The sequence below is a fragment of the Diplotaxodon limnothrissa genome, linkage group LG6 (assembly GCF_057381915.1).
Source record: "Diplotaxodon limnothrissa isolate DT_005_m linkage group LG6, D_limnothrissa_male_GT1.1, whole genome shotgun sequence".
NCBI lineage: Eukaryota > Metazoa > Chordata > Actinopteri > Cichliformes > Cichlidae > Diplotaxodon > Diplotaxodon limnothrissa.
In genome coordinates this window covers 18,027,217-18,171,395 of record NC_140601.1, presented here as the reverse complement: position 1 = coordinate 18,171,395, position 144,179 = coordinate 18,027,217, and the positions used below count along the sequence as shown (strand labels likewise).

The window sequence follows — 144,179 nt, the reverse complement described above, 5'->3', positions numbered from 1 at the left end:
CAAATTGCACAGGTTTATTGAACATGAATAAATTGTGTTAATTTAACTCAATTGTTTAAGTTGCTGCCAAAGCAAAACATCTGTGTGCAACAAATGTCCACCATTGAATTAAGTAAATCCAACAACATATTTTTTTCAGTGTAGAATGTAAAAAAAAGGCACAAAGCTGGAGTTATTCTGTTGTTACTCCGCACAGCTGCCTCTTCTTCTCTCATTCTCTCCCCTCTCTCTCCTGTTGCTACTTTAATCATGAAACTGATCAATGATCAGCTGATCGGCTTTTCTCTCTTGTTTCTTTATCGCCCACTTTGCGCCAGAAAGAGGAAACCAGCAGATGTCGCGTTAAACAACAGCAGCACGTTTAAGCTTGATCAGCTGTTGTTAGAATTTATTTAATATTAATTTCTAGTATCAGCTGAGGTTTGCTGGGCTGATTTTTTGTCCCAGTCCAGCCCTGGGCACGACACGCAGTGAATTAATCTGAGAAGGTGCATCAAAAAATAAATGGCCGCGCCAGCGGTGCACATCGCAAATTGGGACTTTCAGGTATATGGACCAATGTTTTATTTTCTGATCAAACCAGAAATCTTTAATGAGCAGCTAGATTTGTCTCGCATTAACTGGCTGAGTTAATGCTGGAATCCACAGCTGTGAGTGTTCATGGAGCTTGCATTTTCACCTGCTGGACATCACTACCTGACAAGTTTAACTGTCTTCAGAACATTGCAGAGGCCTTATTGACAGTATTTGGCTTTACATGTCTGTGTGAGCAGATTTTCTCTCACATGACGAGGTGTCCTCAGGTAGCCGTCTGAATGCTGGACACTCGGAGACCTGTGTCTCTGAGTGGGAGACCAGAGATCACATTAACATGTGTGTCTCTGTATTAACAGACATGCCATATTGGCTTAGTTTATTTTTCTTATCATTGTTGTGAGGAGACCATAAATAGCATTTGTTCTGTTGTACTGTTCATTTGCTGTTATGGAGTTCTTGTTATGGATAAAAAGTGTCTTTTTTTGTTTCAAAATAGCTGATAACTATTCGCTGATAGCTGCCAACATCTGCGAACAAATATAATTCTATAAAGTGGTTCTATATAGTGTGTAACTGTTCATATAGAGTGTTATTAAATTTATTGCTAATGCAATCATATGGCACACTGACTTCTAGGACATTTTAAATGGCACTCGCCATCAGAAAGGTTGCCTACCCCTGTTCTAAAGGTATCTATAAACCATAATGGAGGCTATGTTGTGGTTTGGGTCTGCATGTCAGCCAGTGGTGATCTTATCAACATTATGCAAATATGACCATATAAAAGTACTGTTAGATATTAACTCAACATTCAGCGCCGTCTTAAAACCACCTGGCTGACAATAGTGTCACTTTTCAGCATGAAAGTGATTCCAACCCCACTGTCAGTTAAGCAAAAGCATATCTCGATAGAAAAACACATAATGTCACACTATCAGTCATGGATTGGCCTCCCCGGAGCCTGGACCTGAACATTATTGAAGCATTGTGGGATCATCTTGACAGCAAACAGAACAAAAGGCAGACAACATCCAAAGAAGAGTTTTGAATGTCCTTTAAGCAGCCTGAAGAACTATTCCTGAAGAAAGCTTGTCTAAAAGAGTTCAGGGTACATTGAAAAATAAAGCTGGTCAAACCAAATATTGACACTTTTAAGTCAGGTTAAAAGTTTTTTTCCCCCTTACATACATTGTTATACTGTATTTTCATGTATGTTTGCCATTTTCACAGTAAAATATAAAGAAATAAGCGGTTGCTCGACATTTTTGCACAGTACTGTAGATTTTAACGAGCTAAATCTCCTTATCTAAACAATCACATGCAGCACAGTCGTTTCACTAGGCGGCAGACCCTTTCTCATAATGCCAACAAGTTTATTTAGGTTAATAAGTAAACCATATGCTAAATATCAGCATAACAGACTTGGAGATAAATGACAAAAAAGTACTTCAATGAAAGTTGCTCTTTGCATTTATCTGCCCGCATCCTATTCTTATTCATCCATATTTATAGTCTCCATCTAAGGTGTCTGACCTCAAAGGAGCTCACAGTAGGTAAAATTCTCCTTCTCAGAGTCAGTTAGAACAAAAGAAAACCTGACCACGACAATGCAGCAAACATTTACAAACTCTTATCACCTTTGTGCCTCTTGAACACCAGTGGAGACTGGCAGGTCCATTATACCACAACAAAAGGTTGGTTTGTTATCCGTGAAGTGGCCACTTCATGTCTCCAAACTGCTGTGAACAGAGATCAAAGTGTGTTTGATGTTTTCAGATGCATTTTAAACACAGCTAAACTGAAGCAAGACCATTCACGGGGTTTTCATGAACATATATATCTCCTCCATGTCTGGTGGTGGATTTAGATTCATGGTGTGTTTATTCGTGCAAATTCAGCAGACCTAAGGCTGAATTCACATGCATGACAATCAAGAGAACTGGGAAAGGGCTGACCCCTCTGTTGCTCTTTCCTCGTCTCCATCCGCGGTTGGTGTCCTGCTGTGTGATGGCTCCACAAGAGATATCGTCTAATTTAATCCACGCTGAGTCCTTGCCACTACAGAGCCAGTGTAAGAACAGGAAACCGCTCTGTTCAGAATATGCATGAGCACTGTACGTCTCACATAAAAGGAAAAAGCAAAGTGAGTTGCAGCCATTACAGTATCTACTGTCATCATTACAATGATGAGGAACCCTCTGTATAAACTTTTGGGTAGTTTCCTTGCCACTGATACAATAATAAGCACATAAGCACGGTAAATAAGCAACTGTAATTGATTTGTATTTTTATTGCTCACATAATCTTGTTTCCAGCGACTGCATGAGTGAATTTGTATGACCTGAAATGTAATTTGCTTCATGTTAGCCACCGCTCCAGAAATGCAAGTATTTGCATTTTTGCTGTATAAAGAAGAAGATGGCCGATACTCGTCTGTTAAATAATTAAATTTGCCAGCAAATCTTTTGAGGATCTGTAACATCTTTTTTTTTTCCTTACCGTTGCATCCAGTGGTTCCCAAATATGATTCAGGGGCATGGGGGGGGGGGGGGCATGTGAGTGTTTTTAGATCACAGGCCAGTGACAAAGAAGATTATACTCCTATCAGTGTTGAAAAGGCTTTAAAATATTCTAACTTCTGAAATCTATACATTTATTTCAATTTCCAATTTCAATTTTATTTATATAGCGCCAAATCACAACAAAAGTCGCCTCAAGGCGCTTCATATTCATTTATAGACAATATCATTGCAATGCTAAAAAATATAAAGCAAAATATAGGCAGGTGTTGCTTAACCCTGTCTTAGCTGTCAGTTTTTTTAGCTCTGGAGTACTGGAGTTGTCTGTAATAGAGCATAAAACCTGTAAACTTGAAATGTGTTCTTTACATTGTTCATTTGTTTCTTTTTGTTAAGGTCGCTTGTCGAGGTGGAGATCCATTTGACCACATTAAGCTGTCTGGGAAGCTTGTAACAATGACTAATATTTTATGAGCTGAGCTGTCATGTGTAACAAAGTGGAATTGTTTCCACTTTTTGTTTCCACTCTCAGAGATATTATGAAGCAAGGTACTTTGGTTCAGGGCCCGCTTTTCACCAGAGAGCAGAGCACTAGGAAGCAGCAGTGTAAAAATCTGAAAGCGTGATATGCGAATATAAAAGTTAAATTACCTTAATTGGAATATTAGAGGTTAAATTTTGCTCTTCTAATGAGATAAAATTCGATGAAGCCCCATAGAGTCTGTAAAAACTCAGTAGGCTTTTCTCCCTAATAGGACTATAAATGTATGAGGTCTAATGAATGTGCTGCTGCCCTGTGTGTGCGTGTGTGAGGGGAATCCTCTAGCAAATAAAACAAATTTTGGGGACCCTTCCTCCTATCCCTTCTCATTATCATCATCACGATCATCCTCGCCGTCCCTTCCTCCCTCCCTTACACCCCCCACCTCCACCCACCCTCCCCGCTCGCACTGTTTTCCCAGATTTATTCACGTGCGGCTCGCTCCCGCCTCGCTCAGACATTCTGTCGCCAGCGCCGTGACGTCACCTGCGCCAGAAGCCTCCTCCGCTCTGAACGTTTCCCTCCGCCTGTCTTCAAGATAATCTAGTCCTCCTCCCTCCTCCTTACTACACTTTTTAAAATATAATGAAAAAAACAACAACAAAAATCTAAGCCCGTTTTCTGCCAGTGTTAAGTATATTTAAGCCGTCATTGTATGTTTGAGCAAATTATTACACTAATAAGCCTGTGGTCACCCTTTGGACACTTTGTGGCGTTTTTCAACTTATATTTCATATTTTCGAGGATCTCTAATAACATCTACGAGCTCTGACTGTTTAAAAAAAAGACTGTTTAAAGTTTACTTATCATTCAGATAAGATATCGCGCTTTTGTCGCTTTTGTGACTTATTCAGATCTGATCAGATAATGGGTTACTTCCCCTTGGCCCTCATGGTCAATTCAGAGTCTGCGGCACAAGTATGCACAGATTGGGCTCATTCGTGTGCAAGAAACTTTCATGTCCTCTGCAGCTGCTGTCCTGCAGGAAGGCTGTGTTTTCATGTGTCATCGTGCAGTACTCAGTGGGACCCTAAAAAGCGTGCATCAGTGTCTGAGGAGGTGGAGATGGTGGCGTGTATGAGCATGTTCCTGTGCTTACTGTGCTCTTGGGACACGTTTGTTCTCCTGGCTGAACTGTGCTTATCATGTCACAGTCAAAGCGAGAGGGGAAACCGAGAGGTAGGCTTGAAGTTCAGGAGTTCACAGAGAAACCACAGAGATGTGTCACTTAAAAACAGCCTCTCGGAAATATTACTGCTATAGATAAAAGCGAGCTTTTTCAAAATACTTCCCCATTTAGTCCCGATAGATGTCTGTTGTATTGGGGGAGCCAACAGAGTGGTAAAGATTAAAGACTTATTACTTAGACGTATTACTTAGAGACTCTCTTCCCGTCTCCCAAAAACCCCGACATTTCACCTATCTTAACAGACACGTTTTGCAATAAAGAAACCTCACACCTTTGCACTAAAACCGCACCGTTTCGCTATTACATAATCCACTTCCACGCTCTCGATGAAGATGTTAGATGTGCAAAAAGTAGGTCTGCCTCTTGCCGGTGGGGCCGCATCTCGCGGCGGTGTGATACTGGCGCTCGGGAGAGTGTGAGACGGCTCCGCGACTCACTGACGCCAGGCCAAGCAGACCCACAGTCAGGCGGCGAGAGCACACAGGAGGAGCCAGCGACACAGAAACAGAAAGCTACAGAGGAAGAAAAGGTGCGGTAAAGTTTTTCTTTCTTCACAGATTTGTAAATGAAAGCTGCCTTTAACTGTTTTATTTCGGTAACCATAGTGTGCTCGACTCTTTTTTTTTTTTTTAAAGGAAGTAGATCCCAGCGGTTATCCGCTCATCACTGTCAGTTGGCAGCTTCAAACTTTTTTCCCCTCTTTTTGCGCACACTTTATCAGACAGCAGTGGAAATTTAGCCTCAAAGTTGTAAATGTCTTGTACACATCTTTTACAAAAGGGGGGGGGGGGGGGGGAAAGTGGGTAACTTAAGGAATTTAGCAGCAAAGGTTTCGCAGAAATGTTGTAGAAGCGAAGCTTTTCGTCTAAAAGCTAAACTCCCTTTAATTCCCCTTAAATCACCATAAAGAGTTCACCGGGACGAGGTCTTCCGTATTTAACTATGTAATCCATTTGCAGCTGGGAATGATGATTATTGTGCTATTTTTAAACTACGGCTTTTTCTTCTTTTTCTTTTTTTTTGCTTTGCTTTTTTTGGGTGGGGGGGGCATGCATTATGCGGATAAACGGGTGGTCTTTCTGTGTCATATGTTGTTATTTTTCTTCATCAATTAGCTGTTTAGTCTGTAACATAAAAAACAAATGGAAGAAATGGCCACCAGTCGCCCGAGGGCTTCATCTTGTTCTGTGTAGAAATTAGTTTACGGTGACATTGAACAGAAAAGGAGCCAAGCTTCTCCTCTTGAGAAGCAAGAAATTGGGGGTTTAGCAAGTGTTCTTTTCCCCGTGATAAACGACTGAAAATGCTTGATAAACTTATCAAGACTACTCTTTAAGTTTCTGATGATCACCTAATTAATTAGCTAAATCTCTTGATTTAAAACGTTACACACTTGAAATGTATCATATTTGGATGCCACTAAACGATATATCACTCTATAATCAGTAAACACGTATTACACCTTGCCATTTGAGGCTTTAAAAAAGTATATTGTTGTAGTGTTAATGTATGCAGACTTAACGTGGCTGTTCAGCTGGTGCACTTCAGAGGACAGTGTCCCCATGTGTTTACGAATTTCTGCCTGTGTGAGTGTGCATGTGAGGGAAGATTGCAGAGGGAGGCAGAGACCTACAACAACTAGAGCTAGCTCTCTTGACATTATTGAAGATGACATATCAGATTACTCAAAGGACAGGAATTTGTCCTTGTCTGTGATCGCATTCTCAGTATGTTGTGCTTTAACTTGTATTTACGCTTTTTTTCCAGCTTAAAAATAAGCATGAAGCCTCTTGAATGTGACTGTCATTATCAGAGGCTTTTATGAGCTTGATATCTGCATCAGTGAACGCAAAGCATGATATTTTCTATCATCCATTCACTATAACAGCTGCTGGTAACTAGTAAACTGCAAGGTCTCCATACGTTGCAGGTTTTCCTTTATGAGAGACTTAAACCAATATAAACTCTTTAGTTGACAGTTTTAGATAAGCACTGTTCTTCTTGGATAAATAGAAGAAGAAACATGACAGATTTAAACCTTAAGTCTTGTGTCCCTGTGTCACTGTATGGTTGGGATAACATGTCTGCTATGTGTTGGAGCGAAGTGTCCACCCTAACACAACACAAACCCAACGCTGAGTTCCGAACATGTTTGAAATAGCACCATGAAAACCCATGTGTTTGATAGTTATGTCTGCTGTGGTAGACTGACATGTCTGGGATGCAAAGAATCTGATCCCAGTTCAGTCTCGTCAGAGTCTGAACCATCCTGACACTTTTGGTGCAGGTTTCTAGAGTTTTCTGTATCAGCATTGGAAGGATGCTGAGCAGTGGATGTGTTGGTGACTTTTAGGAGCCCCTCAGGTCAATGCCATGACTGTGATTACTTCGGGGTTTGCTCTTAGACTGTTGTGTTGATTGGTTCTAGGTCTAGCTGTTCGGCGTTAATTCTAGGGCTGCTCATTTATAAAGTCATTTCTCACGATTGCCATAGTGGCTTCATTGAACTTAAAATTATTTTTAGAGAATGACAAAAGTATTGTAAGTGGGACTGAAAGCCAAATTGTTAGTGCAGCACAATAACTCTTGTTTTAAATATAGTTTGAAGCCAAAATTGTAATTAAAATTTGATTAATTGTACATGTCCACCTAATGTTGTTTGCAACCAACTGAAGTAGTTATTAGGGAGCCTGGAAAAACGAACTCATCATATTTTACAGCAGATATGTTACTTTATGTTAGCCACAAGGTGCACAATGCAGTTATGCAAAGATATGCTGCTTTTGCAAGACTGTACAACAAGGAAAGTTTGACAGGTTAATTATATATATTTTTCATGTAAAATGTCCTGTTCTATATTTATTTATTTATTTATTGCATAAAATTGCTAAACTGGGCAGCTTTTTTTGTTTGGCCGAGAGTCCAAAGATATTTAGCTTGCAATAATATGAAACTAGGGCTGAACGATATATCGCATTTGCGATAATATCGCGACATGATCAAGTGCAATTTTCTAACCGCAAAGGCTGCGATTATACTCTGGACATGTCCAAATTCATGGGCTGCATCCTCCTGAGGCCGCATTTGTAGACCGATTACGTCACAGCGACGCGCCGAAGGCTGTCCAAATTACTACCATATCCCAGAATTCATAGCGCGGCCCAGCCAAACTCCAGTTTCCAGCAATGGCGGCCGCTACTAAGTTTTAAAATTACTCATACTAATCTTTCTGGGTCACAAAATAAACTTTTAACATATTTTCAGGCGAGAAAGTAGTTGTGTAAACATCAAATATCTGCTCGGTTTATCAAGATATCGCATATTTGCAAAAGTGCTTCGACGTTTTCAGAGGCGTCTGCTACCCACCAGCTCGACAGCTAGCCGGGAGCTCGAGGGTTACTGATGCGGCCGAGAACGGCACAACTCCCGGCACATCATTTTCAGATCACCGCGGAGTTTCGCTGCTCGGGTTAAACGTAATATATAAGTCACTTAGACAACCTAAAAATGTTATTGTTGGGCTTTTTTCAGTGTTTTGTTTGTTCGTGAGTAAATCGGTTTGGCTGAGATTAAAGTTATTAGATTAGATAAAATAAAACTTTATTAATCCCCCGGGTGGGTTCCTCCTTGGTTTTCACACAGCTGACTAAACGTCAAACAGAAAACTTATTAAACAGAAGTATGAGACAGTCGAGAATTTACACCAGTGTCTGGTTATATTTTAGATAGCAAGAAGCAGACGGCCGAGTTTATTAAACTCCACCGAGACAGCGGTGACGCTAATCAGAACTAGACCGTCCAATTTCACGCCTTTAAACTTTAAAGGCGTGTTTGTGTGTGTGTTTATACAATTGCTATTATGTTTGCACTTTATGTGTAATGTTACTGACTGCAGAGATCAGTAAGATGTGTGTATTTTTTATTTATTAGTTTTATTTATTTAATATTATTTTTTAATTGAATGACAGTCTAGTAGTTCACAGATGTCGAAAAACTGAGTGTGGTAAAGCCACAGATTTTTTTTATGTATATTTCTGCAATCTGCACATTGTACTGACTTTCATTTTAATGTTTACACCAGGGTTCCTTGTCACCACTTTATGCTCAGATGTTTGTAAGCTAAAAATAAACTATTGTGTATGTTCAAATATACTGTTGTGATTGAAGAAGTTAAATAAAAATGTCAGTCATCAATTCATGCATCACCTCATGTCATCATAACAGAGGTCTGTCTTCCAGGAAAGAACAGTTTAAAATTAATGTAATATAGTATTGGCCATACTATATGATGTATTGCTTGTCTTTGTTTAATAATACAGAAGACAAAGACCTTAAAAAATAATCGCATATCGCATCGCAATCGCAATATTGGGGCAAAAAATCGCAATTAGATTATTTTCCATAATCGTTCAGCCCTATATGAAACTGATAATTGTAGGACATCTGACTAAGAAACTGGAACCAGAGATATTTTAGCTCTTTCTTTTCTTTTTCTTTTTTTTTAACGACATGATTTAAATGACAAGTACTTTAAGTATTTTTCTTAGTACTAATGTTGATTTCTCAAAAGGATGTTAAAAATGACAGCTGGTCTCCTGTTTTAAAAGCGATTTGTTGGCTCATTAAAAAAAAATAAATCCTAGCCTCGTTGTTAGAAATGGTATTCGTAAAGTAGCCTGTAGTGTATCCTTGTAGTGTCACGATTCACATAGTAATGCCCCTTGAAGGCTCTTGATGTTGAAGTACTAGCTGAAGAGACCAGATATGTGAGTGTTCTTCATATCTCTTCCTCCCCAAACACTCAGCCTGTCTTAGATCTCAGGCTTCACCATCACTCTCACTTTTTTCCTTCTGTCTCTGCATCATTCCTCCTTTCTTCCTCTCGCTTTATCTATCACTCTCTTCTTTCCTGCACTCCACGGTTTATAGCCAGTGACTCCATTGAGCGGGGGTTAATGGAGGCCCTATCCAGGACCCTGCTGATAAATAATGTAGCTTCTTTATAATGCTCCATCCCCAGGGAGGGTCCAGAGAGCATCATTACTGCCTGCTCATCCTACACAGCCCAGGCCTAAATTGATTAACAGACACTGGAGCAGTGCAAAATGATCCATGGGGCTAGTGTAGTGGCGAACAGCTCGCACCAGGTGGGTTAAAGCCTTCCCCTGTCAGTGTCGCATCATCCCACTCTGTGCTCCCATTAGCCTCAGTTTCTGTCCAGTGGGCTAACTGATGGCCATAACAAGCTACCGCTAACACAATAGTGAGAGAGCATTGCTCAGACTTGGCTATAGGTAATGTTTTTATGGAGCTGTTTAAATGATAGTATCCGTTTCCATTTTCATAGAGGAGAGAGCAACGGCCAAGGCCACTGCAGGCATCTTTCTTTAATGCCTGTGTCACAGATTAGAGATGATGCTCAAAGTTTGATGGTTACATAGAAATTTGAAGTATGGATCATGTGTGGATTGAGTTCATTTAATAATTTATTTGGTTAAAATGTGTTTGAAATATTAACCTGAATGTGAAATCCTATGACATTCTCCCCATCTGCTTGCTAAGTGATGATGTAACAATCCTATTTAATTTAATTTTTTTTTCCTGCATTGCATTAATTTGCGCTTAAAAACATTCCTGCAGCATGTTCCCAAATAAAGCCTGGTGGGTTCTCCATGTATGGCTTATTTACACAATAGTTGTAGTACAGATTATACTGTATGTTCTACTACTGTTTACACTCACCACTGCAATTTTGAATTGCAAAGTCAGGTTTGGTGTGACTTCTCCAACTGAAGTCAAACTTCAGGAGGCACTTCAGCTAAAAATTCATTTAATAATAATAATAATAATAATAATGAGATGAAGAAGAATCTGGAGATGTTCATTCTATCAGCAAAATGCCAGAGTTTTTGGATGAAATCTTTATTATAATATCAGTGACACACCTGTAAAGTTTTATTTGCACGTAGATAGGCACATGTATACTCACCAAATTACTCAACATCACCTATGTTATAGTTCCTGGTACAGTAGAGTTTTCCAGGACCACATAAAACCACACATACATGACAAAAACAATACCAGATATACTGTTGCTGCAGGTCATAAATACTTTTCAGACACTTATTTGGAAAGTTGGTTCACAGAAAGGCCGTTATGTCATACAGGCATCCTAGTCCATACATAGATATAGGAGGAGGGGTGCATTGGCGCCTTTTTGTTTTGACTGCCTCACAGAAAACTCCAAACTAGCATTGTCCAAAGAAGAAACACAGTGCCATATCAGGGCCTTTAAATAAGCATGTGGTCAGGCTAGCAGTCGGATGTTATTGACTGCCAGGGCTGGAAATATCTCAGAGACATAGCCTCCATCTGCAGCTGAATGACAGTACAGGATTGTTAGGTTTGCTCCAGATGTTACTGTACAAAGCTTTGTGGAATCCTCCATCTGAAATGCATTAAAGTTAGTCTTTGTGCAGTTAGTCCTGAGCTTGTACTAATAGCACTGGTTGTTACTGAGAGACCATCAAAGACGCTCTGTGGCTGGATATGAATCAGAATAACTTCTTATATGTCTGGGTGGTGACCCTGACAGAAATAAGATGATGCTGATGTTTACCTTTTGAACAGTGTGGGGTTTTGTTTTTTGTTTTTGACACAGCATCCTCAGCTCTCGCGTAAATGTTTTAATTTTTTTGAAAATGTGCTCAGTCAGATTTGCTTTAGACAAGGCCAGCATAGAGATATAGTGTATGTCAGCTTTTAGAGATTTTTAATTTGTATTGATAGTTATGTGAACGGATGAGGTTATGCTACAACAGCAGCAGGCAGCCAGTAACAGCAAAGGTTTTTTTCCCCATTTTTTTTATTTCAGTTTTTTTAGACCAAGAGAAATGCGTCATACATTTTAGGTTTAAAACAAGCAAGACAAGTGTCAGAAGTTTGGTCATATGTATGTTCTTTTTACTTGGTGTTTGATTAACAAAACGTGTAGGGGTGGGGGTGGGGGGTGTAAATTAAGAGTTGGTTTTGATTACCGTATTTTCACGACCATAAGACGCACTGTACTAAAAGACGCAGTCTCAGTTATGTGTGCCATTACTGTATTTAACACACACATAAGGCGCACTGGATTATAGGGCGCATACAAGTACCGTATGCGTATTTAAAAATAAAGCGGGAGCAAACCTGAGTTCGGTACCTTACTCACATTTCTATTACCGGTAATCGTCATCATCAACAACACACAAGCATACAAGTGTGCGTATTTAAAAATAAAGCAGGAGCAAAACAAAGTTTGGTACTCACATTTTTATCATCAATCAAACCCATCGAAGTCCTCATCCTCTGTGTCTGAATTGAACAGCTGTGCTAAATCTCCATCAAACATGCCAAGTTCACTTTCTTCACTGTCAGAGTCACTTTCCGTGCCGTGCGGCTCCTCGGAAATGATGCCGGCTTTTGCCCAGCGGTTGGAGTTCCTTTGTCAGGCCTCCCGGAATGACAGCAAGCTCACAGTTCATTTGTTTCACTAGTTTTTTCACATCGGCTGTGAGATGGGCACGCATAGAGTCACAGATTAAGAGCGATGGTGATGCGTGGAAAAAACCACCTGGTCTCATACACCTCCCTCAGCCACTCTTTCATCATTTCCTCATCCATCCAGCCCTTTTCATTTGCCTTAATGATGATTCCTGCTGGAAACTTCTCTTTAGGCAAAGTCTTTCGCTTTAAAATCACCATAGGCGGCAGTTTCTGTCCATTAGCATGGCAGCCAAGCACAACAGTAAAAGAAGACTTTTCATACCCCGTTGTGCGTATCGCTACCGTGCTGGTCCCCTTCTTCTCCACAGTGTGACTCACCGGGATGTCAAAAGTGAGCGGGACCTCGTCCATGTTTGTGATGTGGCTGGGCTGGATGTTTTTGTCGCCGATGTGTTTGCTGCAGTAGGAGCGGAAGATGGCCAGCTTTTCCTTATAATCCGCTGGAAGTTGCTGCGCTACCGTAGTCCTGGTCCGGATGGAAAAATGGCACCGTTTCATAAAACGAAAGCACCAAGACGGACCTCCTTGGAAATGTTCAATGTTCATCTCTTCAGCTAGTGAAACTGCTTTTAGCCGAATGGTGACCGTCGAAACGCTTCTCCCACTCGTTCTTTGCTCGATGATCCACCGCTCAAGTCTTTCCTCCAACTTGGGCCACCTCGCCTTATGTCCGCGGAAACTCAGCTGCGTTTTCTTGACCTGCCGGAGCTTGTTTTCTAGCTTCCTCCATTTGCGAACCATCGATTCGTTAATCTTAAATTCTCTCACGGCTGCTCGATTTCCATGTTCCTCCGCATAGCTGATGGCCTTCAGTTTAAACTGTGCTTCATAAGCGTGTCTCTTTGCCATTTTCAGGGTTGTTAAAACAACGATGTTCCACATAATGCACATGTGCGATTGTCCGGTATATACGATCAACGCCCACACTTCACCCTTTAGCGTTCTCATGGTGTTCTCTACTACGTCCTCCTTACAACACACAGGGCGCACTGCGCTACAGGGCGCGCCGTACTTTTTGAAGAAAATCTAAGACTTTTAAGTGCGCCTTATGGTCGTGAAAATACGGTATATTCAAATATAAACTATTTATAGAAACCTTTTTTTCTTCCTTTTCCTTTTTCTCTGATTTATTTTATTTATTATATCATTTATTATATTTACCTTAAGCAAGCCACTAGTTAATGTAGGGTGCAGTCGGTGTGGATTACTTAAAAGACCCCCAGGACAGTTGATGATGTCACCTTAATCTCATTTTGTAAGCAAAACAATTATTTGAATAAGTCAGTTTTTTTTTTGTTTTTTTTAAAAATACTGTTATTAGTAGTAGTAAGAATTTTAGCTGAATTCCCAAGTTTTGGTAAGAATTGTACTTGTCATTAGGGCTGCACGATTTTGCATAAAATGAGAATCACGATTTTTTGGCTTAGAATTGAGATCACGATTCTCTCACGATTTTCTTTTCCAGTATAAATATTTATTGCACTTATTAACTGCACATCAACTTCGTAACAGCTGAGACTGAACATAAAAACAATAAATAAACATAAAAACAACAAATGTCTCACGTTTTGTTGTTGCCGCAAAATGTTGTACTGCTTGAAATTCCGTGTCCACCGTTGCTCGACACTGCGTGTATAGAGCAGGTAGTGCAACAATAGAAAAATAGTTGCGGGACGGCACTGTGTAGCGTTTGTCTAGGGTGTTGATCATTTTCCTAAATCCCTCGTTTTGCACAGTGTTGATGGGAGCCATATCTTTGGTCAGGTGATAAGTAATAGCCTCCGTAATTTCTTTGTGCCTGCGGGAGATCGACGGGTATGGGGAAGCGCTGTATAAGGTTCCCGTTATTGATGTTTGGGTGGTTGACCGGGACGGATTTTCTCCTGTCACTTTCTCGTCATCCCTGACGTGCTCTCCGTTGTTTTTTCCCTGCTAATTTTAGCATCACATGGCACAGCTTCTGTGTCACGTGGTATAAGGCTCCGCCCTTGTCATTTGTTGAGTAGGAAGAGTGAGCGCTTGTTTTTATGCAGATTACGTCCCGGATCAAAATGCGGTACAATCGTCGTCGTCTTTTTTTTTTTTTTTTTTTTTAAATCGTTGTCAATTGGAAATGAGATTGCACATAAGTATGAATCGAGATCGCGATTTTCTAACGATTAATCGTGCAGCCCTACTTGTCATTGTATATATTTTTTTTATTGTCATTTTAATTTCTTTTTAAAATAATTTTTTCATTTTCATGTTTGCATGCAAGGAGGGAGGGCTACTGGGGCTAGTCCTGCCAATGTTAGCCACACAGAAAACTAGTCTGACATTGTGTGTGTGTTTAAAAATGCAGTGGTCCTCATTTCAGTGACATTTAACCTAATTTTAGTAGTATAATTTGTTTTGGGATTTTTTTTTAAAGGTGGTAGTTTTATTCTGTGTGTAATTATTATCAAGGCAACATTAGCAAAGGCACAAGACCCGCAGAAAAACTTTCGATAGATGAGTATATTCAATATATTGCCCACCCCTAGCTACCAGTGTACATTAAATTATAGTCAGTTATTTGTTTGTTTTTCCTTGTTTAAAAAAACAAGTAAAATAGTAACTAGGATTATTACTAGTTATAATTTGGTGGTATTTTTCAGGGGCAGAAGTTCAGAATAGTTATGAAAATACAGGTATCCGTAGAATTTACTAAAACCTTAAATGCCAAAGCCTCCTGATGCTTGTTGTGTTAATAAAGTTGACCCCCTTGACAAAACTAAGATATTGTGAGTACACAATGCCATCCACTTTATTCAAATGTTAATTTTAATTACCTAAAAAAAATTCACACCTAGTTTTTGCTTTTATGTAACTGTAACAGTCTTGGTATTAATACGTGTTCCTCATAAATAGAAGAGTTAGTTTGCAAATGAAATTAGGGGTAACATGACAGAAATCTAATTTGACTTCAGTGAGAAGAGAGGCCACACCCAAGGATTTTCTTTTACCCCTCCTTAACTGTTTCACTACAATGAAAAGATGTTCATTGTGAAAGAGCCTGAGGGGAAAAAACGAGTCAGGGATGGTCAATTCAGGAAACATTTTTTGTTTTCCATCCTGCACCTGTGGAAAAGCCTGCAAGTCTCAGCAGAAGGAAGTGATGTCACTGTTGTTCAGGCGATGACACATAAGAAGATAAAACTCCACAGCTTGTTTCCTGTTTCTGTTAAGGTGGCGAGTCTTTTGTCAATATAAAGGTGTAGTTTTCCCACCATATGCCCCGTCCTTTCAATGATTGTAGCTTTGTATTACTTTTTAGATGAGCCAATTATATTCAAGTTAATTTTAGTTGTAACTTGCAGCTTTCCAGTCAGTGTGGTTGGCAGTAGTAAGTGTCCACGGCCTCCACAACACATGCACACAAACACACACACTGTAAATAGCACCTGTTCGTATCAAACGTCCCAGCCCAGATGCCAGTATGAGGTAGCTTACATAGGCAGTAGTTGTCAAAGATAGAAATCACTATTCATCCCATAATCTGAAGGGCCAGGAATAACTACAGAGCAGTCTTAATGATGTATTTGTTCCTGCTCCTAGGAAATCCAATATACTGCAGGCTTTACTGTCAGAGTGATGCACACTCGCCCACGATCGGTTACAGATAAACGCTGGTGGATTCCTGACACGCTGTTTATTTGATTCAAGGATCACATTTGAACATTCATCCTCAGCCAAACCTCAACCATAACTCTGTTTTATCTGCCTAATTGCATTCAGGCATAACTTGAAAAGAAGGTGGAACGAGGAGTGCTGAATGTGCTCTTGTTTTCCCTTTCAAAAGCCAAAATGTGTGTACCTTCTGACTACTGAATTGCTCCCGTGGGACCCCAGTGAATAGGCACATTTATACTGGGGTTCACATGCACTTCCTTTTTATTGTCCTACGCATGGCCAGATTCCTGCCCAGAACCGGTGTGCAGTGTTAAAGCTTTTTTTGATTGCTCGCCTCATCAGGTTACTCATTAGAGGTTTCCTTCCTCTGAAATCTGAAAGACAGCCTTTTAAAACTCATATTGGATTTTATCAAGCACACACTATTTTACCTAGCAAGTTGTCTTTGCACTGTTGAATCATAAAATCTCATAGTATGTACACAATATGTTTAATCTTCTCTGAAAATTAAGCTGAGAAACAAGATGAGAATAAGAGATAAGAAAGAAAATAATTCTAAAAGCCTTGATCATATCGGTGTGAATCAATATGCTGTCATATTGCACTTCCACAGACACACAAACATTTATTTGTTTGGTTATCTAACAAGCACAGTCTCGATAGTCTCTGGGTAGGTCAGAGTAAAATATACAAATGGCCTTCAGAAAAGCAACATAATACACTAAAAACGCATGATAATAAGTTTACCTGGAAACCTGGAATTAAATAGTTTTTAATCTTTGATTTGCCAACCCCTGACTAGGGATGGGTACCGGTGTCGTTCTGACATAAACGGTAGTAACCAGACCGAAAAGCAGCGCACATTTCGGTGCTTTATTTCGGTGCTTTTTTTCCCTGAGCTGTGATACACTTCTAGCCAATCATTTTACGTTTCCGAGGATAGTAGGCGGGCCCAGGTACGTACGTTCTGTTAGAGCAGAGCTACAGATTAAAAATGTCCAAGGCGAAGCGGTCAAAAGTCTGGCTGTACTTCACAGCAAAATATGCAAACTCAGCAGCCTGCAACAAGTGCTTTAAGCTGATACTGTGATACTGTCAAAGGAGGTAACACCTCAAATCCGATGAAACACCTGGCGACGCATAGCGTTTTTTTTTAAAAGCCCAGAAATGCGCCGTATTTGATAGCTTGCTGCGAGACCTCACGCCGTGCAGATCTACTGCGGGTGGGTTGCCTGTTATGCAGCATCCCCCAAAAACCCGAAGAGTAGAGTCCTGGCCCCTAGCCCTGCCAGTGTAGCAGAAATGATGACGGATGATGATGGCAGCAGCAGCCGTTCTTCTCTGCGTGAGTAGCTTAATGTTGTTCGTGTGTAATTTACGTTGAGTAGGCTAACCACGTTATTACATTAATGCATGTAAGGTGAACTAGCAAACATCATCATAGCTACATGCGGCTGTCTTCTTGTTTGATGGCAGATGCTCCCTTCACCCTGGCCAAAAAGGCTAAAATGACCAAAGAAAAAGTGGAAAACAGTTAAACATGAGAGGTTTTGGACAAAGTTTGTGTTTTTTCCATTGTTTAAGCACTGCTTCCAGCCAAGAGTGATACCATATATGCCCCATAGCTGCAGAAAAGGCTAACATTGTTATCTTTTTACAAAAAACAGCTGAACATGAGAGGTTTTTGGACCAATTTTGTGTTCTCCATTCTTTAAGCACCGTTTAAGCACCGGCACCATTTCAAAAGTACCGATTTGGCACCGGTATCGGATAAAACCTAAACGATACCCATCCCTACCCCTGACTGCATTACATGATGCAGCTGTTTCTGTTGAAGTTGCACACTTTAAATAAAGTTCTTGACTAAATATGACCTTCATGTTTGTTTGGGAAAAAGTGTATTTAGTAGTCGATGAGTCTAATCACGAAAGTAATTGACATTAATTTCAAAATCTGATTTTGTTTGAAAATATTTAATATAATTTTAATATTGACAGAACTTGCTGGCTTTTACCTCTCTGATATATGGATATTCTTTAATTTCTGCTATTATTGACTGAATATAATCATTTGTTCCACAAAGATTTAGGCAGCACTATAATGTAATAAAATACCTTCTCCAGGTGTTTTGCCATATTGCACGGCTGCTTCTCTCTGTGGGATGTGCTAACTTTGCACATATAAGAAGTGTTCTCCTGTAAATGACATCAGTAATTGGTGGTAATGTGACAAGACAGGACAGGAAGCTATTGGGAGAATGTCTGGTTAGGGCTGATGATCAGAGGAGGGTGTCCTCTGTGACTCTCCAGCTCTTTTCCCAGAACCCATGACTGATATGACCAGACCAGCTGTATGGGTGAAATCATTGCTTGCTTCATTGCTTACACGAGCAGGTCTGTTAGTGCCGTTAAAGAGGAGGAGGAGATTTATGTTCATGTTTTGTAGTTGCAGCAGCTTTGTGAAACGGGCAGGCAGTGACGTGTACATCTTTTTGTGAAGGACTTTAACTTACACTTATGTAAGTTATGCTTATACTTCTTAACTCACACTTCTTTTTATTTTTTTCTAGTGACTCTGAAGAGGACCTTGTCTTGCATCTTGGAAGCCAAGGGTTTTAACATAAGAAAACAAACAAATAATATTTAAATCTTTGTGTTCAGAGACTGGACAGTGTCCAACGACTGGTTGCGCTTCCTTTAGGAGTGGGGAGGAGGGCGGCTTGGCCAACATGAATGTCACTTCGCTCTTCTCCTTCACCAGCCCAGCCGTGAAACGGCTGCTGGGTTGGAAGCAGGGAGATGAGGAAGAGAAATGGGCAGAAAAGGCAGTGGATGCTCTGGTTAAGAAACTGAAAAAGAAAAAGGGAGCCATGGAGGAGCTGGAGCGGGCTCTCAGCTGCCCGGGTCAGCCCAGTAACTGTGTGACAATCCCCCGCTCACTGGATGGACGGCTGCAGGTGTCTCACAGGAAAGGCCTGCCCCACGTCATCTATTGTCGGGTGTGGCGCTGGCCTGACTTGCAGTCCCACCATGAGCTGAAAGCGCTGGAATGCTGCGAGTACCCCTTTGGCTCCAAACAGAAGGATGTGTGCATCAATCCCTACCACTACAAACGAGTGGACAGTCCAGGTGAGTGAAATCCCGAGGTAACTTGAACGGCATGCCTCTACACTGACCTTAATACCTGTTTAAGATGTGCAGACTCTTTGACAGTGTTGTTATAAATTTTACATTTCACTCTTAAAGGTACTCAAAACTCGGATACTTTGCAATTTAAGTATAGATGACGGCATGAGTCAAGGTAGAGGAATTGCTTTCATGAGAGAAAAGATTGAAAGTATAATACAAGTATTCTAACTGTAAAATGAACAAAAAATCTACACATTTTTAAATTCAAGGACACTTGGGCCTAGTGGTTTGGATTAATGGTGATTTCCTGGTTTGGTTTTCCTGGCCATCTCATATTTATCATGACAAAATAACTATTTAAAACTTTTAGGATCCTCAAGTTTCTATATTTTCCTTTCATCAGTTCCTTTAATCAGTTCTGTATATTTTTTGTATGTTGTTTTAGTTACCTTCCTGTTTTCTGACAGATTTTGTCCCTAACCAGAATATCCACACAACTTTTTATTTACATGGATGATCATAGAGAGATGACATTTTTTTTAAATTATTATTATTATTATTATTATTATTAAGGAGAAGTTCAGGAGGCTGGCCACATGGAAAGCGGCAGGGCACACACAATTAGATTTAATATATATATATATATATATATATATATATATATATATATAGAGAGAGATATATATATATATATAGAGTAAAAAAAAAAAAAACCAAAACAATAAAAATGACTTTACAAAGAATAAAAATAAAGATCTCAGGTAAAAAAAATAAACTCAGGATAATGTCTTTTTGTACTACCCGAGTTTGAGTTATTTCCTTGCCTAGGTTTGTCCACTGCTTTGGGGTTCTACCTGCAAAAATAAGACAAATCAAACACAAACTGGCCTTTTACTAAACACAAAATGAAAGTCAGCCGACAAGATAAAAACAGCTGTCTGCATGGTGCTGTGTGGGTGTGTATGTATGTAGCAGAAAATTCCATCTGGGCAGAATGAGGGCTTTGTTTTGGGCATGCTCAGTACTGCAGGTTCTACTTTTTTTTTTTTTTTATCTTGAACACATGTAGACATACAGGCAGACACACTCTCAAACTTGGACGCATGTCACAAAAATTAGAACGCACACGCACACACACGTATGACTGCAGGCAGTTTCTCCAACGATGGCTGGAACAGGAAGATACTTAGTCTCTCACAATAGGAGGAAAGAGTTATTGGCTGCCATACAGACACTTTCTTTTCACAGCGGGTGGAAGAAAGGGCTAAGGTGATTTAACCCCACAGCACCTGTCTGGCCACACGACTCCCCCCCACAACAAACACCACAACACACCCTATTTTTCCTCTATTAACCCAGCCCACCTACTCAAACACATCCTGCCAATTTCCCTTCAACCTTATACATAAAAGCACAGCTGTCTGACTGCTCCACAAATAGCCTGTAAAATAAACATTTATTTATATATTGATCCATTGGCCTATTGCAGCACATTCAGGCTACCTGCAGGAATATAGACAGCAACCCGAGTCTCATCTAAAGTTTCACCACTAGCTTTATTTATCTGCAGAGGTATTTATAGACACAAGTGGAGTGTATATCTGTGGTTTCTACTGCACCTGAACAGCCTTCAGCCAGGATATTTACCCCAAGTGATGAATTCCACAAGAACAGCTTGCTTCAAAATGTCTTTTTAGTGCAGAAACCTGAGAGTCTGGGCCAATACTGCTGGCTAAGACTTACTGCCTGGAAGCTGACATTTGAAATGCGTAGCGACATCTGTGCGCAGAATGTTGAGTCATGGAAAGTGCCAGAAACAGATTTCCTTTGTTGTGCTGGCATCAAATAACTTATTGAGTTCAGATGTATCTTTTTCTACGTGGGTAGAGCTTGATATGATGAGCACTTAAAGTAATTATCTTTCTTTGTTTTTGTTTTTTTGTTTTTTAAGATTGGGATTAATGAAGAATTTACCTCAGTGGGTAATTGTGGTGTTAGATAAATCATAACCTCGCTCCTTCTTACCTTTCTGACCTGTTAACCACCACTTGTTCTGCCCGTTCACTTCGTTCTTCTTCTTTTATCCAGCTTACTGTACCTTCCTTCCGCCTCACCACCATGGGAAGCAGAGCTTTCAGCTGCTCTGCTCCCAGGCTGTGGAACTCTCTGCCCCCAGAAATAAGAAATATTGGTTCTCTCCCCCAGTTTAAATCCCAACTCAAAACTCATCTGTTCAAATCTGCATATTCACTGTGAATCCACTGTTTGTTCATTTTATCTTGTGCTTTTATTTTATTGTTCTTATTTTTCCATTGTTTTACTAAGTGTTTTATCTTATTGTAAAGTGTCCTTGGGTGACTTGAAAGGCGCTCATAAATAAAATTTATTATTATTATTATTATTATTATTATTATCAGCAAAAAAAAAAGACAAAGCATACGTGCATTTCAACATAAATATGTTTTGGAACATCAGAAAATAAACTAAAATAATTTGCCACATGCTTGTTTAATTGTCCCAGACCTCCTTTGGGCCCTACACAATGAGGAATTTTGTAAGAAATAAAAACATTTTTTAGACATAAGCTACATCTACAAGTTACCTTATGAATGTTCTTACGCTACGGTTATGTTAGCCAATTGATCTTTGAGCAGTTCTGCACCAAAATGAAGCCTGTACAAAATATTTACCATTGCTTTACCTTGTACATTGTTCTTGGATCACGGTGATGGATTATTTGTAGCCGTTTGTTGCTGGGTTTCAAAAATAGTGGGTTTGATTCTTGTAAAGGAGTCTCTCTCAGGGCTCATCCCATGACTTTACCCTAGCCAATCATTGGCAAGCAGCCTGACGCCACATTTTCTGCTCAACTCGGCTCTCTTGGAACCTTGGTCGAGTAGATATTGAAAAAGCAGTCAAAGGCACTTCTAAATTTGTTTGTACGAGTAAATTGATTTGTGCATGAAAGGTTTGTAAGTACGATTTATGTACTCATTTGTGTTTACATACTGTTAGTAAATGAGGCTGAATGACTGCTGTCGCAGCTGTTTTGGCTGGCAGATTTTACATCTCCCAGTTTATATCAATATGTCATTTTCATCCACCTCTGATCTGAAGCATGGGAAAAAAAAAATCTCCTACCTTCTTTATAGATGATTAACTATGGGGGGGATTGTAATTTGCAAGAGCTTTAGTGTCACATAATACGACTTTCTAACGGGTGGAGGGAGTCCAATTTAACTCGACTCGGTATATTCTCTCTGAACACCATTTGTTTGTTTCTTCCTCTACAGTGCTGCCACCTGTCTTGGTACCAAGGAACAGCGAGTTTAATGCCAAGCATACGATGTTGCCTCGCTTTCGCAACCCCTTACAACAGAACGAGCCACACATGCCCCAAAATGCCACCTTCCCAGAATCCTTTGGTCAGGCAAACACCTTGCCTTTCCCACATTCACCTGGGAACAGTTACCCAAACTCACCTGGAAGTGGCAGCAGCGTCACCTTTCCTCATTCACCATCTAGCTCTGACCCCGGCAGTCCATTCCAGATGCCAGGTAGTAATTATTCTTCTGTTTTCTTTCTTCTCCTACACTTTTCCTCCACTTTAAAGCTCACTTGACTTTGCTCTGTCTCCTTCCTCATGCAGAGACTCCCCCTCCTGCCTACATGCCCCCAGAGGAGCAGATGAGCCAGGATTGCCCTCAGCCAATGGACACCAACCTCATGGCTCCACCATTGCCCCTGGAGAGTAACAACCGGGCAGGTAACCATGGTAGTTACTGTCTTGCTGGCACACACACACACACACACACACACACACACACACACACACGTTTTGTGTGATATCTGCAAAACACTGTCTGTACCTGCTCACCTTTTTTCTTTATACCGCTTTTTTTTGGGGGGGGTCACATGGAAATGCACAAAGTGAGAGGAAAACTTCAGTGAGGCCACTGTTCTTTATCCTGTCAGATAAAACGGCGTGTGGGCAGGGCATGCTAGTTTACAGTAGGCTTTGTCTGTGGGTGCAAGCTCAAGGGAAGCTCAAAGCCTCAGCAAATTAAGACAGGCCTCAAAGCCGTTTTATGGGGACTATAAAAGCTTAGGCTTATGTCATCTTTGCGGCGGGTAATGACTTAAAACTTGTTAACGATAAGGTTCACTAATTGCCTCCTACTTTTAAATCTAAAATGCGGTGCAGTAATTGCTGCTATCTTGACTTTGTGTTGTATACTTTATTGTGCTAGACAGACAGCAACTGAGCACTGCATTCATAAATGCGTAACAGACTAAGCAGTGGACATGTATTGGACTCCAAAGCCCTTTGATTCAGATTTTATATCTTATAGCAGTAATCATTTCAATCAGTAATCCAAAGACCTGGATTACAGCTGTAAAGAAGTTTGATGGTAGATGATGAGAGGTTTTAAATAAACCTTCAGACTACCCAAATATAGAGGGAACAAAGGTAAATTGTAGGGATTATGCGCTACTAGTCAACTAATTGTTGCTATTGTCACTAGTCTGTACCAAATCTACTAGTTTAATCGGTTTTACATTTTAATTGATACCCAATCCTGGTCCTTATGACTCGACTCAAGATAAGTGGAAGAAAATGGATAATTTAGTGTTTTCTCATTTTAAATTTTAACTTTTAATGATGTGGTTGTCATGAATTTTCGAATAGTGTGCATCATTCATAATGCACGGCACAATGCAACACACTGGTCTAGACCACTGGTCTAAGATATCAGCTGATGTGATCAGGTGATACTCTGGGACTGAACTTGATTTTGACCCTTTTTTTAAAAAAATATTTACTGTTTAGAGTTAAACTCGTAAATGGCTGCACTCTGCAGTTATCTGCTGGTGCAAACGCTGATAAAGCTCTGACTGCTGCCGGAACTTTTGTGTCATTAAAGCTTAGAGATTCTGCCCATGCATCCTGACAGCAGAGCTGTTAAAAGTATTCCTGGCAGTTGGAGTTTGGGGATTTTTTTCCAGTTCTCTTCCACAAGCTGCATCCTGTACAGGGGAGCAGGTTTCTATTGTAGGCCAGTTCTGGGAAAAGGACAGACAAAACACACCTGCTAGCCAGTGCCACGCTACAGAGGAAGTTTGGGAGAAGTATGCGCTTAAATAAACATGATTTATTCCCCTTACAGAGAGAGGGTGAGGCCAGCTGGCACCAGCTTACCCTGAGATACCAGGCTCAGCGAGCATGCTCACGTCCCGTCTTTTGACTGTTTGCCTGCTCAATAAACCCTGGCATGCAGACCACAGTTGGCCTTGACACTTTAGAATACACTGATTTGGGTCAGAATAAATGTATGGAAATGTGCTTGTTTATTTATGGTTATAGGCAACATGGAATAATTTGAATGAAAGAAGAGTCTGAAAGAATTTGATTAAATATTTGGTTTCCTGTCATCAGCTTCTCTGCACACGACTCTTAAATGCCCCTCACAATTGTGCCTGGTGTGAGGCATGTACCGTGTACTCTACTCACTCTAGTGACTTGTTAATGTGTTTCCTGTGCAGATGTGCAGCCTGTGGCCTATGAAGAACCCAAGCACTGGTGCTCTATTGTTTACTACGAGCTCAATAATCGTGTTGGAGAGGCCTTCCAGGCTTCCTCCACCAGTGTGCTCGTCGATGGCTTCACAGATCCCTCCAACAACCGCAACCGATTCTGCCTCGGCCTGCTCTCAAACGTCAACCGCAACTCTACTATTGAGAATACCAGGAGGCACATTGGCAAAGGTACAACATGGAAAACCTGTCGGTGACCAAAATGAAGCAATTGTCGCCAGACTAGCCTAAATCAATTCATGTTGTCAGCAGGAACTGAGATGTGGCGTAAAACGCAACGACAGATTGACTAAACATTCCAGTCTGTTGATTTCAGGTTGACCACACGGATGTTTGTCTTCTTTTGATAAAAGAGACTCATCCACCCTGTTAATACTGTACTACTCTCTATTAGGCGTCCATCTGTATTACGTTGGAGGGGAGGTGTATGCAGAATGTCTGAGTGACAGCAGTATCTTCGTCCAGAGTCGTAACTGCAATTATCATCACGGCTTCCATCCCACGACTGTTTGCAAGATTCCCAGCGGCTGCAGCCTAAAGATTTTCAACAACCAGGAGTTCGCTGAGCTGCTGGCTCAGTCCGTCAACCACGGCTTTGAGGCCGTTTATGAGCTCACCAAGATGTGCACTATCCGCATGAGCTTTGTTAAGGTAGTCTGGTTTGAATTTTCCTTCTAAAAAATTAATGTTTTTGGACGATAGATGTTTAGCTGCTTTTAATCAGTTTTTACCTTTTAAAAAAGGTTTATATGGCTCAGCAGTTGTACAAACAGCTGAGCAGCCACACACACAGTATTTGTTTGATGCTGTGTAACATAATTACAGTTAAGCATGTAACTATGTGCCTGTCTCTATTTTGTGGTTACGCTGTATAATTTTACATTGTTATAAATTAAATTCTCATAAAACTACAATAAATGCACATTAATGTTTACAGATAATCTGTAATTTTAATGTCAGCTGATGGTCTTTCACAGCTGACAGGAGATTTATTATACCATGAAATTTCAGTCAAGCCACACTTAAACTGTGCCCTGTTTTTAAAACTCTGCATTGGAGGGGTTTTTTTTTTTTTGTTTTTTTGTTTTTTTAAAGGCACTTTTTTAAGCTGAAAATTAATTTAAAGTGGTAAAATATCTGGAATGAGACAGTCCAAAAATAATTAGCATTTTCCATTTTCTTTTAAATCACCACCAAATTGTAAGAAAATAAAACCCGTGTTTTTGTGCTTTTCAGGGCTGGGGTGCAGAGTACCACCGCCAAGATGTGACCAGCACACCCTGCTGGATTGAGATTCACCTGCACGGCCCCCTGCAGTGGTTGGATAAGGTGCTGACTCAGATGGGCTCCCCTCACAACCCCATATCCTCCGTCTCCTAGGCTTCACTGTGCTCGGCACTGTGGATGTCCATATCCCAGCATTTTGATTTAAGTAGCAGGAACAGGGGTTAGCTGGTGCCAGACTGGTTTGTGTTTTTGTCAGACTGAAGTTTTGACTGAAACACAAACTGATCCGGGACTTTGAGGTTAGGCGGGTTGTTAAATGGGTTTGTTCTCTACTTGAAGGATGTCTGAATTGGGCACATTTACAGACTGGGAGAGGAGTTAGCAAGGTGAGCGTGATGCAACTGGAAGATACTTGATCTCTGTGACCAACTGTAATAATTAGACCATCATACTCATATTGATGCAAGTATCCTCTTTGATCTTGCTCCCACAACATTTTTTTTCCATCTTTCTACTATTCTGACTCATAACTAGTTTGCATCTAATTCTTCCCTCGGAAATCCTGATATACACATGTAGTCACAATAATTATGGGACATTCCAGGTCACCGAAATGCAGTTGGTTTCTGTTTTCTGTCCAACTGCAGTCAGGTTGGCATGAAATGTGCTTCTGAAATGTAAACTGTTAGCAGGAAAATTTTCATCTCCCGATATGTAAAGAAGTGTGCCGGGTTGTCAAAATGTTTCTTAGATTATAATAAGTGAGAGCAGTTAAAGTTATCTGTATAACAGCAACATAAAATCCACTATTACAAGTAGAAGAATAATATGAGGGCAAAATTTAGGGCCATTTGAGCATTTAGTGTAGGATTTAGTGTGGTGCATGGCACTCAAAGGGCATTTCAGACATAAACAGTTTAAAGTGTTGCTCATCTTGTGTTTCAAATGAATTTTAAGAGGAAAAAACGGATAGTGTTTAGATATATTCACTATTAGATTATGTGCTGTGCAGTCTGGTTTTCAAAGCCTAGTTTGGTTAGTGTAGTGTTACACATTTAAGACTGGTAGCTGAACATGAAATGAAGCGGAGGCAAACACAAGTACAGTGTAGTTTGTCCCCTGCTGTATTCTCTGCAGCTGAATCTGATGTGTCATGCAGAGTCGAGTCGCATTGAGGACATTAATATTTCAGTGACTGCGCCTCATCATCTTATTACATTGAGCAAAACGTGTTAAATGACTGTTATGGGAAAAAGTTGAGTATTCAGATTTTAATCATGACTGAGAAAAAGGGTGTCAGCTACTGACTTCCCCAAATCATTTTCTTTTAATAAAATGCAGATTTTTGCCATTCAGTTATTTTTATGCTTTGAGCAATCCTGTTTGCTGTAAAACTATTGTACTCTTTACATTCTTTTTGTATTTTTTGAACATTTTTAGTTTTGTTTGCACTTTCACATGTTGCCTCTTTGTTTTGGTTTTATTTTGTTTTCGCTTCCTCTGTCTGGTTTGCTCAGTAAAAACTCCCAGAAAAGCAGTTTTATTCCATGAATATCAAGTCTCTACTGGAAGAGTCAATAAATTTGTTTCATTACTTGCAATATTTCTGTCTCTTTCATGACCACTGTCTCTGCATGTTTGTCTTTGTGTGACTTGGTTTAATTACAGGCCACCCATGCTAAGAAAATATGCATCATGTATTGTTGGGGACTTTCTGTGTGCGTGTGTGTGTTCAAGGTTCTTTATTTGTCACATGGATAGTTATACAAGTATAACACACAGTGAAATGTAGCCTGACATGCTCCTCGACATGTGCAAAAATGGGGGGGGGGGGGGGGGGGGTAGAGGAAGATAGATAGATAGATATATAGACACACACACTGGGTGAATGTGCAGTAGTAGCAGCAAGCAGGTGAATTCTGTACATTAATATTAATAGACATCTGACTATTTTACAGGATAGACAATATAAACATATTTAAAATTAAAGGAATTTGGAATGTACATTGTGCCTGGGTTTAGAGTGTCTGGAAGAGTCCTGCTCTAGTCTGCTCTAGTCCGGCATCTCCTGGTGTAGGTGTCCTGAAGCGGGGGGAGAGCAATCCTGCAGCAGCGTTCTGCTGTACGGATCACTCTCTGGAGAGCTTTTTGGTCCTTCACACAGCTGTTCCCAAACCACGATGTCATGTTCTGTGTGAGGATGCTCTACACAGTGCCTGTATAGAAAATCCTGAGGATCTTTGGAGAGAGGCGCTGCCTAGCCTTTTTGGTCTGGACCTGAATGTGGGCAGCCCATGTCAGGTCTGAGGAGATGTGGACACCAAGATACTTGAAGGACTGCACCCTCTCCACTGGAGCTCCATTGATGATAATGGGCTTGTAGTCTCTGTGCTGACCCCTTCTGAAGTCCACCACCAGCTCCTTGGTCTTGCCGACGTTCAGCTGGAGGTGGTTGTCCTGGCACCATGATGCCAGATTCTTCACTTCATCCTGTACTTCACACAAGTACACCGTGCGCCTGTACTTGTGTAGGGACATAAATTGTTGCACCCAGTCAGATCAGATTCTGGGGACAAACGGCAATTCCCCTCATTAATTAGGTTTTTAATGAGTAGACTTGGTTTAAGGTAAGAGTCAAGTGGGAAATGAATGCAAGTCACTGTAATGCCCTCTGAAGTGATGGAAGAGCTCCTCCTGTGTTTGTATGTATATTTGGAAGTAGACCTTCAATTAGAAACGCACAATTACAAGAGCATGCCAAAGCCAACTGCACCAGTGTTAAGCATAATTGCATTTTCAAGTAAATTGCATGGAAATGCATAAAATACCCCCCCACCACCACCACACACAAACACACTTTTTTTTTTTTTTTTTTTAAAGACATGTTGTGATGGCACTGTAACAACCTTCAAAGGTCTTCTGGAAGTTGGTGAGTGGATGGTTTGAGTGTAGCAGTTTCATTTGACTTTGTGATGTGGGTGGCATGGTTGCAGTGTGGTTAGTGCTGCCGCCTCCCACAAGGCTGCATGTTTCCCGTAGGCTGCTCAGACGAGCATGTCAGGTGGAATAATCCCAGTGTTTTACTAGCCTGACTGTCTCAGGCCTGCAGTGTACTCAGAATAAAAGTGAGTCTCTTCCTCATGTGATTGACATACAGCATACATACAACACTGTTTACAAAACTGAATTTAAAGCACCACAACATACAGGCCATAAATGGCATTGTATAAATTATTATTGCTATATTTGAGCCAAACAGGAAAACTTGTTTTACTGTAGACCTCAAAAAACAGCAGGGATAAAATAATAGTTGTTTGTTTATTATAAGATATATTGTTATAGATTATTTTCTCTGTAATTGTTTTGTTTCTCACTGGTCTCCAGCTCCTGTTACTGTGCTACATGTTTCCAAGTATTCAACACATCTTAGTTGTTTTAAGGCTTTTTGAACCAGCTTCTCCAGTCCCCCTTTAATTGATTCTTTTTACCAGTAAAATGATAACAAATTGCTGTTTGTGATCAAATCAATTTAAAAAGGGACTTTTTTTTAATGAGTTGTCATTACTTTCACGTATGGTCCACTATTCAAGCTCCAGCAGCACAGTGAAGCATTCTAATGAGGTTCATACTGAATTCAGCTATCTTTCTAAAACCCAGAGTTCTTTCCAGAGTACAATAAGTACAATCTTTGCACAACTTTAATAATGGTGAAAGCCCCATATTCACCATCCTTTGTCAAGTGTTTCCACTATCTCTTCTCTGCACATGTCCAAAACATCTCAGCCTTGCTTCCCAAAATTTCCTCCCAAGATCCATAGCTACCAGTTAGGTGATCCCTGTTTAATAAGGGAGTTGTTTAAAATTAAATGAATAAATGATTGGACAATCTAAATAAAGCCAAGCTGAAAATAAGTTTAGTACTTTTTGCTGTAAGGGAAAAAATGGTGGTGTTGCTCACACCCTGAAGCAGACTGCTCCAAAGCCTGGGCCACAGTAGTTAAAGACTCGATCCATGCCAGAAATACTGACTAATTTAAAGTGGCACAGGACGCGGAACACATGCATGTATTATCAAGTTTGATTTTTTTTTTAGTTTTTTTTTTTTTTTTTTTTTTTTTTTTAGAGGGAATTAACCCTGGAGCTTCTTCCCGCAGGCGATACGGTCTCTCAATCACACCACCACACAGTACTGACCCACACATATGGTTCTTACACACACACTGGACTTTCTGGACTTTGTTTTTGCACAACACTGGTCACTATATTCTTCATTTCCAGTTAATACTTGTACAGCTGCTGTTATTGTGTATATATTTATTTATATTTAGATTTCTTCATACATTCTTATATAGTTCTATATTGTGTATTGTGTATTTTGTTGTACAGTTATTTTATTTTCAACTTTAATTTATATATTTTATCTTATTCTTCCCAGTTAAATTTACCCTTCATTCTAATTTGTGTTGTACAGTTATTTCATTTTTAACCTTAATTTATATTTTATTCCTTCCTAGTTAAATTTACCCTTTTTAATTTTTCATATTTATTTCCTATCTTATTCATAGCCTTTCCTTTTTTGTTTTCTTTAGGTCACGAGCAGTTGTCCAAGCATTTCACTACATATCGTACTGTGTATGACTGTGTACGTGACAAATAAAATTTGAATTTGATTTGATTTGATTTGATAAGATGTGAAGGTTAACATCTGCTGCCACCTGCTGGCTAAAATGGCCAACTGCCATATTTAAATGTTCATTTAACTACTTTCGTCTGTTATTAAAAAACACACACACAAAGAAAAAAAGTAACGAATCGCACATTTAAACTTCTGTGGCAGATTTTAGATGTATTTGGGAAACGTTTTACTTTCCAAATAAACCGACGGAAATACTGCGGTGGGCGGTGTCAGACGTCAACGGAAACGGAAGTGAATGAATGAAACGATGGCGATAGGTAACCTGTAACGTCTCCGTGCAACTGGGACGAGGTCAGAGTGAGTTTAGTTTTCACACTTTGTGGCTATTTTGTCCAAACTACGTCTTTAACAACTGCCTTCAACGAGTACATTACGTGCTGACGTTAGAAAGAATACACATTAGCCTGACGGTGACTATTATAACTGCTGTAACGGTGACGTTTGTAAGCACCTCAGCTGGAAGTACCGCTGGATAAATTAACTGTAAGCCTGTACGCCCTCCCAGACCGCCCTACCTTTGACACACAATGAGACAGTTTAGCCTCGCTCTCCTCCGCCACATCTCCTCATCCACTGCCCCCGCACTCACCGAGACGTGCCGCCTTCACAGTTGGCACTGCTTCACTGCTTCACGCCCTCAGTACCGGAGCATCGTCCCGCCTCACAGCTGCCAGCACACACGGACTGAAAGCACAGCAGCCAGCCAGCACATACAGGACCTGAGTGGGCCTGAGCAGAGACTGCTGAATAAACTTTATGACGGGCTGATCGGAGGACAGCGGGCGTCTTTGGCAGAGTGCATCACTTTGGTGGAGACCCAGCATCCCAGAAAGAAAGAGCTGGCCCAGGTGCTGCTGCAGAGGGTCCTGGCTTACAGGAGGGAGCAGGAGAGCCGCAATGGAGGGAAGCCAGTGGCCTTCAGAGTAGGTGTGTAGGCTTAAGTCTGTGGCGGTTGTCTGAACTCAGTTTTTCTTGTCTCTAAGTGTCTTTGAACCTAAAATGTATTAAAATAAGTACATTTAAACTAAGGCTACTGCCATTGTATCCGCATTATAACCTACAGATCACAGTGGAGCTATAAGACACGAAACCTTCATATGAAGACTATTTTACAACTGCTGTTGTAAAATAGTTTCTCATAAAATAGTTTCTCATTTCACACTTTTTTTTACGATAAAAAACAAAGTCACAGCCAGTAAATATGTCCTAATGCTGAAATCCCCACCACAAGGATAGTGGTGCAATTTCCGGGGGGATGAATTCTCTGAAATTTTCAGGCTTTGCAAAGATTGCAGTGGGCTTATTTGGACCCTTTTGTGTTTTAGTTCGGCCCCCAGGGCCTTATGTTTAACACACCTTGTAGTATAAACACGTCACCTCTGCCATGAATCCTTCATCAGACGGTTTCTGCAGCAGTGGCTCCGATGTTCTATGTGGTGCAAAGAAACAGTCACATAAATTTGCATTCAGATTTCTTCAGACTTGACCCCAAAGTGAAGTGTGTTTAACAAACAAACAAAAAAAAGAGTTTAACATTTTTACATTTAAACTCTGCGTTATTAAAGCTTTAAAAGCAGAAAGTAGAAACAATATTGTGTAGTTACTTTAGCACATAAATTTAAATTAGGTTAGTAGAAATCAGCTCTTGGGGCTGTTTGGTGCCATCCATTACAGTTTAACCTCCCTCCCACAAGAATCATGACTACCATTTTTATGCAGATGATCCACAGTTGTACTTGTAACTTTCCTCTAATGATCTAACCTCTGTTCACAAACTAATAAGCTGCATTAATGACCTTAACTGGTGGATGTCTTAAAACCTTTTAGAACTGAGCAGAGACGAGACAGAAATACTCGTCCAAAAAAAGTCAGAGACAAAAAAACCTGTTCATATTTATCATTCATTTCTCGTCACACAGTGAACAAGTCAGGCATCATTTTGGACAGTGATCTCACTTTTGATAACCAGATCAATAAGGTTACCTGTCACTTAAAAGTATATCTAAGGTTAGAAATTACAATTTCAGACTGACTCCGTGCATTCATATCACAAAGGTTAGATTATTTTAACACTCAAATCATCAATGGGCCGTCTTCAGCTTATCCAAAACACAGCAGCCAGAATCCTTACAGGTACATGGAAATTTGACCACATTATCCCAGTATTGAAGACCACTTCATTGGCTCTCATTACCATATAAAATCACTTCTGTATGTTCACAAAGTTCTCAATGGTTTGGCCTTCCAGTACATATCTGACAACCAAGTCAGACCTCTTAGGTCATCAGGTTCTTTTAACTGGTTCCACAATCAGATCCAAGTAACCTGAAGGGTTCAGTTACTGTGCTCTGCGTCTTTGGAACAAGCTGCCTGCTCACTTGAGCTCAATTACATCTGTGCGTACATTCAATAACCGACTGATGTAATGGAATGTGCTACGTAAATAAGTGTCATCGTCACTGTTTGTTGCAAACTGATGAGATCTCTTTGATTTCTCAGGTCTGTCTGGACCCCCCGGAGCAGGAAAGTCCTCCTTCATCGAGGTGGTGGGGAAGATGCTGACAGGACGTGGACATAAAGTTGCAGTGCTGGCTGTCGACCCATCCTCCTGCACCACTGGGGGTAACCACTGACACGTTCATCATCTGCTTTTACTGTGATACAGATGAACTATTATTATTTTGAGCTTTACAGCGCACAGGGAAATTTTATGTAATGTTTAAAGATGCTGGATTTAGGTTCAGGGAATATTGTGCTGTTTATGTTTGGCTGTATTAAAGTGCTTTTCCTGATTTGTGTAGAAACATACGATGACGGAGATAAATGTTCATATCGGTCAAAGTTTCAAATAACGAGGTATGTTGACTGTTCCTTTCTGCTCTTGGTGTAAAGTCACTGAGCAGGGATCTCTTTAACACGACCATTTCAGGTGCAGAGCCCCGCCCACCTGCTGTTCAAAATTGCTTGCAAAGGGCAGCAGAAAGTTGTCTACCACAGGTGGTGGCCTTAAAGAGAGAGAAGTTAAAACTGCTTGCTTTAAACCATTTATTTTCCATAAATGAATCAGGCTATTTTTATTTGAGAGAATATAAAATATAGAGCAGGAAACAAGCAGAATAGGTCCTCTTTGAATAGGCTGAAATCACTGAGTAATTACAAGCAGCACTGCACAGTAAAACTGCTGCCAAGTGACTCATCCCTCTTGCTGCAGGGTCTCTGATGGGCGATAAGACTCGTATGACTGAGCTCTCAAGAGACATGAACGCCTTCATCAGGCCATCGCCGACCTCGGGAACACTCGGAGGTGTCACCAGAACAACCAACGAGGCCATTGTTCTCTGCGAGGGAGCAGGTTACGACATCGTCCTTGTGGAGACTGTAGGTAAGATGCTGTGACGCGAACCCTCGGAGTAAGCGTGTTAAAGCCATAATCTCAGCAAGTATTTGTTCTTCTGCTTGTACTAAGTTTTTTTTTTTTTAATGCAAACATAATTTGTTCAATGTGATGTCTGATAGCAGCGCCAGTCATCAGGCACCTGCTCTGCATCTCCAGGCTAAAATTTATTCACTGTGAGCGCTCTGAAGTTTGTGAAAGCTCATGATTATTCATCAGCTTTCATGATTTTTGAATGACTGAGCAAGTCCTCACCAGGACCAGCTTTCCTTTAAATTCTTTAGATTTTCAGACAACGCAAACGCAGGCAAATATTTAGTGTGACTGTTGGATGTATCGTTTGAAAAGCGTGAGGCTGTATAGGACTGTAGATTTAGTTTCAGATGAGAGGATACTGTGTCGTATCAAACTTTGTCGTGTTATCAGTCAGCAGTGATCGTTAAACTAGTCCTCTGTTTTGTCATCTTTCTTCTTTTTTTGTTTTTCCTCCAGGAGTCGGCCAGTCAGAGTTCGCAGTGGCAGACATGGTTGACATGTTTGTGTTGCTGATTCCACCAGCAGGGGGCGATGAACTCCAGGTCAGTGAAAACAAGCGTGCTTCAGCTCATCTGTGGAGCTGGAACAAAGTAATCGACCAGTAAAATTTAGTCATTGTTAATTTCGTGCTAATGTGTAGGGGAATAAAACCAGTTTTTGATTGAGCTGCTGTCATTTATCAGCCGCTGATTATCTGATATCAACGATCTTTAAATTCATCAGAATTATAAAACCTAAACTAAATTACCTGATGAATATATTTATGAAGCACTGTTTATAAGCAAAAGCAGATTGTGTGTCCACGTTTTTTTTGTAAAGATAAACATGCTCACAATAAGTATATGCTCGCCACTTAATTAATTAGGAAAATTATTCACTTCATTAGCCTTCCTCATGATGATTAATGCTACAGTGATTATGGTGGGACAGTAGGTAGCTGAAGTGGCATTTGTTTTAATTATAATAACTATTGGTGAACACATGAGGAAAGCAGCACGCTTGAAAATTCATTCCAGTAAATTAGTGCTTAATAATCAACCTGTGTTACTCAGAGTCAAAATGTACAGTTAGCTCATGGTCTACACATACCACCGTATATTTTTATATGGGATTATTTGAGCTAATCATAGAAAACCTAACTATATCAGAGGTGTTGTAATGTGCAAAAGTCTCATTTCTTTAAGTGGTCATGAGCAATATTTCTCCAGGCTTTCTGAAGGACTTTCAAAGTTTTCCTTTGCTTTTTCAGTCCAGTTCTCATACCTGGGGTTAGGGTTAAGGGTCGGCCATTTACTTTAGCACAGTTCTGTACAGAAAGAAAATATTTATACAATTCGATTCCATCTATCTTTGGATATCGACTGCAAAAATCAGCCATGTTGAATGGAAAGAAAGTCTTAAGACTTTTAAAGTCTCAGGCTTGAAAACACTTGACCGCAGCTCCGTGCAGGAGCCTTGAGGAGCTCAGGCATCAGGCAGCGTTTTCATCGTTTAATCATCCTCCTCTCTAATGACAAAATCTCTGTTCAGGGCATCAAGAGGGGCATAATCGAAAGGGCCGAGTTGGTCGTGGTGACAAAGTCAGACGGAGACCTGGTGGTGCCGGCCAGGAGGATCCAGGCTGAATACACCAGCGCACTCAAACTGCTCAGGAGACAGTCCAAATCCTGGAACCCTAAGGTGTGTGTGTGTAGTGATGTAATGATGCAAGGAGTCGGTAACAAGGATTTGGTGGTGTTTGGTGTTTGCTCTGCTGGGCAGCTACAGCACATGGACCCAACAAGATATCCCACAGAGAGGTCAGCTGACCCAGGAGGAGGAGGAGTGTGGGGGTGGGTCATCATAACATGACGGCACTAGTGCTGCAGTGTCCCACCTCACCCGCTCGCCTGGCTAGCCCTGTCCCTTTGTTTTCCCAGCCCAGTGCTGCATCTGCCCACCGGGCAAGCAGCCAGGAAGCACCCCCACCTACCAGTCCTTATTACCCCCCACCCCCCGCTCCCAATGCACTGGATACTCGGCTGCTGCGTCATGCATTTCACTGATTAGAAAAGTGCTCGTTCTCATAAAATCTGATAGGCTTCTCTTACAGCTCCTCTCTCTTTATGCTTCACGCTCGGCTTTGTTGTGCATATTCGTGTCTGTTTCCCGACTGTATGGCAGAGATTTAGTCTCTTGCTCTGCTTTGCGTGGCACTATGATGTGACATAAATACTATTTTGACTTGATGATTAAACTCTTGGTGGCATGTGAGGCGACTTTTATGGTTCTCTTCACAATCACTTAATCCTTTGGTCTATGTTATGTAGGAAATTGCAAAAGGTAAATGGTCCCAGAGTTGAGAAGCACGACGGGTCGTCTTTAAATTTAATCTTTGTTGTCCATCCAACAACCCAAAACCCCCAAAGACTGATTACACTGATGTCAGAAAAAAAATGGCAGATTTTGGACAGTGAAACTAGAAAAAGGTTTTAGACATGTTGCTTAAAAAACGATTACATTCATATACACAGTGCATGCACATCATGAATTAACTGTGATTAATCACATTTTTGGAAACCTGTGCTTAGTTTTACTAGTCACACCCAGCGCTGGTTATTGCCAGACTGGCTGCATCAAGAAATCACTTAAACCGACTCTGTCTGATAAAGTGAAGCTGGCTAAAAGATCTCAAAGAGCAACACAATCTAAAGAAACTAAAAACAGCTGAGAGATAAATTCGTTGATATCTATTAGTCTGGAAAGAGTTACAAAGCTGTTTATAAGGCTTCAGGACTTATAACCACAGTGAGAGCCATTATTCACAAATGGAGAAAACTTGGAACAGTGGTGAACCTTTCCAGGAGTGACCGGCCTACCAAAATTACTCCAAGAGCTCATCGAGGACTCAGCCAGGAGGTCACAGAACAACATTCGGAGAACCGCAGGCCTCACATGTCTCAGTTCATGTCAGAGTTCATGATTCAACATGAGTCTGGGCAAAAAAGGCAACCATGAGAGAGTTCAAGGTGAAAACCACTGCTGACGCAAAAAGAACACAACGTCTCACATCACTGCATTGTCGAAGTCTCAAATCCAAGTGAGATTCCTTGGCGTGACCTTAAAAAGGCTCAAAAACCCTGCAATGTGTCTGAATTAAAACAACACTGCAAATAAGAGTGAGACGAAATTCCTCCACAGCGATGTGAAAGACTCATCGCCAGTTATTACAAACACTTGATTGCAGCTCTTACTTACCAAGCCAGGATCAACCAGTTATCAGGTTTAGGGGGCAAATAGTTTATCACATAGGGCCGCACAGGTTTGGACTTTTTTCCCATCTAATAAACAAAATCATCGCTTAAAAACTGCATATTGTATTTACTCAGGTTATCCTCGTCTAATAATAAAATGTGTTTTATGATCTAAATAATGCAGGTTTGACAAATATACAAAAAAAATTAGAAATCAGGAACACTATGATTTTATGTCTCTGCTCTTTCGTGTTTCTGATTTTATTTTGGTGCTTTTAGATTTAAATGTTGTTTCAGATGAGTTTTTTGTAACTTCACAGCACTTCTAATATTGGGTTTGTAAGATTAGATAAATTAATCTTGATTTCAGTTTGAGCTTCAAGGCTACTTTATTGTAAATCCAGGAGACGGACAGACCGACGTCTTTGAATGGCATTTCCAAGACATGTTGTGTTAACACAAATCTATTTTAGATGTCATGAAAGCCGTAGGGTCATTGAAGCTTTCTTTGTTCCCTGGTGTTTTAGAAATGCAATACAAAATTCCTCAAGTGCCTCTTTAAGAGCTGTTACATCCAGATTACAAGAAGCTTGTTTTCCCTCTCAGCTTTTAGTGGTTTCTTGATGATTTCTTACGGAGGAACAGTGAGAGCGGCTTTAAAGCTTTCAATGTTGCGGCCAGCGGAAACAAAACCAATGTGACGGCGGAGAGACGAATATTAGAAAGATTTGTGTAACACCTGAAAACCTGGAGAACTACAAGCATTTGTGTAACTAGATACCAGCAGAGGTAAGGCGGTCTGTGAATGTATTAAGTAGTTTTAAAAAGATCATTTATATGAGAGAATATGCTGTAAGTACAGTAAGTCACATGATCTTTCTTCTTCTCACCTTAACGTTGTAACTGGAACGTGTGTAAGTGGATTTTGATCACAGCTGCCATTTATATTCTGAGCTGTGTAAGTGACTCAGATTTGATTGTCAGCTGGTGTTTAATAGAAGACGGCAAAGAAAGGATCTGCACATCTGAATGGAGCTTTGTGTCTACCTGTAAACCTGGAGCCCGCTTTCAACAAACTCAATGTTACTCTGAATTTCATCATGCGCTCTCGGATCTGCATTAAGCTTTGAGGAGAGACGTGCAGTCGAAGTACTAAACACATAAGTGACATTTATCCCCGGATTGCCTGCGTGAACAAGGTGTTAAGGACAGACGAATGCTTGATATTTGCGTAGTGACTTGACAGCTTCTTGTAGGCTGGAGGTGCACTGAAAGGAAAAAACCTTAAATGCAGAACTCCCAGACTCTGATGCATTTACCGCATCCAAAATGTTCTCTTAATGATCGCGGGGGGGAAGCTTAAAGCCCGTCTTCGGTTAAACCTTTATTTTTAATAATAACCTCTACATTTATTGTGTATTGTAGGAAGCTCAGGTTGGCTTTTCCCAAGAAGACTTCCTGTTCAGCAGTCTGTACTGGTGAACCGGTAACCTGCTCAGGATTTAATCATCACTGGCATTTGAAAAACATCAATGTAAATGTGCCACGGTTGGCTCAGCAGTGCATGTTGCACTTGTAGTTAAAAAATAAAACATTAAAGCTGAAGTCGACAGGAAAAAATGAGACATTTTAAAACATAAAAACACACATCGGTATATCAAAGTGAACGTATAAAGTTAAAAGCACATATCTGTTGGTCGCATGGGGTCGAGCTCTGGTTTGTTTTCCCACCCCGGCGTGGTTTGTTTGGGGAGACGTGGCGGTGGTCCCCCATCCAAGCTCAGTCAGACCCAACAGGTGTATGCAAAAGACCTTCCTGTAGCCAGTTGTGCAGGTATGCACGCATGCAGAGAAGACAAAGTGCAGCAACTGTCGGTAAAACTAATGGAAATCCTGCAACGGGCTGACTGTTTTCATGTGAACTATCTAATAATTTTCATTTCATTTCATTTTGACTTTATTTTGACTTCAGTTTAGTTGCAGTTAGTTTTCAGAGAAGTATTTCTTACTACACTTTGAAAATGTTTAGTTTTTGTTTAGTTTTTATTAGTTTCAGTCTTTTATTATTTTAAGGAAAGTGTTTGTCAAAAAAAAAAAATACAGAACGAGAGAAACAAAACTTTTCAAAAGCGGTTGTCTCACAGTCTTGTAGACGCCCTGAGTTTCAGTAAACACATTCATCAATGCCTCGGCATTTTCACCAAGCTAACAGATGCTGAAGCTAAAGACAGTTCCTCTGTTTTTATTTTAGTTCACAAAATTGTTTCAGTTCATTTCTTGGGGCGATCGTGGCTCAAGAGTTGGCAGTTCGTCTTGTAATCGGAAGGTTGCCGGTTCGATCCCCGGCTCTGACGGTCTCGGTCGTTGTGTCCTTGGGCAAGACACTTCACCCGTTGCCTACTGGTGGTAGGCCTACAGCCTCGCCTCTGTCAGGGCGGCTGTGGCTACAATGTAGCTTGCCATCACCAGTGTGTGAATGTGTGGCTGACTGAATGTAGTGTAAAGCGCTATAAAAGTACAGGCCATTTACCATTTTAAAGGCTATTTCATTTTTTTCCCAAACAGCCCACATCTTACCAGCATCCAGATCTGTTGATTTGTCTTAAAAATTAAAAAACAAAATCCTCCACTGTTCAGCTGTCATGAAGAGAGGAAACCGCCATAGAAGTCTAAAGTATATGGAGCTGTAAATGTGCTTTTTGATACTGTTTAACATTAGATTCAATGGGGATTGTTTCGGTTTTGGGGTCAGCCTCAAGTGGCCATTAGTGGAACTGCGGCTTTTCTTAAACATACTCTTCCAGAGATCTGAACTTACCTCTGGCAGCTGCCGTCATTTTCGTGCTACTGACATGACCTTGAAATGAAAATGATGATTTGCTTTAAAGACTTCATGACCTACAGGAGGCATAAAAATCCATTAACAATATAAAACTTTCTCTGTTCTGTATATTTTGCTGTGACTGTGAAACGCTCATTTTGAACAGCTGAATCATGAATCTTCCCACCCCTCACCTTCTCCACCCGCAGGTGGTGCGGGCTTCCTCGCAAACCTTCGAGGGCATCCCAGAGGTCTGGGCCAAGATGGAGGCATACCGGGAGGCCGCGCTGGCCAGCGGTGAGCTGCAGGGCAGGCGGACGGCCCAGCAGAAGGTGTGGATGTGGAGTCTGATCCAGGAGAGCGTCCTGTGCCATTTCCAAAATCACCCCGGTGTCAGAGAAGCTCTACCCCACCTCGAGGAGAGGGTCACCAAAGGAGCCATCTCTCCAGGACTGGCTGCTGACCTGCTTCTCAGAGCCTTTTCTTCATCCTCTTCATCACAGTAATCACTGGGACTGCACTGTCAGATAAGGAACGGATCACTCACTGAAAAGGAGAGCGAGAAAATGACCTTGGCTCTGCGGTTTGCACAAAAAGACTCGATCTCTGCTCTTTTAACACACGATTTAAAAATTTAAATACGTGAGAGTCACCCCCCGTCTACAGAGGCTTCGCTTTCTGATTGCTTTCATCCAAGTCACAAGAGCAGGAAGAGCGCTGAAAGTCGTCATTTCTCGTCAGCGGCTCCGAGACGCACTCGCGTTTGGCAAAAATGAGATGCGTTGAGAGTCCGAGATGTGAAACGCGGAAGCGACCGTCTCTTTTGGACACTACGGACAAGTTTTAACGAGATCAGTGAAGGAGGATTCAAAGGTCGTGTGGTTGCAGTTGAAGAATAGTTTGAGCGGTATCTTTCACTATCATGAACGGCGTGTTACAGTAAAGCTGTGACTCGTTTCTCACGATCAGTAATATCAGTAATAACAGCCTATTTGCGAGCCACAAAGCGTCAATGAAAGGATCGGGCTTGGGTAGAATCGATTTAGTTAGAGCCCCGTGTTTCTGCTGCTGAACTACTGAAGATGTTGCTCTAATAACAGGTTTTCCTCAGGAAAGCATCGAGGCTTTGAATCAGTGTTTTTTCTTTTTTTGTTTGTTTTTTAATCCACTGTTTGGTTTCTATTAAAGAACAATTTGAATCTTAAGTGGACAAGTGAATTACATTAAATCTGCCGGCGCAGTTGGCCGAGCTCTTCTACCGCTGCGTGTTTGCTCACGATATGAAAAAGGGCCGAGTGATTAATGTTACCTCTACGAATATTAGCCCTGAGATTTGTCAGAGATTTAATGACATTTCTTTTCGGCTCTCCGGAGCCAGAAATGTCAGCGCTGGGCTTCGTCTGAATGACTCAGCTGTACGGTTGCTTCGAATTCAGGCAAAACACACTTTAATATTTCCAGAATTAAGTTCATACTGCGCTGCGCTCCCGGACACCACCGGAGGACTGAACACAAAGAGAAGTCACGCACTCATAATGCCGGTGCAGCTACTTTATTACTTTATTATTTAAAGAGGCTGCTGCAGCTGCTTTATTCAGGGACCCCGCAGCAGACGCCGGTGTCAGCGGCATATTCTTATACACCCTAATCTATACACAGGGTATTTCCCACCCATTATGTACTCGTAGGCTGCACCTGTTATTTTTAGTGTCTGTTAATCCGTCAGCTATTTTTTTTTAATATATAAACGTATGTAAACGTACACATCATAATTTCCAGACTCCAAACTGACATCTGAAGACTGAGGGAAAGCCTGGCTGTGGCCTCCAGTTTTAGTCCAGGAGTCCTGTAGGGTTGTAAGTGTTCTTTAAACCAGAAGAAAATGCGAGGTCACATAAAGTTCAAATCCAGTTTGTTGATTTGATTTTCTGAATTCGCACACTGGAGTATTGTCTTCAACCCACCGGGCGAGCAGGTGGCGTGGACGTCCAAGTGTGTGAATGCGATGACTCGATTTTCAAATTGATGCCCTAGGTGCATCTACTAAAAATCTCAGATGTGTTCAAATCCCGGTGACCTCGATCTAAAGGTCAAGGTCAGAGGTCAAGTTTTCTGAAAGTCTAAAGAATCCCTTTTGTAACATTCTTGTCCCAGGTTGCCCTGTCTCCTTATCCTCTCTTTCTTCTTCTCTTCCTCTCCATCGCTACCCACCGGTTGTGGCAGATGGCCGCCTGTCCCTGAGCCTGCTTCTGTCAGATGTTTCCTCGCTCACGGGGAGTCGTGTGATTGTTGCGGTTTTTTCTCTAATACTGTAGAATCGTTAACTTACAGTGTAAAACCCCCTGAGCTCACTGAAAATGCCAATAAATGCTAAAACAAAAATATATCGATGAGATAGAAAAGGCTGTTTGGTTTCTGTAACATCATAGTCCAACAGTCGAAGCTGTCAGCACAATGATGTTGAAGAACTCCCTTGTGTTTGTCCCGTTGGTCTAATTATGAGATTGTGTACACGTGGCATTAAATTTGTGTAAACTTGCTGGTACTTCTGACACACAGTAAGTCACTTAAACTGGTATTGAGAGCTTATTACCTTTTGCATTGTGGGCTGGTTCTTATATAGCACTTTTCTACTTGAGCACTAAAAGCAGTTTTTACAACACAAGCATTTTTTAGTACATCCAAGTCCTTTCTATATAACATTCACACTCCGATGAACGCACCGGGATCATCATCTTGGCACGCAGACCTGGAGCAGCCAGGAGTTGAACCCCCGACCTTTCAATTAGTAGATGTCCTGCTCGACCTCCTGAACCACAGCCACTCTAAGCTCACAGCACCTGGTATTCCCAGGCGGTGCATCCGAGTACTAACCGGGCCCGACCCTTGCTCAGTGTCCGAGATCAGGTGTGCTCAAGGAGGTAGGATTGTAATCCTGCTGGAACAAGGTCCTGGGTTCAGATCCAACAGTTTTTCAGTGTGGAGTTTGGATGTTCCTCTCCGTGCCTGAGGGAGGTCTTTCCAGGTAATCAGGCTTCTTTTCCCAAAAAGACAAGCATACGGAAGCTTGTTTCTGCCACTGGGCAGATAAAACAAGTCATCTATTAGTCAAAATTTCAACTCACCCAGAAGTTTGACTCATTAAGTCAACATTTTGCAATAATAACTTGAAATTTTCACTCATCTCTACCTTTTCAAATAATTTTCTTTTTGTGGGAGAAACAAGACCCTGAATTGAATAAGTGATAAAAAAAAAAAAGTGGTTAATTTGTTTAAACTTGTAGTTATTTCTTACTTACAGGATCAATAGAGGAGAAACGCTACAGGTGACTACAGAGAGAAAACTGTTTAGATCACCATGAAAATTTCCGGTCTGTCTAATGCTCTGTATTGCAAGTTTTATGAAAGTGTATTTTTGATGAGGCATTGTCACCCCTGTTATTGGCATAGTTTTGCAGATCATAAATCGAATTGGACAATGACTAAAGCCAAGGTCATTAGAGTCTTTATAAAATCTGTTTTTATCATTTGATAAACCAGAAAAATATGAATAAATGTTCATAAATCAGTGTCTGAATGCTGTATAAATAAAATCCATCTGTTTAAAAAAAAGCAGCTTTAGAAATATAAACAAAGTTTCATGTAAGAGCTGAGTTGGAGATTTCTTGCTTGGAATAAACACAATTACTCCGAATGTGGCCTTTCAAGCTTGTTGTAATGTCACGTCACTGAAAAACTAATATTTATGGTTTTCAAATAAAACGTATCACCATGGATATCATATGCAAATGAGATGTTCTCATTAAATATGCACACATTTGCATAAATGAGAAAAAGTACAATAAGCTCCTGAATTTGTATTTTAGATATTGTCTTTCTGCTAGTGTGGAAGAATCACTGTTATGTAACCAAAATGGCACATCTGACTTATGCCTGAAATATCTCACCTTTAAAAGCCGGCAGATGTAGTTTGAAGCAGTCACAAGATCAAGAAGGCGTGATTCATTTCCTCCAGGTCACTAAGAACTGGATTTGCTTTTATACACTATGTAAATAATCTTTATCGTACCATCAGTGTTCTGTAAATGTAAGTTTGTGCTTTCTTCAGCCACTAGAGGTCTCCCAAATCCCACTCAGCTGTGGGTTCATTATCCTAATGACTGAACCCTCAGTGCCAACCGCCCTCCCTTTCTTAGCGCCCCCGCCTCCTGCCCTCCATCCATTCTTCATCGAGGTTGCCTAGGGTGCCGGGTCACTCAGAGGTGAGGACATCAACAGCTGCCACTCTCCTCGAGGTCGAGCTCGAGGTACTGTAGACCCAGCTCTCTGTACACAACCATCCTCTGCTTTTTCCCCCCCCTCTCTCTCAATCCTCACTGAAAAGCAGAAAGGAGCCAAGCTTGGTACAGTACAGAGCAGGAGGGCTGAGTGTGTGATTGTACAGCTTTCTCAACCTCCTCAAAGGAAAAAAACAGGGTGAATTCAGTGCTAATCTGTGCTTGTACTTTCTAGTCTGCTTTGGAAATACTGCGAAAGCCCCCACCAACCGCTGGACGGGCTCCCAGGTCGCTGCTCGTTTGCTCCCGCCTGCGTGTGAGAGGAAGAATGCCCCTTGAATGCAGATGGATTCATTAGGTCTGAGTAACACCCATCTCCTCCATCATGCTGACACAAACACATACACACTGTAACTGCTCTGGCTTTGCAAAAGGGAACAGTGAGTTCTGCAGCTCTGGACTCCCTCCACGCGCACACACACACACACACACACATCCATGCATATACACACAGTTGTCTCCAGTGTAAACAACACCATGCGGTTTCACTAAGGAAGATTAACTCAAATGCTGCCGGATCATGTTCAGCCATCTTAGCCCAAACACAGGGCCCGTCCACATGTGTTTAGCATTTTGCCGGATCTCTTGAATGTAAGCAGAGGACAGAGACAGGCTCTTTGATGAGGTTTTCTTTTACTGGTTGTTTTTTTCATGTTTAATAGAGGAGGGGGGGGGGCTTACATTCACAGCGTTTCATTGTGTCAGCAGTCTGAAGTCAAAATGCCTTCCTTGGTTAAAGAGCAAACTAAGAACTGTTGTGATTGTTGCCTAAAAACTCAGCTTAACCCCCTCCAAGAAAAAACCTCAGAGCCCGAATGCTGAAAAATGAGGCTACAACACATGTCAGTAAACAGAGCGGGTGTACTGTAGCGCAGAGAGGCACACATGTTTCTCCTCTTGTAGGATGCATCAGCGTAGTAGTTTGTTTTCTGCTCAGATCAGAGCGTGAGGGAAGCCTGACAGAGGGAAATGTCAGCCCTGCTACCAGCCACATTTTTGGAGGTGTGTGTGTGTGTGTCTATGTGTAGTGTGACAGCCGGTCATGGGCTGCTGATCCACAAAGCCTCAGCCATCTCTTCTATGTTTGCTCTCCTCCTCACACACGAGCACATAACATCACACTCGCCCACCTTCCTCCTCCTCCCCCTCTCCATTCTCTCTTGTTTTATTTTTTTGTTTTCTTTTCTTCCCCTTCTTACACACACGAACATCCGTCCGGCTCACCGCTTACACATCTTGTACATACATACGAGCCATCCATCCATCCCCTGTCGCACACACTCGAGCTGACTGCCTCGTTGCCAACCCGGCCGCTCTGACTCGCCTGGCTGCACTGCTGTCCCTCTGTAGTGACAGATGAGTGTGTGTGAGAGAGAGAAAGAGAAGCATTTCCTCCAGGCTCGGGACTCGACTTTTGAGACAGCCACAAAAACGATGCGAGGAGCCCCCTCGCTTCCCCCGCTTTGCTTGCAGATGTAGCACCCCACTCATTATGCTGCTCCGGTGGGTCACTGTGCAGCCTCTTCATAAGAAGACCCTCATGGCGACACGTCTTATTATATCAGCTGCTGAGATGGATGTTAATGCTGGGCTGCGCTGGGCGTGCTCTCCAGCCTGTGGAGTGATGAGACGTGGTGGTTTGGTATTCAAAGTGCATCTCATTGCATGGGCTAATTCTATTTAACCTGGTGAAGTCTGCCGGCTGGCACGGTCAGAATGCCCCAGGGAGAGACCACTGTGTACCTCTGCTTTATTACGCACCTGAGGAGGCTCGCTCTCCCACACGCTCCTCTGTTTGCTATGTGTAATTTACTGGGCAGCCTGTGGGCTAAGGCCTTCATCTGCAGGAAGGCGCGAATAGAGCCTTGGCGCCAGTAATTGGACTTTAGAACTGATTGGGGAACTTGATTGACCCCCGGTAATGGATTTGAGTGAATAATTATTTGTAGTTATGGTTGGAAGATGATATCAGGGAGAGAGAGACCAATCCCACCAGTGTGACTCACCCCTGCCGCCAGAGCAGAACGCTGCCAGCACTCAATTAATGAAATCCAGCTGCTCAGGCTCCCCATGTGTAGTGGCTGATCAAAAAACCCACACAGGGGTCTGGTCAGAAAAAAGGGTTATCTTCATCCAACCTTTCCCTTTTGCACAACTGGCAGCCTGTGGCCCATCACAATAGTGATTATAAAATCTTCCCCACTCCAGGTACAAGACATTAAGGTTGATAATGTCTCCATTATTTTTTAACTGCCTGTGGCAGTGCTCAGCACAGCCTACGGCAGCCATGTTAATGAGACCTCTCAAGATGGCAGGCAGCGCCTCCTCAGGACACAAAATGCAATCACTCTTAATCCGGCACTTTAATTGCTGGCCAAAGCCTGCCTAAGTGAATTCAGCTGTTCCATCTCTGCAGGCGAGTGGCTGCACCTCGAGAATATCATACTCGCGAAGATAAACTGGCTTCCAAAACAAATGAGAAGCGAGGCGAGGCGTGGACCGGCTTCTCATAAGCGAGGCTTATTTTTCTTGTTTGGGTGGGTGGGTGGGTGGGGGGTGGGAGAGGGCGACTGTCACCGCCTTCACACGTGATTTTTTTTAACTCTCCACAGAGGCGGTGTGGAGCGAGAACAGTAGCCGCCCCCCTCGCCTTCCTCTCTTTTGTCCTCTTCTCCGCTACTTGATTGACCCGCTTGCCCCCCCACCCCCCGCCGCATCATTATCCTTACCAATCCTCCTCGCTGGAGTAAATTCTTCTTCACTCCATCCTTCTCTCTCGCTCTCCTGCCTTCATGCTTCTGCAAGTCCTCCTGTCATATGTCCCTGTCCTTCCCCTCCGCCCACCGCCACCACCTCCTCCCCCCGTCTGTGTGACCCCTCATTGCCCTCTTGCCAGTCTCTATTATTTCTGGCTGCCCAGTGGCCTGGTCAGGCTGGTGTTCCGGGGCTCGAGGCAGCCCATGTTATGACAGGTAACACTGGGCCACACACTCTCTCAGGCAACACGTGGAGGTCAGCCCTGTCATACCTGTCCACAGCTTCACCGCGCACAAGCACGCACACACGCGCACACACTGAACGGCATGATTCACTGTGTATGGATAACTGCCAGACAGCCCCGGCTGTAACCTTAGATTCAGCACAAGTGAGCGATGAGGCACAGTGCCGTAGAAATACACCTTTTCCCGCTCTGTTCCTTTGTGCTTTCCAAACAATGTCTTTTTTTTTTCTAAAGGTCTTACATGATGTGCTGCTTTTTCAGCCTTGGCAGCCAGTAGGAAGGCTGCAGTTGCTCATGTTTAGCACGGAGAAAGAGGATTTAACTGGATAGTGGTTGTTAACTACTTCTAGCCTCCCCTCTCTGCTGGCATGGACTGCTCCCTGTGTTAATGACCACTCACAGTTGCTGCCCTGAGGGGGCTGCGGGACAGAGTCAGCCAACATCAGACCCTCGCAGCACCTCCAAGACCATCTGCTTGAACAACGGAGAACATGTTCCGCGTGTTATTCCTCTCCATCCTTTGTCTTTTGCTTGTAAAGGAAAAAAAAAAAGGAGATGCCAAGTCACAAATGGGTTTTATTCATAATGGTTTTTAAAGGAATGGTTTGCCTCCTTTCCTTCCAGCTGCCCTCTTTCAGCCGAGGAAACGCCAGGTTTTACAAGGTTCAGGGCCCATAATGAGAACAGCCATCCTGAGCAAACTCGATCCACACTGGACAAGATGGTAGCGCCCCGGCAGTCGATCAGCAGTTGTTGTTACCTTGGCATGTTTCTGGCTCCCTGCTTGATCCAGGGCAGCGCCCCACCAACACTACCAGGCCTACAAGGGCCAAGGGCACGGCATGGGTTTGTTACGCCAGGTTGACATTTCAGGGAGCTTTGCCAGGACAACGTAGCACATTTTGTCCTCCTGGACAAGTGGTGTGGGAGCGAACGTGTCAACTCAGGCAGATGGGCAGGCGTCAGTGCCAGGAGCACTGGACTGTACCGGACCACTGGCCTGGCAACTGTCAGCCAGCTAGCCACACAAAGCTTTTCCTGGCACACGGTGGTGGGGGAGGTGTCTCTGGAACACGTGTCTGTTTTTGAAATTCGGAGTCAGAAAATAAGATCAAACCATAAATTAAAAAACAAAAACACACAAAAATGAAATCACTCCTGTCACAGCGCTGGCGTGCCAGTACAGCAATGAAATCTAGTTAAAAACACAAAGAAACAGCTTACTGAAAAACATCTCACCTGCATGTGTGACAGGTGCTTCAGAGGCCAGCACGGCTCATACTGCTGACACATTCATTCACAGTGTTTCAGCCCACGGAGTCTCCGGCAGGTCTGCAGATGAGCAGTAGTTTCTTAAAAATGTATGGATACAGCCAACAGCAGCTACAATAGGAGAGCTTACAGTTTTAAAATGCACAGTATGCTGGAGAAAAAGGTATTTGTCCCCTTGATTGTCACACATGTTTATCAAGAACATTTTTAATGTTCAGATAAAGATCAGCTAAGAAAATGTAAAATGCAGTTTAAATAATGATTACAATTATTAAGGGAAAGAAAGCTATCCAAACCTACCGTGGCCTAAGTAGAAAAGTAATTGCCCCCAAAATCCAAGAACTGGTGGTGCCATCCTTGACTGAAGGAGGTGCAATAACTGACTCCAGCTTCAGGGCATGAACCGATGGCCGGACATCATCCTTCAGGATTTTCTGGTAGAGCAGAATTCACGGTTCAATCAGTTACGCCAGTGAATCTGAGGCAGCAGAACAGCCCCAGACCATCACACTAACACCACCGTGTTTGACTGTTGCTATAATGTTCTTTTAATGAAATACTGTGTTAGTTTTAAGGCATACTGTAACAGGACTTAAAGCTTCCTAAAAGTTAAACCTTTGTCTCATCAGTCCACAGAATATTTTCCCAAAAGTCTTTTGGTAAATGTGAGACGAGCCTTTGTGTTCTTTTTGGTCAGCAGTGGTTTTCTCCTTGAACTCTCACGGAGGCCGTTTTTGTCCAGACTCTTTCTTATTGTTAAATCATGAACTCTGACCTTAACTGAGACACGTGAGCCCTGCAGTTCTTAAAGATGTTGTTCTGGATTCCTCTCTGACCTCCTGGATGAATCATCAGTGCGTTCTTGGAGTAATTTTGGTAGGCCGGTCACTCCCGTTCACCACCGCTCCATTTGACGATGATGGCTCTCACTGTGCTTCACTGCAGTCCTGAAGCCTTAGAAATAGCTTTGTAACCCTTTCCAGACTGATAAATGTCACTGATTTTACTTCACATCTCTTTCTTTCAATCTTGGCCCCATGTTTTGCTTTTTTAATTTCTTTAAGCTCACTTTGTCAGACTGCTTCTCTGGTTTTCAAGATTCAGCTTTGCATTGATTGCAAAATATTTTTAAAAAATAAGTATATTTTAATACATTACATATTTATATGTTGCAGTGATATGCTTTTGAATACATAAAAGCATCCAACATTAATTGCTTTGTTATTGTTTTTGCAATATTTTTAAAACTAGAAAGGTAAATATGATTATATATGAGTTAAAATAACAATTCTTTAAATAATTAGATTTATTTTGGCAGTTCTGGACTCTTTAGTGGATGTCTACTGTTATCATTTTCAAATGCGACGTAGGTCAAAAAAACCCAGATTGGATCAGAGTGGTCATGGATTTGTGACTTTTCGTGCATATGTGTATAAATATATACAGATCTCCAGTACACCAGTGCTGGCATACACCTGTGCATCTGCAGCGGTGAAGTCTGTGTTGTGCTGCGCATCTCAGCCAGGCCTGCTTGGTGGGAGGACCATTAATCTTAGCTAAATCAAATAAATCAAGTGCACTTTAGAAAAGAGCTGTCAGTGTAATTGTAGAGATAGCCATTCCCCTGCTACCCCAGGGGGAGCGCTATTGAAAATCGTGCCAGGGAATGTGCGCTGCCATCCAAAAGGACAAAAAAAAAAAGAAAAAAAAAAAGCTAAGACTCTGAGGAAAGACGTACTCGAGGCTTCCCTCTGAATGAAGACATCTGAAGCCTCCCAGTAACATGATGCTGATGGGGACGTTTGGGGCCGTGGTTCTGCCACAGACTTCATCATGGTGGGATTCCCACGCAAGGCCGCTGCAGTCTAGCAGGCCTCCGTTTGTGTTTGATCTTCCCCGATGTTAAACGTGACCAAAACACTCCCCAATGCTCTGCTCTCTGCAGTTGGCACTGCTGTTAAATGATTTTTCTTTTTTCCTGAAGAGCGAGCCGCCATGACGATAAAACATCAAACCTAATCTGCAGCACCATCCCGCGCGTCTGCGCAGAAAGAGCACCGTTTGGTATTTTCATTTTAAAAGAATGCAAAAGCCTTTCAAGGAAACCAAAGGTCGCGGGGATGAGACAGAGGAGATAATGGGGATGGAAAGAGCAGCATGTGAAAAGGCTGCCGCTGCCCTTGGCTTCCCTCTCAACCAATGAGGGTTAAATGACTATCTGGGCACCTTGGCAACCATTTCTATGCTTCTTCTTCTTCTACTTCTACTTCTAATTTAGCTGCAAGCATTCATCAATCAAAGTTTTCTGGCAAAAAGTAGCAGGTATGCAATTAAGATGTCAAAAAACAAAAAAAGGAACAGGAAGAAATTCTCCCCCCACCTCCACACCTGCTTTTTATTGTTATTGTTACAAATAAGCATGATTTCTTCTCCATGTTTCTCAGGGTTCCAGCAGATGGTGCCAAAAAGTGTGGGCGTCTTTGTGCGGTCAGGAACGTTCCTGAGAGGCGAAGAAGGCCGCTGTCACTCCACTCACCTTCACATTAGGCAACACAACAGCCAGCAGAGTGAAGCGGGACAAAGAGGTTCTCGGATGAAAGGCGATGGTGTATTTCTTCAGGGTTTCGCAGCAGAACACGTTTACAAGAGCAGCGTTTGTTTGTTGGCAGGAGCCTCCTGCCAGTGCCTATTAATAGTTAGTTATTTATAGTTTAAGTTAAACCACACTTAAACCGACTGAAAGCGGTGGTTAGAAGTAGGAGAGAGGTGGGGGGAAAGAGACATGGATGGATGCAAACTCTGTTAATTGTCTGACCCGCTCTCTCGCCTCAAATGAGAATGGATGGAGGGATTCCCGGTGTCCTGATTGGAAGATGGATGAGCGCGCAGCTTTGGCTTTAATTGATTGAAGACAGGAATTCAGTTAGGGGTAATTGAATCATGGAAATCATTAAAAAAGCTCAAGTGCAGGAGATAATTAGGAGAGCTAACCAGGTTGTAATCAACCCTGGTCTTCAGAGGGGGGGAGAAAAAGAAGCTTCTTACCCTGCAAGATTTAAGTTTCCCTGACAGTCTGTAAGACATCAAGCCCTTCTTTGAGCTTTGAAGCTGCTTTTGTGTCTGTGTGTGAGTGTGTGAGTCTGGGATTATATTTATTAAAAAATGAATGCCGTGCTTTAATATTTCCGTTTACTTTTGCCTAATTGGTCTCCAGGCCAGTTTGCTGCTACAGATTCCCAGGGTCAGCCAGGGGTCAGCGTTCTACTTCATTACTTCATCCAGGGAAACGAGGAGCCTGATTAGTTTGGGCTCGACCTTGGACTATTCTGTTAAGCTCTCTCCTCACTTTAGATCTCAGCAGACCACCCCCACCCCCAAAATCATTGAAATCATCATGGTAAAGAGAGGGGGGGAAAACAACCGGGGTGCGTGTGGATGTTTTGAATGATGCAGGGGAGGCTTTCTTTCTTTCTTGTGAGCTGCTGAGATTCGGTGGGCGATATCTGTAGGTTCAGTGTCACGGTGGATGTGAAGTGCAGCACGGACTGTTACCCATAGAAACTAAGTAACCTATGGCTGGTGACTGTCATAGAATGCCATGGTAACAGCAGAGACTGGCTTGTTTCCTATCTATTTCAAACACACGATCATACTTAAGTAGAGCTGCTCTCCCTCTCCCCATTACCACCACCCTCCTCCTCCTCCACCACCTCCTCCCTCGTTCTCCCTTCTATAATGTGTTTGTCATCCAGTTGGAGTGGCCAAGCATTAGCTTTATATTTGAGGCAGCAGCCAGCAGGGGGTTATGATCTGTCCCCCTCCTGCTGATTCAGGCTGCCCTAACTCTGGATATGCCAAGCCCAAAGACTTGTGGGTAATCCCCCCACTCGCCCACACCTACCTCCGCTCCCCAGTTTTCCTCCAACCCACCCGCCACCCCCCTCCTCCCCTGCAGTGCTTCCTGAATCAGATTGCTGCTGACCCCCGCCGAGTGATGTCTCACCCTGGAGGACGGGGGAGCGGGCGCAGCAGGGGGAGCAGGCAGGCAGTGATGCTATGCCCCCTGGGCCGGGCACCAAAACCTGCATTATAAATCCACGTCCCCACCATGCGTGTCCAAATCAAGAGCATCCCAGTGAAGTGACCCTCCAGGCGATCCCACAAAGATGATCTGAAGCGTGCATCAGGTGCTGACTGCCCCTCTTTCTTGTTCTTTCTTTCCTTTTTTTTTTTTTTGGAACATGTGACATCATCGGCTGGCTCTTCTGCATAAAATCAGCCGCTCTTCCAGTAGCTGGCAACCAAAACTTGCACAACTTCTGCAGGCGTTAAGTGCTCGAATCAACATGGAGCTTCACATTTTTACCACTTCATTTCTGTGCCTAATTTTTTGTCAGAGATGAATAGATTTACAAATCAACAAGCAGCCTCAGCGGAGCCTCGCCACGCACAGTTTTAGCCTTGGCTTCAACCCATGCCAAATCGATTCCAGAGGTCATTTTCCCTTTCCTTTTTCTCTCTTTCCCCTCCTGCACCACTGGTCCTGCTCTGCAGACCCCACCCCACCACCACCACTGTACTGAAGTCTAAGACTTTGTGTGTTTATTTTCTCCTTTGGAAGGAAAAAAAATCAGATCTGTCTGCACTTAGCAAAGCCTCGCCTTCTTCACAAGCTCGACAGTGGAAGGATGGGGGAGTAGGAGGAGGAGGAGGAGGAGGGGGGAGTCTCAGAAGTATTGATGTGGAGTGAGGAATGCATGAAGTTTGCTGCGAGATGAAATAAACGGTGAGGATATATGAGATGAGCGTGAGGGGTAAAAAGGAGAGATGGTGCTATAAAGTAAGGAGAGGGGGGAAAAAACAGAGAGTGAGGTGGATGTATTGAGGAAAAAACAGAGAGATGGAGAGAGAGGCCAGGCAGCTGGGAGCTCCCACAGACACGCACTTCTGTCTAAGCAGCTTTCCTCTCAGGGCAGGGTCGCGGCGGGTCATGGCGGGATTACACTTTTGGCAAACAAGAGGGAGCTCCTTTCTCACAAAGCCGCGCACGACTCCCCCGTGACTCTCGGCAGCTGTAATAAAGCCAAGGCAGCCCTGAACCTACAAACAAAAAAGCTAACACGCTATCGATCCACAGCGGCCAACTTTCACGAGGTGGTGTCGAGAGGTCGACACCGTGCAGACAGCTCGGGCTGGGGGTGAAGGGCTATTATTGGGATGAGGGAAAACTCTGGCGTTTGGTCTTATCGCAGAAAATTCCTCACTTAAGTTGGGCAATTTTCACCAAACTGTCAGCGCAGGGGACTGAGTTATTGTTATTCAGAAGATCAGTTATATATATTTATATAAAAAAAATTGCAGTCTGATATTCCAATCACCACAATCCAAATGAGTTTTTCCCCCCCTCTCTCTCTATCCTTTCAATCAATAGCCACCCCCTGCAGTGCCTCCATGTCTCTTTACTTCCTAATCAACACTTCCACTCATAGGGAGGTCAGCCGAGCAGGCGCACAGTGCCCCGAGCGCTGCTTTGAACTTAATTAAGCAGCTTTAAACACAGCCGAAAAAGATTCATTAATACACAGGCAAGATGAGCAGCTAAGATGAGAACATGACCCCCTCCCTCCCCTCAGCAGAGGCGATTCGGCTCCGGATGGCTGTTGAACCCACAAAGGGTCAACATTGGGAGGCGAACGGCTATGAAGGTCCCGCAAGGACTCCCAAATCCTTTAGATTTGATAAAGGTTCCATAAAAACTCTCTTTTTTGGCTTATAAAACCTATATAAACCTTGTGTATTTGCACAGAAGTAAAAAAACAACAACACCTTTATAAATATATATATATCTGTGTGAAGCACAAAGAATGAAGGGGAAAAGAGAGGTAAAGATGGAGGTGTGCATGCGCCTGGAAGGCTGCAGTGTGCCACCGGGGTGCTGTGAGGCAGGGCCTGTTAAAGGAGAGCTCCAGACCAAGGTGTTCTATAGCTCGGGGGCTAACGGTGATAAATGAGTCCCTTAATGTCGGCAAACACTTTATCTCTGCTTCATCTGTTTTCATTAGGCAGGGCCAACCTTTGGCTGGGAGAGAACGTGCTGTAACTTTCATTACTACAACACAGAAAGGAGAGGCGCAGAGACTTCCCATCGGTCTAATAAAAACACCAGCTAGACCCCATGACAGATCCTATTCCTTATTATTACGATGGCATGGCGCTGTTATAAATTTCGAGAATGCCACGTCCCTCAAAGATGATCGGTGCTTCTCCTTAACTCGCTGCTCATGATTTCTGCTCCTGTGGGTCTGAGACAAACTTGTAATCTTTCTCACTTCTTATTTCATCTTATTATTATTCACATTTGTCGCAGCATTGCTGAATAGCCACCACAGCGCTTGCGTTCATAATCAAGATGGCGGTGGAGGAATTAGGGCTTGGTTTGTTGTTGCTGAGAAAAACAATCTCACTGCATGCTTCATTTAGTGGCTGTTCTGTTCTTTCCCATCATGCACAGAACACAGCTTTCATTAGCAGATTGTGTTTGCTCGGTTACAAATGTAAATGTTTCAATTTAAGTATTTCATTTTTCAGTCACTCATTTTCATCTTTTTCACCCTGAACTGTTAAGATGACAGCCTCGGCACATTTAGAATCACACTCTTTGTAAGCTGACGCACACACTTCATTAGGTACGTATGCTTATTACTGCACATTTCTAATCGGCCAAACACATGGCAGCAGCTCGTCATGTAGACATGGTCAATATGACCTGCTGAAGTTTGAACTGAGCATCAGAATGGGGAAGAAAGGTGATTTAAATTACTTGGCGTGGTTGCTTGCATTTCAGAAACAGCTGGGATTTTCCCACACAATCATCTCTATGGTTGGAAAGAGAAAATAACCAGTGAGCTGGAGTTCTCTCTGGAGGTCACAGAAGAATAATCAGCCTACTTTGAGTTAATGGGAGGGAAAAGTAACTCAAATAAACATTTATTACAGCAAAGGTTTACAGAAGAGCATCACTGAATGTACAACATGAAGCAGATGGGCGACAGCAGCAGAAGACCACTCCGGGTCGTCACTCCTGTCAGGTAAGAACAGGAAACTGAGGCGACAGTTCACGCAAGCTCCCTAAAACTGGACAACAGAAGCTTGGAATATGTTGCTTAATCCGACGAGTCTCAGTTTCTCCAGCAATTTTCAGATGGTAGGGTCGGAACAGTGCATGGAATGGGCTTCCATGGGCAAACAACTGCATCCAAGCTTTGCATCGCCAAGCTCAATGCAAGTGTCGAATGCAGAGGTGTAAAGCACGCCACCACTGGACTCTAGAGCAGTGGAGACATGCTCTGTGGAGTAATAAATCACGCTTCTCTGTCTGGCAATCCAGTGGCCAGTCTGGGTTTGGTGGTTTCCAGGAGAACGGTACTTGTCTGACTGCATCTGATGGGTGTAAAGTTTGGTGGCGGGGGGATTATTGTGTGGGGATTTTTTTCAGGAGCTGGGCTCGGCCCCTTGGCTCCAGTGAAAGGAGCTCTTCATGCTTCAGCATACCAAGATATTTTGGATAATTTCATGCTCCAACCTTTGTGGGAGCAGTTTGGGGACAAGTGCTTCCTGTTCCTACATGACAGTGCACCAGTGCACCAAGCAAGGTCCATAAAGTCATGGATGAGCAAGACTTGACTGGTCTGCACAGAGTCCTGACCTCAACCCCTCTTATCTTTGGGATGAATAAGAGCAGAGACTGTGAAGCAGGCCTTCAGGTCCAACATTAGTGCAATTGTGAAAGAACGGTCAAACATTCCCATAAACACATTCCTAAACCTTGTGGAACGTCTTCCTAGAAGACTCGAAGTTGTTATAGCTGCAAAGGGTGAGGAGACATCATATTAAACCCTATTGATTAGGAATGGGATGTCACTCAATTTCACGTTTCAATGCAGATGAGTGAATACTTTTGGCAATATAGTCCATTTTCTTGGCTCCTTAGTACCAACTGAGCAACATTTAAACAGCACAGCCTTCCTGAATCTTTTTGCTGGCCATCTCCATCCTTTTATGACCACAGTGTGCTTATTTTCTGATGGCAGCTTCCAGCAGGACAACACACCATGTCACACAGCTCACATCATCTCAAACTAGCTTCTTGAACATGAGAATGTATTGAAATGACCTCTACTGTGGGCACAGTGATTAATTATTCTGCCTTTGTCATGTTGTAATTCAGCAAACTCATCTCAAGTCCACTTCACTTACTACCTTCTGCTGTATAAAATGAAAATAAACGCAGAATGGAAGCCATGTGACACCTCTATTTAAATGAAAATGGTCAAAGATAACAGCAAATGTTGAAATGGAGAAATTTCATCCACTGAAAAATGTGTTGTCACTTTGAATTCGATAACATCTTTCAAAAAAAGTTGGGACAACAAAAGAGCATCCCTGAGAGGCCGAGTAATTCACAAATAAAAACAGGCAGGGGTTCACCACACGAAAAAAAAAAAAAAACTTTTCGGCCTAAAATTTGAAAAGAATTTGTGGATCTCATCATCTGTGGTACATAATGTCATTTAATGATTCAGAAAACTGGAAGAAAAAAGAGACAAGAATAGAAAGCAGTGCTGAATAGCCAAGATCTTCAGGCCCGGGGGGGCGCTGCATTGAAAACAGAAATGTATCCGTTGTGAGCTTCAGAAAGCCATTATCAGTGAACACAGTGTGTCCCTGCATCCCACAAATGCAATCTAAAACACTGACATGCAAAGACTAAATAAAAAAAACTGACTAGATCCAGATCCTCCACTTCTGAGCCTCAAGTCTCTCTGGAAACCGTGGGCCGTGTGTCCCCCGGCCCTAACAGGAGACAGACCAGCTGGTCGGGAACAGAGTTCGCATCAGTGATGGTTCAGAGAATTACTGAATTAGTGCCCACGACATGGGCAACATCTGGTAACATCTGGGAACATACGCTGCCATCCGGATGACGTCTTTTTCGGGGAAGGCGTTGCTTATTTCAGCAAGATGATGCCAAATCACATTAAGTACATATTACAGCAGGATTGCTCCACAGTGTAGGCTGACAGGTGTCCGTTCCACATCTGTCACCTGTATAAAACCCAGCTACCCACTCACATAACACAAAAATACCACAAATGAGACGCCAAACTGTTGGGAGGCTAAAATCCTAAGTTGGACAAGAATGGGAAAACCAAATGTTACACAGAGGACACGAGAAAGCCATTCAGAATAATTTAGTTCGAAACCACAGAGTTTCTTTTGAATGAACACAAAGGATTCGTTTTATTAAATATATCTTTGATGGATTTTTTTTTTCTCCCTGAAGAAAACTTTTTGAAGAACTTTAAGGAGCAGTTTGCTGTTGGTTTGAATTTTATCACTTGGTTTTGTTCTATATTAAAAAATAAATAAATAAAATTAAGCTAAAAGGGGAAAAACATTTCATTTTCAGAACTATAGCAAGGATTCAATTCATTTTACACCCCAATCTTTTTTCCAGACAAAAACTCCGTGATGACAAAGCAGGAAAGGTGTGCTTGAAATTCTTGCAAAGTCATTAAAAATAAAAAACAAAAATACAACATGTACAGAAGTGTTCACAGCCTTTGCCATGACACTCAGATTGATCCTGTTTCCACTGAAGTTCCTACAGCTTAAATTGGAGTCCACCTGTGATAAATTCAGTTGATTCGACATGATTTGGAAAGGTGCACACCTGGCTATAAAAAGGTCCCATAGTCTACAGTGCATGTCAGAGCACAAAACAAGCCATGAAGTCCAAGGAACTGTCTGTAGACCTCAGAGACAGGATTGTATCGAGGCATAGATCTAGGGAAGGGTACAGAAAGAGCTGATTGCCCGATTGGGGTACCTTATTTGGACCTTATTCAGGGAGGATATCAAGAACAACACCTAAAAGGCACATGACAGCCCACCTGGAGTTTGCCAAAAGGCACCTGAAGGACTTGAAACAACGAGAAACTAGATCCTCTGGTGTGATGAAACAAAGATTGAAGTCTTTGCCCAGTGTCATGTCTGTAGAAAACCAGGCATCACTCATCACCTGACCAATCCCATCCCTACAGTGAAGTATGGCGGTAGCAGCATCATGCTGAGATGTTATTCAGCAGCAGAAACTGAGGGGTTGAGGGAACAATGAGTGCAGCAATGTACAGGGATGATAACTGCGAAGGTTCCTCTTCCAAGAGGATAACGATGCTGAGCGCATCGCCAAGATAACAAAGCAGTGGCTTTGGGACCACTATGTGAACGTCCTTGAGTGGCCTGCCAGAGCTCGGACTTGAACATCTCTGGAGAGATCTGAAAATAGCTGTGCACTAGTGGTCCCCATCCAACCTGATGGAGGTTCTGCCAAGCTTGTAGCATCACACTCAAAAAGACCTGAGGTTGTAATTGCTGCCAAAGGCACTTCAACAAAGCGTTGAGCAAAGGCTGTGAATATTTATGTACGTGTTCTATTTTTGTTTTGTATTAATACATTTGAAAGAATTGCAAGCAAAGGCTTTTTATTTTGTCATGATGGGTTATTGTGTGGAAAACGATAAGGTGTCAAATGAATTTGATCCATTCTGGAATAAGGCTGTAACGTGACAAATTGTGGAACAAGTGAAGCGCTCTGAATGCTTTCTGGGTGCTCCGTAGGTATGCATGTGTGAGTGAATGGGCTCTCTCATTTCTTTCGGTTATCACTGTGATAAATTGGCAACCTGTCCAGGGTGTATGCTCGGCCCATGACAGCTTGGACAGGCTCCAGCCCACCTGCAAATTTAAATAGGGTAACTGGAAAAAAATAGATGGATTATATCTGCCTGTATTAATGTCTTTTTAATTTAATTTTTATTCACAGTTTCTAAACAAATTTGAAACCAGTTTATAATTAAACTACTTTGTTGGCATGGCTCTGAACTGTAGTGTTTAACACATCTGCCTCACAAGCAAAAGGTTCCCCTTGTTTGATTTTTTTTTGAAGACACACATTCAAGTCAATTTTATTTATGTAGTGCCAAATCACAACACGTCACCTCAAGGTGTTTTATATTGTAAGCTAAGAGCTTGTAATAACAGAGAAAACAACAATGAGATGACCCTGCTACAAGCACTTGGCGACAGTGGGAAGGAAAAACTCCCTTTTAACAGGAAGAAGAGCCATCGGGGAGAGAAAACGGAAAGAGACACTGTGGAAGAGAGCCAGAGATGAATAATAACTAATGATTGAATGCAAAGTGGCGTATGAAAAACGTTGGATCACAAGCTAATCCAACTCTGGTCTTGGGTATCAAGCCCACACAAATGGGAGGACATCTAGTGTCACCAAATCAAACACGCAACATTGGTCTGCTGCGGTGACAGCCTTGGGGAAATCAGCCAAAAGTCTTGGTCATCGTCTCTGATTGGGAAAAAAGCCCCCAAAACCTACATCTGTGAAGATGTTTTGTGCGGTTAAGTGAGCGTCGAAATCCAACAATATCGCAAAGAAAAAGACAAGACAGCCGACATAATATCTGATGTAAGCTTTACTTTCAAATCCTGTTACATTTAGATCTGGCAAGTTGAACATAAAATAATGCCAAACAAAGAAAAACAAATACAAAACCAAAAAAAAAAAAAAAAAAAAAAAAAAGTACAAATGATCTATTTACCAGTTATCATCACAACCCTGTACAGCCTTGACAATGGAGTAATAAAAAAAAAAGCTTTGTACAGCACATACCAATCTTTACCAAGTGCCAAAAGTTAAGATAGTTGAGCCTTTTCTAATCATAAAATACAGCCAAACTTAAAGCTAACTGATTGCAGACAGTGCAGTGTGATGCTAACTAAATGCAACCGAGGGGGAGTTAGTTTGAAACACAATTCAGTGCTAAAGTCAAGCATTAAAAAAAAGAAAAAAAGGTCACTGTGCTGCTTACAGTTGGGCAAAATAAAGAGAATAAGTGCTTAAGAGTACTGGGTTTCAAAAGGAGAGAGCCCTGTTGCCTTTTTAAACATTACACTCAAACTAAAGGGGGGAGACAGGGAGGGGGGAGGATGTAAAGAAGTGCAGCCATTCATGATTACGCTGTATTAAAAAGGCAGACATTTTAAAAAGGTGTCAAGAGGAGACATTCTTTTTCTTTTATTATTTATCTCTGTTTTTTTTCCTCTATTGGACCCTGACAATTAGTTTGACTCATTCTCAGAAGTCTCAGGTGGTTTCCTTCCACCAAGTGGCACTAGAGTATAAAAGATAACATAGATAGTACAAGGAAAGTGTGTGTATGTGTGTCTGTGTGTGTGCTGGAGAGATGCTCCCTTTACTCCAGAGACAGCATGCCAGACGTCGACAGAACAAAAAGGAACAAACGGGAATTTAAAAAAGAAGAGGAAGAGGGGGGGAGACAATCGAGGCATCACTCCAGAGCAGGACGTGACGGATTCCATCCTAACATCACGTCCTGCCACGAGTTACAATTTGGTCTTGACGATTTACGTTCTCTGTCCAATCGATGCGTTCTTCTTTTTTGTTTTGTTTTTACCTTACATAAGTGAAGTAAAAAAACCCAAAATAAACATGCAACAATATTTCATTTTTAAAAAAAGAAAATGCACAAGTAAAAACAGACACATGGAAATAATAAGGGAAAACAACCCCTTTACAAATAAGGGATTTTGGCTTAAAGACCACTTAGGAAACACAAACGCGATCGATGACGGGTAAAGCTCTTTTTTTGTGCCGCTCCATTTTGCAAAAAAAAACAAACCAACAAAAAAAAGACTTGTTTTCGAGCATTCTCGCGGATAAATACATAGTCTCATAATCAAAAAGTGCAGCACTGTGCAAAATTGGCTATCACAATTTAGCCTGGGACCTTTAGTTCCCAGGGGGAGCTTGACCTCTACTGTCTAATTCATGCAATTTGTATTCATTTGCTTTCTCTGATTTCACAGAGGCAGACCCTTTTGCACCGCCAGAAACGTCTAAATGTGAAACTAAGGGGTGTTGATTGAGTCATTTCCAGCAACTACTGCCTACTTCACATTATGCTAACTTGGTGGATCTAAGTTTGCACTTAAAAAAGAAGGGGGGGGGGGTGTAAAATCAAAGGTTTAAGTGCTTTTGGCTTGAAGTGTAACTAAAGTAAGTGCAATTAAAACTCAAAAGGTTGACACGAGGGAAGGAGGCGGGGGGACTAAAAGCAGTACCGTGTCTGCCGGCCTAACAGAGGCCCGGCTTGGCTTCATCGTGGCACCTACAGGAGCTTTGCCTCGTCACGGGCTCTCTATGAACGCTAGTAGAAAAGATTTATTATGATGTAAAAGGCTCAGTTAAAAATAAAATAAAGGACAAAAAAATGAGAATAAAAATAAACGAGGACACAGAAAGGCCACCAAACACTAACTTTCCCCGCCTTTACCAGCACTGAAGACGTCTCTTGACTGTTCACACTTCTGTATCGCCTTTTTTTTCTCCATGTACATAAACAAAAATACATTCATTCAAGTCATTTTGGAACAGTTTTTTTTCTTCCTTTTTTTTTGTACACAAAAAAATTACAAAAGCTCCAAAAAGCACCATTGAATCGGCCTGCGGTGACGCCTGCTGCGGGCTAGCTCGCTAAACCCGAGAGCGGGTCACCTCCACAAAACAGTTATCTCATATCTCTTCTAAGTATAGGTGCGTGATACATAGTTCTGCATGTGACGCTGCTCTGACATCGATCCCGTCTCAGGAGAGACGAACGGATGTTTGTAACTTTTCTTTTTTTTTTGCAATATTTCATATTTAGATTGATTGATGACAGGTCGGATTTTCCATATTTACATCGTCACAGCTTACATATATTTTTTTCTGAGCTTAGAAATAACTACTAACTCTGAGATGGAATCGATATCAGCCAGCAGCTACGCACAATACCGTTTCACCATTATACAACAAAAAGAAAACAGAAATTTAAAAAATAATAATAATAATAAAAGTAAAAAAAAATAAAAAAAAGATGGGAAGGGGGGGGGGGCTATAAAACTATGTACAAGATTGATAAATAAGTAAGTGCGTGGTTTGAGGCGTTGCTTTTGAAAAGCATTCCGTTTCATTGGTTCTGTCCACAATTGCACCGCTAACACTTCAAGGATATCTCGAATTTCGCTTCCTAATGACGTCAAAGCTAGTTTGAAACACAGAAACAGGCATGCTATTCCGATGCATAATAGCGATAGACAAAAATGCACTAAAATTGTAGCACTTGCGAGTTTTGTTTTTCGTCTTTTTGTCTCCTCGAAACGACTAACGAAAAATTAGCTATAAAAGTGAGAGACGTTAGTTCCGTCAGGTAATGCAGCTGGGTCCAGGTCATTCAGATGCTTAAAAACAGGGGAAAAAAACAACAAACAAAAACAAAATATTAAAAAAAAACAAAAAAAAAAACAAAAAAAAAAAACAGGTAAAGAGAGTAGTAATTGATGCTGAAGTAGTAATAATTCAATTGATAGAACTGATAAGAAAAGCAGCTTTTTTATATATAAATGCATTTTAGCATGTACAGCCTTTTTCTCTTATAAATGTTATTTTTTTCTTTTTTTTCTCTGGTCCAGCTTATTCTGCTGGTCTGATTGGAAAAAAGGGTTGCTCCCGCCGCAGTGGTCAAGTGTCATTCACACCACCGTCCGAGGAGTGAGGGGAAAGAGCAGGAAGGGGAAGGAGGAGGAAGCGGGGGAGGAGGAGTGGCGGGTGAGGTCAGACAGTCTTGGCCCTCTCCATCAGTCCCAGGTAGGCCAGGAAGGAGTGTTTGTGGGAGGAGGGTGAGGGGAAAGAGCGGGAGGGGGACGCCAAGTTGGAGGAGAAGAGGAGAGGAGACGTGGCCGGCCGCCATCTGGAGTGGAGCTGGGAGTGGAATGTGAAGCGGCTGTCGTGGGTGAACAGGGTGGTGAGGGGGATGAGGTGGGCCCGGTCGCAGTTCCTGTACTGCTCCAACATGTGGCGGGAAGAAGGGAGGAAGAGGGAGGGGCTGCCGCCGTCGCCGGCAACGCTCGCTCCGCTGGGGTCTCTTGGGGTGGCGCCGCCAACGCCGTTGGCGTTAACCAAACCGTGCCGGGGGCCGGCGGGGTCCAGCTGCTGGGACTTGCCCAGCGTGAGCGACAGCGCGACGGACTGAAGCGCCTGAGATGCCGTGAGGCTCATGAGAGGGCTGTTGCTCCCGCTGCCTCCGCTGCTGCTACCACCGCCGCCGCCAAACAGGAAGTTCTCCTGGCTCTTCTGCAACGACGAGCCACCCGGTGACGTCTCCATCGGCAGCTCCTCCCCTACCGCCTCCTCGTCTTCCTCCTCTTCTTCTCCTCCCCCTAAGGCTCCGTCCACCCCCCCCGTTCCCCCGCTCTGGTGTTTCTTGAGGTGGCGGCTGAAGACGAAGGGGTGTGTGGTAGTGAAAGGGCACTCTTGGCAGCCGAAAGTCTGGCGCGGCGCGTGCTTCAGCTTCTTGTGCAGGTTGAGGTTGTCCTTGCGCTTGCAGCTATAAGAGCAGCGGTCGCAGTGGAAGGGCCGCTCGCCCGTGTGCACGCGCACGTGCTCGATGAGCTTATTGGCCGTCTTGGACAAGTAGCCACACTGCTCACACTTGTAGTGGTTGCCCAGGCGGTGCCTGCGCATGTGGGCCTCCAGCGAGGCCTGGTCGGGCCACAGTCCCTGGCAGATGCGGCAGCGGTACTCCATCTTACAGTGCGTCTTAAGGTGGCACTCCATGGCCGCTGGACGATTGGTGGAGTAGATGCAAAAAGGGCACCTGGTTAATGGAAGGAAGGACGGAGGGAGGAAGGGAAGGGGGGCAGGGAGGGAGGACACAACACACAAAAGCAAAAGACAGCTGAAAGGAACATGTATGTCCACAGCCATGTAAGACACCTTGAAACTTAATAACACGAGAATGATGAAGAGGAGGAGGACAGATAAAGGAAAATTGAGTACAATGTACAGTTCTGTGTGCACGTGGTGGTATGTGTGGAAGTTTAATGGTGAAAGAATTGAAGTGACCAGGTATGCATGTGTGAGAGGGGAGGGGAGGGAAAGGAGGAAGGTGAGGCAGTGTGGGGTAGGGGAGATGACAGGCAGGAGAAAAAGATTGGAGCAGTAGGACATGAAGGGAAATGAAGGAATGGAGTGGCACTTACATTTAAATAGCACCTTTCATCTGCTCTGGGCCCCAAAGCGCTTCACAAACCCTGCAGAACAGAATTACCTCAGAAAAACCTCGAAATGGTCAAGGCCCTCTCTCCCTCTCTACACACTCCTACATATACAGAAACACTTTACATTGCTCGAGTGCATACATGTGTGTGTGCGCACACAGGATGGGAGGGGGGAGGGAAGGGTGAAGAAAAAAAAAAGTATTGATCTGGGCTCAAAGGGGGGGTAAGAAAATGCAGGCAATCGAAAAGCAATTTTCCCCGAAGGTTCTTTAACATTTTTCTAGTTGGCTTAATTCTGCCTGCTTTTATTAGTAAATATAAAAGTGGCTTAAAGAAAGTAAGAGTCTGGCAGAAGGTCACATATGCAGATGTTAACAGTAAGGTATACGAGTCGAGCTGGAGCGAATTGAATACGCAGACATCAAAAGAGCTCTGTTCTTCCCGTTTAAAATGTCCTCTATCCAGGTCTATATTATTTGTATACTGTACCATAAAAAATTAATCTGGCTTCAGAAACGTACACCAGACAAACAGTTAAATCATTAAACAAGAAGTCCTTTACATTTAATCGCTCGCACTACAGCTAGCAGCAACGTGTCGAGGTAACGACTAAAAGACGCCGTGCAGGTCTTCGAGCTATGAAGGGGCTTCTTGTGTCATTTTTGCATTCGTATTTTCAGATGAGATAAAAGTCAGTGCAACTCTGTTAAGCAGCTTCCTGTTTTCATTCAGTGAAATGCTACCATTTCCACACATTTATAGCAATGTTGAGAACTTCACTGATGGCTGAACAGAAAAAAAAAAAAAAAAACTACAAAAAACAAAAAAATGTACAACACAGGTCTTTCGTGACAAGATGAGGCGGTATTCATAATGATATTCGATGGTTCTGCACATGCACGGGACTGGAGTTGTGTGAGAGACTCGAGAACAAAAACAAAACATGACTCGTGTTGCTTGAAATGAATCTTCACAAAACATCTGCATTTACTTTTTAAGACACATACAGAAGCTTGAATCTTGTATCCAGAGTGGCGTTAACATGGCCGAAGCTAAAGGTGTGTTTAAGTACATTGGTACATTATCAGTGTGTGTGTGTGTGTGTGTGTGTGTGGGGGGGGGTGCTGAGGTCAGCAGATGAGTTTTATGTTAGCTTGACAGGCCTGAAATGTCACAAGGACGTGTCACAGTACAACAAAGGCTCCTGTGGGACTGGAGTATGGTGATGGAGAGGGAAGCGTGAGGAGACGAGAGCTGTACACACAGTCGGTGCTAATGGCTCAGTCACACTAGAGGAAAAGTTGGTGGTTGTCCGGTGTTTGCGCTGAATTTCTTCCACATTCGGCAGCTGAGTGCGCAGAACTCTCAGCCTCTCTGTGACCACTTTTGATCGCACAGGTCTCCTAGTGGGAGGCAACCGGTTTGAAAACACTCATGGTCTGAGTGCAGCGACTCTCAGACAGATTGGTGAAGGTTTACAAATAGCTGCTGATTAGTTTATCAACAGACTGCCAACATCTTACAATCAGTCAGAGTCAGTCTGCAACCATGAGCACAACTGGTTGCAGACTGGCTGCATTCCATTATATTCCTATAAAAGCCACAGAAGTCGCAGAGCGCCTATGTCACTTTGTAGTCAAATATTTGTCCTGCGGCAACTACGTCACTATTTGTGGAGATATTTCTGAGGTTCTCGCTGGACTCTGAACGTAAGTAGTTAATATGAAATTCTGTGCATGTAGACGACAACAGATTTGCAATTTAGTTGACTGATTGCTAGATTGAAACGGATAGCCGACCGACTCCAGCCTATTGCCGTTTTATCTCCATCTTGATGTGCCAAAGTTGCTTTGAAGGCAAAACTGACCACAAGCGGTTGCAGACTTAGTCTCTAAAAATTTAACAACTTCAAATTGATTGCGCACAGTCGCAATACTTTTGGTCGCACTGCGGTCTCCGACTGCCGTTTTCTTCTAGTGTGACTGTAGCATAATAAAAACAAGGCTGCTTTATCAGAATACATTAAAAATAACGGAACCATATGCAGTGTGCATGTGTGTTTGTTCACACTGGTATTTAAAGGCTGTTCATTCTTTCCACTGCATGCATTTAGACTGAACAGACTGCGAGTGATTTAGACATTTGTGATTATGGGGTGCCTGTAACGTGCTTGATTATCTTTTAGGGGTGTGCCAACAAATTTTATATAATCAACAGCAGAGTGCACCATGTGTCTGTTATTTTGAGGAGGGAGGGAAGTAGTTTTGTGGAATGCAGGTTTCCTAAGATATTTTTTCCTTGGCATGCCTGTTAGCTGTGGGCAGAGGAACAACAGACCCTGAGGGGAAGCCCGTTTCCATCTCCTTTCCACTCTCCCTTCTGTTCACAACAGCCACTGCAGACCCACAGACCGCTGTCTAATAAGTTGGACTTGCCAAGACAGGCTGTTGAGAAAAACTGAATCAAGTATCATTTCATTTGCTGGCCGCAGATAATAACCATTAAAAGGGAGGTTAGGCGATTAAAGGCATGCGGCCCAAATAATCTTCAAATTAAAAAACGTGTTGGTTACAATCAGCTCTTATTTAAATGAATAATGCTTATATATGCTTGTGCATTTTTTAAAAATGTTGCATTTATAATAAGTTACAAGCACACCCCACGAGGTACTCTAATGAGTGTGTATATACAGTATGTGATTTTTGTGTGTAGTGAATTGAGAGGGGAAGGGAGGGGAAGGACGGGCGGAGTTAGGAACCTCTGTCTGTACTTGCTTTCCTTACTTGAGCCCTCCGGAGGGGACGGTGTGGCACTTCTTGTGCTCCAGCAGCTGCTCGGGCGTCTTGAGGAACTTGTGGCAAACGTCGCACTCAAACATTCGTGTGATGAGGTGGATCTGGAGGTGGCGCTCGTACATGCTGCGCGTCTTGCACACAAAATTGCAGAAGACGCACTCGAAACCTGGAGAGAGAGCAAGAGGAGGAGGAGAACGGTGAGTATTAAGACCGGGTTTGTTTTTTTGTAGAAAGCTGATCTGCATTTGGACGAAATCTCAGAGGTTGCCCATCTGCTAAGGGGAGAGAGAGAGTTCAGATACAGGGAGAGGTCAGGTGTAATAATGCCCTCTTAGGCTGCAGGAGTAAAATTCCTCTGCACTTCTGTTCAAGCAAAGGGGCTCACGAGAGACAGATCGTGAAAGTGGACGTCCAAGGAGATGCAGCAGCGGCTGTAATATCCTGACTGAGTCCAAAAAAGGGCTCGAGCTCTTTAAAAAACACACGACCCTGCAGTTCTTGCAACAAAATGACCCCTTACCGCTCTGTAACAAAAACCTCTTTCTGTTCTACAGTACAGACAGACTTCAGAACACGGGACATGGTTTTTGTACACAGACTCTCATTTAGAGTAAACTAACCTTCATGGATAAAATCTGCAGAGCATCCAAATAAAAGGAAAAAAAAACAAAACAATTCACAGCATCCTCGATGAGGCCACATACGAATACAATTAAGTGAATCAAGTTAGTATGTACTCATTGGCTGTGCTTGGTTGAGAATTAATGAGTGTGTTTTTGAAGGACGGAATCGGTTTGGGGGCGTTGTCCCGTCTTCTTGAGCCCGTCGCCCAGCGTGCACCTTCCTGACCAAAGCATTTAGTCTTAATAGATCTTCAAAAGACAAGGGTAATTATGGAGACGGGATCTCTTTAATACTCACTTTCTCAATCAGAGGAGTACCCTCAAACTGTTTGGCCAAGAGATTTGTTGATCAGTTTGACCCCAGCGAGGTTTCAAAAACATGTCAGTTTTGCTTGTTTGGTCACTTTAAACAACTTTTTCAGAACACCTAAACTCTGATTCTTGCTCATTTAGAAATGAATAATTCAGTTTGTGGAGATTTCAGGGGCTTTGAAAGTGTATTTGGGTGCAACAGTTCCCACAGTCCCTTGCCTTTGTCAGACTTGTCCTCGGTTCCTGATCCCGAGTGGCTTCCGGAGCTGGACTGGCTGCCGGCGGAGGAGGGCGGGGCTAACAGGCTCTTGAGTTCTTCGTTACCGTGGGTGAGGTCTCCGCCCTCCGAGCTGTTGAGCGAGTCGCTGAGGGCCGAGAGGGAGGATGAGGTGCTCTTGGTCTCGCTGAGGGGACTTCTCGAGTTCAGACCTGGACGCCGGAGGGCGGAGCACAGAGAGAAAGAAACGTTTGTTGGTAGGATCTAATAAGCAGGGGAGAGAAACTGCAGGGGCAGTGAAGAGAAAATAAAAATCTACACAATCTGTGAGCGACACATCATCGGTTTCTAGATCCCCATTGTTACGCACGCGGACACATACACAAACAGAATGAAAACAGGCAGGCTCGATGGTCCTGAGCTCTGACTGAGGCCCTGCTGCCAGTCCAATCAAGATGCAGTGTGCTTTTATTGATCCCCGTCTGTAAGTCTGCAATTCAGTAGGAAAAGAGAGGGAATAAAGAGCGGAGGGGGCGGCAGGGAGGGAGGGGCGAGGAGCTCGGGTCATGGCCAAAGGAGCTAAGATGGCGGGAGCATCTCAGGGCACAGCTCAACAAAGGGCATTCACTCAGGAGGGAGAGGAAAAGAAAAAAAAGGAGGGAGGAAAAGCCTGCACCGATCCTGAAATGGTTGACCTACCTTTTTAATAACAGCCTAGTACACACACACACACACACACACACACACACACACACACACACACAAGCATAAAATGTACAGGAATGTGCACATGCAGCGCACATGTGTCTCCCCCCGCCTGGTATCACAAGATGACGAAGCGCCTTCAATCAAATCTAAATATACCAGGGTCATTCACAGCACGGTCTCAGCAGCTTTTAAATACAGCGTGCCTCTGTCTCCTTTGCTGCAGTATTTATCATCTGCTGGCCTTCTCTTATAATATCCCAAAGGCTAATGGCAAAAGATGCAAGCGGGGAGGGAATGCCCTGAGCCACCGAGACTCGACCTTAAAACACACTTAACTGAGAAATATTTAATTTTCTTTCACAGAATAACTTTTCTGTGACTGTCCAGCAACATTTATGATAAAGAGAAATAAAGAGGCAAATTTTCACTCCTCCCTTCTTATGAAATCCCACCCACACAAGCCCCCGCCACCCCCCACTCACTGCAAACTTCACCGGAGGGGGTCGGCTCAAACACCCGGTGAGCTCTCTGCCATCTCGCGCCTGGGTGTGTCCACACATCTGACAGGCTGCTGAGCCCACCCTCTCCGACCACCTGAAGTTTTGACACTTCACCAAAAATGGGCAGGACCTTTGACAAATCATTAAAACATCCCTCACGAAAAAAGGCGGGATGCACGTTTCTACAGTTGAAGTCGCTCGTACCCCCTCCCGCCACCGTTTGTGCGTTTGCCACTGGTGTCCATCTTGTGCGAAGCTGAGATAAATGCCAAGAGACGCTGAGAGACTTAAAAGATGGCCAAAGTGGCATCGTAAACCCAGCTCGTCCCCAAAAGGACCCGAGGCCTATTGATTTCCCCCCCCTCAGGCACGATAAGGGCCAACCTTCTCAGATAAACAAGGCCGCCGTGGCCTCTGAAAGACCCCTCAGCTGTCTGGGCCGGACAATCCCACCCTCCCACCCACACATAAGGAGCAAACACACACACAAACAAGGAGCACTAGCAGAGGAGCACAACGTCAGCAATAAACTGGACAAAGCTGTTTTAGACAAAAACAGTCATATCGACCACCAGAGGTTCAGACCAGCAGCTTTAAAAGTCCAAAGAAGGTCGATTGGAGGAGACTTGTTTATGAAACCCAGCTCTGCCGCTCGTCTTTCCCTCTGTCCTCGGAAATGTGTTTTTATCAAGGGTTACATTAAGATGTTTTTGCTTAAAACAGCCCATAGTGATTTCCTTTAATTACACAAAAGCAGCCCATAAATATTTAAACAGTGGCAGAGTTTATATTGCTGTGATTATGCTTTTTATTTCTCTCAAATTTGATATCTGTTCACAAAACGCACATACACCAGCCAACTCAAATGCTTATTACCGAGCACTTTACCTTTAAGTTGTTCACATACAGACAAGGTGAGCAGAGGAGGAGCCCTACGATTGCCCTGCTCGCCCTATCTGCGCTGCTAAGGGGGGGGAGAGCTCTTTAACCTCACCCGTTGTTTAAATTTAAACTCCATGTGTTGGAGTGCAGAGCCAAAATAATAGAAAATGTGTCACTGTCCAAATACCGCACTGTATTTATATTCTGAGCTGCGACCAAGAGCCACAATGTGTAAGCTACCACCCACTCTTCCATGCGAGAGTAATTTTGAAAATAACTCCATAAATCTCTTTTTCTGCGGGAGCTGAATCGGGTACTTTTGCAGAACAGGTCTGAGGACCCGCAGAAACAACAGCGAGCGGAAAGGAGATTAAAAGACGCAGAGTGCGGTTAAGTCCCGCCCATATGGGAAAGAGTTCTCCATCGAGTTTACGTGATTCCTCATCTCCTCCTACCTGTGACCGGGAAATCATGTTAGTGTGCCGTTCTGAAACATCTATCGTTTCCTAGAACGCACTGAGAGGAGGCAGGAACGAAGAGAGGAGGCCTGATTGAGGGTGCGCAGATGTATCCTCTGTGGCACCGTTTGCACCCATGACATATTACAGAGGCGTGAGACACAGATAACACCTATACGTTTTACACCAAATTAGGTTTAGGTGTGAAAAAGAAAATATTGTATTTCTTTTAGTTCCTTTCTTTAATATCTGGAGGGGAATATTTAAATCATGCACAAAAACTTTGATTTACTGCCAATTACACCAACATTTCAGATGGAAAAAAGACATGTTTTGCGCTCGATATTCAAAAAAAGACGCAAGTGATTTAGAGCGCAACATCTGTAAATCACCCGTAAAACTAACCACAGGAGTATAGCGCCTTCCCCCCCTTTAGTAAATCTGGCCCATGGTATGAGGAGGACTCTACAACTAAGTCTTCCTCCTTATCCATTAAGTGCATCTATGAGAAGCTTGTTTCTGCTGCTGAAAAGAAATTCATCAATTCAAGTCATTTTTTGCCATTCAGAAGCCAAAAGTGTTTTTTTTTTTTTAAAATTAAATACAATTAACATCCTAAGATACAAAATAATAAGAAAATAACATGAAATGTTGAGTTATTAAGTTGAAATATAAAAGCTCTTCCTGAACGCCGGTAGTCTCATCTGACATCTGCTATCCAACAGTAGGCTGTGACAGTGTAACAGCGGGCAGGCCATGCATCTCTGCCACATGTCACACATAACCAGTCGCTTTAAAAATGAGGTTCAGATTCAAGGACGCTTTTTGCCTGGACTCCTTGCATCCTCTTGTGGGTGGGACTAGACGCGAGGAGAGCAGACGAGGAGGGAAACGGTGAAATGTGAATCATTCAAAAAGCTGCGAGTAGCGTGGCAGCAGTATGCTAACACGCAGCTAACATTAGCCTTCCAGCAGCTAATGAGACAGAGCAGGAGGCTGAAACAGTAAAGTCTAATATTTCAGCCTCGCCAGAGGGTGAGCTTTTTCTGTTTAGGAAAAACAGAAAAAAAACAAAACAAAAAGCAAATTGTGTGAATATTTCATGCTTTGCTGATGAGTTGGAGCGTATTTTTTCTTTTTGCAGAACTTTCCTAACATTTTCTTCCATAAACTGATCATCAGCTCACTCCAACAATACACATACAAACAATCAAACAAAAATAAAAATCAAAGACTCTCTCATCAGTGCTGTCACCACCAAAAGTCAGGCCAGCTATCTGTACCTGTGTGCCCAGTGCTGATGTGGTTCCTCATGTCGGTCTCCTCCATGCACACATAGTCACAGACGCTGCAGCAGAGCGAGAACATCCACTGCTCCTTGTCCACATGGAGCGACATGTGGCTGACAAACTGGGCATTCAGCTCCGTCTGGAAACCACACACATGGCAGCTGGACAGAGAACAGAGAGGAAGAAGGAGGAAGAGGGTGAGAATGAGAGGAGGCCGACGGGCCGTTTCAGTGTTAGATTTTCCCTGCAAGAACTGCCAAATGGTATGTTGTAGCTACATTCCTCTCAACGTGATAAAGACTGCTGAAGATAACATACAATTCAGAAATAGTGCAACTGACCTATTTTAAAAGACATTGGACACATTAAAGTGTCCAGTTACATCTTGGAAATTCATCCAGTTAGATTTTTTTGCAGACATTTACAGAAAGAAGAGATGATTAGCTAAGCTCTGTTTGTTCAACCAAGCTGCTCACAAATCAAAATCCAAATGTTGACTTTCTCAAGCTTGTTAGAATTTCAAACTCTGTTTTGTTTTTTTATACTGTATTTCCATGTATCGCTAACATATTTCTGCAACACTCATTTCTCAGCTTCCCAGCAAAACATAAGGAAATGTGGGACTTTTGCACAACTGTTCACTGGGTCTTGGTTCATGTGAAAAGCACAGACACAAGAGCAGATCTACTTCATCTCCTCATCTGAACCTTTAGCAAGAAGGCGAACGAGCATGTTTCAGATAAAATGAAAACAAACCTTTAACATGTAGCAGTGGCAGAGAGAGGGTGTAATTGTGCATCAGAGAAATAAATAAATATATATATATATATATATATATATATATATATATATATATATATATATTTTTTTTTTTTTTTTGAAAAGCCTAAATCCACTATGTGGTACTGGCTTGAGATGTCCTCAGCAGGTGTGGTGGTAACACGTGGTCCTACCTGTAGTAGTACGGGCAGTTCTTGCGCTCGGTGGAGTCAGCTGTAACAGCGCTGACAATCTGCTCAGCATCTGTGTTGACCAGCTTGACAGAGTGGATGGTCAGGTGCTGATTGAGGTTAGCCCTGCACTTGGCTGCATAAGGACACAGGTGACACTTGTACTTCCTCTCTTCTGCAAGGAAAGACACACACACAGACACACACGACCCTGGGTTACTGTAAACATCACCTCAGATGATATTTCATTAAGTTGCGCTCAGCCTCCGAGCTTTTAAAGCAAGCCTAAACCTAATTACTTAACGCTTAACCCTGCCTCACCTTCGCCCGACCCCAACTGTAAACCTGATCCCCAGATTTCTGGGAAAAACATGTAGATACCACAAGATGTTTTAAAAAAACAAAACAAACAAACAAACAAAAAAAAAAAACAACAGGCACACATGAACATCATCTCCCAATAATTTGCGAGCGCTATGAAATCCACGCAAAAACACACTTCTCTTTATCTGAAAACAAATTAACATAACAGCACATCCAGCTCAAACACGCACATGCTTACACAAAGACACGCGCGCGCACACACATACGCCATTTGCCCCAAGGACACGAAGCCAGGCAACCTTTATGTCGCCGGGGAAACCAAAAAGACCATCACACTGACATATGCCCCTGCTTCTGCTCTCCGTGGTGTGGCCAAGCTGTTCACAGCCAACACTCTCAGATGGTGAGCGTGCATGTCGTGCAGTGTGTGCACGCTAAATGTGAGAGCATGTCCAATTGTGTGGGGGCATTTTGTACACTAGTCTCCATTTGTGCACTTTGTGTGTGTATAGTTATTCGTTACTAATCCTGAACAGACAAAAACTTTACAAACGGGAGAATCATTTTATTTATTTATTAATTCATTTTTAACCAATAAGGAATGAGGAGAGTGGAGAGTTGTGGAAGACGGCGATGGGGTAGAATGAATCGATGGGGTGCAAAGGCAGGCCGAGTCTGAAAAACACAGGGTAATCAGGACACAAGGGAGTGAGGCAGACTCCCAGAGAGAAAGTGAAAGAGCTAACCAATCGTAGCAGGATCAGAATTACTGGGGTGTGGGTGTGTGTGTGTATACTCCGTGGCATCCTTCTAGCTGGGTAATTAGACGGGCAGTTTTCCCAGTGAGACTAATCATGGTAGTAATCTCTTTAAAGGAAGGGTAATCTAGTCTAGTCAACCTTATTTATTTACTGTGGGCAGCATCAACAACACAGGTGAATACCTAATGCCTGCACTTGAACGGAGAAGACGTCACAGCATGCTGGCGGTGACTTACCTGTGTGCAGGGAGAGGTGTCTAGAAAGGGTCTGCTGTCGACCAAACACCTTGCCACAAATGGGACAGGGGAAGAGCTGTTCGTTTAATCTCCACTGGGCGATCCCATTTCCCAGCTCTCCGTCATCCTTTTCCGAGTCTAGAACACACACGTGCACACACACGGAGAAAACCGTTCCCATCATTTGCTGCCAGCTACAGAAACGACTGCAGACTGCTGTAACTCAGCCAAAGTTACTTACGCTCTACATGCACTGCTGTGCTAAGTGAGCTTCTACTAACCACAGTGTTCTCTGGATTATTGGGTAACCTTTGCTTTCCTCGTCTGTTTTAAGCATTTTCTTTTTATTCAATAATCTATTGTCAGGTGGGATATGAGGCTTCAACATTAGCCCGCTACGATGCCCCAGTTACTTCCCTCCTCAGACCAGTAACGCAGCTTTATCGAGGCGCACTCGTCCGTTCATATTTTCGTTGAGAAATATTTTCACATTTGAAGAAATCTGCTTCTTTGCTTTCTTTGAGGACAGGATCTAATAATTATTGACCTAGCAGCCAGGCCGTTTTTTTTTTTTCACAGGACAGGCAGAAAGTAATAACAGCAGCCCAGCAGGATAAACAGCAGCAGTAAAAGGACATCTTGCGTGTACACTGTAATTTTCATACTTATTAGTGAATTTAAATATGTAAGGTTTATTTTTGAACTGTGGACAGAACAATGCCAGCCATTTTTTGCCCTCCTGCATCCAGCTGACATAATCTAAGCCGTCCTGAAATTTACCCTGATGAGCCAAAACATTATTCTCACTCCACAGTGAAACAAACAATGTTGGATATTTCATAACAGCAGCATGTGTCATGGTCAGAGATATATTAAACCTTTAGGGAAAGGCTGGTTCTGCAGGTCAATTTACTGAATGCAGGAAACATGATCTGGTGCACTGAATTATCCTTATAATTGCATATTTGAAAGTGAATATCCAGACTGCGGTACAGGAAGCTTTTTGAATGCAGTTTGTAGTAACAACTACATCTGAGCAAAATTCTTGGCCCATATATTCTCTGGGTACAGCAGCAGCTCCAAAACATGGCCCATGTCCCTAAGAGTCATCAGATAAGAGTCAAAGTTTCTCAGCTTTAACAGTGACCAAGTGACCATGGCACGACAACTGGGTTTAAAAAAAAAAAAAATCTCTTGACAGCTTAAAGTATAATGTTGACAGGCTTTTAATAAAATTTAATTCAATGCAATTTGATTTATATAGCTCCAAATAACAAAAACAGTTGCCTCAAGGTGCTTTAAAGGGGACACGCTTGAACAAGACTCAGCCGAGTCCAACAATGCGCGCTCTAACTCAAACGTCTTACACTGGCTCCCTGTTAAATCCAGAATTTAATTTAAAATCCTTCTCCTCACATATAAAGTCTTGAAAAATCAGGCGCTGTCATATCTTAAAGACTTATCCTAACAGAGCTCTTTGCTCTCAGACCTTCAGCTTGGTTGTAATTCAAAGAGTTTTTGAAAGTAAAATGGGAGGCAGAGCCTTCAGCTATCAGGCCACTTGCCTGTAGAACCAACTCCCAGGGTGGATTTGGGAGACAGACACCCTCTCTACTTGTAGGATTAGGCTTAAAAGTTTCCTTTTTGATAAAGCTTATAGGTCTGGATAGTTATGCTGCAATAAGCTTATGCTCTAACCAGATGTGCAGGATAGCCGTCACAGAGCCTGGTTCTGCTGAAGGTTCCTTCCTGTTAAAAATACGTTTTTTCTTCCCACTGTTGCCAAATGTTCGCTCATGGGGTTTTTTTCTCCATAATACTGTAGGGTCTTTACCTTACAGTGTAAAGCACTTGAGGCAAATGTTAAGAATTGGCACAATATAAATAAACTTGAATTGAATTAAAAGGATTTGCTGCAACCATCTTGGGACCAGATACTACACGACACTTACAGCATGCAAAAGGTGTGTTAAGCAGGGGTGGTCACAGTATTTGGCTCTTAAAAGGGTACATAAACATTTTCTAATCTAATGTAATAATTTCACATAGTTTCACATTCATAAAGGTGCCTGTGTGTGCCTACCCATCACCCACCAGGACAAGAAACGGGGCAAATGAAACAGAATGGTGACATGTTTTGTTAGTTCCTTCTTTACGAATGCATTTTAATTATAATCTGCGTTCACGTTTTTGATGATTGTAAGGTAAAATCTGTTCGACAGCCAAAAGCTTGAAAGGTAAAAAAGGCTTGTTTGAGAAAATATGCCCCATAATCAAAACATTTTCAGGCATATAAATATGAAAAAGTCTTAATTCCCTTCGTCTGAACAGCAGACGACTGATACACCGCGGGCTAATTTGCTAACCAACGAGAGTGAAACCTGTCTGCCACCATTTGACAGATGCTCATTGTTTAGCCTGCAGGTGGGATGCAGTCTGTCCTTTGCTCTGAAGCCTGCAGCACAAGAACACCACTGTAACTCTCCTCGCTGTATTTCACCTCTTTCATTTGGGAGAGGATGGAAGGAAAGACATAAAAAGAATAACACTGAGAATTTTCACTTGCTTTGACAGATGCTGAAGAATAGAAGTTACAGCTTTGAACTAACCCCCACCATATGAATAGAGCAAGGAGTAATTCACGAGCGCAAAAGCATGTACCCCATTGTGGTGTACAACTACCATGAATGAAGGCAGAAATTTTATTTACAAATGTCTATGCTGTTCAGGGAACAGGCTACACAGGTAGCCTTGGCCAAAACCTTTCTATGTGCAAGACATTAAAAGGTGAAAAAGGCATCTTTAAAAATTCTTTAGTCTCTCTTTTTTAAAATGACAATAAAGAAAAGGAAAAAATGCTGCTCATTCCTCCCACTAGCTCAGAGTTAGATTCTTTGCAGATGGAAATCAGTGCACTTCAGTCCACTGTTGATATTTAACAACTGCTCGCTATCACTTTTTTTATTTTTTTAAAGGCTGTCCTAAAACATACCGTCTAGCCAGCCGATGAGCTACTCGTGTGGGTTTGAATACCACAATGAGGGAAAAAAAGCAAAGATTGTTTTGTGGCATTTTGGGGGCATGTTTAGTGGCAACTGGTAAAGAACAGATGTTGGTGTGAAAGGACATTTCACTGCTGCTGCAGTGACTCACACAGCTTCACGCATTTAAAAATCGCCTCTCTAGCCTCCATATGCAAACTACTGAATTTATCTAGCATATCTTTGTTCATGTTCTGTCATCTGCGTCACACCGTCTCCTCGCAGAGTTTCGGAACTGTCAAAGCAAGATCACGCACAGTCAGCTCGACTTTTCTGCAGAGAAATAAGTGTCGGCTAGGAATCCAGACAATAGATGCATCCAGACAACAGATACAGAATTCTATCAAAACAATTACTTTTCTTATAAAACTTGATTCAAGCCAAAAAAAAAATTCTCCTACCTTGAACCACTCGTGAAATAACGATTTGACAGTATTTCTAAGGAAGTGTTCAAGATTCAAGGAGTTGACTACAGATTGAGTTTCTTGATTCATCCAGATCGTTTTTAAACTGGAGGTCAAACTGTCTGAATGAACATTTAAATTGATTAACATGCAGAAATGTCAAATATCCTCTGGTAGGAAAGTTCTGGATTGCTGATCAGACAATGTGAAAACATCCGAAAATGTCGCTTTGGGTTTGGGACTGCAAGTAAAAAATAGATTAAAAGAACAGTCTGGAACTCGTTTGGACCTTTAAAAAACAAAAAAAACAAAAACTAATTTGAAACAGAATTAAAGGCAAGGTGTCACATGTTGAAACAACATGAAACCCATTGTGAATTTAATTACCTTTAATCAATTTTGAAAAAAGAAAAAAAAAAGGGGGAGAACATGTGTAATCATACTTGTTTCCCGTTCACCGCTCTGCTACAGAGAAGGATGAACGAGGCTGGAATACGATGGTAAATGCATGCAGGCCGGTGTCAAGCAACACCTACCATTAGTGACGTTAATAACGAGTGACTTTGTGTTTCTTCACACGCATAAACACAGTAAAAGTCCTCAAGGTGACATCCTGCATTAGCTGGAATCTACCTGCATCTATCGGTTTTTAAACTCATTCGCAGTTTGTGACCTATTGTACAAATCCTAATCTTTATTATGTCTTAAAGCTAAAGTATACCCCATGAAAGCATTAACTTGTCCTGACTCACACAAGTGAGACTCGGGGATGGTTTTGGTCACACAGAGTGATGAGAATCCAGACAGCAGAGGCTCAAGGCCATGACCCGGCATACACACTGATGATTAAGCCAATTAGGGTGTAGGGGCCTTCAAGTGGTTAATGGTTTAATTAGTGCTATTAGAGCAGAAGAGAGGGACGCAAACAAGAAATGAAGGATTGTGTTAAACCCCAGACTGGAGGGAGGAGACAGCGAACTCCTCAAGTCACACTGGTATCACACTAACTCCTACTCATTTATTCTCTCTTTCTTGCTTAAAGGGAAATGCTCACACTTTTCAGCTTCATCTCTGCATGATAGCTGCTCCATTAGCTGCTTCATAATGGAGAGCATTTTTGTGCTACAGACGCTCTGCTGAAGCCGTTATGTCGCCTGTTATGCAGTTCACAGTCTGGTTTTAAGTTCTTTTATGGATTTTTTTTGTTTGTTTTTTCCAGGGGGTGGACGGACAAATTAAAGTGTAGTTTGTAGATGACAACAATAGTGCAGCCATTAAAAAATAAAAAATAAAAAAAATACTGGAACAATTTCATTTTGATGGTGTAATTTTGAATCCGGTCTTTTGTCCGTCATGATTTTCAACTTGATTATTTCAAGTGTGCTTTAGCGTAGTCCTTAATTTTTGAACACTATATATTAAGCCGGAGGATCTATACTGATTAAAAATGATCAAGTGAAATTTCAACTGGTTTGGATAAACTGCACGCACGCACACGTGAAATTGAAAATGCAGGTTTTCATAGAAAAATCGTTATCTTACACTGACATCAAATAAGATATCAACTAGCTGTTTAAAGGCTCAGTCACCTACTTACAAGTCTGGATAATGACTTTGGATTGCAAGGCGACTGCATGGGTCGCCTGGTGAGAGGCAACCTGTATCAAACAGCTGTGGTCAACTTGAACTGGATGCAATAACTCAGATTGGAGGTTTGCAAGTAACTTCCTTTTAATTTCTAAACGCAGACAGATTGCGAACATGTTGCAATTAATCTGAATCAGACTGCACGCTCAGGCGCAACTCATCTTCTTCCAACAGAGGGAATCGACTCAGCTGGTTATATTCCTATATAAGTAAGGTTGCAGAGTGCAGGTATCATTTTGCAGTTAAGTCGCCGTCTTGTAGCAAGTACATCACTGTCTATGGAGGAATTTCTGTTTCAAACCTATGATGTGTAAGCGGTTAACCTGAGTTTGTGTATGTACATGCAACAGTTTTGTGATTTTTATTTTTTGTGTGTCTATTACAGTTAAAGGCTGTATTACAGTTTGCAATTGGATATAAGAGCTGGTTTGACCTCATTCAATTTTAACCTGAGAGCTGCCTCGGTTTTATTTGCAGTTTTGATGCAACAAAGTTGCTCTGAAGATGACAACTGACAGCGAGCCGTCACAGACTCGGCCCCCATCTTTGAAGCAACCACGCGGTCTCTAACCACTGTTTCCCAATAGTGTGACCGGACCATAGTATGTCTAAATCGAATGTTAAAGGAAACTTTGAAGTTGGGATCTACAAACAGAATAAGTCCATCTTCAAAAAACAAACAAACAAACAAACAAACAAAAAAAAACCAACCTAATTTTGGAATTTTAGCTGTTGATTGGATCAGATTAAACACTCAAATTAAAAAATAAATTAAAAAAATTATTAAAATTTAAGACCAAGTCATGTGAATAACAAACAAAAGAATTAAAGACATTTGTTCATACTGGTAAGGTGTCATTTTCTGCTCATTGGTTTTTACATATTTTTATAGGGAAAAACCCCAAAAGAACCAAAATTTGAGGAATTTTATGAAAAGACTAAATTAAAACAGAAAACTTTACATCTCTGGTATTTAGTGAAACTCTCTGACTGTGGGCAAACTAAAGACTTAAAAAACAAAACAAAAACACACTGATCACCTTTTATAAGTTGCGGCACATCTTTTCTTTTTGTCTTCTCATGGCCACAGCAGCTGAATGGCAGCATTTTCCAGGAAAATACTGTCTTCCCCTATACACTTCTATTTATAACTTACATTATAAAAGTTATTTGTATTTAACAAAGTGGAGTCCAGTGGAATGTATAATCATTATATTACACAGGAGTGCTAAACAAAGACTCGAGGTATGCCTTTGACAGCTGACGCAGGATCAAAACCGCACAGTGACATCTGCGCTATAAAGGAAAGGTGGCACAAAGTGGCAGGGAAAAGATGGCAGTTCACCGACCAATGAACTGAAAATATGTTTAAAGGTCTGCCTCCCTACAGCTGCGGTGGGCAAACTTACCGATCGAAGGCAATGGAGACGCAATAAAACGCGGACACAATGAATGAGGGAGGAAAGAGAAATGGTACAACTGTAAAAGAAAGAAAAAAAACAGAGAGAGAGAGAGAAAAGGCAGCAGAGGCTGAATGTGAAGCTTAAACACACAAGGGAAAGGGGGAGGTGGGCTGGGCGAATTAACTTTCAGGACACTCTTGACACCCAGAAGCCAATCAGATTTTCATTAACTGGCAGAGGGACAGGCAAAGCTGGCACAAGCTAATTAACCTCTGGATCTCTTACTGCCAAAGGAACAAGGAGGGAAGTTCTGAGATGCCAGGAAAGAGGGGAAGAGAGGGGATGCCCTGAGCAGAGCCTTCAGGTTGGGGAAATGTGCGAGAGTTCAGAAGGGCCTGAAGCAGCTCTATATATGAAAAGGTGAGAGGAGTGGTTTAACCACAGTGTGTGTGTGTGTGTGTGTGTGTGTGTGTGTGTGAGAGTGTGTGTGTGCTGTATTCACACGAAGAGTATTAATCTGTGGACATACTGTATATTGTAAGAAAGCAGGTAATGAGCAACTCCACATTATCAATTATTTCCCGAAGCTGTAGCGGGAACAACATGAAGACTTGGAACCTTTAAAGACCATGAATGATGCAGCGATACCGAGTCCTGGCAGTTAATTAAGTCTCATATTTTGTCGAGCTGCGGAGGACTTTTTTTAGTCCAGTTTCTCTCGTAACAAAACACAAAGACACCCGATCAATTCGCTGATTTTTTTTTTTTTTTAGCTGAGGCCACAATGATTTTCATTCTCGATCAATAAGCAAATTACTTTTCTTTATGTGATCAATTATTTAAATTCCATATAAATTATCATTTTTAAATTTGTCTTTAGGTCTAATTGAAAACACTAGAACTCGAATCCCGCATCTTTAACTTTTATCTACATGTCCGTGTTTCCCCGTGATGATGTTGGCCCACAGTGTGTGTCGGTAACGTGTCTCACCGTTGAATGGTACCCTGGTAGAGGAGCTGGCCTCTGCGGGCGAAGTGCTCTTGGAGCGCGAGTTAAAGGGTGATTGTCTGAAGCACTCGTCCAGAAATGGACTGAAATGGAGAGACATGAAATAAATCACACAGCCTACTTACATGGCCATCAAACCAACCCAATATTCAAGCCATGTAATTACTGATCAGACATTGAACAAAAACACGTGTATTTACAGTCTATTTACAGACTTACCTGTTTATCCCCACCATGTTACGGTCTTTGTGGTTGTTGGCTTTGCTGACTTTTTCTGGAGAGAAAAACAATAAACCATACGTTTAGATATCTTTTCTGTCAAACCACTGTGCTCAAATTTGAGGGACCGGTGACAAGCTGTCCATTTAGGCTCAGTGTTAGTCGGCAAGTTTCCTAAAACGCCCCGTGGGTCGTAAGTCGCTGTCTGACAGTGACACAGAGATGAAACATGTGCAGAGATTTATCCAACATCCCAGACAATCTTAGTTTGACACATGAGCTGCTATTCAGAGGAATCACACAGATCAAGCCATCGGATGAATAATTAAACAGCGCTGTCCTAACTTTCCTTCTTGATCGGTTGTGACACAATCAGGACAACGGCAAGTGAACTTATGGCCAGACTGCCAAGTTAAGCTATGCTCACGTAAAGTGCAGGTTTGCCACAGCCAGTAGGGAGGCCACTGGCCATCTGGATTAGTGGGAGTTTCTCCAGCGGGTCTGCTGACCTTTGCGCCACGAGCTCGCCCAACAACACCAATTTGCAAGCATTTAAAAAAATTAAAAATAACAATGTGCACGGCTGCCCAGATATGCATTAGCCTACCCAGATGACACATGTGTTGGTGTACGGTCATGCTCTTGTATGATAATGTAGGGGGGGGGGGGGGGGGGAGAAACAAAAACTGTCAACATTTTAGTATCTAAATCAACACCACTACTCTTGCACCTATGGACTCAAACCACAGCACAAGAGCTGAATCACCTTCAATAACATGAAGGTTGAAAAAGATGGGAATGTTTAATATTCGACTGTATTACACTGTATGCACACATTCCACACCAAAGTCTTCCTCCGGTGTTCAACTCAATTGAGATTTGCTGCATGGAAAGTTCACAGAATGTGACTCACAACACTTCCATATGTAACCAACCATTCAGTGACCACCTCTTGCCCAATGGATGCAGGCACCGTCACGCTGTACGAACCTGCTAATGCCTCATCAGTGCAACAATGAGACCACAGAATAAGTTATGCATTTACACATGAGTCTGAGGGAACAAGTAAACCCAGAAAGCCCCCCACAGTGTAACAGCTCACTGTTGGAGGTTAATGGTTCAGCTTTATCCTCTAATGTTTTACCCATCTGTAAATAGGCAGTTTAATACACTGAGTGACAAAGTAAACTCTTTAAACTGGCAAATATTTATTTGCCCCAAATTGTAAAAAGCCCCTCGCCCACAAACACAGCAAGGTGCTATTAATTTTTTTCCCACCGAGAAACTGTTTAGTAATAAGAAATATCAATATAAATGTACTAAAAGAGCAAAGATTCTTTTTTTCCCTCCTTAAAAGAAAAAAAAAAAAAAATCAAAACCTTGAGAATCCTACAGCACTACAGTACAGGAAATCTCTTAAAAGTAAAGCAAGAATTATCAAGTTGGACACTAGGTGCCCAGCAAATGTGCGCACGGATCATGGCCGTTTCAGTATTTGGCAGTAAAGAGCACTATACAAAATGCCTGAGAACGGAGCCATATGTGTGAGTTTCAAGGCAACGCATTGAAGTGAATTTCAAAGCTGCAATCATCTCGGTGTTCAGAGCGACCTTGCTACTGATGTGTCTCTGAGGTCCTACTGCTCTGGGTAATTCATATTGATTGCTCATTGTGTGACAGCAGCCCACTCTGTTCCAGTCCCCCTCACATTCAAGCCCAGTTCTAAGGCGGGCGGTCGTCGCTGTTGCCAGGCTAGTGATGGCCTGGCCTCCCTGGGTGGGCATACTCCGTACCCCCGCTGCCCTCCCTACCCTTCTTATCCTCAGCCACCCCCCGCCTTTGCTACAACCCACCACCACCACTACCAAAACCCACCCCCTACCCAAAACACCCTATTCCGTCACACTGCTCGCCAAGGACAGAGGTCTCTTTCCGCGTTGCCATGGAGATGCCGCACGGGAGAAATGTAAAGGGAGAGAAGGAAGGAGGGAGGGAGAGGAAGTGCAGGGGGAGCGTGTGCAGCCAAGTGTGCTTGAGCCGGCATGTCTGAAAACGAGTCGAGAGAGAGAGAGAGAGAGAGAGAGAGAGAGAGAGAGAGAGAGAGAGAGAGAGAGAGAGAGAGAGAGAGAGAGAGAGGGCATTTGTGCAGACACCACTCCCCATGGGGCCTTGTGTGAGTGTGTAAAGGTGTGCAGGAGTGTGTGGGAAAGAACGATTGGCAATGTGTGAATTTGTGAATATGTGTGAGAGCAAGACGAGCAAAAAAGAATTAAAAAAAAAAAAAAAAAGGAAAAAGAAAGATTTACACAAGCTTGTGTCTCTGTACAGCATTTAAGAGATGCAATCAGAACCTGGATAGAGCCCTGGGTCCCAGCCCAGGGCTACAAACCTCATCTCTCACATACACACATGCACACACCTGGTTTTTCTCTGGGGGGCCATGAATACACGTCAGTGCTCTGTCTTCATCTAGCAATACAAACAGCTGTCTGCTGCTTCAATGTCACTTTCATGGCCATACAGGTAAAAAGCAGGAAGTCATTACATCCTGACTTTACTACAGAGCCACCAGAGGATGGAAATGGAAACATGTAGGTTTTATGGTCAAATATCACAAACTGTCCAAGGTTTACACCAGAGTGCTGAGGGGAGAAAAAAAAGAACATGATGCTCCTGTGTGTGTGTGTGTGTGTGTGTGTGTGTGTGTGTGTGTGTGTGTGTGTGTGTGTGTGTTGTAGATCTTCTATGGCTCAGTAAACAGTGAGTGACCAGCCTGAGGTAACATACCTGACAATTTAAACAATAGTTCAGAGGCCATTTTGACCGATATGTCTTGCGAGAAGAGATCTTTCTGGGGGCATGCCAACGTCTCGTGGAGGTTACTCATTGGCTCGCTCTTCTCACTCGCCCCTAAAGTGCTGAAGGCTAGCATGTGGGAGGCAGGTGGGGTGAGGTCTGCAGGTGGCGGGTCCACCTCCATGGGTTCTGCCTTTACCTTCACCTTCTGGTATTGGGCATCTTTGTTGTTCTCTGTGGAAAATAAGCAAACAAGGAGCAATTATTAGGGTTTCTTCAAAGAGATTCAACCAGCACACCCAAATATTTGTAGGTAAAGATTTCACTCTAGCTTACTGTGATACCGAAACCACAGAAAACCCTGAGCAATAACTTAATAAGAAAAATTAGCAGTATTATTACAATTATTATTGTATATTTTTAACTACATTAGTGCATACTTAATGAATTTTTAAGATTAAACAGAAACATACAGTACGCCATTTACATTAAACCATTGGTTCCAGTCAGTTTTGGAGTTACGACCCCTCATAATGATTCATATATACATGTATAGTTACTGTAGCAGGTTCATCCAATCATCCAATTACCTCTGATCATTTCAGGAAGCCCAGGAAAGTAAAACTTTCCTTAAAAACAAAAACAAAAGAACAGTCTCTCATTCCTCTTGAATAATATTATTCATCCTCAAATTTCATGATCATTTCCATTTTTCCACACCTCGCCTTATTTCAGATTTTAACATCACTACACCTGTCCTGTTTGCCTGCATTCCTCCAGCCAATCAGACCGGGGTCCTTAAACTAATTATAATTGATGGCCCTTGTTCTTGTATTCCAATTAATCCATCCTTATTGAACATTTTATAAAACTCTCTATTGTTAATTTGTCTAGACTTAGCGCAGTATAATATTACACTGCACTTTTTCAAGTAAACCTGACAACAGAACGGTGTAATTGCTGATGAAAGTGCTTCATTTGGCACATTTTTCCTCTAAAATTACCTAACAGACGTGATTACTCTGTTTAAGCAAAGTCTATTTTAAGAAAAGTAAAACCCTCCCTCTTCTATCTTTGAACATACTAAGTTAAATCAGTGATCCTGGCATTTCCTGACTTCAGAAGGCAAAAACAAAAAAGGTTTACACCACTCACTTCAATTGTTGTCAATCACTAACGATTAAAAATAAATAAAGAAATCCAAATAGATTTGTAATGATCAGCATGATTACATTATGAAATTCTAGTTTATTTTCCCTGCCTGAATCACATTCACTTAACCGAGATTCACTCCATACCCCACCCATCCCTTCTGCCCATCCTACCCCCACAGAGACCCTAAACCCCAGCAGGGGGGCATGCCGTTTTAAAAGAATCAAGTAAGACTTCAGTTTAAACTTCTTTAAAAAGGGGAAAAAACATTTAGTTAATTCAAATTTCACCATCTCACCAGAACAAAACACTCAAACTCTCCCTTCAGGTCCAAGTAAATTAAGCATCCTGCATGCGTGTTTACAGATGTTGCATGAATGGAATTAAATCTAAACCAGCAGAAATCCGAATAACAGCCAAAGCATGAGAGCACTGGCTCTAAAGCTGAGCTGAGCCTGTTAGCATCTAGCTGTGTGATTATGAGGGCAAGAGGGCAGCGGGAGGTCATGCTGTCGCTTGAGGGCAGCAGTCCATGTAGGTTTACTGAGGCAAGCAACAGAGACAGTAAAACCCTTTAAATGTTACCTAGGAAGCAATGCCTCTCTGTTTATGATGACACGTGTAATGTGCTCCCCTCCCCACCATCTCGCAATCAATGATGCAAAATGCTAAAGCAACCAATGACTTGTTTCTCGTGCAAGTTTAAAGAAGGGAGCAGCTAAAAATAGTCATGAGGGAGATGGCAGCTGTTAGGAATGTCCTGAACTGATCTAGACTTTAAAGAAAAATATGAAGAAACTGGGGTTACACCGAGCTATTTCAGTGTCACAAGCTCTCCAGTGGTCTTGATTGCTATATTTACCAGATTAAATGTACTTCTGAGTTCATTTTACAGCAGGTTTTTACTGTGCAGCTGCATAATGAGGAAAAATAAATAAGTAACTTAGATCCAAGACACAAAAACAACAACAAAACCCCCAAAAAAGAACAACATTGGGACATCCTTAAGCATCTGCAATTCCAAGATAGCTGATCTTTGACCAGAGTGATGGCAGGAGGCAGAGTCTCGGTGTGATGACAAACAGAAGCAAGACAAAGCAGTGGGGTTTATACTAGAGATGGCACGATACCACTTTTTTATGTCCGATACCGATACCGATATCATAAATTTGGATATCTGCCGATACCGATATGAATCCGATATAGTGTTTTTTAATCAACAAAACTGTTTTTTTTAAATATCTTGCTGCATTTTGTATAAGTTCATACTCAAGTTTAAAACAACAACTACACTAAAGCTATTCTGTTATAACTGTATGCAAAAAAAATGTTTCATAGTTCAGCAATACTGATCAATCTAATAAACTTAAACCTACACCATCCTCCCTATTCTGGTATTTTAAAGAGTACTTAGCATAAATATTAAGCAACCTAACTAATAGGGTTCCAACTCCCAGCAACAACAAAAATAAATAAATAAAAAATAGGGAACCACCCCTCACGCTCCACCTCATGATGCTTAATCGACGTAATCAACCTTAATTTGATGCAGTGTGAAAAAAATGCACAGAAATCAATTATTTTTCAAGAAATATTAAATAGATTCAACATCTTTCTTCAACAAAATTGCAGACTGCACAGATGGTACCTTCCCAAAGGAAAAAGTACTATAGCTTACTAGGGTATATATATTAGACTTAATAGTCACTATATACAGTAATGGACTTCTATTCATTTTGCATCAAATTAAAACTTTGGGTGTCAGATAATTATTTATTAAAAGCTAGACATTTTAAATGAGAATAAGAAAGAAAAGTATGTCTTTGTGCCCCCTTTTCCCTGTTAATGCCCTATCGGCCCCCCTGGCTAAACTTTGCTAGATCCGCCCCTGCACAGTTACCAGCCGTCAGCTACGTAGAAAAAGATCCTCGAGTAGAAAGTAATATTAAATACATTCTAACAACAGCTGATCAAGCTTAAACGTGCTTCTGTTGTTCAGCCGCTGGTTTCCTCTTTCTGGTGCAAAGTGGGCCAAAAGCAAACTAGAGACACGGACTCCCGACAGAAAAGCTGATCAGCTGATCGTTAAGCAGTTTCATGATTGAAGTAGCAGCAAGAAGAGGCAGTCGCTCCATATATCGTTTGTTAAGCTTAACGCAGGAATGCTTTACAAACATTCAGAGATGGACTTACACACTTGCTTTACTTCTCTCGGGATAACTTTGTCGGAGATGAAATGCCGGGTTGCTAGCGAAGCTCCAAATGCTATCCAGACCACCGACAGGTCTCGCATGCCACAGCTGCTCTATCACGTGATGCATACTGCTCCAACGTGCTAACGTTCTGAGGTGAGTTACTGCGTATTGCAAGTTTTGTGAGGTGCTTTCGTGATATTTAATGGATCGGATTACATTTTTTATTTTTCTCCGATATCCGATCCAGTAATTTAGGTCAGTATCGGACCGATACCGATACGTAATATCGGATCGGTCCATCTCTAGTTTATACAGTGCTGCTGACATGGCGACTCACACGATTAAAGGGATATACAAATTTGGCAGGACATCAGGAGCAGTGGGAGGCGTGGGGGAGGCTACAGGAGCAGGAGAGAAAGACAGGAGGGCAATAAAAGACCTGGGCTAACCCTGCCACCTCTCCTCTTACATTCTTTATCCGTCTGGTCAAAAAGGCCAACGTGAGACAAACACTGGTCCTGCATTAAAACTGAATTTACTAAATCCATGTGTATGCATACACTCCTGTGTTTATGTGCATGAAATACGTGCTACCAGCCCCTTGCCTCCTCCCTGAGGTCCAGGTGTCTGCTTTATTGGTAGTAGCCAGCATGTGGGGGACACTGACAACCATCAGCCCCACTAATCCCTTAATCAGGTGGCCAGAGTTGGCCAAGAGTAACCTCAGAGAGGCTGATGGAGAAGCACAGGAGAGGAGGAGGAGATAGAACGGAGGGTGGAGGGGGTAGGGGGCACTGCACTGTCAGGGTCAACCAAGGGACACTCGAGCCTTTACCATCAGATCTCCACCCTAGTGACAGAGGCTGCGTGAACTGATCTGCTGCAAAACAGATGAAATGCACCAATGTACCAGAGGATCATTCACGTGTTAGGATAAATATGCTTATAACTCAAAAAGCCATGACACAACGATCACATGATAACAGACGTAGCACATTTTTAAAGGGCTTACTTCTCCAGGATGTCTGGATGGGCGATGTGCTCTCATGCAACCAAACATGTTCTGGTATCAGTGGTTAAGAAAGACCTATTTTCAGCCGTCATATAAATATGGACAAGTGCACACTTATCATTTGAGCATTAAATAACTACCTTAAATTATTTAAAATGCTGCAGCACTGTTTTTTTTTTTTTTTAAGTTGAGAGCGTGCCGTGCACTGCAGCAAATTTAGTTAATTTAGAAAAAACATGGACAGATTTTCTTTTCAATCAATCAACTGGTTGAAGAGTAGTCACAGTTTCAGTCCAACAATTTTGATTGGTCGAATTCATCCCTAAACATTTGATCTTAAACACGCCGACACTGAGAGGATCACATCACAGCAGGCTGGATGAAAAGTCTACCTGTCACCAAATAAAAAAATGAAAATGTGGCCTTACTCCCACATTGATAATAGCTATGGCTTTTTGGTTGGGGTCATGACCTAATGTTCTGAAGCCATAAAAAGCGGCCCTTACACTGTCTGAATCCAGCCCGTGCAAGAGCGCGTGTGTGTGTGTGTGTGTGTGTGTGTGTGTGTTCCCCTCTAGTGCAGAAGCCTCCAGCTGCCATTAGGCCACAGAATCAGGTCTGGAAAAATGTCTCAGTGTGCATGGTACGCACAAAAGAGACTGTGCCCTTTCTCAATAAATATCATAGCTTTTCTTTAGTGTCACTGTTGCTCCAGCACCACTATTTCAAGATGGGAACCAGACTACACAAAAATAGTAAAAGGAGTTTGTCACATCTGGGATATTTCCATTTCCATTAATATTCTATTTTTAAAACTTTCTGTGGCTAATTTCTTAGAGCTTCCTCCACTTTCCTGATGGTTTCCATGGCAGCATTTCATTAATTAATACAGTACTGTACAAAAGTCTCGAGCCACACCTCATTTCTTTATATTTTGCTCAAGGAGCCAAACTTTCTTGCATTTTTTTAAGTGGTCTTCAGCATTAGTTATCTGGGATTTCTTTGGACTCTCGCTGCTTCTTCACTCATTTTTTAATCCAGTCCTTGTAATGACCATTTTCAGAGAAATCTTTTTAAGTTTGTTTTGACCTATGAATCATTCAAGCATAAAAAATAAAATAAAATCGTCAAACACAAGGGATGAACCAATGTTGTGTCTACAGATCATAGGAAGCTTAGGAAAGAATTAATTTCAAGTTGGATCGTTGCTACTAGCAGCTTGTTTGAAAAATAAATAATCTGTTCCAGTTTGTTTAGATGAATCTCTGAAAAATGGTAAAGATGACACAGTTTGACAGACATTAAATAGAAGTTTTGCACCAACAATGTGACTCACAAAAACCTACTGGCAAAAACTTGATATTTCTCTGCATAGTGCGAGTGTGTCATTAAAAATGAAAATGGACAAGTGGAGGACAAGTGCACACCTAAAAAATTTAAAAAAAACTATGTACCGCAGATGGAACAGCAGTTAAACGCCATGTCTTTTAGGAATCAGAAGACTGACACAGGACCTGAAACATGGATCTAATTGTCAACGGCTTAATTTTTAGCATGGCAACGATCCCAAACACACTGCAAGTGCAGTAAAAGCATACCTGGATAGAGAAAAAAAACAACAACAAAACCACACAGTGGAACACCATCACTCATGGATCGGCTTCTCCAGAGCCTGAACCTCAACCTTATTGAAGCAGTGTAGGATCATCGAGACAGAACAGAATAAAAGGCAGCCAACGTCCAAAAGATTCACTTCAAGCTCGTGAGAATTGTACAGATTCTTTTTTTGTCTTTGCTAATACTACGCTGTATTTTCATTTTTTGTTTGCACATGTTTCAATAATTTACTGCACCTAATTCGTACATGTTTTTACACATTTTTGCAAGGAATTTGCAACTCAAAAGAAATTCAATGACTGATTTGAGACGTTTGCACAGTACTTTAAGTGTCCACTTCCTCTTGATACATGTCAAAATAACAGACACAAAGGTTGTGTCTATTTGCCATTTTCTGAAGGCTCAAGATCTTTTTTCAGTTCTTAAGAGCAGATGAAACAATTTCACAGACTTGCACATATCATTGTCGTTCCGAATCTTTTTAAAATAAGAAGTGGCCTTTTAGTTTAATTTGGGTTTAGTTTCAGTACTTCACGTCTTTGTGTCTCTGTTTTACCAGAGAAATGAAGCTGCAATGAAGTTGAGCGATAAAAATGTGCTTTGATTAGATCATATAAGAAGTGTAAGAGCAGCCATTCTGTGCAACTCTGAATGTATGCCCCATTACTACAAACATGTTATATTCTCATTCTCTCTTCCACATCTCCACTCAGTGTTTGAGTCAGACTGGAAGTGATTGGGATTTGTGTGATGTTCTGTTTTTAGTGATCACCTTTGGCCTCAGGTGTCAACTTGAATCTGTGTGGACCTGGGAGCCTGTTTTGCTGAGGATACACAGTGCACAGGTTGCACAATTACACTTGGATTAAAACACTCACACAGTCCAGTGATTTAATACATGCACAGTCAATTTACTGCACTACTTTGGTGCAATGAAAGCATAGGAATAAAAACTTTGAGTGACAGGCAGTGAGGGAGATAGAGAGGTAAAGAGGATGGGTAACGATAGGGAAAAATGTCAAACAGTGCTAGAATAGAAGAAGAAAAAAGAAGCACCCGAGGGTAACAGGGTAAAAAAAAAAAAAAAAGCAAAGTGAGAAAGAAGAGCTGGAAAAGGACAGAAGGATGAGGAATAGCTAGAGCCTAAATGACAACCTCTCCACCTCTCCCCCTCCCGTTACCCAAGTCTACACTTCTCCCTGCTCTGTTATTCCACATCTCTCTCCATCCCTGCCCCCATCCCTCGCTCTCTCAATCTCTCTATTCTGCTGCTCTCCAGCCGACCTGCTCAGACAGGGGTGAAGAGTTCAGGCGCTTCAAAGGCTGCAGTGTAGAGACTGCATGTCATGTGGGAGCCACAGCAGCCTTGCCTGCAGACTTCACAGACAGCTGCTGCTACAATTGATCCTCGACCAGCCAGTGTGCAGTAGTTCAGGCTTCCAACGGTTGCATACTGCAGCTACATCTGACTCTGGAGCAGCGTGCTTGATATACAGCCCATAAGTAGCCAGATAGGGCCTTTGCGAAGTACTCCTAAACAAAAACATTGGACACAAGCCAGAGCTGAGGTAAGGATACTAAAGCCTTATCATACAAAGGTCAGGACAAAAGGTGCCAAGTGATTTCCTCTGTAATTTTGTCAATCACTGCTGCATATATTACCAGGCACTCAGGAAGCAAACACATCCAGCAAGGGGCAAAAGGAATCAACTCTGCATTTCTGTAAATAGAACTTATAGGCAGTGATGAGGAGCCAGTGAGACAGAATATGGAAGTAGGAAGGCGGGAGTAGGAGAGGTCAGCGAGCGGCCACACTGAGGAGGCACAGTGAGGACACTGCCAGAACAGTGTAGAGCTTAATATAAAGTAATACCGTACAGTAATGCCAGTGTTTTGAATTAGAATGAGGTGCTTAGGCATTACGCTGTGATAGGTTATATTGAGTAAACAGTGAATCCTTTTACGTGCAAGTGACGAGAAAAATTACAATCGCATTTACTTATTTGCTAGAAAGAGGAAAGGTTTTAAATATTTAACATTCTTTACATCCAAACCAAAGCTGGGATTCATTCAAATTACCTCATCTTTTTAAATAAAAGGTATTTATGTTTGTATCTAATATGCATTATAACAAAATGAATATTATACTGATCAGACATGTAAGTAAATAAACAAATGACAGATTTTTTTTGTTGTGTGTGGTTTGTTTTTTTTAATGTATGTAGGTGTAGAGGATGCTTTATTTTCTAATGATCCCTTTAACAGGATAACATTGATAGTTAAAAGAATTCCCAGGCTGTACCCAGGCTCTCGCCCTGTAAACACTCAGGCTTTTGGGGGTGGCAGACAGTGGCACTGTATGTGGGCCATATTGGACCCAAGTCAATGGCAAATTATGACACAAATGTAAATACTTGTATCGTAGCCTTTGTCACATTTCAGTCACCAATAAAATGGCTTACTGTATTTATTGAGAGTTTCTTTTTATGATTTTCTGGGAAATCATAATACAACATTGTTGCTCTTATTTTGAAGGACTGCTATTTCTAACTTAAATTAGCATGTCTGCATGAAAATGCAGATTCTCTCTAAATGCGCTGGAAAAATGGAGAAAAAACAAACAAACCCTAAAACAAAATAAAAAGATTAATGCACAACCTATATTTTTTAACAAGACTTGGACTTGTAATTATTTATTGACTGAAGTATGAGGTGAAAGCGTGTACTTTGTTTGTGGAGAGCAGATTGCCGTGTCTGAATCATCTCATGAGGCTAAACATGACAAGTACATGCTTGGATAGGCTCATGCTGAAATAGGACAAACAGGATGGTGTTACAACGGATGGAGGTCCAAATCTGACAGGGAAAAATGTTGGACTTTAGAAACTGATACAAGATAAAGTGACTGAAATATCACCTGAAAGGTGTAAGCAACTGCTAAGAATTAACCACATGGAAATTGATTACTAAATTAGTTTACTTAATCAGAGCAAGAACACCAAATCACAGACAGTTTGCTTTACTTTTGAACTAGGATGAGACTGAACATGGTGACACAGGCTACCACACAGCTGTCAGGTAGCTCATCGAGGTGCCATTAAAGAGAGAAAGAATATGGGACCTGAGAGCAGAAATTTGAGAGTTTTATGAGAAGAAAAGTAATAGAGCTCTCTGAAAGGAAGGCAGACGTTGCACTTGTTGTTGTGACTGCCCCTTGCTTTTCTACTCATACAATGAACCAAATTTTAAATAGTTTAAGCCTAAAACAGACTAGATTTCCCACTTAAAACTACAAGCAAAATAGCAATAGCATAGAGTCATTGAAAGAAAATACGCATTTTATTCAAAACTGTTTTTGGGAATGTTGAATAAATAGTGAAACAATGTTGGCATTTTTAGTACGCCCATTTCACATTCTCATTACAAAGTGTAACATCTACTTTTACAGTAACAGTAGCAGCTTATAAGAAGATAACTTAATATAAATTAATATTGAGCACAACTGAGTTCAGCTTTATGTAGTCTTCCACAACAGTTTCTCAAGTGGTCTCTTACGAAAATGAATTGCCCGCCCCTGGTCTAAGAAAATGTATGAATGAACAATTTGTTTCCCTAAAAATTGATGTGCTAAAAAAAGGAGTCCAAAAAGTCTTGTAAGAAAAACCCCCACAGCAGATCAGCCCATGTAGGAAACTGCCAAAAAAGAAAGATTGTCCATGGTGTGTATTACATTTTTCACATAACCAACCAAACTGATTCTAACCAGAAGAGAAGCGGGATGATCTAGAGGAAGATAAGTAAACCAGAGTCTCCATATCTGAGGCTGGCCGTTAAAAAGAAGAGCATACACTCAAACTTTCCAAACTCTGACTCAAAGGTCAGCATGCTGGACTGTTTAATGAAACTGCCAGTCGATGACCTGTGAGGCATCTGTTTCTTTTAACAGAATAATAATCCTAATCTCCACAACAGAAAAACTACCAACAAAAGGAGGGTTGTGAAAGAACTGAATGAAAGCCCAGATGTGTAGTACATGGACAAAAATCCTGAAACACATCACCAGTGAAGAAATTCTGCAGAAAAAAACATCTGTTGACATTTTAGTTAAAGAGGAAAAACGGAAAAAGTCCTTTGTGAGCTGTATCCATGTATGTAATCAAAGAGGATAAAAAGCTTGCTTGTCAAAATGAGATTTTCATTGGATTAAAAAAAAAAAAAAATAATGAACTGTTTGTTCGTTTCCACAAAACCATAGTTGAAATATTTTATCACTGAAAAATGATTTCTTCCAGGTAAACAAATCCACAACCTTCTTTAAGTTCCACATTTGTGGTTAAACATTATCATGTTATTGTAGCTGCTGCATTTGAGATAATCGTGTCAAGTCCATTAATTAGGAAGCCAGGTGAAGCTGACTGTTAATTATCAATGAATTAGATTTGGCCAGTGCTACAAGATCTGCCGCTACTACTGGAAAAAAGCTGAAAAGGCTTCTTTTTTTATTATTTAACATTCAGTTAATTGATACTGCTACACAGATGAAAAAGCCCAACCTTACAGCTTTTAAAATCACAGCGACCCCTCTATCAAAGAGGTGGACCACCAAACCAGGGGAATTGCCAGCAAATATTAATAGCTAAAATTGAATGGACATCGGAACAGGCTCCAGTGTGATGCATTTGTCCCTTTTCCTGCAGAGTGAGTGCATACAGTCTGGCTTTCTATAACAACAACAATAAAACTAACCTCATATGTTAAAAGGGTGTTGCTGTCAACTGCTCGCTCTAAATCTTTCTGCTCCTTAGTGGTCAAAATTGCTTAATGCAACTTTTATTAGCAAAGTAACGAGCACTAGAGAGGGGAGAGGGCCCGTAAAATGTCCTCGGAGATGCAAGGCCTGTTCCTAAGAAAAAAAAAAAAAGAAAAAAAAAAAAAGAGTTAAGTGAGTACAGTGTGATTTCACACCTATGGTGAGGGTGGCTGGATGGTGAGTGGGAGGCACGGCTGTTACCCACACGATGCCAGTCTGCCAGGGCACCACCTAGGGCCCTACATCGCCCCCCCTTTTCTCCCCCTCCCGTCCTGTGACGCCATGTTCCCCTTGCCCTGCAACACCAGTGCCCATCTGCTAGGACACGTTAGCTGCTGGCGCCAGGGACTATTTAGCCTGGCGTAATTAGCCCCCAGACACCAGCAGCCTGGTTTTTAAACAGATGTGGGGGAGGTAGCACTAGCAAGGCGACTATATACGACCAACAAATGTTTGATAAGGATGAGAGAGGAAGAGGGAGAGAGAGCGCGAAGAGAAGATGTGACCTAGTTAAAGGGATGATGCAACTTATGTTACAGCACAATGGGCAGTAATGATGACAACCCTACTTGCTCTGACTGTCCAATGCCATGGTCGAGGAAAGCCGAGCAGATGAAATTTAATTAGGCTGTGTCCATTTGCTGTACTGACATACAAGTATGTGGAAATAAACACTTTAACAGACAGACAAGGATGTTTTAACCTAAAATACCGATGCGTTTTCCTTATTCCGAGTACCCTCACTGGCTTATTGTGTACTTGGCCTGACCTTTAACGAGGGACAGAGAAAGGTTACAGTGCAGATGCCCTTGAACCTCATGATCGTAATCACACGTGACTGTAACGGCAATGACCTTTACCCGCTTCCCTCCCCTCCTCCTCCTCACCATCTTTTTCCTCCCTTCCTCCACACCCCCCAGGGTCATTTGAGGGTCCAGACTCTTGTCAAGGCTGTCACTCTAGACAGCCCTCTCCATCTACCGCCCCCACTGTTGCCATGGCAATGGACGGCACTGCGCTCCGAGGACTGTGTGAGGGGGCAGAGGGAGCCAGCGGACGGATGAACGCTGCAGCATCTTTCCCTAACCTAGGTCAACCTTGCAGAGCTAGTGTAAGTAACGGGAGGGGATAAATGCTGGTCATGCCGCTTGAAGCCCAAATAAACTGTCAGGATAACGTCAGCACAGGGACGGGAAAGAGCAGTGATGAAACAAAGAGCACAGGTAGAGGGAGTACAGTGAAGGAATTATATAAAGCCCATAAGCATTGTCTCAATTTCTCTGTTTACACTCACGGGCCAATCATGTAATCCCTGTCTTCTGCAAAGACATGCACACACACGGAAACGTGACCTGGGGGCAGGCACTGGAGCAGCACACGTGTATTATCACAGAGCTCCCAGCCAGCATGAGTCACTGTGAACACCAGTCGACCCAGAGAGAACAATGGCAACCGGTGTGTGTGAGGGTGTCTGTCAAGCGTGCACGTACTGGCACAGGATGAAGAGCCACGGATGGAGCAACACCCCACTGCGCCACCGTCAGACAGCCATTTGTTTTCTTTGTGTGGATGCATACTTGCACGAGTGTGCCACACTGTACGTTTTATGATTGCACCGCCTGTCTTCCTCTTATACTTGTAAAGGAAAAACAATTGCGCTGTACACATAATGTGAGCACTGCAATTAAGCAATCAATAAGGAAAGAATCACTCTGCTCATATGTAGTTGGAAAAGCTAGCTGTTTCGGTGCATACTTCAGCCTGTTTCATTCCTGACTGCCTGAGAGACGCACTCCAGCAGCCCACAGTGGACAAACACCTGTCCATAACACACTTGAACTGGACCTGGCATTCAGTAGAGATTCTGATGCAGGTTTAAAAAAAGCACCTGCTCTAACACTTTATTTAGCCCGTGATACAAACCGTATAGTACGTTGAAAACAATGATTGCATTTATGTAATGCTAAGCGCAGAAGCAGCAGCGCACACACTCCGAAAGAAGGAATCAGGTTTGCATCTTCTGCTTCCTTGGGCAGGGAACCAGAAGAGGCAAAGGCTAAATCACGCTGCAATGCATGATGTCAGAGCGGTCCGCACAGGTTGAGACGTGGTTCATGTCAAAACTCTTGCTCTTAAACTGCCTGACATGGAACAAGGAGCAAGTCAGGGTTGAGTTTAAGTTCAACAATGCAAGCAAGGTTATATAATATTATATAATTTGCCATTTGCTGGCCTTGTTTTGGGGGACATCAGAGCAGAAGACACTAAACAAAATAAAAGTGAAACAGAAGCTTCAAAAAAACAAAGACAATTATCCCCCTGCAGGTCCGTAATACTCTCCTCAGTTTTAGCTTGGGTTTTATGTCAGTCAGCGTCTTAACCTTTGGCCTACATCTAACCTCCCAAGCTGATCTGGAACATAAACAGCCAACTGGTACAATAAATAACAAGATAACAGTGCGTGACCTGTTCTTTCCTAGAACTACTTGCAGTGGTGACCGTTCTTTTAGATATGTATGTTTGCAGAAACTGCTTTGTTGAAACTCACGAAATACAGTGCAAGAATTCAAAATATATATTGAAGACCACAGAGTTAGTGTTTTGCATAGATTTAAGGGCACAGAACTGTGCCAATTGTTGCAAAGACCGATCTGAGAGCTATAAAGCTCATTTTGCATTTCTACAGTTCTATAGATAAGCAGATAGTCTACCTGAAAGCTTAATCAGCAGCTCAGAGGCGACCTTAACGTTGATATCCTGGCTCAGCAAGCTGTTCTTAGCCATGGGGCTTCCTTCTCTTGGTTTCAGCGACCCTGGGCGATCTGTGGCTGCTGCAGCCACCGTTGGCCCGTCTGGGCTGAAAGTCGTAGGGAAGCTTGGCTGGATCTGGCTCTGGGACTGGGAGGATGGTCTCGGGCTCAGTGCTTCCTCCACTTTGGGCTCTTCCTTCAGTTGGAACGGAGATTTGAGTGTCTCCCTCTGATTGGCCGCTGGAGTCAAGAAGACAAAAGAGATCAGAGGGAAAAGTGATTATCCAAAGAAGGCCATGACCAAAACACCTGACATGCATTTCATAAGCTGAAGTCACTTACGCAGCACTGTGAAAATGTAAAAAAAACAAATGAATGACAACATTTTCCACAATGGGATATCACAGGTCATACTGGCCAACAGTTGGCGCGATATGGGGGGAAAAACCCAGGGCGCAATCTTATGATCTCATTTCGTCTTAAGGGTATCCACAACAAATTCAGAATTCCTCCTCTCTTTCTTTTCTACCTCACAGAGCCTTTCCCTCTCCCCAACCCATTCATTTCTGTGCATATTATTCTCAACCTTAAGTCTGGATTCCTCGTTTCCTTTTGCATTTGACATCATCTGAATCCCCTTCATGAGGGGACATGAAATAATTGGACATGAAATAATTCCAGCAGTTCTGATAGCAATCAGCCGAAGTCTTATCTGCCATCTTTGCTGTGTGTAGCCTAGGTTAGGGATTGAACTGTCACATGGATCCCTCTGCTCTAAAGTCATCTTCAAGAGAAACTGGGCCACATCTAATCCGCCTTAGATGAATAATTAATAATTAGACATGGAGCAACTTCCGATAGCCGCCAAGAAAAGAACAGCAGGGCAAGCGCCTCTCTTTGTGTCTCTGAGCACATTCCACTACTCCCTGTGCTAAAGCGAAGGTTTTTACAGGTTATGGCTCAGAAAAATGGTTGAAATAAAAACTGCTTTAACACATACAAAAAAGAAGAGCTAAAAATATTGCCAAAAATATACCATACTGTTAGTGGAAAGACACGTCACGTCTGTTTAATACAGGGCTGTGGGAACAGAAGGTTAAAGGATACCACTGTCTACCAATTAAGTGCAGGTGCACTATACCATTTTTCAGAAAGAACGTGAGTACTGAGGACTTTTTTAACAAATAGATTATTGTGCAATGTCACAAAACTTCAGTTACTTAAATTTAAGTCACACTGTTTGGCCACAAAATTAAAAACCACTTCCTCTAGATCCCTCACTGAACCTTTTTATGTCACTAGAGCCATTTTCATTTCCAAATATAGTTTTGTTCTTCTTCTTTTTTTTTAACTATGTCAAATGATTCAAAAATGCACTGCACAATATTCGTTTGATTTATGAGGACACAATAACTTGAAAACTTACAAAGCCTTCTGGACTTAATTGGACGTATTAAAGGATCAAAATCCCCCGCTGTTGCATGAAGTGAAAAAGCCGAGTTTACATGCTCTTTGATCTTGTTTATTCAAAATCTAAAGAGATCAGCCCATGTGACTTGTGAACACTATCTGCAATAGTGGCATTGTGATGTGGGGCAAATTCATATGCGAGTCAAGAAGCAGCTTCGTTGCTATGATAACCAAACATGACAGAAGTTACAAAAATAAAGTTGGTATATACCGGTAATGTCATTTTTACCCCATAGCAACATGACTCATTTGTAGAAGGACATCACTGCAATCTGCAATAAATCAATTTGCGAGCGCTCCAGCAGACACCACGGTTGAGTACCTGCTAAGGAGCTATGCAGGTATCACTAGTTCAACTTCATAATTAGCCACACCAAATTTGGCTTTCCATTTTTCCATTTGAATGCTAATACTGTTTGACTGTGCTAATGTCAAGTGGTGCAGCGACAAACACATCTTCACATCTACTGGCACAACCCCTGACACTTGTACAGTTTGAAACAGCTTGTACATCCTAGCATGGACACTCAATCTGCAACACACACACAAACACACACAGAGCATGGCTATAAGAGAGGCTATCACTCTTGGGCAGACTTCTGTCCAGTCTCCTCTGGCCCCAGCAGAGATCTGCTCCGCTCCTCACCCGATCGTCTCACCTAACATCTCTAACCGCCACAGGCCTGCCGCCCCCTGCCCACATCATCAATCTGCGCTGGCCCCGGCCCCTCTGATTAATGATGATCTATGCCGGAGGGATAGAGGGCTCAGGGACAGGGGATACAGGGCAGGGAAAGGGGACAGGTGCTGGCGTTCTGACCACCCATGTGATGTTGTGATGCCACAGTGCCACACAATGGCAGGGCTGGGCTTGCAGTTCAAGAGGCTGAGAAGGAACAGGGTGAGCAGCAGCAGGGAGGGGAGGGTGGGGGGACATGGGGGTGGGGCGATGACCTTCAAGTTCAGGGGGGCAGTGGCGCAGGGTCGCACATGGCACCAGCTGGAAATGTCATGCTGTCAGATGTCAGCGGGCAGGCTAAGTATAACCTGGTCAGCACCTGGAAGGACGTCCTCTAATTAGAAGCGTGTTGGGCCATGTCGGATCAGACAGGGACAGCACACTTGGTCAGCGCCTTACAAACACAGATTAAACAAAAACTCACATTTAACCATACTTTGTGTTGCCGTTTGCTTCGTCATGCTGCGTTCAAACCCCGGGCAGTCGCTGCGCTTAAACCACTGACAAATAAATACTAAACGCAAGCTCGGATTCTCGAATCCTTCTCCTCGGCGGCCTCATGAGAACAAAAACAACTCCAGGACGTGCACTCACACACAAAGTCACACCATTCCTGTGACCTTTTGGATTGCTATAAATAGAGCGCATTTCCACTCAGAATCTATGTTACAGATCCCAATGAATAATTTAGTAGCCTAATCCAGTAGGCAAGTTTTTTGTTTTTTACTCCTCTGAGCTGATGGCTCAAGAACAAAAAAAAAAAAAAAAAAAAAAAAAAAGGCAGCGCAGAGCACCAACAGGAACTATTCAGCCAACAACACCACCAAGCTTACACTTTTGGCCTTTTGTCTGTCAAAATTCACAATCACAATAGCATCATGAGCATCCAGTCCCTGGCAGATCATTCTGTGAAGTGAGCACAGATTCGCGGAGGAGATGGGCATCTCTGGGTGACTGGGCTTCGCTTATGTGAGTTTCGTGACTGTGTGTGTGTCTGTGCATGTGCGCACCAATGTCCAGTGTCAGCTCCCTGCGCTGGTTCTAGCTCAGGTTTGACGATGCTATCAGTTTGTCTCCGTGTTATCACACCCTTCTGACACCTGCCACCAACGCTACTTCCATCGCCGTTCTCCTGCCCGTTTCTCTCCCCCTCGCTACGCTTCTCTCTTGCGCCTCATCTGTCTCACTGCCAGGCGCTTGTCCACTCCACCTCACCTCTAGCTCCGTGGCCAGGGCTGCTGTCAAATAACTTCATTAGCTTTCCACCTCTGTCACGCCGGCCTGCTACCCCTCTGACAATTGGCTGCTGTTTTTTTTTTTTTTTTCTTCAGAGAAGAGGAGGAAGAAAAAAAAAGCACAGGGCTACATGGGGCAGGTTGAGAACCCAACAAAAGCTGACAGTGTGCTAGACACCGGACAGTGATACTGATGGCTGCAGTGGGGATGTATGGACCAGAGGTCACACACAAAAGACCTGCCTGTATCTGCTCATGCAGAGCTGGAAAGCAGGGGACACATACGATTAAATCTAGACATTCTTAAAAGAAGGGAACCAAAAAGACTCTGTCATGAGACGTTCCCAAAAAAATGGCTTACAGAATCTTTCCTGCATACTTTTTTCCTTCAATATGCATAAATACACACAAAAAACCTCGATCTCCTGCTAGGATGACACACAAATGGCATGTTTTACAAGTCTAAATTCTGCTTTTGCGTCACATTACTGTACCCAAGCACCACATGGGAGTCGCTCTCCCAGGAAACGCATAAATAAGACAACTGCAGAAGCATCATGACAGATGCAACACCTCCTATAAACCCCCCCGCACACCAATTATTCACACCCAGCCAGGGTCAAGCACGTTGTGCCTGTGTCACCACAGCGGGGTGGGAGTGGAGGGGGTGTTCGGAGGGTGTGCAGTGCCCGCTGTCATTATTAACTCGGGGTCCACTGGGCACAGGGTAGGGGCTGTGCATTTCAAAGTGCCTCTGTGGCTTTCATCTCTGAATCAAAATGTGGATCACACCGGATAGCTAACGGTTGTGTCAGTGTGCAAGGATAAAAATCAAAGGGTATCAGTATAACACTCAACGGAAAGCAGGGCAGCCACCCCCGCCCCCCAAAAAAAGAGATATGCTTATTATGTCAGAGGTCACTGAGAGTTCACTGGCTTTTTATGCCTGGGGAACTCAATGCAACTCCCTCTTTGCTTTTTACTCCCTCCGCCTTTGCTTGCTGTCACTTTATCTGTCTCATTTTTCTCCCCGTTTTTCTTTTTTTAAATTTTTCCCTCTGCAGCTTTTTAATACCCCGCCCCCGCCTCCATAGGGCCTTGTGGGATCGAGGCACTGAGACAGCGGTGTAAAAGCAGGAGGGATGAGCTGCTCGTGTACGCACTCAATCTGGGTTGGCAGGGAGGTCAAAAGAAATGGAGTCTAGAGGTCCCAGGAGGAACTTCCTCACCTCTCCTTTCCTGGCTGCTCCTTGGCATGGGTAAGTCTCATAAAGATCTGAGCCCACTTCTTTCCACTTTCATAACCCTCCTTTCTTTAACTCCGCCCCCCAACAAAGGGAGAGAACTTTGTGATCAAAGAAGTGGTATTCATTAAAGCCCATCATCACGCATTCAAGTTCAACATCCTCTCGTCCTGTCTTTTTATATCCTGCCTCACTCTCCTTGAATGATGCCCCGACTAAGATGTCCGCCACTTGACACTGGGCTGACATTGCAGGGAGCCATCTTGGCTCCTCTGGGAGTTGCCTGGGCTTGATTGTGCAGTCTGGGAGTGAAGCGCAACTGGCACCCAGGGGGCATCCATGTGGAGCCGGGGCGTGCAAGATCGAGCGGGAGTTAACTAAGCCGAGCCGAGTCCCCGTGCATCCTGGCGGGGTCACAGGATGGCGCTGAGGGCGCTAATCATTTCAAATTATGAATTCCTTTTTAATTATGAATTATGCATAAATTTTTAATTAATCTAATGTTCCCAGGGTTTTTTTCCCCTCCCATCCTTACTCTCAAGATCTCAATCTAATTACACAGTATTAAGAGGAAGAGTGGCAGTCGTCGCCTCGACCCTGGCGCTGAACCCCGGTCAACCTTTTTCCATCAATCTTGCCATCTTCTCCAAGCTCATCTTTTGATATTTTCTGCAACACAGTGAAATGCCTCTAAACATGGGTCGGGCCACGTACGGCTGGGAACAGCGTGTTTGTTAAGTTTGTTCAAGAAAGTGCAGTATCATAGCTGGCTTAGGAAAATAAAGAAGGAAAGGACAAACTTCCTATCAAGAGCAGCCAATATGAAGTCTTCTATTTTAGACGACAATCTTTAAGTCCGCTTGGGTAAATATTCAGTTTATCCCTTTGGCTAATTTGGAATTGAATTTGTCAGTAATAATAACAACACGTGCAAGGAAAAGCAGGAGGAAGACGCCAGGAATCTACAATTAGTCACCAACCGTGACAACTGACAAGATGCCGGCGAGAAAATAAATTCCTTGACCACTATTGACGAGGTACCCTTGAGCAAATCATTTAGTCCCTGACTGCTTTTGCGGAATTAATCAGTGCTAAAGACGTGCCACCGGGCATTACCAAGTGTCAATTTTACCAACCAAAAAAAAAAAAAAAAAAAAAAAATACCCCATCATACTGCATTTATGTTTGACTGGATAAATGATTTTAAAACTGAACCTTTACTTGGGTATTGATATGTAAAAATAACTGCAATTTCCAAAAATTAGACTAAGAACATGCATGTTTGCATGAACTGCATGTTTTATGCTATTGGATTTAAGGTTCTGCCCTTTCCCCCATAAATACCACACTGGACGACCTCCCTCGTACCAGCAATGATGGGTTTTGACACCTCTGTGTACATCTATAAAGACAATTTCCAGGTTTTCCCAAGGGTAGGTGATACAAACCCAGTCACATGACCGAAATATGACAGAAACCACTCAGTTCAGGAAAGAGCATCAAGGGTTACTCCTAGTAGATAAAGCATTAAGAGCGTCACAGTGGCACATAAGTCAATTTCCTGTATATATTCCATTCTGCTGCTACCAACCCTGGTTGTGCGTACAGTGGGATGCGCTTTGCCCGATTACCAGCAATTTATGTTAGATGTTTTGAGTCATTACCAACAGGGTCCTCAATTCATAAGCAACAACAACAAAAAACAGAAGAGACAGGAAAAGCTCAGAAAAGGCTTTCTGAGCAGTCTTAGCCCCATGCAGTGAATTGGGCAGAAGGAGGATGTGAGTAAATGAGCTAGATGTGTTGAGCCCAACAGTTTCTCACTTATGCATAAACTCTGTGTATCAATCATTGAAATGTGTCAGCTTTTGAATATGGATTTAAAGCCCAGATCTCACCTTCCCGTGTTTATCTCAGCGTCATCTGTGCTAGGGTTTGTTTTGTTTTTTTAAACTGATGTTACTGGAATATTTTAAGATGCTGTATCAGTTCACTACATTATGTTTTCAATAGCAATACAGAGTATATATAACAAATACCTATGCACAAGCAAGAACACGTTAGGCCAAAACCTGGATCAGAAACCACTATTGTCGTGTGGGTACCACAATGTATGGTACACAAACAAATCATGAATGGATGATGTATGTATGATGTATAAGACACTACAGTATACTATGATTAAAAGGTTTGAATTCCTTTAGTATAGTTGAAATTACTTTGAATACATGTGGCATTATGACACCACCTTTTCTGTGCTCAATAAGTTAAAGAGCTCAGTCACATATGCCAAAACCCATCTGTGCAGTGCGACTAGATGCACATAGTCTGAACTGTTACGTTTCTTTTCACCGTTTAAAGAATGACACCAATGGGAATTTTAAATGTTTTCTAATGTTAATGCCCATAAAATAAAATTTAAAAAAGAAGCCTGAGATGCGTTGGTGTACGTGCTGCTGTCAAAAGCTAAAACTCTCTATTCCCCGCATGTTTGAACTAATAGACATTTTACGTTCTCGTTGTTTTTATAAGCCATTTAAAATAAAAAATAAATAAAAATAAAACAGCTCAGAGACATTCTGCAGCCTTGACCTGAGACAATAAGCATAAAAAAGTGTTTACACTTCTTACGAATGTTATTTCTGGTGACAATGAAGAATCTTAAGGCAAAGGGGAGACAACATCTAGCTGGAGATCAGTGCCGATGTCTTCATATGAGAGTTTGGAAGAACTGAAAAACTCTTGATGAAAGTGCAACTGCAGTGAGTCGAGTTTAAAAAGTCAAGCTGAGAAAGCGGCACAATAAACAAAGCAATTATGGATTACAGGAGTTACACCACCGCTGCGTCTGTGTGAGCTGCTTTTCTATGCGTTTCTGCACAGCGTTAACTAAATGCAGCACTGTAAAGACTGCACTATAAAAAAAAAGCTTTCGTTTAACGTAGGAAAAAATAAATCTATGCTAACCTGAAAGCTTCATAAGCAGGTCAGTGGCCGTTTTGGTAGTGATGTCAGGGCTGAATAAGGAGGCTGTGGTCGGAGCGCTGGGGCTGGATCTGACGCCGACTCCGACCCCTACTCCGGGTAGGTCCAGGGAGTTGGCGCTGCTGCTGGCACGGTCCCTGCAGATGCTGAAGGGGGAGAGCACGGACAGGTCTCGCTCTTGTGGCTCCTCCTTGATGTGGATGTGATTGGAGGACGCCTCGACTGGAGGGGACGTCTGCTGCTGAGCGTCCGAGTGCAGCGGGGACACCTCCGTTGCTCTCATGTCTGCGGAACTGCCGTCACCCATCAGGGAGCCCTCGCCCTCCGTGTCGGTGGTGATCTCCTCTTTCACCTTGACGTCTGTGCGTGGGAAGTGCTGGTGGCAGCGCATGTGAAGCTTCAGGCTGAAGTGACGGGAGGAGGTAAAGGGACAGAGTTCACACTGAAACGTCTCACCCCGGTCCTGGTGCTGATGTACCTGGGAAAAAAATGGGGACAGGTTTAAGCGTCAAACCCCTCCTTATCTCCAGCACTGCATGGTGCCAGGAAGACAGCTTTAGGACATCTTTTGCTTTATTTCTACATTTCTTTGTGAGCCGCAACAGTATTAAATCATGCAAAAGAGAAATGGAAACATTTAAATAGTGATCAAACACGACATGTAAGGGGATCAGATCAGAGAGGAGAAAAATAAAATCCAACCTTCATGTGGGACTTGAGATTGTCTTTGCGAGCACAGCGGAAGGGACACAGCGGACACTGATGGCTTTTCAAGCCTGTGTGGATGACCATGTGTCTCTTCCAGTAGCTCTTGCGTTTGATGACCAGGCCACACACAGGACACTGGAATGGTTTGCCACCATCCTCAGGAGAGCCTTGATGGGAACCAAAGAATTATTATTCTTATTTTTCTGTTATTTATTTTTTTATTTAGAGGCAAGATCCAGTCCCAAGATGTTGATGGACTTTGATGAATGAATATGCACTAGCTAAACGAAGCATTTAGTTACTGTAAGTGAGTATTGTGAGTGCGAATGGTTGTCTGTCTCTGTGTGTTAGCCCTGCGACAAACTGGCGACCTGTCCAGGGTGTAGCCCGCCTCCTGCCCTATGACAGCTGGGATAGGCTCCAGCACCCCCGTGACCCTGAAAAGGATAAGCGGAAGCGAATGGATGGATAGTTACTGTAAAGCAAGCGTGCCAAAAGTCCATCCATCCATCCATCCATCTTCATCCGCTTTATCCGAGGCCGGGTCGCGGGGGCAGCAGCCTAAGCAAAGAGGCCCAGACCTCCCTCTCCCCAGCCACCTCCTCCAGCTTATCCGGGGGAATACCAAGGCGTTCCCAGGCCAGCCGAGAGATATAATCTCTCCAGCGTGTCCTGGGTCTGCCCCGGGGCCTCCTCCCGGTGGGACATGCCTGGAACACCTCACCCAGGAGGCGCCCAGGGGGCATCCTTGTCAGATGCCCGAACCACCTCAGCTGGCTCCTTTCAATGTGGAGCAGCAGCTGCTCTACTCTGAGCCCCTCCCAGATGGCCGAACTTCTCACCTTATCTCTAAGGGAGAGGCCAGCCACCCTTCGGAGGAAGCTCATTTCTGCCGCTTGTATCCGCGATCTCGTTCTTTCGGTCACTACCCACAGCTCGTGGCCATAGGTGAGGGTAGGGACGTAGATCGACCGGTAAATTGAGAGCTTCGCTTTTACACTCAGCTCCCTCTTCACCACGAGGGACCGGTGCAGCGTCTGCATTACTGCAGCTGCAGCCCCAATCCGTCTGTCGATCTCCGGCTCCCTTCTCCCATCACTCGCGAACAAGACCCCGAGATACTTGAACTCCTCCACTTGGGGCAGGAACTCATCCCCGACCCGGAGTGGGCACTCCACCCTTTTCCGGCTGAGAACCATGGCCTCAGATTTGGAGGTGCTGATCCTCATTCCCGCTGCTTCACACTCGGCTGCGAACCGTTCCAGTGCGAGCTGGAGGCCCTCACCCGATGAAGCCAACAGAACCACATCATCCGCAAAAATCAGAGATGAGATTCTGAGGCCACCAAAGCGAAAGCCCTCCGCCACTTGGCTGCGCCTAGAAATCCTGTCCATAAAAATTATGAACAGAACCGGAGACAAAGGGCAGCCCTGGCGGAGCCCATCACCCACCGGGAACGAGTCCGACTTATTGCCGGCAATGCGAACCAAGCTCTTGCAGCGGTTGCCAAAAGTATTGATCCTATTTGATCTCAAAAGATCCATATGTAATAATGCCGGCACCACTGCACTAAGACTGCACTAAGTGCATTTGGCTGAAAACAAATTGGATTTGTTAACGACGATCTTCATACGTTGCAAAGCCACCTAGCGGATCAGGGATGGACAGTTCGGTGGGCTTGTTCTCAGCCGCAGGATCCATGTTTGACAATCCCACTGTAAAGAAATGCAAATCCCCTCTTTAATAAGGGAGTTACTCAGACACTGATCAGATCTGCGAGAGACAACGTCTGCGCACCTAATGATGAAAACTATCACGAGAGAAACACCAGCTGGAAGCGATGGAACAATGAAAGCAAAAAACTCTAGCATGTTTTAGTATCTCGATTATTGTTGTTGGCTTCATATCCGGCATCCATTACTGTTTAATTGGTCTTATTAGAAAGAGGCATGATTGCATTACAAATTCTACAAGGGCCTGTCAGGATGGCTTCATAAGTATTCCAGTGCCGTTCCTTGAAAAACATCTGGTAATCAGTGTTTGGTGAAATTACTGTGCTCAGCCATTCATTGACCTGAGGTGTAAAACCTCGAGACTGCCTATTTGCAACAATAAACCACCATCTGCGGCCCAACCTCTCCAAGCACAGCAGAGATCACAATGCAGAAATGACTTGTGCTTAGTCTAAGTTGAGGCGAACAAAGCAGAAATAAAACCAGGAGGCAGCGTGTGTGTGTTTAGTGCTTAACATGTGTAAGCCTAATCACGTGTTAGAAAAACGGGAGTCGATTCTTCCTAAAACACGAAAGCACAGCATGCCAGCGTGATACAGTTTTATAGCAGAACTAGCGAGGGTCTACAATAAAACAAGACATGACAGTCAATAATCAAGGTCACATTTTTCAGTCTGGCGACCAAACAACTACCTGCATTTTTTTTTTTTTTTTTAACAGTGCTGCTCGACCTTGACGGCATGCCGGGTTAGAGCAGACCCCTTTTTAGCATGCAGATCACAGAATATTACATCGACTGCCTCATCTGTCTGAAGTCAATTTGATCCAGCCATTTTAGTTTTGGCGGGGTTGCGACACAATCCCTCAAAAGTGCCCATCCATCTCCCTGAAAACGTTCTGTTCTCCCTTAAGACTACTTAGCTGGAGCTTGCACTTTGAAGTCATCTCTCCGCCTGTCCAAGAGTGAGATCTGTGTGTGCACCCTTGTTTGGGTTGCACGTCTACATCTGAGCACGCTCTTACAGATTATACTGCGTGCCCATTTGTAAGTAACTGAGAGACAGCGTGTACGAGAGGAGAGAAGAAAGAGTGAGGGAGAAAAAAAAAAAAGAAAAAAAAAAGGAGTGCACGCATCTGTATCCAGTCAGTGGAAAGTATGATGTGTTTGGCCTTAAGTCTGCTGTGCTGATCAGTGCAGAGGGCTCTGGTTAGTGGGGTATGAAGCCAGGAGGAGGCTGCTGAGATGGATATGGACTCCAGGGCTCCCCACTGTGCCGAGCACACACTGACGGCCCCCTTTTGGCAGCACGCACATCCGAGCACAAACGAGCTGGTCTGGGAAGGCAGTGAGGTCTCAGTCGGGAACCCCCCGTCGAGCCCACAGACCATTTCCCAGACTAGAAGGCCAGCCAGAGCTGTTTTCTCTCGGCTATGCTCTCTGCTCGGCTGACAGTTAAGCTGAGGCTACACTACACACTGCTTCAGCGCCAGTGAGGTGAGAACAAAACCATTACAAAACTAGAGAAAACATGTCACCGAAGTTCACAATTCTGTTTCTCCGCCGGCATTTCTTTTTTTTTTTTTTTGGTGACATGCGAACCTGCCGCTGCTACACGAAAAGGTTTTTGGAGTCATCCTTAGAACGAAGTAATAATTTAGCACTGCTAACGGTGTGACTTTGAATTTCATAGTGTTGTATGTTTGGCCACACAATGGCTGGGGAAATATAGAAACTGAACTGACAGTTAAAAGACGTGAATTATTTTCTGCTGCAGTAAGACAAGCTTGCACATTCAACCATAGCAGTCTTGTTTAACTTTAAGCAGACAGATTGTGTGTTTAACACAATCTAACACTTGAGTGTACTTTAATAATTTTGCAAGTCTCTCTTGCTAAAGAAGAAAAAACTACATATTTTAAGTAGAGAAATATGGAGTTATGCACCTACTGTACTGTACCGTACTGGTGCAACCATTATTTTAATTAATTCACTAATCTCATTATGCTTATAGTGATTCCCATGCTTATTATAGTCCTTTATTGTGCTTTTAGATTACCTGCTTGGTTGCTGGGCTTCCCTCTGCCCTTAGGAGGAGAGGGCAACAGCAACTCTAGGCTCTGATTGGGTGTAGAGGGCGTGGGTGCTTTCTGGTTCTTGTCCAACAGGGGCTTCACGTCCTCTTGGAGGACCCCAGTAGTTGCCAAGGGGGAACCGTCTTTCTTCTCTGCCAGCAGGTTTCCTGCTGCCCTGGCTGCCACCTCTTTGAGCAAGGCAGCGGAGGAGGTCATAGACACAAGTGAGAGGAAGGAACTCGCTGCTTGGTGGTCCGTAGCAGCACTGCCCGTTGACGAGGCTTGGCTCCGTTCACTGACTTTCTTGGAGAGCGCAGCGAGGGTGGAGCTAGCTGACTGCGGGCTAAACGGAGAGTTAAAGGCATCGAAGCGCACCACATCGTCTCCTCGACCACCCCCACCCAGGGTGGGCACTGCAGATGAGGCAGAGGTGGATGAGGAGGAAGATGTCGTTGAAGAGGAGGCCACAGCGTTCTTGTCTTGAAGCACAGCGTTGGCTGCTGCTTTTAACTTCTGGATTGCAGAGTCCGGGGACAGGCTGGAGCCGCAGGGCGTGGAGCAGCTGGCTGGGGGCCACTTATCTGCCACACCTGCCCATACAAAGCCACTGCCGTTGCTTGGGGTGACAGAGTTAAAGGGGTCTAGGGGCTCTTGCTTGATGTTGGTGGCTGAAGGAGCTGTGGAGGCCGGTGAGGCTGAGCCACTGTTGTTGTTGTTGTTACTGGCCAGTTTTCGGGCAAGAGCACTTAACTGCTGGGCGTGGTGGGAAGATGGAGAGAGTGTCAAAGGTGGGGCTAGACCTATTGGAGGAGAGTCGCCCCCAGCCCCTCCCCGTGATGACCGACCCAGGAGCTCCCCGGTGTCAAGTTTTAGCGACCCAGCTTCTAGGAGGCGCCGTAGGTTGCTGCTGAGGGGCTTTCCCAGGGCTCGAGATGCTGCCTCGCCGTACAGTGACGATACCACAGACGAGAGCGTGTCCTGGGCCGAGAATGCACCTCCATCCAGTCCAAGAAGTTCCAAAGAGGCACGATGGATAGGCGTGGGGCAACCCAGTGAGCTCTCACCTCCACAGGTGTCATGATCCCCAGACCCAGCGCTGACTCCAGGTCGTTCGTCGGGAGAGGAGCCCCTGGGCAGGAGGACCTCATCCTGGGTGTCTCCAAAAGACGACGACTCTGAGCGCGTGTCAGAGGCGTTCCCAAACCAGCCTTCCTCCTCCACAGCAGTGCCATCAGGCCCTCCTTCCTCATTGCTGTCCACATCTGGAAGAGGAGAGGAAACCAAAGGAAGAATTAATGAAAGTGTGTGAGTACTGTGGCAAAGGTTGCTTTAGCGAACAGTTAAGACTGATGATTATTTCACAGCTAAACAATTGCCGTACAGCTCTAACTTAGGTTTACAATTATGATGCTTAAGACAGTTAAGCTTTCACAGTCCGGCTTCTACACTGCAGAGATTAGCAAACTACACAATGCAAAATCCTAAATGGGAGTCAAAAAGCCTTTAAAAGCTGAAAAAGCAGGCAGACAACTAAAAAGACTTAAAGCCCAAATTCAACTTCTTTTTCTTTTTTTAATACAGTCACAAGGCACATCCAAGATGTTTGAGTAATTTAGATTTTTCTGTCTTTTTTTTTTTTTTTTAAATCTTATTTTTCCCACCCTTGGTCTGGAAGAGCCTAGTAAAGGGGTTACCATGACAACGGGTCCTTCTGGGAGGCTAGACAGCAAAGATTAGGGTAATGGAGGTTACAGAACTAGATTAATATTCATGAGCCTGCGGATACCACCAGGGAGCCAATAAGGATAGGGTTAAGGTCACCAAGGGTCATTAATATACACTTCATGTATCAATATTCATAAGCAAAACATTACAGCTTGCCAGACAAGGGCGAACAAAGAAAAGTGAATATTCCTGATACATATTAACAAACCTCCATAAGAATATGTCAAATGCACCAAGCCCGGGTGAAACAAAATGTCAAAATTGACACCTCCTCTTTGGGTTACTGAACACACGAAGCTCACGAAACATTTAACAAAAAACTGGCTGAGATTCATTAGAAGAGCAGGCACTCAAAAATGAAAATATCATTTAAGATGTCTTACACACCAACATACATTTCCAAGCACACCAAAGCTGTGTTCACCTTCACGACCCTCGCTGAGGCCCGGTGGGTCCGCTCTTTGTTTACAGGCAAAGGCAAAATCGTTGCCAGGCAACCCAGCCCAGCAACCTGTAGGGATCATTAGAGATGGCTGACATCTGGCCAGCATGGCTCACTGTGGTCCGCAAAGGTGACCACAATCACAACCCGCTGTGACCGCTACTCTCCTTCTGCAACAGATATCAAACAGGGCCTGCACACTTCCAGATATCTTCTCATCTCAAACACATCCCCACTTCCTTTCTTACATTTTACAGTAACACAGAGGAAGATGTCAAAAAGCAGAGCAACGGATCACCTTATAATATCAGCCTTAGTGCTTTCCAAACATCCTATAGCCACATGCCTAGTAGCCTTCACCTTGACAAGATATTACAGGACGCACTTTATGGCACTGACGAGCTCGTGTGACACTTTGTCTGTTGAGACTATTATTAAGGTGAATGAAAAACACCAAAATGCACCGATTGTGAACCCAATTTACCATGCCGCTTGAAGCCATTTTACCACCGGAGTAGGGTTAACAGGAATAAAGGGAGGCAGAGGGAGAAGGAGCCAGTGAGTCATGCAGGGCAGGGCTTGACCCATTTCCATGTGACATGCGAAAAGCAGCAAGAGCCACTAATGGCTGTAATGTGGTTAGAGGGAAATCGCTAGATTACTGACCCGAGGTCTCAGCTTTGAGGCTGAACTTTCTTGCTGCCTAAGTTCAATCTTAAACCTCGGGGTTAGGTGCAGCTGCACACAACACTAAGCCACTGGGCTTCTGCCTGAGTGCTACAGTGCGCACTTCACTACCATGGCTTTGTGTGTCACAGGCGAGCCACCCCTGTGGACAGAATGACATTTTCCAAGGTCATGGTCTCCAGACCAGCTCTAAGGGGCCTTCATGCCAGTTCTGTACTTACAGCTAGTGCTACATGCCCATCGTACACATTGAGACATTCTTTGAAGAACAAACACATGTTTAATTGCTAAAGTCCTGCCCATGATTATCTTTTCCTTTTTTTCTTTTTCCCCTGACATACACATTTAACTGCTTCGGCTCCTCAACGGTGGCTGGTTTGATGATGGAGGCATGGAGATACTGGCCGAGGCGGCAAGTGTCTGCCACTGAAAGGGAACCATTTAGCGGTGTAATGGCGGGGATGACTTGCATGTTGAGACAAACAGCTGCGGGGTGCTCAGCAGTCTGGATCTGTTATCACTCACACACGGATGATTCACTGGCAAAAACGGGAGGGAGTTTTCTCTCTGGGCCACTGAGATGTATAGCGCCACCTTATTATAGACAGACAAAGACAGACCTATAAAGGGGTCCAAGTCCAGCCTGAGACTCCATTAAAGGGAGGGCCAAAGGCTTCAAGACTTCCCAGAATAAACAGTGTTGAGCTTGACCAGAGATGCACACAGAGCAGATAAAAATATTTTCATGTACAGCGTTTAGAAATTTGTTGTGCTAACCTGTCAAAGGAAGAAACCAGGAGGCTCACAGCCCGTAACTACAGCTAAAAACAGTTGGACCTTCCAGGTAGTGGAGTTGTTCATTGTTTCACCACACAGAGCTGTCAACAATCTCCAGTTGTGAACTTGGCAGGATTATTTTGGCTGAGGCTTTTCCAGGTCAGAGGGTTGTGCACGCATGTGTGTGCTTTCGTGCTCAGATGTAGACGTACAGACCGTGTGCCAGCTATATTTCAGCTAACCTTGTCGCACAGAAAGATCACTAGTTAAAAAAAATAAGTAAATATATAAAAGGAAGGCGTGTGAATTAGAGAAAGGAGAGAAGAGCAGGACACTAGAGTAAAAGGTAGGTCAAGAGGTCACCGACCACATGACTTCTGCGAGGCTGCTGACTAACATGTTCCCTCTCCTTTTTCCTCTCTCTCTTACACACACAAAGCTACTCTGTTGCTTAGCCAGGCATGAATATTGGCCTCCCCGACCCCAGGCCTGAACGGGGTAGGGGGGGAGAGGAGACGGGACAGTGAAGGAAGGAAGGGACAGATAGAGAGATGGCAAAAAGGGAGGGGCTGATCTGACTGGGCAGGCAAGAAGAGGAGGCCATTAGCCGATTAAGGTTGGAAGGGGGTGCATCAATACTGCGCTGATGTCAAAAGGAGAGTCGTGCCCATGAGCTAATATAAGAATGAGAGAGAGAAGGAACAAGAGCTAGAGAGAGGAGGATAGTGCAGGTCAGGGAATCACTAAAAATCGCACAGACTGCTGACCGCAAAGCCCTACAAAGTGAAATAACATGAAAGACTGTCACAACATACCGAGACTAGAGCCATCACATTTACATCACCAAAATGATTAGCCTCTCGTTCCTTCTAAGACTGGGAGGCTCATCGTGGTATGTGTGCTTGGGTTAAGGAGGTAGGGCACAGGGTGAGGCCATAGGAAGGAAGGCAGGGAGTATGGATGTGGTGAAGAAGGAGCCGGGGCAGTAATTAAGTGTCCGGCTGGACCCTGGCGGGGGTTGCCACAGCCGCGGGCTATGCTAATGAGCAAGCCCGGCGGTCAGGGCTACCTTATTAGTGCTCGCTGGACAATATGGTGGGAGAGATGCACTACTGACTGCTTCACGTCTCTGCAAATGACTAACAGTCCTCCCAAGGAGGAAGGTAATTCCATTAATTGGAACACAGTGGATCAGGATCACCTCCCTTTCCTTTTTCCACAAACCCTCACTTGCTTGATCTATGTCAAAATCACCCCCCCCCCCCCTCCCCCCTGAATTAAGAAAAAAAAAAAAAGAAAAAAGTAGAAATTACTTATTTCGTTATTCATTATTACCTGTAATCAGTAGTCTCAGTTGTGTAACCAGGATGTTAGCCACTTTGTCATATACTTTACTTCATGCGTGTCTTTTTCCCTAACACCAACCAATTTTATAAAAGTTTTCACTTTGAAGAAGAATAACAGCAAGAGAAGACTGCAGGAGTAATGATTTAACCGAATGTTAACACAATACTTCATTGACATTTATTAGAAACATTAGACTTACTTTTGATTCAACGTCAACAAGTGTAAAACACATGTAAGTCAGTACCTTTCTAAACAGACAAATCTTATATTAAAAATGTGTAAAAAAAAAAAAAAAAAAAAAAAAAAATCAATAAAATTTTTACAAATCCAGATCCTGGCTCTTTTGCCATTTCCCATTTTTGAATATAAAACCAAAGGTTTAAAGAAAAAGAAAGGTGTCATGTGTTTAGAGTAAGGACACATCTGTAAATCGGTTGAATATTGATGTTCCTTTGCAGGAGCAACATGACCATCACTCCATCGAGTTTATTCATCGTGTTGTTTCCATTAGGAAGTTGATGAAACATGACAACCAACAAGGCGACAGGCAATACCAGTGATTACTGAGGCGAAATGTCATACAGGACAGTATGCCTCCTATTTACATTAAATGAACTTGTAAGACTGTGCCTGTCCTTTATGTTAAGCAACACCACCGCTTAACAATCTTAAAATAATCTGTAGTGTCAAACAGGGGCAGGGCTGTTTAATGGGACTTCTTAAAATTCCAGCTCGGTTCCAAAACAAAAGGGGAAAAAAAGTGGCAACAGTGTGAAAAATGATGTCAACTGAAACAGAAAACATTGACTTGGAAATCATTTTAAACATCTGTTTAATTGATAAAATAATGTCCAAATGATTTTAATAAAAATGATCACTGAATTTAATGCCAGCATTATTCAAAGCAAAGGAGGTGAGAAAAGAAGGCATTTGTTGTGTAGTGCTAAAAAAAAAAAGAATACAAATAAAAACACACCTATTTCTAGAATTCACTTTTAACGTGACCTTAGTTCGCATTAGATCTTCTTAGGTTCACATTTGAGGCATTTATGGAACATCTGGAAATTTTAGCTACAGAAAAAAACCCAACCCAAGCCTGTGCTAGAAAAGAAAGTGATAGTGTAATGATCCATCTAACTATTTTTCGAACAATTAATCACAGCACTGCTGTCCTATCCTAGTCCTTTCTAGTGTCACTAGTTAATCTCGCACGCTGGTTTTAATTTCATGTATGGATGATCAAATGTATAATAACCAAAGATGTTGCTTGCCGTGCACCATTTTTAATCACGATTATATCGAACTAATTAAAAAAAAAATTCATCAGCAATTAATTTGTTTTAACATAGTCTCAGCAAAGTGCACAAATACAACTAACTTACTTAGATTATGTATACACATGTTTTTGTACTTTTGACAGTACTATGGCTCACAACAGAAAAAACAAACAAACCCTGAACCATGTCATAGATCAGAGCCCTGTGCTTCGTACGTCGCTTACTACATCCAAGATCAAATGAAACATCCAAGACCAAACCATCGCGCTAACCGTGAGCGCGCTAATCCGGTTCCCCGAACACACCTGCTGTTGACGATTAGTACAGCTGGACGCAGTAATGTGACATCACTGGGTGTCGTAAAAGGGGCTACGCATCGATAGTAGAAACATTGATCGGCAACCCTCTGATTGGTCGGCGAAAATGTCGACGGAGCGCGCTCGGCTCGGTATTTTTCGGCAGCAGAGCAAGAACTCTTGAGTGAGGGATTTCAGGAGTTTCAGAGTTTAATCAGAACGCAAGGGAACACTGCAAAGGCTGCAAAAGCAAGGAGAGAGGGCTGGCAGAAAGTTGCTGACAAATTAAACTCGTAAGTAATTTAATAATAACAATAATAATGGAGTGGGTTTATATAGCGCTTTTCAAGGCACCCAAAGCGCTGTACAATGCCACTATTCAGTCACTCTCACATTCACACACACTGGTGGAGGCAGCTACAGTTGTAGCCACAGCTGCCCTGGGGCAGACTGACAGAAGCCAGGCTGCCATATCGCGCCATCGGCCTCTCTGGCCAACACCAGTAGGCGGTAGGGTAGATTTATTATATTACACTATATTATCCAATATTATATTACATTATATTATATCCTCTGTCACATTAGAGCCACGACAGGACCTACTAGAACATGGGAACAGGTAAAAGTGAAATATAAGAATATTCTACAGAATGGTAATATTTATCACTTATATTGCTTTTAGTCTCTTGGAAAGAGACCCTGGAATAATCTGTTTGTTTATAACAGCAACCAAGAAAAGGGCAGAGCAACAAAAGACAGGTGGTGGTCCTGCACCCCCTCGTCAACAAGTTGGTTAAGTAAATAATACCCTCACGGGAAAATCGATATCAGAATCAGAATCAGAATCAGAATGGGTTTATTGCCAGATGTTGAGGTTTACAACATTAGGAAATTGCTGCGGTGCTTCAGTGCAGACAATAAGAATTAAAGTGCTATGTAGAAAGAAAGATATGTGCATGAGATATACATGAAATATATACATGAGAATAAGAATTATGAGTGCTACGTAGAAAGATATATACATGAGTGCAGGTGGTGATCAGTGCCAAACATGAAATGATGCAGTGACACAGCGTAGGGTCATGTGTTAGTTAGTGGCGGGGACAGTCATGTGGTTATTGTTCATGTGTCCAACAGCAGAGGGGAAGAAACTGTTCTTGTGGCGAGAGGTTCTGGTGCGAATGGACCGGAGCCTCCTGCCTGAGGGGAGCAGGTCAAACAGACTGTGTCCAGGGTGAGAAGGGTCAGCTGAGATCCGAGCTGCACGCCGCAGTGTCCTGGAGGTGTACAGGTCCTGCAGAGATGGGAGTCTGCAGCCAATCACCTTCTCAGCAGAGCGCACAACACGCTGCAGTCTCTGTTTGTCCCTGATAGTGGCTCCAGCGTACCACACGGTGATGGAGGAGGTGAGGATGGACTCGATGATTGCAGTGTAGAATTGCATCATCGTCCGTGTTGGCAGGTTGAATTTCTTCAGCTGCCTCAGGAAGTACATCCTCTGCTGGGCTTTCTTGATGACGGAGGTGATGGTGGGCTCCCACTTCAGGTCCTGGGTGATGGTGGTACCCAGGAAGCGGAATGAGTCCACAGAGGTGATGGGGGTGTCAGTCAGGATGATGGGGGGGAGTGGGGCTGTGTGCTTCCTGAAGTCCACAATAATCTCCACTGTCTTCTGGGCATTCAGCACCAGGTTGTTGTGGCTGCACCAAGACACCAGACGTTCAACCTCCCTCCTGTAGGCAGACTCGTCCCCGTCCGAGATGAGCCCAATGACGGTGGTGTCATCTGCGAACTTGATTAGCTTGACAGACTGGTGGGTGGAGGTGCAGCCGTTGGTGTACAGGGAGAAGAGCAGAGGAGAAAGAACACATCTCTCTATGAGCACACTGTCGCGCTGAGCTAAAGGATCCTGTCTGTCCCGCAATATACGCTGAATTCTGAGGACTCTCCTTATCAGTCTTGCACCTTCCGCAATGGGTGGCTCGCGTATACGGACAGGACATGGCTGCGACAGACTTCCCAAATCCACCTTCGCTTTTATAGCCGTGGTCTCTCATCTTGATTACACGAAGTAATTTACAATTGCTACTCTGAAATATGAATTAAATCTGTAATAATCACATACATGTAATAGAATGTTAATAGTACATTTCCCTTTTTTAGGAAATGACCTGTGTGAAATCAATAAATGGATCAGGTGCTGCATTGTCTTTAGTTACATTGATGTTATTTATTTATGGTGAAACAGTGGTGGAATATCGCTGTTGCTTTCGTATGAATGACGCGGGCATACCTGCGTGGCCGCGATCTAATCCTGTTTACATAAAGTAAACCTGCTCCCCAGCAGGTTTACGCTTACGGCTCTGTTGCTATGACAGCAAGTCCCGGATGGGCTTCGGGGAACCGAACGATCCAGGATCACGCGAAATCGTCAACAATCTAATCCAGCTAACTTACTTAGCGAGGTACGAAGAACAGGCCCCAGAGCTTCCCTGTAAGCAGGCCGATTACAGCGTTGTTTGGCGCTGCATTGTTAAAACAAGCATGTATCCTTCTGGTGCCTTCATAGATGCGCTAGTTACCCGTGCTAAATACACTGATGCACCCCCATACTATTGCTACTATATCACTAGTGCTGGCTTTTAAACTGTGCACTGACCACAGGATAGTTTTCCACTTCGCCCTCAATCCATCCTTAATGAGCTTGGGACCAGAGACGAAGGTGGCCTCTGCACTGCTTTTGCATGCATTGTGTTTATTTGTATGTTCCTCTACAGAGTCATGTCAGCTGTGCACTTTTCTTTTATTACATTACATTACATTACATTATTAGTTTGCACATGCCCCATTTAGATGCCTTTTTTTTTTTTTTAATCATGTTATGGACCTCTTGCCATTTAACTAGTCTAGTTTTTACATTTTAAATAACTAGTTTTAAACAAATAGAAAGACCATCATAACGTGACTAGTTTCTAGAAACCTACTGTAAAGACTGATCAACTCATTTTCTCGTGGTGATTCAACAATGTGGAGGAGAATGTGATTGAGGACACCACCGTGTCCATGTTCAACTAAGATGAGATCATAGTTTCATCAGTGAGCCCTGATGCTCTGCACAGATGAAGGCATCATCATCCTGGAAGAAACCACTCTCATCTGGACACAAACATTTTATCATAGGATACAAGCACAGCTACAAATCAACTTTTTATTACAGCCATCCTCTCCTCCAAGCGAACTGAGGGACCCAAACCAAAACATTCCCTCAGGGGTCACGGGTTAGAATTTTTTTTTTTTTTTAGGAACAAGATATTCACCCTATAGTAACACGATGTCTTTACATGACATGTCATCCCATGTATTAATGAAGATTAACATTAGACATTCAGATATTCAGTTCAAAAATGATAAAAATCCAGAATCGACGCCTCTCCAGCTACCTGCACTATTCCACCCAAGTGTTTGTGTCTGTGACAAAGACATAAAGAGCCCATCTTTCAGCTGGAATCTGAGGTGAGGTGATACTCTCAGTAGGGATCAGGGTTCAGACAGCAGTGCTATATATAATGGTGGTTGAGTCGTATTGAAATGTAGTGCAAATTACCATCTGTGTATTTTCGGCCTTGGCCTCCGTGGTTTGTGGGTACTTTGGGCGGCATGCCAGAGGTGAAACAGGAAGGAGAAGTGTTCTTGGAAGAGAATGAGACGACTGAGAGCCCGAGACCTCTGAAATTCCTCAATGCAGATGAAGTGCACTTTACATCCTGGTTTATTTTTCCCTTCCATTTTTAGCATCTCACGTAGAAAAGAAAAAAAAAAAAAGTTCTTGCTCATAACCTCAGATGTGTACTCGAAGCTATGTGCCTAAACTGCTGGAGGGAGACGTATGTATTACATGCTGCAGCTTTAAGCTGAAACATTACAAGTTCATCCCTAAAGGAAAGAAATCTTCATTATAGTCACTTTAAAAGTCAACTTAAAATGCAAAAAAAAAGTCAATGTGACACTAAAATGGTGCAAAAACATAAAAAGGAGCAACACCCGGGGCAAATACTTCACTCCTTTTGGGGTTAGAGGCGGTCAGATGGTGTCCGAGTTTAACGTGAACTGTACAGGGTCCTGCATAAAGCTGTAGCCCTGAACTCTAAATAATAACCAACAAAAGGTGCATGTGAGAACACAAATGTCCAACATTCATATTTAAAAGCAGTCGTTTTCTCAGAAGCAAATCCTTCTTATATATTTAATTATGATGTTTAAAAGAGCAAACATTTCAGTGACTGTTTTTAATGCAGTATGAGATTCCTGCTTAATCGTCACAGTGCACATTACCTTTTGATGGCAGTTGGCACGGCCCCCCAGGCAGGCAGGCAGACATACACAAAACATAGGATCCCGACAAGAAAAACAGTCATTTTAGCTTGAAACACACTGCTGATTGGTTCGCTTGTGTTCATGCGTGACCTTTGTATTTTAACAGGTTAGTTTGGATCTGATGTTACGTGTATCATAAATGAATGTACTTAAAAGAAGTGTGAAAGTTTGGCTTAACAAACTTTGCTCTAAACTAGGGATATATCAACACTTTTAGCCCTTTATTATACAATCTTTGATTAAGCACAAATTAAAAATCATCAAACTCATGAGACAACCTTTAATCTTGTAAAGGAAACAGTTTAAGAAATGGATAAATGAAAGCACGCACACACACACACACACACACACCACACACACACACACACACACAGTTTCAGAGGTCTTTGTAGCCCGCTGCACAAATATCAAGCACTGCATCTGTACAACACAAAACTGATGTGACAACAGACAAACATCAGTCACCATCAGCATTCATCAATAGGCTGAAGCAGTCAACCAGGTGAATATCTGCCAGTATATTGGCCCATATTTCTACTAGAAATATAAATTATTTTCTGCTAAATGTAAACCAATTTAGTTTAACTTCATATGAGTTAATAATGCCCCAAAAATGCACACACACGCACACACTTCAGAACACCATCTGTAATTGAAAACTGAAAATACCCCACTAAATGTTAAAACTGATCATTATAACAATAAACAGCTCAGGCTTGTATACTAACTGAAGTACCCAGTGAGAACAGGCCAGGGTCTGCTATCTGTCACTGTTCAAAGAACCAGCTTAGAATATGTGAAACATCTATTCCACATGAAACTGTCAAATCGCTTCTCAACTGAGTGGGCAAAAGGCAGGCATTTTCTAATCACCATGCCTATACTATCAAACACTCAAGGTTATTGCATTTTAAGACTTTTTTTTCCTTCCTGTCTTGAAAAGGTTGACAAAGAAAAGCGCTGGGAAAAAAAGAAGAATGAGAAAAACTCTAGTTTTACAATGCCACTATTCATTCACTCACTGGTGGAGGCAAGCTACGGTTGTAGCCACAGCTGCCCTGGGGCAGACTGACAGAAGCGCCACCGGCCCCTCTGGCCAACACCAATAGGCGGTAGGTCTTGCCCAAGGACACAACGACCAGGACAGAGAGCCCGGGGATCGAACCAGCGACCTTCTGGTTACAGATACGCTTCCCAACCCCCTGAGCCACGGTCGCACGTAAATATGTCCGTAAATATGTTGCTTTTTTCAATGTGCGTCTGGGCCAAAGCATGTGCTGCTAGATATTTGGCACTATGAATCCAGAGCAGGTAATGTGAGGTGTTGAAACTGCATTGATGAAACGAGAATGCAAATCATTCCATTCAATCATTTTATCAATATTCTGGAAAACGAATCAAGTAAATGGTTTGTTTTTTGGAGTTTCCTAAACATCTGTGTATATCGTTTACAGCTGTTCAGATGGTATAGAAGGCTAGATGCAAGCCCTGCTGAGAACCTGTCCATTCTGTGAGAGCAGGCCATTATACTGGCACATGCATTTTAAATGTTTTGTAACCGCAACCTCGTCTTACTCTGACGAATGCTTTATGTTGCTGCGCCTTATTAAAAGCTCTTACCATTATTGTCTGCTCCACAGCTCATCTTTCTAGATCCTAATTTAGTAAACTGAGAGCTCTGAAACAACATATAGATGGTATCGTTCCATTTATACCATCAATGCCGCCTGATGCCCAGGAAGGAATGATTGTGGTGACTTTTGCGTACTCAGCTATTCAAACATTGTAACAAGATGCCAATTATCTACAAATAGTTAACTGAAAGGCAACAGTACTTCAATGTCCTGTCCTTAAGTAATAAGGGGGAAAAAAATCCAGTGAAAAACTCACATCGGACCTGAGAGATGGGGTCGAACCTTCATTTAACCCATCTACTGCTCACTGAGGCCTCATCAGAGATGGTGTCAGTGGAAGGGTGGTTGTCAAGAAGGAAGGGAAACAGGAAGAAAAGGTTGAGGTATGCCAAATTATACAAAAATACCTCTTTTCCACTAGCACCTACTCGACTTGACTCAACTGGACTTGTTTTTAAGGTTTGCGACATAAACAGAGTGCATGTCATGAGATCGACTACTTTACAAAAATCAAATTTGCCATTTTTGAAACTGATGGAAATGGCTACACACAAACCAACACCGCAGTAATGACAAGATACAGATTTTTTTGAGCAGCAAGTATACCATCGCCTCAATGTCCTCCATTGTTGTGTTTTGTTTGTGTCGCATACAAAAGACTTTCAGGCCACTTTGCTGTGACAGCCCCACCCACACTTAAGTGGGACTTGGATTGTGGAAAAGAGTTATAAGTGGACTGAGAAATCAGTGGCAGCAGGTGTTATGGAGGGATGAATCCAAATCTGAAATGTACATTTCCACTAATGTAGACCAGTTTACAAATATAAAACTGTCTTAAGTAGTTTACCTTTACCCTACAATTTTAGCACAAATAACAATTAGCTAGCTGCCACCAGTGCAGGCGCAGTGGAAACGAGTTCTCTAACTGCACACGAACGTAAGGTGCAAATGCTGACTGCCTATCAGATAATCATTAGTCCTTGATCAAAGACTTCCCTTCATAATGAGCTTCAAAAGTTTCAAAAGTGTCAACAGAAGCTAAACTGCAAAGACATGACTGTCACTTTGTTAATATCATTAATGTCAGATAAACGTAGCTGCCGCGATTACGCTCATCAAATAAAAAGGAGTAAAGGATACAAAAACACGCTTACTGTTCAGTGGATGAACTTGCTTCCTATAGTGGTGGATATTTTGTGTATGTTATGTTAAATTAAAACCTGAGATAATTTACAAAGCTATGATATGGATGCAAAATATGCCATACATGTTGAATGTCCTTGACTTAACATGTTGCTACTGAAACACTAGCCACTTGAATAGACTTGACTCTGGCTAGATACATAAAAACAACATAAAGAAGGACATTCGAGCTAGGAGAGGGTTTAACTGCCTAATTTAAAAAAAAAAGAAAAAAAAAAGAGAGAAATTAAGCCGGGATATTTGGATTTTCAGGGCTCTGGTTTAAACAATTAAGAGGGCTGTGTCAACTTCTTAGCGGCCGTGGGTCAGTTGATGATTTTAACTGTCACGCTTTGTGCCAATTTTTTATTTTAATATGAATGGCATCTTCTTTGCTTGTAGTGTTTTTAGTAGGGATGAGTCATGCTTTTCTACTGAATCTGCTTTATGCGCGCTGGTAAATAATCTAAGCAGCCATTTGAAAAGAACATCTCAAGTCTGACAAGGCTGTACAAAACCCCTCTTATCAGTTAAAGTAATTGTATGGGGTGTTCTATACAAAATGAATAAGAAAAACCATCAAAAGCTATAACTATTGTTCACTGCTCCAAATGTGATAACGCCACAGTTTTTAAAGAGAAGTGCCAAATGTCAAGGTTCAAATTTACTATTCAGCACCTTTGCGGTTTGGTTTCCCTAAATATAATTTAGTGGTTTGTTTCTTTGCGTGGCTGTGTGTAAATTTCACGGCAAAATAACAATTTCCACAAATTTGAACAGGTTGAGGTCTTTAAAAACTAGATGTCAGTAAGTAATCATCTAATCCCAGCAATAATAAAACTACTGACAAGCCGAAATTGCTATTTGGTCAAAGAGGTATGGAAGGAGCCAACTTTATTTTGTTTTATGTTGCAATATATTGTTTTATAGACCATTTTTTCTAATTTGCATTGCTATAGTCTACTTGTAGTCCTCCTTTGGGTAAGGCACTGCAATATGGCTTTAATCTCAATACAGCCGGACTCTATGCAAAAACTAAATTTATGAACCATAATTTAGTACTCCATTTTTTTGTGGAGAAAAGCCAGATGGCAGGTCTATGTGAAGTCAGCCAAAACGCAAACCTTTCATTTTTGGGGGGAGAAAAAAAAAAGTCATAAGCAATTCAAGAGCAGGGCTTTAACAGCATCACTATTATTTAATTAGGAATAACTGACTTAAGAACAACATTAATCAAACTCATTTCAGTTCATGGGCCACATGCGCTCAGCCCAATTTGATCACAAGTGGTTCGAAATATAGCATAATGATCCATTTGTGTTATTTTTAGAGTAAAGAAGAGCAAGTACATTCTGAAAATGCTCACATTTAATAAACCATCCATTTACAAACCGGATGACAAAGCACCTGGAAGAAACACAGTCTGATGTAACTACAAACAAACATAATTCAGAGACACACACTGGCCCAGCTCCTTAGTTTAACCACCTTAATATAGTGTCATATGACAGATCATGGGTAATGTCCTAGTTTGGGCCTCTTACTTGGGAGTTGGGAGTTTGCCTTGTAATCGGAAGGTTGCCGGTTCGAGCCCCGGCTTGGACAGTCTCGGTCGTTGTGTCCTTGGGCAAGACAATTCACCCGTTGCCTACTGGTGGTGGTCAGAGGGTCCGGTGGCGCCAGTGTCCGGCAGCCTCGCCTCTGTCAGTGCGCCCCAGGGTGGCTGTGGCTACAATGTAGCTTACCATCACCAGTGTGTGAATGTGTGGATGACTGGTTGTGTAAAGCGCTTTGGGGTCCTTAGGGACTAATAAAGCGCTATACAAATACAGGCCATTTACCATTTACATTACTGTAGACAAGCATAGCAAAATAAAGCAAATATATAATAATTAAAAAAAAAAAAAAAACACTGAAAGAAATAAAAATTATTATATATGAATTATATATGAAAATGACTAAAAAATTAAAATAAATTTAAAAAAATTAAAATCCCCCCCCCCCCCAAAAAAAAATTATACTACAAAACAAAGTACAACCTGTAATACAATTCTTCCTAGTACAAAGTGCAGTGAAGTAAAAGGCCCAGTCACACTGGCAATCACGTTTTAGATCATCCGCTTCATGATCGATCACAATTCACATATTATTGTAACATGTGAAGTACAGAAACAGAGTGATGAGCTTCGGTTGGTTGTATTGCACAAAATAATGGGATCCATTAAAATCCATTGAGAGGTTAAGCAACACTAAGAGCAGAAGAGCTTCTTTTGAAAACTGGAAGGTCCCTGCAACACGATCAATATGACTGTGCCACTGAGCAAATTTGGGGAAAAGACCTATTAGGTGATGACGTGCTCAAGTTTCACTAAAATCTGACCAACACTTAGGAGCAGTAATTCCTGTGAACTGAAGGAAGACAAATGGATATGTAGATGGTGGTCCTTGAGCCGGAGAAGTTTGAAGACAAAAAAAAAAAAAGTCCTCCACACTTTGCAAAGTCATCCAGTGGGCCTGATTGGACCTTTTGATTCATGTTTGACAGACCCGGTCTGAATGATTGAGTTCACACTTTCTTGGCTGTGTGAGGAAGAGTTGCTCATACTCAGAAACTTCCCTCATACCCTCTCGTTGGTTGTGACATGTTGGTGGCCACATAAAACCACATGGAACCCACACGTGCATGTTTTTACATATATGCATGTACGTATGCAAAAATATTCAAGCATATGTAAGCACTTTTCACTAGTATCGTGGTTGGTTTACAGTTATAACGTACACAGGAATTAGTGACAAATACTAAGGTTTTGAAGTATACCAATTTCCAAACTTGCAACAGCATCCCAACTCCTCAAATGAAATACACAAATTCCTCACGCATTTGCTTGTCTGCATGAGGCAGAATTGTCACAAATGGAGCGCAGATTATCATTTCATGTGGTGCTGAAAACGACCAATAATAAGCCACTTGACACACAAGTCAGACGCCACCAATTTTTCTTCCGCTTAAAACAAACTAACCTCGTTCAAACCGAGGCGTGCGTGTTGCGCTAACTTTCAGAAGAAGCCAGGGTACATTCTTTAGAACAAGTGTGAAAAGAACAGGCCATCACCCTGCTGCGTAGTTTTCTGGCATACTGAAGCTCCTCACAGAGGTGATTGTGTGTCTGTGGAAGAGAAGTGAGAGAGTGTAGGAGGGTGGAAGGTGGGAGTGTGTACAGCGTCCATGTATTGTTTGTAAATCACCCTACTGGCAAAAGGGACACTTGGCTCTATAGCAGCCAGTCCACCCAGGGATACAAAGCAAGCTCTGGTGTGAGGTGGAGAGGAGGGAAGAGTGACAGGTAATTCTATATGTGCATGTATGCATGTATGTGAGAGGACAGTGTGTTAGAGCGATGGAGACAGCATCTATTAGAGACACTCAGAAAGGACGGCAGGGGAGAATGAGCAGAGGAGCGAGGAGGACGAGGGGGAGGGAGGGAATCTTGCGAATGGGGGGTAGGTGGTGGGGGGTGTCTTTTTTTATATGGTGGTATTGGTTTGAAGGCTGTTTGGCAGAGGCGCCCAAGGCAGTGCTTGCTTGGATTTTAGCCTGTCACTTAGGACAGGGACACTAATCAGGATTGGTCCCGGTTCCTACCCAGGAAAAGGGGGAGTACTTTCAGACCATTACTTAAGAAAAAAAAAAAGAAAAAGGAGGGGAGAGGAGCAAGAAAGAGAGAAGAACTGCTGTAGCACAGCAGGAAATGCTAACCGCTAGCCTCATTTACATGCAGGTCCAGGGAGAATGGGGGGGGGCTTATTCCGTTTCCAATCTCCATGTTAAATGCTGGCCAGGGCAGCTGATGGGAATGAGAGGCATTGTTCGCCCCATGCTGCTCTTCCCCCTCTCCATTACACCAATACCTGCCTCTCTTTCTTTGTGGCATTAAAAAAAGGGGGTGGCACTGCTTTAATAATTTCAATCTCGACCTGAAATCCATATGAACCTCACAAGGTTTGTATGTGGCTGTTTACTTTGTGCAGAGTGTGTACTGCAACCAACCCTCATAGGTCTATCTGTTCTGTCATAACCAGGTTGTGACCCGAGGCTGCCGCATTCAAAGCCATCCTTCACCCACTGAGTCTGTTCTGTGGCATAATGATTGCTATGACAACCATCACTTAAAGCCACGGGTAGGTGGAGGAGAGATGTCAGCTTCTCGTCTACTCTTCTGATGATCTCATTTCTGGCTGGCAGGTACAACAAGGTCAAACCACTGAAACTGGAAAAGTGGCTGCTTGCTACATGCAAATGACAGAACCGACTTTCCAAACAATTACACTGCCCAGTCCAAAAATCGACGTGGGGCTAAGCTGCGAGAACCACAAGGTAGGGATACGAAAAATAAAAATAAAAACCACAACAACAAAAAAAACAACCCCAAAACAAAAAATAATAATATCAGGGGAGTCGGAGAGAATGAGACGTAGAGGGAGGCACGGCTCTCTGGCCAGCTATGTGCACAAAGTCTGACTGTGCGTGCCAAATGAGGTTTTAAAAAGGTTTTTCTGGGAGGATTTGGGCTAATCTAGAAAACCTTCTGGAGGAAGTGCAAATACATCTGCCGCTGACCACTCCCCTGTAGAGTACGAGGGATTAATGGCATGGCAATCTGAACCAACATGGACCTCGGTCAAAACACTGGTGGGGTGTGGGAACATACGGGCAATTATGAGCTGAGCCACCTGATTCTGTCTTTTAGCTTCCCACATCCGACCGCTGGTAACTTGACTCGACTAATTTGTCCAGCTTAATTTGTTTCTACTTATGGTTTTGGCTTCTTTAAAAGAACCATAAGCCACTGGACTCTGCACTCAAAAAACATCCACTTATTTGCTAATCTCTTTAGAATTGTAAGGTCGGAATCAAGTGAGCATGTGCCCTTGGTTAACAATGAAAGGCAAGATATTTGTTTTAATACGCCAGAAGATGAAACGACTACATCGTAAATAACCTAACACCGCCCTGACAATGTCTTTCTCAGGAGATGCCATCACATCAGTGATTTTAACTTCTCTGGATTTTTGTCCCACTGTCAAACACTTCCACACCCTCTTTTAGAGGTGATATATTGTTTCCCTAGAGAGCTGTCACTGCCTTATGGTCTTACTATCCTGTGTCTGTGACGGACCCCCCCTTCTGTACTTTTAATCTTCCCATAAAACTGATCCTATGTCCCAAAAAGCTGTAAACACACAGCTGTTAGACCAGCTAGTTAAAGACATTAGCCCGCGTCGTGCTCGTGTCTGCCCAAATGCGCAAAGACGAAACGCGTCCGCGCCAAATGGAGGGAGAGGGGTTAGCCTGGCTGGTGCGCTGAAGGCTAACTGAAGCCAGGCTGTGCTTCAGAATGTGTGTGTGTGTGTGTGTGTGTGTGTGTGTGTGTGTGTGTGTGTGTACGTACGAGGCCTCCTGCCCTCTTCTACCCACACAGGAAGTGAGGTCATCCCATAGCACTGTGCCGTGCCGAGTGCACTCAGCAAGGGTGACAAAGATCAACGTGTTGGCCAGCCCACTAGGAAATATACGTACATTGAATTACAGAGTTTTAAAAGGCAGCTTTGTAAGTAATTAATGCGTAATATACATAAGCAGTAGGATCTGTATATAGACAGTTAAAAAAAAAAAGAAAAAAAGGAAGCAATAAACCAAGCGGAATCCACAGACGAAAAACAAAATCAAGATGCCACCTTGTGCCAAAAATATTCCCAGTTTGGTGCACTTGTTAATGATGTACCACATGCTCAAAAAATTCTTCACAGCCCGCAGGGGGTGGTCGTTCTTTTAAGACAATTGAGGAAGTACTTTATCTCTCAACAACGCAATTTAAGTGTCTTTCTAGGAGTGAAACGTGAGACAGAGGCAAACAATAAATCACATCCCTGTTTAGAGCGAGCGTCTGGCACGACTAGCCAGCTTCGGCTCCCCAGACCACCACCACCACCTCCCTCCTCCTCCTCCTCCTCCTCCACCACCACCGCCGCCTCCTCCTCCTCTCCTCTCATGCTCTCCATCCCTCATGCCTGTTAAAGGCTTGTCCTGCAGGGCCTGGATGCACTTGTGTGGTACAACAACAGAGAAACCGCCCAAAGCTCTTAACAGCTCTTCCTCTCCACTTCCTCCCTCCCTCCATCTCCACTGCTGCTACCACCACCAGCTCCTCTCTCCCTCTCCACTCTGCTCTGTCTTTCCCAGCTGCACCGGCGAGCTGTTCCGTATGAACTGCTGCCAGCTGAAAGCCTGCTACTCCTGTGAGATTGCTATTACTCAGTGCAAGCAGGGCTCTGCGTAGCCAAAGGGCTGCTCTCCGAGCTGTAGATCTCCATGTTGTGACTTGTCAACACGGGAAAAATCGTTACCAAGGCTGAGGCACTTCCATTCCTCACAGAGGGGGTTCTGATTGCGACCAGGCAGACAGGCAGGTACTGTACTGAAGTATTAGGCTGACGACTGATTTTGTGCTGCAGAGGACTCTCTGCTCAGAGAAAGCACTTTGAAATGATTAGATAACACACATCTGAAAAAAAAAAAAACCTTTCCAAGTTGACCATTTCAGATCAAGTTTTTTTTTTCCTGTGTTACAATTTGAACTAAACTTTGTTACACTGTACCAGAATTTATTTTTAAGACACCTAACTTACCACAGGCTCGAACAGTAAGCTTTTTAATGCTTGTTTACTGTGACTGGTCAAATGCATTCCTTTACTCTTTATTAAACAGTCTTTATATTTCTATGAGCGGCACGCCTCTCTGTCAGTTCTTCTGCTAAAAATGTCGCTGAATTGTATTAAACCAGCTGGGGGAGATCCAAAGTGTGACTGGGTGAGTATCACATGAGCACAAAAACCGTCCGTCAGCCAAGTCCCAAGTTCGATTCCCAGCCAGATGGATCTTTACTACAAGTCGTTACCCCGCTCTTTCCCCCCGGGCTTCCCGTCTCTCTCCGTCACTCAAATGCAGAAAAAAGGCACGGGACTTTTTCCTTTCTCAAACATATTTAATAAAGGGGAAAAAGGATAATATTTATTCAATCTTCAAAAACTCTAATATCTTCTAATCTCCTATAACTCAGGTCAAGACTGCACATTAATGCATTACCACAAGGAAAAAAAACTGTCCAAGTTTGGGGAGCTTTTTCTTTTTCTAAATCAAAAAAAAAAAAAAAAAAAAAATCTAATATTTTTTCTGCACAAATACGGTGATACTCAGTCTCACCATCTAACATAAAAACGTCATTACTGACGATGTTCCAGTCACACTACTATGTGTACATGATGCTTTATCATTGTAGCCCAGCAAGAGCTTGAAGTTCAAGTGCAAATCATCCTGTATTTACAACCTTTAGCATTTGGTACTGTTATAGCCCTTCTCAGTATGCAAGAGACCGACTTGCATGATTCTCCTCCATTAATTAAAAAAAAAAGAAAAAAATGCACACAGACGCTTGGGTCGTGAAACCTCAAAAGACTTGGCGAGGTAATATAACAATCTGCATAACTTGTGTGAGTGTGTCTAGACACAAAAGGATTATGTCTGGCCCACCACTTGTCATTGTGTGGTGCTTCAACTACGTAGCTATGAATCCACAAAGATCCAAGCAGGCCTTGTAGTTTTGGTTTGACTAGCACGCTGTGGTCTAGGTAACCGTAAGTGCACGCAGTCTTCCAAGAAAACAGATTTCTTTCGTAAACATGTCAAATTATCACCAGAAATCTCAGCACAATTGTTCATCTTCTGTCCCAACACATACAAAAAAATGAATTTCTGTGATGCTGTGTGTCTTTATGTTGCTTTAGCCCAGACTTGTATTTACTGCAAAAAGAAGTCATAGGAAATCCAGGCTCGTGGTTTTGTGTCTCAAAGTATTGTATTTCTGATTTCTGTATTGGTGATAAAATCCAATTAAAGTGAAAAGAAACTGAATTAACGACAAAAAAAGAAGAAAAAAAAAATCTCCATTGTGCTTTACCAACGTGACACTGACCAACACACTTGAACCCGAGTGTTAGGAGTTTTCAATTGACATGCCTGCATTCAGATGTTCTCGAGTAACAAACATAACCAAAATCTAAGGGAGACATAATACCAAAAAAAACAAAAACAAAAAAAAAAAACAAACCCACTCAGTAAGGTATTAGCCTGGTTGTGTAAAGAGCGGTTAGCATTTCAAATGATGCCTTCAACAGGATGTGAAACAGAATTTTTTACAGCGCGTTCATTTCACATTATTTTCAAGTAACAGATCCACACAGAGTTTTGCTTCTTAAGAAATGTTTTTTTTTTCCTTTTCTTTTTTTGTAGTCTGTGTGCTTTGAGCCAATTGTCTGAAGCAGCAAATAAGGTTAACATTTGGTATAAATATTGATCCTCACCCTGAGGCTTAGTTACTTCTTTGAAACCAGGCCCATTAAACCTTGCCCAAACTCGCATCACTCTCAGTGTTTTTCTGTTACTATTAAGTGAAACACAAAAGGCAGCTGGACTCTTCTTCTTTGTTGTAGTAGTAGTAGTAGTAGTAGAAGAAGAAGTAGAAGTAGAAGAAGAAGAAGAAGAAGCTCTTCTCTCAAAGACTATACAGCGAGAGAGGCGTCCGCCACCTTTCCCCTGCCCTATAATTCATTTCTAAGTTAAAGGCTGTGTATCATTACTCGCTTGAGCTCTACTCGCCCGACGCCGCCAGTGCACCCAAGCCTCATCAACTTGAGGGGCAGCGGTGGTGATGTTAGGGTGTGTGTGTGTGTGTTGGGGAGGGGGTGTTCTTGGCAGAAATTCCCCCACAAATTTTATGCCAAGAGCGAAATGGAAACCTCCTCTCATTTTCCTTTCCCCTTAATCCAATGTTTTCAAGCCCCAGCCCCACCAAGGTCATTATAATCATAGCAAGTGGAAGGTAGCCAGTGACCCGCCATTACAGTAAGCTCCAGAGCCACCCAGTCTGTCAGCTATTGGCTGACAAAGACGAGCAGAGTTAGATCTAGAAATGTCCAATGCAACTCCATTTCAGCTGAAGATAACCAGGGGCGGACGGAGAAGGCTCCTCCCCAGTCGCTGAGGACGGTGCTTTTTGTGATGTGGCTCTTCTTGATTGTTTGAGAAGCACGAGGTGGTGCGGAGCGGGTGATCCGAGTAAAGCGGAAGCTGGGATATGGACATTTTGGGGACAGAAGGCGGCAAAAATGCTGCTTCTCACATTTTCGAATGCACAAAGTCACATGCAAAATATCCAAACTTTTACGCATTTTAACCTAACTTTGAATCGCAAGTAATAAGGCAGCAACATTACACACACACACACAATAACACACCACAAGGTCATAAAGAATGGCTGTTTTCATTGTGGCACCAAAGGTCATGTTTACTTGTCAGAGTGAAGGCGCCATACTGTACTGTGACCTCCATAGCCAGCTTATGTACCCACAGACACAACACACACACACACACAAGAGGTTGTGTGTTCACTTTCATAACACTTTCACATGTGTGTGCCATGCACACGCACTTAAAGAATAGTCTCCACTCACAAGCTGTGCCACAGACAATAGGACACTGCACACTGGGCAGCACAGCCCATATATCTGGGTCTGTGCTAAGATAAAGCACCTCCAGCATTAAAGCCAGTGTATTAGCTTGCCCTTTTTCACCACAGATGAAGAGATTTGAAGCTCGATATTGTGCTCGTTGGCTGGCACACCACTAGGGTGTTGTTGGCTGAATAATGAAAAACACACAGACTGACAGCGAATGGCATGGGGTGACACTTCCATTCTAGAGTGGGAAGATCCAAAACAAAGCGCAAAAAGCTTCTGACAAATTCATACTTTTCTGTGACAGTTTGTTGACTGAGGAGGGAAACAACTCCTAAATCAGAAAAAAAAAAAGCAGCTTTCATTTAGAGCCAGGAACAGGCACAGCAGTGCTCCAGTACAGTGCCTACACGGGAGTGCATGGTTTCAGATACGTGGGTGAAGAGTATTTTTGTTGCAGGCCAATTACGAAGCGGCTTAATTGAAAGGTTGATGTGCTCAAAAAGAGAGAAAATACTGGGACATCTTGTGTTGCTGATCCAGACTATACATAATCACACTGTGCCAAACAGCTTTTATCACGAAACCGTGTGCACCTTCTGAAAACACCGGTTGTCGTAAATCACAAATCTTAAGCAACCCCTCTCATTCCCCTCTGCTTGGATCTTATATTTTAATCAGCTCACCGCTCGTCTGATAGAACGGTTCATTTCGATTCACACACTATACCAAATATTTACATTTTAAACTAACAAACTCCATCCTTAAAAGTCAGTGCCTTTACCTTGCTGCTTCTTTCAAAGTCTAGAATGCAAAAATTGAGATGGTTTAATAGATATTCAAGTGCTGCAGCCCTCCGCCCCCCACACACACACACACAAAATACAATTTATTTGAATATATATCACAAAGTGAGTCACTCCACCTGAGCAGGACTACAGACGTGTTCTTATTTCCAGGAAAAGCCGAGTATAAGCTCGTAGGAGTACAGTGGGCTGTACAGTAGAAACCCCCCACCCCCAATCTGAAACCTTTCTTAAAGAGAGAATGGCAGAGCAAACTGATGAATACACCTCACAGAAAAGGGTCACTCTCACCTCACGTGTGAAATTAATGTGTCACTGCTTGCATTTCAGGGCTACGGCGAGCGCTCGACACACGTCATGACACACAAGACTTTGGCAAAACACATGCCTTTGCACAACTACCGTTAAAGACACCCTCCCTCTAGGATGTGTAGTGATAGTACGCAGGCTGAAGTGGATTCTTATCATTTAAACGTCGTGACCCTGCTTCTGCGCGGTTCATCCATGTGACTTACACACTCCTCATGCAGCACATCAGCGAGGACTCGCTGTCAGTCAAGTCCGGAGCGCGCACACACACACACACACACACACAGTCCCTGCACCCACTGTCACCTCGTCTCCACCTCTATGCCTCCCAGCCAACCGCTGCAATTTCCCCAAGTTCAAGCCTAGGTCAAACACCTGAACAGTAGATCAGTTAATATTAACAGTGGAGAAAAGGAAAATGGGATCTGTGCTGGTTAGGCCGAGCAGCTCCCCGGATCTGACATTTAAGAAATGATGATGATGATGATGATGATGATGATGATGATGATGATGAAGAAGAAGAAGAAGAAGAAGAAGACAGTGCCATATAGACAAATGCATCAAGCCACTGTTGATGTAAACATGAATCACTCATTATTCATTACATTTACATACTAATATGACTAATTGTGCTCTTTTGCTTACGCACGTGTTGGGCAAGAATGATTAAGAGCAGACTAAATGCCACTCTTGGATAAACCCTTTAATAATAGTTGTCATCGGCCACGCTAACGTCTCCAGCAATCCTCTAGTGGTCAGAGAATGTCACTGCAGCTTTTCATTATCTGGACTGATAAAAGGCACAATACGAACATCCAAGACACGGTAGGGTCAAACACACAAAAGTAAAAAGGAAAAAAAAACGAGCTTCTTCCCAATTCAGCTTCAGCACGAGATTCTCTAATGGGCTTTCTGCGGCGTTTGCACGGCGTTACCGTGAGAAACGTAGTAAAGAAGCACAAGTGTCGTTTCCTTTTTCTAACCGCGTTATTGATCGTAGTCTGTCTGCAATGAATGGCTGCAAAAGGGAAGGGGGGAAAAACCCTGAACTTCAGGTGACCGACCATGGCTCTGACACAGCCTGCATGCAGACTGGGAGGGGTAGGGGGGAGAGGAAAAATTGCATTGCCTCGGAAAGAAAAAAAAAAAAGAAAAGAGAAATTAACCATACTTTAAAAAATAAAAAAAAAAGTCGATGACAAACAAGCGAGAAGAATTTTCGTCTCTACGACTGGGGAGCCGCAAAAAACTATGAGGCGAAAGTTGGACGTTTATTGCCGACGAAATGAAGTTTACCGAGCGTTGCTAGATAGCGCTATTGCTAACTAGGAACACTGGAGTACGGGTAGCCAGAGTCTGGCTCGTCTGATCCGACTGACCCTTCATTTTATTGCGGCCAGACTCCCAGATCCTCCCCTTTCTACCCGAAAAGCGACCTAGCGGAGGCGAACGCATTACCGAAAACGCTCGGCTGTTATCGCCCCACACGCACACACAACCGACACATATGCCAACTGACCGCAACCTTTAGCGGAACCGGACCTTTATCGATTATACCCTTATTAAAGCCACGTATCATTTATCCACTCACTGCCTAGGCTAACGTTACCCATCGCCAACAACATGGCTGCCTCGCTCGGACCTAAAAAGGGGAGAAATAACCTACGCCGAGTCTTTTGTCTGTTTCACCTCTTTAACCCTAAACTACTGCGCAAAACACACGGAGAGCCGTTAAAATTGCACAAAACGAGCGAACGACTTACGTGAAGGCAGGCGCTTGGGTTGCTCCTGCTTCCTCCTTGGCATTTTCCCCCGTTTTTAATCACATTCTCGTCCTTGTTTAGGGATAAGGAGAAAAAAGGTTTTTCCCATTGAGACTGGAGGCGCCAGTGATGGCAGGGACTTGGTCGTGCACCTGGCTTTGCTCGGTTTAAAGTGTATTGTTGGGGGAATGGGAACACACAGGCGGAGGAGGTGCCGCTGTTGTTGTTGCCGTGTCTTGACTATGGCTGCTCTCGGTGCAAGTGTGTCTCCGAGCCCCTAACTAACACTAATGCAGGGATCAAAGGGCAGCAACAGCAGAGCAGGCAGACACGCGCGCGCACGCACACACACACATACACAGACGCGCGCTCTCTCTCTCGCTCACACAGGCGCTCACACGCGCGCTCTCTCTCTCTCTCGCATACACACTCACTCACTCACTCAAACGCACACTTGCGCGCACGTACACATTGGAGGAGCTCGCCCCCGAGAGCAGCGTACGGACAAGGTGCCCCCAAGCTTTCAGAGTGTATTACTGAACAAAAAATATATTTGAGAAAGCAGGGACATAATTCGGCGGAGAGAGCATATTGATGGAGTCGGGTTGCATTAAAGGGAGTCAGGGCAATTTCCTTCCCACAAAAACAAAACAAACAAAAAAACCATTATAAATAAATAAATATATTTTTATATGTATAGAGATAAAAAATTTAAAAAAAAAAACAGCGCGACAATAATTTATGCGGTGCATGCAAACATGAATGCACATCTTCGCTTTGACCTGCTGGTGGAACTCGCTAAATCCGGGGCGAAATTTAACATTAAATTCAGCGCTCTGTGGATACATTTTCACTAAAACCCTAATATATATATATATATATATATATATATATATATATATATATAATCCTTATCACAATTAATATTAGCCCTCAATTTGCGTCACGGTAAAAGTTAATAATAAATGGAAATAAATAACAGGGGGCTTGTGGTGAGTACGACTAGATGCAATGCATTCTTCTTCTTTTTTAAATTTAATTTCAACATAATTTGCAATGTGTATGAAAAGTGCAACAAGAAGAATACACTCAGGCTTCACACATGTCAAACTTCATGTAAAAAAACGGCCTGCAGAGTTATTCCTGGAGTTTGTCTATAATAAGAACAGTTTTTTAAAAGAGTGCATTTGTGTGGAAACCTGTATTAAATCAGGTGGGGGAAAAAACAAGTGTCGGTGTCAGAAAAATGTCCAACAGTTATCCAACCCAATGTAGTCATCTCCCCATCAAAGTTGAGAGAGAGCAAAACTGGCCAGAGCTGAATCCTCCTCCCTCTCAGCTGGGTGTTGGGGCTTTTTCACAGCGCAGGCTGTCCCCCACTCCCTGCTGTTGGACTCCTCCAGGCTGTGTTCTGTTGGCCTGCCGCGTTCTTTCACACCTCAGCCGTGTGTGAGCAGAGCTGTGTCTTCATCCCTCCATCCTTCCATTCTCCAGTCCTCCTCCTGCCATGCCTTCCACCCACCCCCAGCGGAGGCGCAGGAGGCTCGTTACCGTGGCAATTAGTGAAAAGCCCAAATTAGCCCTCTTGGCTGTCCACAGGTGACAAAGACACTTTGCATTTCTGCTAATTAGGAAACAGAACAACATGATTAAATGGGGCCTATCAGGAGGAGAGTGGACAAACATGTTCCACAAATAGCAAAAGAGCGATTTTATATTGCATCTCCTGCATGAAATGATTAAGACACTCCATTAGGTTTTTTTTTCATTTGTGGAGAGGATAATGTTGGGTTGTGATGCTGAATATTACAATGATTTATATTAAAATTTTAATAGAGTTGTCCCAGTGTGTTTGTGGCGTGTAAACAGCTGTTTCTCACGTGCACATGCAGATGGACAAAGACAGGTTCTCCAGGCAGAAAGCTTATGAGCTGGGAAACAAAAGAGGTTCAAATCGTTTAGGTTTCTTTCTGCTTGCAGCTTGTTTTTTTCTCTACAACATAAAATATGCAAAAGACAAGACCTCTAGACGGTTTCTTGCACTACATCAGAAAGAAACTCTTAGTTTAAACACTAAAAGATAAACGTGTAGAGCGTTCACTGTGGACAGAGTCATCGAGCTAACAGGCCTTATCACAGATGACTTTACTGTATTTACTTTCCGATCAGCTTCCATGCATACACTCCTGCAGAGCGAGCTACTTTTGATCACACCATCAGTGATGTGGTTTGCAGTTTTTCGATGAAATCTCAGATAAATGTGCGTTTCTTCTTGCTGGAGACAGTTTTCTTGTTTGCACATTTGTAGCCTAACAGTGGCACTGCAGATCTCTCCTTTAAGCCATTGTGTGTCGTGCTCCTGTGCAAAATCTTGGTCTGCTTGTCCACCCTTAGCTTATTACACCACATTAGTGATCATTAATGATAGCAAACTGTATGTTATATCACACTCACTTTACAAGGCTGACTTCTTCAAGGCACAAATCATCAAAGAATATCTTTTGCATTGTCTCGGAAATGCCATAATTTCCACTAAGCATTTACATTAACAGCAGATCAGCCAAATAGGACACTAGTGTTTGTCTTAGTGGAGCTTTTTTCTGTTCCCCATTGAGTTTGGTCACCATGGGGAGGTCACAGCCTGTTCTCTGACCCTGACAATGCCAGGCAGCTGAGGTAATGCGAGCAACAGGGCAGCCTGCTGATAGTAGCCATGGCAACAATGACATGACCTCACTCACGGTTGAACCTAAAGGTCGTTCCTCATTGCTCAAGGGAGGAATGCTTCAACTATTTTGCTGGTGACAGCCTCTTAAAACTTCTCACATGACCCTGGTGGAACACATGTGCAGCGCGTGTGTATTCGTGCATGCACTAATTACATCTTAAGGGCCGTGTGTTTGTGTCTGCTTTGTTAACTAATGCGCAGTACATCCGAGGTCAATTACAATTTCTTTGTTTCACTTCCCAGTAGCTGGTTTAGGTTTCAGGCCTCTGATGAAAGCTCATATTGTCATGTGGCATTATTACTACTTATTAAAATGCTTCCCTATAGTGGCACAACAGTTAGTGGGGGCTAAATGAGTTTCAGGTGCTTCAGTGGAGCATGGAGCAGATTGGAAAGAAATGGGCTCGCTTGCTTGTGTACCTTGGGGGTAAACTGAGCATCTATCCACTTTCTTCTTCTCCTCCTCTGTCGCTTCCCCTACCTCCCTCTCCTCAATCCTCTCAGGCCCCATCCTGTGCTGGCTGGGCTGGGCTGGTTGGGCCAATGCTAGGCTCAGTCAGTCAGATGTTGCCCTGGGGTAAACAGCAACATCTGTCCCCTGCCCAGCCATGACTGTCGCTGAGTGATAAATCCTTGGGTGGCTCGTGCCAGCGCTGTCCGGCGTGCCACCTGTCCCCCCTTCCTCCTACACAATAGCCACAACCCAGCCCTTACACACACATATACACACACACACACTTCACCCTATTTACACTTATCCGCCTTCATCCTGACAGTGTGACAGAAGCAGGTGGTTCACTCCCTTTTTGCCCTCTGGCCTTCTATGCTCTCGTCCTCGGTTGGCACATTTATGCAGGGTGCGAGCAGGGTTGTCGCCTCTAGCAAATACCAATGGAGAACTCCCTGCACCAGGTTTTTTTAGCAGCGGGTCTCCTGGAGCCTATAGGAGTTGCTTCTCTGACTCAGGAATAAAAGTGTGAGGATCAGATAAACAAACTTTTACAAAGGTCAATAAAATGTTCAGTGAAAAAAAAGGGAAGCATCACAAAGTGCTGGAAATTTAAGAGTATGTGACTCAAATGACAATAATTTCAACTTATTTAAGGATTTCCAAGCTCCAACCCAGCTGACCTTGAAAACTGAGCTGCCAGACAAAAGAATGCACACATACAACTTTTACTTATACTTTCTCTCTCTGTGTGTGCTCGTTTGTGTGTGTGTGTGCTTTTAAGTGCACGTGTGTGTGTGTATGGCACGTCTCCCGCTACTGCTTCCTCTCTCTTTCCCCTCAGCTACTGTTAGTGTGACAGAGGCAGGTGGCCAACTTCCTCCCCTTTGACCTTCAACAGTTTCCCCACAGTAAGGAGACAGTGCAAACACACGCATGCACACACATTTCCACAGACACACATATACAGAGGAGGAGCCTAGGTTGCCCTGGGTGAACTGGGGCAGAGGTCTTGCAAAAAGCCCTGGAGGGAAGCGAAAGGTCCTTCGACTCAGGGCCGAGAGTTATTTTAGCGCCAAACCTGACAGGGCTGAATGATCATCACCACGGTGACAAAACCTCAGTGAATATGCACATCAGAGAGACGGAAAGATTCGAAAACTTATGGTTATAAAAAATGAAAGAAATCATATACGAGCTTATTCGTGACACACCCTTTGCAAACACTGGTCTACAAAAACTGTAGTGCTCTTTTTATCATTTCAAACGCTTTGCATACTGAATAACGGCACTTTTTAAAAAAAGAGAAACTCACACAGTATTAGGACTGTAAAACTCTCTGCCACCTGCCTCTAAATCACTTTTACTCCTGAGGCTGGGTGAGCAAAAATAATTACAAAGAGTATTATGAACTGCTTTTCATTTGTCCACCTCTCTGCGCTTGGCTTGCCTGGCTATCTTTTTTTTTGTTTTGTTTTACAATATGTCTGTACTTATCTTGTAAAAAGCCAGTGTTATTTCAGTAATTATTTAAAAAATAATAATATCGAGTGATCATTTCAAGGCTCAAATATTTCCTTTGAGCTTTTACTTCGGGCTTGTGTGTGCACTATTTGCATGTTTGTTTTTTGCCTCCATGTATGTGTAAGAGGACCCCTGCTGATTAATGTCACTTCGCATTGTAATGGAGCGTGCTGAACATGTTCGGATATCTGTAATGCGTTACCAGTCTCAGCTTGATTTTATTGCCATGGTCTAATAGGATATTGCCACTATCACAATTTGGATTAACTTCCATATCACTGCTGTTAAACCAAGTGAGGTTTCCGTGTGTGCATGCACACAAATAATAGAGAAGGGGTGGTGGGAGGGGTGTCTGTCAGGGTGGGCTTCTGTGGTCGATTAGTTTCGCATTCAGCACCTCCTTCATAATGTATCTATCCGGTCTTGTCACCACAATACTTCTCATTTGCTGTAAGTAATTCTGGGAGAAATGTGGAGATATTTTTCACCCTTTACCAAAAATAATGCACCGTCTAAATTAGCTATGAGGGGTTGCTGTACCAGCAGTTGGGCTTTTTTTTTTGTTGCCAGTTTTTTTTGACTGCCTTGCCTCTGATACACAATCATAAATACACAGACACACGCAGGTATAATGCAAGCCAGTAAGGAGGTCTGGCATGCTTTTGTACAAGCAGGGAGCTATATGCAGAGGAGGCTGCCCTTGGTCTGTGAGTCCTTTGTCTTCCTGCATCCCCAGGCTCCACCTCTCTCTCAGCCAGCCCTCCAATGGGAGAGCCTTCAGGTGTTGACCTTATCGGGTGCAGGTCAAAGCCAGGTCAGGGATCTGTTGCTAGGCTACCATCAGATAAGTGGCTAGGGTAGGCAACAGTGGGCAGCGCTGTCATTCAGGGCTTGTCATGTAATCTTGTTCATTTGCAGACAATTGTCTGGACGTCAGAAAGGCTATCTGGCCCATAATGTTGTAATGAAACACATTAAAATATTAAAACCAGCCATGCTGAGCATTGGCAGCTCCACTTGGCACATGGCGTTTTTTTACAGTCATGCCAACTGTCATGCAGTAACATGAACCCCCGAAATACGCTTGTGTGGTGGGCTGTGTTGAAATGTTAGAGATGTAGAGGATCGAGTGGTATTTACTTGTTTTTTTTTTTATTTGAAAGTATCTGCTTTACAGACTTTTACCCAACTTAATTTAACAAATAAACGCATTCATTATGCAGACATACTGCTATGTATCTAGGGGATAATCTATTTTAAATTAGGTCTAAATAATGCATAAAAATGATAGCACTTTTTAATTTATGAACTTCATTAAATAAAACTTTCTCTTGGTTAATAATAAACTTTATGTTCCCACCAGTGTGTGTACATACGTGTGCATTTTCCTCCAAATATTGTACATATAAATGGATTATGACTGGATCATGACTCATGGCTCATATAGGGGTACAGGTGGGAAGGCATCTTCCTGTTTGCTAACCTACAACCTTTAAATAGTGTCCAAAGACAGATACACAGCGATCTGTCTGAACAGGGAACGCGAGAGCAGAAAGAGGGAGGCAAATGAGAGAAAGAAAGAGAGAAAAAGAGAGAGATAGTTGTTGCATCTTCACACAAACATGGTCTGTTCTCCCACTCTGCCATTCTGCCACCTGGACCGAGCTATGTGGGAGACTGCGCCACACAGTGATGAACGACACCAAACAGAACAATTTCTGTTCACACTGCGGGTCATATGGCGTAAGACGGGTTGACACAGCGTCTGTGTCACATAACAGGTTCCTCTTTGGCGACACCTGCATTTTGTCAATGTCAGCCACCCGGCCGTTCAGGTTAACTGTCGAGTCTAAGAGGAAGTGGCCTTCCAGAGGCCGAGTGAGGACCTCAGACAGTTACACATAAAGACACATAGATAAGGCACGTGGCAATTTATCCATGCCAGTCCTCGTACTGTAGCTCCAACATGGGATCTCGTCTGTTAGATTGGTGCATTGTGAAAAGAGGTTCTCAGTGTCTGGGCGCTTGCCAGCTGACATTCCACGAAGACAAATTGAGAGAGAGGCTCCGGCAG

The 144,179-nt window shown here is 42.9% G+C and overlaps 3 protein-coding genes across 3 annotated transcripts; 2 read left to right on the top strand and 1 right to left on the bottom strand.

The window, feature by feature from the left end:
- The first annotated feature begins 5,252 nt into the window (after positions 1-5,252).
- smad1 (SMAD family member 1) lies at positions 5,253-27,244 on the top strand. The gene is made up of 7 exons (XM_085356888.1): positions 5,253-5,315; positions 18,552-19,110; positions 22,404-22,667; positions 22,760-22,876; positions 24,655-24,876; positions 25,100-25,356; positions 25,942-27,244. The coding sequence occupies exons 2-7, from the start codon at positions 18,711-18,713 to the stop codon at positions 26,083-26,085; spliced, it is 1,404 nt and encodes a 467-aa protein (XP_085213014.1). The 5' UTR covers positions 5,253-5,315; positions 18,552-18,710; the 3' UTR covers positions 26,086-27,244.
- A 3,911-nt stretch (positions 27,245-31,155) lies between these two features.
- mmaa (metabolism of cobalamin associated A) lies at positions 31,156-40,715 on the top strand. Its single transcript, XM_085356890.1, has 6 exons — positions 31,156-31,555; positions 33,128-33,250; positions 33,840-34,010; positions 34,515-34,600; positions 35,589-35,738; positions 40,322-40,715. Exons 1-6 carry the CDS (start codon positions 31,156-31,158, stop codon positions 40,616-40,618), a joined length of 1,227 nt encoding a protein of 408 aa, XP_085213016.1. The 3' UTR covers positions 40,619-40,715.
- A 22,585-nt stretch (positions 40,716-63,300) lies between these two features.
- znf827 (zinc finger protein 827) lies at positions 63,301-137,685 on the bottom strand. Its single transcript, XM_085356887.1, has 14 exons — positions 137,406-137,685; positions 111,201-112,478; positions 107,405-107,577; positions 106,685-107,180; positions 98,991-99,269; positions 85,485-85,727; positions 82,698-82,752; positions 82,461-82,561; positions 74,975-75,112; positions 73,657-73,828; positions 72,698-72,864; positions 68,869-69,078; positions 67,703-67,880; positions 63,301-64,516 (listed from the first exon to the last, which is right to left on the bottom strand). The coding sequence occupies exons 1-14, from the start codon at positions 137,446-137,448 to the stop codon at positions 63,475-63,477; spliced, it is 4,575 nt and encodes a 1,524-aa protein (XP_085213013.1). The 5' UTR covers positions 137,449-137,685; the 3' UTR covers positions 63,301-63,474.
- Positions 137,686-144,179: the final 6,494 nt, after the last annotated feature.

Coding starts and splice junctions, on each gene's coding strand:
- mmaa (XM_085356890.1), top strand. CDS start 31,156: ATGAGACAGTTTAGCCTCGCTCTCCTCCGCCACATCTCCTCATCCACT. Junction 34,011..34,514: donor CGTCCTTGTGGAGACTGTAG/GTAAGATGCTGT, acceptor TTTTTCCTCCAG/GAGTCGGCCAGTCAGAGTTC. Junction 34,601..35,588: donor CAGGGGGCGATGAACTCCAG/GTCAGTGAAAAC, acceptor ATCTCTGTTCAG/GGCATCAAGAGGGGCATAAT.
- smad1 (XM_085356888.1), top strand. CDS start 18,711: ATGAATGTCACTTCGCTCTTCTCCTTCACCAGCCCAGCCGTGAAACGG. Junction 22,668..22,759: donor CAGTCCATTCCAGATGCCAG/GTAGTAATTATT, acceptor TTCCTCATGCAG/AGACTCCCCCTCCTGCCTAC. Junction 25,357..25,941: donor TCCGCATGAGCTTTGTTAAG/GTAGTCTGGTTT, acceptor TGTGCTTTTCAG/GGCTGGGGTGCAGAGTACCA.
- znf827 (XM_085356887.1), bottom strand. CDS start 137,448: ATGCCAAGGAGGAAGCAGGAGCAACCCAAGCGCCTGCCTTCAC. Junction 75,113..82,460: donor TACCAGGGTACCATTCAACG/GTGAGACACGTT, acceptor TGTGTGTTCTAG/ACTCGGAAAAGGATGACGGA. Junction 73,829..74,974: donor ACACCTCTCCCTGCACACAG/GTAAGTCACCGC, acceptor CTTTCCTTGCAG/AAGAGAGGAAGTACAAGTGT.